The following is a 136,734-nucleotide window of genomic DNA, read 5'->3' as shown; positions in this document are numbered from 1 at the left end:
TTTTATACCTTCGGTTGATGGCTGGATACTTACTTATTGTTAGAGCATAAGTTAACATTCAGTCTTCCTGAAATGGTGGTGACCCCGGCAGAGACGTACCGCCAAGCGATTTAGCGTTCCAGTGCGATGTCGTGTAGAAATCGAAAGGGGTGTGGATTTTCATCCTCCTCCTTACAAGTTAGACCGTTTCCAACTTAGATTTCATCATCACTTACCATCAGGTGAGAGTCTAACTTGTAAATAATAAAAAAATTAAAAATATATATCTGTCTATTGCAGGCTCTCGCTCCATAAGAGCTGTGCAAAATTATGAACAAGATTTTAGCGGCTTTGAAAGCTTTGTTATTAGCTAACCGCCACATAACCGCCGAGCGAATGCATTTACCGATCACAAAGCTGAGCGTCCGCCGGCTTAACTATTGTATAAGCCGTTAATAATGGACCACTTTTGACATTTCCATTTAACTAACGGACTTACTCATTGTGTAAATCTCTCTCATTATGAACTATCAAAACTTTTATTGAAAACTAAACCGATCAATAGAAACATATGGTACAATGTTATTTTTCGCTTTTTAAAGTAATGCATTTTTGAAATCGGTTCAAATTTTTTGTTACAGATATGTTTTATTTTTCTATTTTAAATATGTCATAACATAGTGAAGAAATTAAGTTCACTTATTTCAGTTATTTTGATTTCAACACAAAAGTTCTGAACCCATTTTCATGAAAATGAAATGGGACCAAGCTGGAAATATAATCTTGTAAAATATTTTTTTTATTATTTAGCGTTCCGGTACAATGTCGTTTAGAAACCGAAAGGAGTGTGGATTTAATCCTACTCTTAACAAGTTAGCCCGCTTCCATCTGAGATTGCATCATCACTTTCCGTCAGGTGGGATTGTAGTCAAGGGCTAACTTGTAGAGAATAAAAAAAAAGCTATAGCGATAAGGTTGTTTTTATCGCACGCATAGGTCGCATTCTACTTCTTCTTTATTATCTGTTTGTTCTCTTTTATGTTGCCCTTTTTTTGTATTATAAAATCAATTTATTAATACGTATATAAATATGAACAAATGAAAACGTTTATCGGAATGATAAAACACTTAACAATATGGTGGTCAAAGCCACGGCTGAAGCATCGCACCAAACCAGAGTTGAACCAATTTTGGAAATATAAAATTTGAATTGTACACAAAACATTCCAAACTTCGGAACATACATGTAGCGATATACAGATGGTCCTTTCCATGTGAAGTAGCAATATAGATGTAAGAGCTTCTTGTTTGAGTCAACGCCATTGTCGAGGCTTATGGATGACAAAACAAGCTGCACCGAACATTTCCCTCACATAAATTCGAGACGCCTGCAATATCGGACGTGTTCAGAATATCGCGTAGAAGCCGTGGTGCGCTGCCGCCGCTTCTTCGAAGCATAACAAATGATGGACCATTCGTTATGCTTCGAGCATTCAGTACGAAGTTCATGCTTCGGTGTTACAACTTGCCCAATTACCCGTTGGAGGAACTTCGTCATTTCATTTCCTTTATGAAATGGTAGTAAACGTATTTACCGAAGTACCTAATAAATATCTAGGTAATAGGTATATTAATGAAGGAGTAGGGTACTAGGAATAAATACAATAAAGAAAATAAATAAATAGAGATTTTTTACCTAAACTTCTTGTAATTTTGCAAAAACTTTGAAAACGTAAAAACTTTAAATAACTTAATCATAATTTTAAGCAGAGAAAATCTCTTGTTATTAGGGGTAACACAACTTTTAGAAATAAATACAAACACCATAAACATAATCCAATTTCAAATAATACATTTTTTTAATTCAGATTTTGGTCGTATTGGGAAAAGAATGACAACCTATACGAGTAAATGCTTGCTCTTAGTCAAATGGAAACCCTGTCAACACCGCATGATTATTATTTCTATGTTCCCATCTACAAAGACATATTTCTATATTCTTACAAATTAAAAAGCAATGTGCTTTGCTTATTTTAAAAACTTTATCATCATTTCGCTCATAAAACCAGGCCAATCTGACAAAATTCCACAAAACAGAACAAAATACGTAATTAAATTTCTCTCTCATAACCGGCAAAATGCTCTCCGTTTTCTCCGTTTTTTGTTCCACAAAATAAACTCAATTTTGCGTCACATTGATGTAATTTTCATACAAGATACTAAAAATAGAGCGAACAGAGAGTTGGCGCTGGCTAATAACCGACAAGTTTTCTCTTCTTTTTACGATAATATCCTTTGACGATAATGGCTGCGTTTACACCATACGATACGACTTGCGATTTATTTGTCTAAACTAAAGTTGTGATAATGTATAAGGTATAACAACAAACAACGAGACATAATTTTATTATATTTTTATACTGAGTAGGTACCTATCATTCGTATCTTCGTTTTTCTAATATCAGCTCCAATACCCAATCAAAAAGTGAGGTAGATTGTATACGAACAAATAAACTTAGGTACTTTGGTACATTAACCTGAGTCACAAGTCTCGGGCTCTGATGAGAGAGGTTAGGCTAATAGTCCACAACGCAAAGCGGATTGGCAGACTTAACTCACGTAGAGAATTAACAAAAATTCTCAGGTATGCAGGTTTCCTCTCGTTGTTTTTCCTTCGCCGTTGAGACGCGTGATATTAAATTTCTTAAAATGCACATAAAGGAAAAGTTGGAGGTGCATGCCTCAGACCAAATTCAAACCTACGCACTCCGAATCGAAGGTAGAGTCCACTAGACTATCATGGCTTTATATATAAGGTCCGCACGGTGATCCTCTGGAATGCTAAGTTCTCTACTCCTGGATGTAAGCTCTAGAATTCAATCAATATCGTATCGTTACCTCGTGTTATAAAAGACAAACGAGTAAAAATCGATGGCCCACATAAAACAAGATCGCCTTCAATGGCGCACAGTTAATTGGAAAAAAGGCTCCGTCCCGTTTTGTTATTAGTAATATTAGCTAGATAATAAATTATATCTAACAGAAAAATTACCCTCATATATTCAGCTCACTATCCAGGTGAACATAATCTCCTTTGTTTATCATTTTCTTGTTAACTAACCAAGTATATACCTACCTATTTGATATGGATACGTCTTGAAATATTGCTTCCATCATCATCATTAGCCTATTTCTGATGTCCTAAATTATAATTCCAGATAGTTAAAAGATATTCCACTTTAGGATCTAGAACTTACTCGTAGAACTAGACCAACCATCGGACGGACGTATTGCAGTGTATTTATTCTATGACGTGTTTTAATGCAAGCGGATCTTTTGCTGTCAACGATGATTTTCTAAATTATGATATGTTCTATTTGCTTATTGTCTAATAGATTAACAAATAAAAACAAGTAATAATAGCTAAGACAGCTTTGATTTTATATATATAAATTTTTACCAAATTATCTAACTTTTCCACCCAAACCGAGTACAAATAACAAATTGGAAGGCGCACAAAATAGCAAATTAGTAAACAAATTTCACGTTGACAAAGTTGGCGTATAAGACCCCTTAATGAAATCATGCCGAATTCGGACAAACATAACGAGAGCCGAACTGTGCTGTTATTTTGTGAACGCAATTTGGCTTACAACGTTGACACAGCGTTAAAATTTACAATTAAGTTGAATTAGAACTAGGATTTTTAGACAAACACCTTTTAGAATATTCTGTTACATGTGTTTTGTTGACGATCCTTAGATCTTAGGATATCTATAACAACTATTATCTTGCGGTCCATGAGTTACAACTGATGGACCATAACTATAGACCTTGTACATATATTGTGTATGGGATAGCAGGAGAGAGCAAGGACTTAATTTAAAAAATAAAGCGGATAGCTACTTTTATAATAATTTGGCAAATGTGGAATAATTCCGTCACCTGGTGAAAGAAAGAAAGAAAAATATTTTTATTTGGTCATTAAAACTAAGCTTTCATATAAGAAAAAAAAGAAGAAAAATGCTGCAGCTAGCTGCAGCGATGGTTTACAGTGGAAGTCTCATATAAGGGTGACATCAATTGGTGCAATCTTTACCAAAGTTTTGCCCGTGTTTTATTGAAGAAATTGAGACGTGAATACCAAATGTGTTGTTTGCATATACAACTTGAATTTTTTTCCGAAAATTGGAAATAAATCGGTTATTTTACTGTTGATTCAAGAGCGAATTCGCCGACGAACCTAGCACTAAGAATAGCGTTATTGCTCGGGGCTAATGTGAAAAAACAAACTTTTATGAAGTCCGCCTCACTTCCAACGGGATTTGATTCAAAAAAAATAGGACTGTGCTATTTACACTATACGATTTATTAGCGCTCAAGAATAACATTTGTATGTGTGGACATGTATATATACGTGCGTCGGTTACACACACCTAAATACATTGCTAACGCAGCACATTATCTTAATTAAATGCGTAATGTCATTCATTACGAAATCTCCAAAACCGCTTGATGTACAAAGATGAAATTTGATAGGGAAGTAGTTAATAGATAGTAGAGATGGGAGAGGGCCGGATTAAGAAGGTCTATATAGTATTGTTATAACCGAAGGCGATCCTAGCGCTTTTCAGATTATATCAGCGGAGAAAACTCGTTTCTTGCTAAGTTTAAATTGTATTTACCTTTGATTAATTTTTGCAAAACAGTAGTAGAGACAAAGTGTTTTAATAGTAAGCATAACCTTCAGAGAGCTGTAAATAGGACCTCACACGCCAGAACCTAATACATATATATTAAATCTCTTAAGCCCCAATAGTTTCAGTAAAGGGTCCGGTCTTGCACTGCAAGCAAGCAAGGCATACAGAATAAATCCTTACTTATGTGCAATTGCACTGGCACCATACTTCAAACACTGCATGACAAGAGAAATAAACATGGCAGTGGTCCTAGACGATGTCTGTCTAAAAAGCCAAAAATCAAAAACGAAAAAAAAATCGGCTGTCTGTAAAGTCGGTTTACTGACGATAGTTGAACGTGACAACGTCATAAGAAAATACTGATGGAATGGTTGCATTTTTCAAAAGAAAATGGTCTTTTTTCTAAAATACTGTTTAATAATCTTCATAGACCAGAATATACTTTATTTCTTTTAAAAAAAGTTGGCAACCCTAGAACGAGGGAACGATGCATGACGTCATCTTTTTTTTTGAGTGTGCAGCCGGCTCCATCGAATTATAGGACGTTGTCACGTCAAAAACAAACACAACCAACAAAATAATTTAGAAGCGCGAGCGATGCCGCGGGCAATGCTAAGTGGTTAATAATTAATAATTGTCACGATGAGCGGTTCTGGCGGCAATTATTCAGCGAGTTAGTGAACTATGTTGACAACGCGTAATAAAACTAGCCTCCGTATTAATGAATGAATAATTGAACTTTAATTCACTTCACGTGAACTGTAATGGGAGTTTACAAAACACAATGTGGTGTAAACTTATTTGGAAACTAATAGTTTCAGCTATAGTTTTTAACAAACTAAAACATGTTCATAAGTAAGTTTTGGAGTTTATTTAAGTATATTCAAGCGGCTACAATTACTTAGTAGATTTTGATGAATGGTTCGGGTGACATAGACTACATCATATGTATAAATATGACGGATGATACATCCAAAATAGTTCTAGTTTTTTTTTTTGCTATTGCATCGAATGAGATGTCCAAATATTAATAAATAGGAGAGGAATTTTACTCTGTTTGCCATGTGTTTGTTTGAAATGAAAGAAAAACTTATATTTCTCTTTTTTTTCATACCAAGAGGAAAGCTGAAAAATTGTCAGATTTGAGTTTGAGAAGCGAATGGATAACGTGTAGAAACATTGTATTGGTCATTCTCTAAAATTCAAAGGATGATGTCGCGGGCCATTGCTAATAGTAGTGCCAACAATAATAAGCATAAAGTTTCATAAGCCAGGACTTGAAGTCAGTACCTTATGACCCGCAGACTAGGCTGACCACAGCACCAATGAGAAAGTATACTACAATGAGGCAGGTGTAAACAACTTTTTATTAAAAAATTTATTCCTATAATATACCGTTCCAAAATGGTTTAAGGACGTGTTATGACAAAGTTTCAAATACACGTACTTATCTACTTTTTACATTATATATTTTTTGTCATTAGTAACGGAAAAGAGGTAATTTTGTCGGATCGCAGTGAAGCCCGTAAACTTTAATGATAAAAGTTAAATTGCCCCGACTAAGAGGGCACGAAAAAAGTTAATTCTTTCACCTCTAGCGCGGACTGGACTTAAGCTGATTGGTGTCGACTAATTAGTTAGTGCTTGTATTTGTACGAGAACAGATTATATATAGGGTTTTCTTCTGATAAAACTCGTCCTGGCATCTATTAGGCACTTTATGTTGTCACGCACGATTGTCAGATCAGAGTAATAATGTATTACACATGATTGTATTTTGATCAGCGTTATTATGTATTTTGTTTACCAATTAGAATCACACAAGTGACAGTGGTTTTCCGTTTTGACGATCATTTGAAATATACTACAGTCATTATATCGGAACCGAGAAAGCTGAATTGTATTTGACGTGGAAAAAAACCATAAAAGAGCACTACTCTTACTTGGAAAAAAATATCATTCTGGCCATTGAATATGGTTGTTAATGTAGAAGTTTTAATATATTCAACTCATTAATAATAATTTGTTAATTCATCATCGAAATTTAATGAACTTTCAAAGGAGTAACCGAAAAAGACAAACTTTTGTCCGTTGAATATGCCGGCCGGTGTGCTGATTAAAAATAATATTATAATTACTGTAATGAAAGCTGATTACTGTATGGATAATGAACAATATTGTATCTCTGTCGGCCTTTACAATAATATATATGGGCCACCTAAAATAATTAACATCATATCAATAACAACAATTTCCAATAAGCCCATTAATAACGAAAATCACTATGTCATAAAAGAAGTCCGACTAAACCCTGAATAAAATTGACAGCGCCTTATACAAATGACAATTAGACCGCCATTACCAAGTGTCAGCTTAAAAAGTAACACAGAGACTTACTTTAGCATTTAAAATTTTAGTACGGTAAAGGTACCTGAATAACATACTTAATTTTCTATGACGTCAGAGTAAGCCTTTTCGCTTTCAAAAACTTTTTTGTACGGTAGAATAACAAATCAGTTCAGTCAAACAGTTTCCTGCAATATCCCGCGTTCGCTTTCCAAACACACTTCCGGTAGAGTTGGTAACTCCACTCTGCCGAGCACCGAGCACTGAGCACCGCACGAGCGCACGCAGGTGTTGCAGCCGTGACGTCACGCTTTCCTTTATGACTACACTTTACATATTACTGTCATATATTAAAAGTTCTTAACTATGAGACTCATAAGAAAGTTCAGAGTCACTCACCTATACTAATATTATAATCTATACTTAATATTATAAAGCTGAAGAGTTTGTTTGAGTGAACGCGTTAATCTCAAGAACTACTGGTTCGATTTGAAAAAATCTTTCAATGTAAGATAGCCCATTTATCAAGGAAACCTATATAATATCCCCATATTCGTACGGAAACGGGAACCACGCGAGTGAAACCGCGCAGGGTCAGCTAGTCTGCCATAGAGACGGCCTCCGTTGCGCAGAGGTATACGAAGTGGATTTATATAACGGAGGTCCTGAGTTCGATCCCCGGCTGGGCTGATTGAGATTTTCTTGATTGGTCCCAGTCTTGACAAGTTACCACCCTACCGGCAAAGTACCGCCAAGCGATTTAGCATTCCGGTACGATGACGTGTAGAAACTGAAAGGAGTGTGGATTATCAGCCTCCTCCTAACAAGTCGGCCTTCTTCCTTCTTAGATTTTCACTTGCCATCAGGTGAGATAAAAATATCTATGCCAGTAAAATGACGCGTAGATACCGTCAGAAGTGTGGGTAGAATAAATTTGTACCTTTTCCAAGCAAGCTTACATCTTAGCATCATGGCGTCGTGTAAGATGCAATCAAGGACTTGCTTGCATTGTAAACTTGTCATTAAATTAAAAATAAGTACTACAGTACCACAGACAGATGAGACGTGATGAGCAGCAGCGACATTGATTGTACCATTTTTTTTTTTGATAGAGGAAACACCACGAGTACCAGGACTTGTGACCTTGAGAGTAGGTTTAAGGGATCCCTTTAGAATGCATCAACACTCACTTTCCCTGCCTATATGTTCTCGAAGCCCACACTAACACTAACACGACTGGCAGCGTGTCGGTGTCTACGCTGTCTAACAAACAACTGAGCTCAAGTCATCAATAATACCCTCTTATTTATACCAACACCTCCCCAATAATCGATGAACTTGTAACACAGACGCACAGACACGTATACACATATTACCTGTGATATTATATTTTACATAAATAAAAAATAAATAAAAATAAAATAAAATAAAATAAGCCTTTATTGCTGTTTTTTATCATTACATACAAGTAGTTACTTGCTAACAAAGTTAATAAAATGTAGGGTTAACAACTAGCTAAAATAGTAATTTTCTATATTTTATATTAAATTATATTAAATTGATCTCCCTTTCAAACAGTTTGTCTTGTACAGACAAAGGCCTCCTCTAATATTTTCCACGTATTTCTGTCTTTTGCTAATCGCATCCATTCTGGTACTCCTATTTTCTTGAAATCATCTTCCCATCTCTTTATCTGTCTTCCTCTATTTCGTTTACTATCTCTAGGGTACCATTCCGTTATTATTTTTGTCCATTTCTCTTTCTTTTCTCTCAACATATGTCCCGTCCACTGCCATTTTAATTTTCTACATACATTGTAAACATTTTTGAACTTAGTTTTTTCTTTTATTCTTTTTAACTGGATTCTGTCTCTTCGCCTTACACACAATATACTTCTCTCTAAACTGTTCTGACATACATTAATTTTATTTTGTTGATGTTCAGTTAACGCCCATGTTTGGCATGCGTACGTTAGACATGGCAGGATACATGTATTGAACACTTTCCGTTTCTCCGACATTGGTGTCTCTTTATTTTTCATAATTTCACTTAGTGACCAATATCTCTTCCAAGTGTTGGCTATTCTCCTTTCAATTTCTTTCTGCATGCATCCTGCTGGTGATACTAACTGCCCTAAATAAATATATTCATTAACATATTCCAATATCTGTCTGTTAACCGATATTTTACATAATATATACTATATTATATATACATAGTAAACCTCCTTTATTGTGCGAGTGGGTTATTAAATAAACACTTTCTGAAACATCTAAAACCTGGGTATTTCGGCTTAATCCAGACTTACCCCAGAGTTAAGACAACATAACTTTCTTGTGCAAGTTTGACTGGCACGTTCCACTTGCGACCGAGAGTCGGTTTTATTAGCGCGAGTTAATTTTAACTTTTTTAATGGCTCTATAACGCTTGTACCGGTTTCACGATGCTCGAAACACTTAGTGGAGATTTTTTATTCGTGACTTTAAAGTGAATTGGAGCTTTTAACCGAGTTTAATTGAAGTTTTTGACTTTTGAAACAAGAACTTACAGTGATCTCCTTTGTTTTATAACTGAGGCTTTTGATTCTTTTAAAAAATTGTATCTATACTTTTAATCGGGATCATGGATGGTTGCTGCCCACAGCGTGGAAACCGCTATTTCTTTCATTGTCACATACAACAAACTTGGAACAAGATAGCATTAGTTCGGTTTGCTTACAAGAAGACGAGTCTAATGAAGATGACATTAATGAACCGTCGGAGAGTGTAACGGAACCTTCACTCCCCACCACTCAACCCCTCTCCGCGCGCGCAATGCGTGCAGCAGCGCGTCGCGCAGCCGCTTCGCAGTTTGGATCGTGCCGCGATGCAAGAACCAGCTCATGACTAAGGGCCCCGTATGGGTTCGAAACTAGTCGGGCATACTCCGACGTAATATCACGTGAGTTTTAGCCGTGTTTCATAATCAATTAATATGTATCTATACTTTTTATAATAATAGTTAAAATTATCTTATCTAAGGAAATCGGCTACTCTTTGGATATAATGAGACGTCATCACAGCTGAAATGCAATGTTAAATATTCAGAGTCTTACAAAAAGAGAGGTGTGGCAGAAAATCCTGTTTACAAGTTAAACCAAGTCCTAAGTCACGCTATAAATATTGAGCATTTCTCTCTCAATTCTTTATGAAAATTTATCAATAGCATCTGATAAAGATCGTTACAAAATCGTACATTATCACTAAGTCCGCAAACTCGGAAAGGAGAAGCTTGGTGGGGACCAAGCGTCATATTCTCGTTACAAGGAGATCTGTCCCTGTTTTGGGCTATCAAAATATTATACTGATAATAATATAAAAAGCATTTATTTTAAATACGCATAATTTACAAGCTATTTTGAAACGCCACGTTCGACTATCTATAAAGACTCATTCAATCAAGTTCATGTCTAGTGTAGTGTCTAGTGATAAAATACAAAAGGTATTATAATCCAACATAATGGGCGTCTCACAGGGTTTAATTCTGGGCCCTTTTCTATTCTTAGTTTACATAAACGTAAAACGATTTCATGAATGGTGAATAGATTATTCTTACAAGAACCAAGTGGCACACACTAGTTCGGCAACCCGTTCGCCGCACCTTGGCAAGCCGTTACCGAATCCATTGTTAAACACTGAGCCCTAGATTAGCAGTCACGTGACGCTAATGTCTTAACTCCACGACAGTTTAATAGTCAACCTGAGTGCTCTATTAAACTACCAGATAGTGTTTATCAGATAGCTTGAACTTAGATTTAGTTTAGGTTGCACTCATTGCCAATTCATCTTCTTTAGGTATTTACCTAGTGTAGTGTGATCTGAGGGATTGTGAATAACAACCATGATTCTAGTGAGCCACTGCACGGCCTCCTCTTCCAGTATAGATAAGAGGTATTGGAGCAGCCGGAGGACGAGGACGGGTGATTATGTTTTAGTTTAGTTACAGATTATGAGATCAAAGCCTAGGGTTATGAGAATAAGATTATTAAGTTTTAATGTTATCAACCATTTTATTTTCGCAGTTTGAAAGACGGTGATGCATCCGTTGACCGGTTCTTTAACTCTGAACTATCTAAAATCTGATTGTTAGAGCAAGCGTTAACGTGACACACTTTTAATTGGTCAAAGACGGCCTCCGTGGCGCAGTGGTATGCGCGGTGGATTTAGAAAATGGAGGTCCTGGGTTCGATCCCCGGCTGGGCAGATTAAGATTTTCTTAATTAGTCCATGTCTGGCTGGTGGGAGGCTTTGGCCGTGGCTAGTTACCACCCTACCGACAAAGACGTATCGCCAAGCGATTTAGCGTTCCGGTACGATGCCGTGTAGAAACCGAAAGGGGTGTGGATTTTCATCCTCCTCCTAACAAGTTAGCCCGCTTCCATCTTAGACTGCATCATCACTTACCATCAGGTGAGATTGTAGTCAAGGGCTAACTTGTAAAGAATAATAATAAAAAAAGGATACAAAGATCAAATGGTTTGACACACACATTTGGTTTGACAAATCGTTGATCGTTTATGGGGTCCCTTACATGATTGGCACTCTAAGCCCGACCCTAACGCACATTGGAAAAGCGTCAAAGCTCAAAATCCCACTAGAAAGAACGCATAAATTAATCTTTATCTTGCAATCAGCCTTTAAAAATTGACCATCATTTTATGCCACTACCCGACAAACTTACTAGCTTACCCGACAAATGTTGTTTTGCCTCATTTTGAGGTATGAAAAATAGATGTTGGCCAATTCATAGACCTTCCGATGTGCACTCAAAAATTCATAAAAATCTATTCAGCCGTTTCGGAGGAATTCGGTTACAAACACCGCGACTCAAGAATTATAAATTAGATAGATAATAATTATTTGATTTTATGCATCGCTAAATTAGCACTCATAGAGCACGCCTGTATCCCCCCTCCCTCCCAGCAGAGAGAAACGCGTAACAAAGCGGCTACGAGTTAGCGCGACGTTAATTTCGTTAATTTCAACCGTCATTTGTTCGCGAAACAAAACGCCGTGTCACGAAGATCGTGTAATGGCGACGCTTTCAACTGCGAGCTGAATTCACTGCTACAATAATAACTACATACAGATGTCACTTTGTATTTCGAATGCAATTGTTTAATGTTATCATGCAGGTTAAAGTTGAATTTGTGTAAAGTCATTTGATGTCAAATAGATCTCAGTGTCATTAATAAATATTTATTAAATTATGAGGCAAATCGTACCTAATTGCTAATTCATGAAATTTCAGAAACCCCGCGGATTTATTATTACATCTTTTTCTCTCAGAAGCACGGCGTTGTATGGTACGTTGTTTAGGTATTATTCTGATACTAGCTGACGCCGCGCGGTTCCAGCCGCGTAGTTCCAGTTCCCGTCGAAATTTGGGGATAATAAATAGCCTTCCTCGATAAATGGACTATTTAACACCGAAACTATTTTTCAAATCAAACCAGTAGTTCCTGAGATTAGCGCGTTAAATCAAACAAACAAAAAAATAAACTCTTTAGCTTTATAATATTAGTATAGGTTGATGATCGTGGATGCGCTGAACATGCAAGTATTTAAAAAGGATCAAATATACATCTTAAAGGCAAACGTATCTCATCTTACATTTAAACTTACAATCGTGATCAAACATGAGCCTGTTTTATTTGAAAACATACCCGTAGAAATTTAATCACCATGTCCTAGGTTTGAATCTTGGGTCGGATCATGAAGCATATTATTTTTCTTTCATCTAAGAAATTTTCAGTAAAATTTCTAAAACACGGCCGGCCCGATCATTATCATCAACATCCCATGGTGGCTATTAATTTAACATTATCACCCTGATCCCGCAAACCCGTATTGAAGCAACGTGGTGGGTCTAAGCTCCATATCCCCTCTCATGAAAGGAGGAAGGACTAAATATTAAATAGGCTAATGATGAAAAAAGATCTAGGTACATATAATCATATTCTACCCCAATAAAGTAATCATAGAAGAAAATGTGAGAAGTGTCTGTCTGTTCGATGTACGTACAATGGGGCTAGGAATTAGCGCGACGCTAATTTCGTTAATTTCAACCGTCATTTGTCCCCGTAGCGAGGCGACTCGTCGCGGGGTCGTGAAATAGAGACGCTTTGAACTCCACTGAAGCGCGCGGGATTTACTGCTTCCTAAAATATACGGTAACTCGGTTACTTAGAGAACTGTTCTTTAGTTTTGTTACCTAATCCTTATACTGTTACTTTCATCTTATGTGTATATCGTTCGCCATCAACCCATATTCGGCTCACTGCTGAGATCGAGTCTCCCCTCAGAATGAGAGGGGTTAGGCCAATAGTCCACCACGCTGGCCCAATGCGGATTGGCAGACTTCACACACGCAGATAATTAAGATAATTCTCTGGTATGCAGGTTTCCTCACGATGTTTTCCTTCACCGATTGAGACACGTGATATTTAATTTCTTAAAATGCACACAACTGAAAAGTTGGAGGTGCATACCCCGGACCGGATTCAAACCCACCCCCTCCGGAATCGGAGGCAGAGGTCATATCCACTGGGCTATCACGGCTCTTATGTGTATATATTACACGATATTTTCCAATATTTTTACGAATAACATTTTAATTGATATTGATTAATTGAAATGTTACTCTTATTGAAACAACAAATTAAATAAACAGAATACGTTACAGTAATTTAGAAATGATACACCAATTATTTGCCCCAAATATAATATGAATTCCAAAAGTTTCAACGCAAAAAATCACCCCCGAGGCAAGAGAATAAACTTTTCAACAATTCAAAGGAACTTTTAGATACAAGCGCTTGGAAAGAGAATATTTTGGATTTGAATTCGACTTTGAATCTGAATATAGAGGCGGAGTACGTACGTACCGGGAGCGAAAACTTTATTTAAACTGGCTAGGTTTACACTTCCTGTGCGGTACGTTTAAATTCTAGAATTCCTAGGTATATCTAGCTTTGCGCCAGTCAAAGAGATTTCAAATGTAGAGTGACTGTTGGAGGTATTAGCATACGAAATGTGCGCTTTTAATTCCTGTTCAAAAGTTCCAGTTAGATTGAGATTCTCTCATAATGTTTCCGTATTTTTTTTAACTACACTGACTGCAACCACGGCAGTAAACGATGATACAGCCTAAACGCTTGCTTTGAATACTTTGAAGAAATGTTTTCACCATTGCGTACCTACCATAGATAGATAGATAGGTATTCTTTATTTGCACAGCACAAAGACAAATACAAGTGAAATAAAAACATATTAAGAAGAGATCAGCATACAAAATCGCTAAGTAGCGATTTCTTCCAGGCAACCTTCGGCTTAGGAAAACCTACCATGTATATTTTCCCGTTCTAAATATCATATAATTATTTTGAATTTAGATTTGAAGTCAATAAAATTCTGTTAAGTGATATTCTATGTTTGGAAGACCGTTTAACTTTGATTCTAAATAAGATGTACAGACAGACGTACACCTTATTATTACAACCAAAGTAAAACTGAAGGAGCGTTATCAAAGTTGAATCAGGTTTGTAAATTATCATCGATCTGTGAGTGGTTGAAATGGCAAGCAACGGTTTTTTCGTTAAACGGGTTTCGATATAGTATGGTGTATCTCTAAATAATTTAACAATACAATTCAGATGTGTTGATGTTCCTTTACACGCACAAATAAATGAAAAAAAATTCAAAAGTTAAGTTAAAGTAGTAGTAATTTCAGTAGATTCAGAGATTACCCCCTACAACTTCACAAACTTTGTTGCTTTAGTCATTGACACTGCTTTGTCCTGTCTGTTACCTATCTAAGGCTCAAATATCCTGAACGCTATACAACAAAGATCCTAGTGTAGTCTATAATAAATCCGAGTTGGGAAGCAGAAATTAGACTCAGATTGCACTATTAGTCTTGCGGTTGTATTAAATCTAGACTTAGCGCTGTTTGCGTCTATGCTAGCATGCTAGCAGTTTATTGTGACAATTAACTTGGATATTTAACCGAGCGTAACGTTTTTAATTTACTCTAGATAGTAATGATGTTTACTGCTTACTTTGCTCACGAGATTATCGTCGTGTGGAATGTTGAGTAAACTGTTATTGTTCCGATAGCCGTTTCAGTCAATGGCCCAATAGCGAAAGACTTCGTTAATAAAGTAACACTTCGGAGGGCATGCAATGAACATGTAGCCCGATGCGTCTATCACCATGAGCTGAAGATGTGGATCCTCACGTGCCAGGATAACTGTAAGAACACGTTGAACCGTTGGTCCTGATCATTATCATTATATGTAACTGTGATTGTTACAAAATTGGTTATTATCACCTTAAGGTGACGCCAATCCGCATTAGAGTAGCATGGTGATTGATGGATCTAAATCCACATACCCTCTCAAATAAGGAGGACGTAGCGGACCATCAAAATAGGTTAATAGTGATAATGACTCATTAATACTTTACTCATTAATAATTTAAAGCCATCTTAAGAAATATAAGTGTACAGAACATGTGGTGCGTCTAAGCTGCATATTCCCTCTCCTATAAAGAAGGCCTGGCCTTGTCATGTAAACTGGCCTTGTCATGTAAAACAGGCTTGTTGGTGTATGGAGGTCGCAGGTAAAAGAAAAAGACATGCACTGCTTGACTGTCTCATTTATTAATGAATAAAATACAATGCAGAACAGCAAAACAGTGAATGAATGTATACCTGAATTACTTGAATGTACGAAAGTGATTGGTTGAACGAACAATATCCACAAACAGTAGACCCCTTGTAACAGACTGCCACTGTACCACCATAATAATTCAACAACATCATAAGTAAAAAGAAAAACCTCGCTGTAATCAGTTACACATACCTTTTTTTATATACAACGTTAGTTATGAAGGTAACTTAAGCACAAAGTCGGTGCTCTAATTAAAAACAGCGATCAAACTAGTAATGAACGCGCGCTATGAAACGAACGTTTCCGCAACTTAGTTGCAGCCTTTCATACCTTATATGAATGTATATACATAATACATTCAGTATATACATAATATTTATACATAGTAAGCTGAAGTGGCTATGGATAGGCACATTACCACAGGCTACATAGTTCGAAGAGCCGATGGACGTTAGGATCCTAAGGTGCTAGAATGGCAACCCCGCACCGGAAAGTGCAGTGTTCGTCAACCCCCTAGTAGGTGGACCGAAATTATCAAGCGGGTTGCAGGGAGCCGCTGGATGTTGTCGGCTCGAGACCGTCGTGTTTGGAAGTCTATGCAAAATGCCTATGTTCAGCAATGGACGTCCATCGGCTATTAATGACTAGCTGACGCCGCGCGGTTTCACCCGCGTGGTTCCCGTTCCCGTAAGAATATATAGCCTATAGCCTTCGTTGATAAATGGGCTATCTAACACTGAAATAATATTTCAAATCGAACCAGTAGTTCCTGAGATTAGCTTGTTCAGTCAAACAAACAAACAAACAAAAAAATAAACAAACACTGCAGCTTTATAATATTAGTATAGACGATGATGACATACTAATACATTCTCGTTAGTTTAGTGATTAACCTGTTTTGGATCATGAGGTCCTGAGTTCGAATCCGGGCTATATTAGAAACGAAGATTTACTTTCTTCTAAAAAGAATTTTTAGCTTAAAACTCTCAGCCTGGGTTGGGAAGGTGTCCTTGTGCCTCGGAGAGCACATTAAGCCAGTCACGGTCAAAATCATTAACATCTAATAGTGGTCGTTAAAAAGTTAACATTATCGACCTAAGCTTGCCAAGACGCCTTTAGCTCTTAAAGAGATGGCGACCCACCAACTTCTCAACTTTGGGCTGAGAAATTTTACTGAGAAACTTTAATTTTCACAGGACTCAAACCCAGGACCTCGTGATCCAAAACCACATAGACTAACCACTGAACCAACGAAGCAACTAAAAAAAAACCTACATCAACTGATAGCTATGAATTAGGTTTCAGTTTGAAGCACTCGCAGTTCGAACTGCCAGAGCTCTAATTAAATGTGAAAGCAAGTATTAACGAACACGCTGCGGTCGGGGCGGCAAGTCCCGCAAACTTACTTGATTTGTACCCCTCACCCCGCCCGCTGGGGCAGCACCCCCGGGTAGGGGCACAACTAGATTACTTGGCTGCTAACGACACTTTACAAATCTTGGAAAACTTGCATCCTCCAAATATTGTCTGTCTGGAACTACAAATTGTTGAGTAGAAAACATATTATTGTCATGATTCTTGGGTGTTGCTTTTTGTTCTTGTTGTGTAAACGGCGTTCAAAATTACTCTTTGATCATGTAAATGCAAGTTATAGCATTCACCTCATAATAATAATGCTGATAAAACATTCTCGCTTTAATCTGTTGACCAATAAGAACTTAAAGCCTTGCAGACGACCAAATGCGTCAAGTTAGATAACGCGGACGGCAAAAGAAATGGTTTCGTTCGATTTTAATTTCGGATTATGACCAAAAAGGCTTGAATTTAAACGATATTTTTTTTGACACTGTGATTTTTTTAGTTGAAGTTGCCACAATCATGCTTGCCGTGATAGGAGTACGTATCTTGCTATACTATAATGTTTCACTGGGTAACTCTTCATAAGCTGGTTTTTCTGAGCGGGAGCGTCTTCCCGATCGGTCAAGATGAGTGTTGTCGTCAAATATACTGGTTTGTTCTAAATATATCTTAAATAAGACACGGTGATAATAAAAATAATACCTAACCGAGATCGTAGAAGGTTGTATTTTAAATTAAGCGTGTGAAACTTCCTCTACAAATGAACTATCGACAAAACAAAATTAATTATTTAATTCGAACCAATAGTTCCTGAGATTAGCGCGTTCAACCAAAACGAACTCGTCAGCTTTATAATATTAGTCTAAATTACATGTAATACAATAGTAATGTTCTAAATCGGTTTAACACTGTACAAAGAAGCCGATTCAATTAGGCAGTGCGAATAGAAACACCGGCATTACCGGCTCAACCTGACGAGTGCAGCGAGCCGCCCTGTGTGAGCACAGGTAATTACTGCCCGCACTGCTACCCGCTAATTAATCGAGCACTGGGGTGGATGTTTGCTCTCACCAATCTAGTGGGAATTCCTGTGATATACAGGGTGTCCCGTAATTAATGGATAAAGCTCCAATAGTAGACACACCTCTACATAATTGTCTAAAACTAATTTGAATAGTTCTGAAAAATCCCTAAGGTGACCAAGTTATATATTTTTTTCGGATTTTTCAAATTTTTCCATCTTGAATCGGTTGTTTAATACTGCTGTAATTAAGCTGATTTTCGGTAAACATTATAAAAAATAATTATTGCACTCAAAGCTACGAAAAAAATAAAACGATATTTATAATAATATTAGGCATCATAAATTACAGTGATTTATTAATCCGAAATGTTTAACAAAAATCAGACCTTTAAAATCGCTACATTATTGAAAAAACTGATTCAGGATGGACAAATTTGAAAAATCCGAAAAAAATTATAACTTGGATGACCAAGTTAATCTGACAATCGATAGGGTGACCTAGGGATTTTTTCAAAACTATTCAAATTAGTTTTACATATTTAGGTCGTGTATGTGTTACATTTGCGTTTTATCCGATAATTATAGAACATGTGTTTTTCTTCAGCATTCCTTTAGTGTTTTGGTAAAGTCTTTTTTAAGACACTTGCAATGTTAATGCATTTGTAACTTTATATTATACTTTCAGTGGTCAAACCCTTAGCTAGATGAAAATAATTCGATAACGACGCTGTTCTCTATTAACACTTTAAAGGTGTTTTTCAAACTTTGTCGCGATGTTAAGTAAATAGCGAATGGAGACATGATGTCTTATACAATTATTCCTAAGAAAACCTAAATAAAACTTTATACTTTAACGATTGAGAGTCTAGACTCTTGAAACCTTCCAAAGCCAGTCGAAATTAAATAATTTGTGGCTTTGTTCGTAGTGTTTCTCAAACACTTGATATTTCCAATCTTTATTACCTTTTCTCTCTCCAAAAGGATGTATATGAAGATTTACGCAGTTAAAAACCCAATTCCACAGGATATAGGGTGAAATCATCAGTTAATTAATACAATAAGCATCTAATATGCAGCACGGATATCCGGTCTAGACTAGCCGATACATTATTCAGTATCGTCGGAGCTCAAACACGGATTAATGTCGGCGTAAATCCGACACGCGTCGCTCCGTTACGCGCGAACACTCGCAATTAAGTGCACCGCAGCTCTAATGAAGCGAGTACCTGTCTGTTCGTGTGTAATCCGCTTGCTACGTATCTCATTAAATAGACATTCCCTATTACTGGGAAGCTAACCACGCCTTACTATTGAGCATGGCTAACGTGACCACACGTCCCGCTTTCAGGCAATCTGTCCCGATGTTCTCAGCGAGGCCGATGTAGTCCCGCTTTTACAAACAGGCTAAACGATAATTTAAAATGTATTTTTCCGCTCGTAATGTTGTAACAACTGTTTTTTCTCAAATGAATGAAGTCGTGCCTATTTAACTATTTTGTCATAGGCTAGTGCTTTGATTATTTTGTGTTATTCTATCTTATTTATTAATAAAATTCTAAAACACTAAAACTTTTTTTATGTTTTTATGATATTTTTACAATTCTGCAGATGTCCCGTTCTGACAAAAAAAATGGTCACGTTAAACATGAGTTAAGATGATCTATTATATGAATGCCTACCTGAGCAGAGTTGTGTTGAGTTTCTTTTTACCTGATTTCTGAGGAAGGGGTTTCATTTGCCGTACAGACAAATCAAACCCCTTGCATTTGCCGTTTGACGGATTTTACTATTATGTTTAGCAATTACTGTCGCTAAACCATTGCTTGACATAAATCTTTAATGAAAATATTCCTTCTTTAAAACGAAAATAACCGAATTTCCAATTGAACGAAGTCACAGGAGAATGCTAGGTGCATGTCCTTATGACAAATGCCAAACTTTCGGATTAGTACAAATATTGACTATACCGACCTGCCAAAAATTTCCTGCAATAAAGGTCACCGAAGAATAGCGTGGGACCTCATAGCTTGAGCTCCTTGCCGTCGTGGGGCCACGATTTGGTTTTACAAGCGACCTACGAGTATACCTTACAATAAAGCCGAAGAGTTTGTTTATTTGGTTGAAGGCGCTAATTTCAGAAACTACTAGTTAGAATTGAGAAATTATTTTTATAGTTCATTAATCGCCATGTTAATTTCGTGGTTTCCTTGATAAATGAACTACCCAGTATAAAAAAGGCAAGGTAAGCAAATATTGAGTTTGGATATCACAGAAGACATTAACTATTCTATTGAAGGTGCACAAATCATATCAGGAAATACTGTAATCTGAAGGGAATCCTATCTCTTAACTTTTCTAACAAAGGATGCCAACGTTCACGGCGTCACGCTTCTGTAGCGCTATTCTGTAACGATGTTTTTAAAACTCGACAATGTGAGTCTCGAATTCTCTCACCCTCTCTTTCTAACACTATACTATAGATTGAGAGAGATAGAGGCAAATTTGAAGCTCACATTGGCCGAGTTATAAAAACATCATTACAGAATAGCGCTATGGTAGTAGAATGGAGATAGAAGAACTAGATTGTAAAGTTTATTTAAGTGCCAACCATAACAATACCAACCATAATATGATACAAATTACAAATGTCATCCGGTGCTTACTGGAGGATATCATATAGTATGTAGATGACATTTTGTCAATTGATTTGTTATTTATTTTAATAGGTTGATAATAATAAAGACCATAGTGAATAGGCCAGCAGAGGATATTTTCGAAAGTATATCCAGTAAAACTACTCGACCTAAAGGCTCTCGCTCCATAACAAGGTCGTGGCCTCTCAATAAGAGCACGGAACTCTTTAATAACGCGATATATCGAATTTTTCCTCCAAAGGAAAAGCAATAGGCCGCGCAAATGCTCAGGGAAACGATTTATGCGTAATCTTATTTTGCGGGCTCCAAAAATAAGTTAATGTACCTCCGAGAAATTCCGTGAAAGCCTAAAAATACTTTATGTATTCCTATTTTCTCTGAAATTAAACATTTAAATGAAGTTGAAATTAAACATGAGTTAAGGCTTATCTCGAGAGCACCTCAAATATTTTGTATCGGAAATGAGCTTTCTATAAAAAGCCACATCTAAATAGATCGGTACGATATAGACATGTTACGTCCAGCCATAACTCACAAGCTGCCATGTAAGAGTTGGCCTATAAACCTCGCACATGGTACCATCTGCACGAGGCGCAAGATCAGCATCGGCCTACATTGACTGACGTCAACCGCGGTTTGCTCTAAAGTAGGAGCTAGCGATTATTATTACTGGGTCGATCGTCGATCGGTAGTCATTTAGGTATAGGTTAGGTGTAGGTTTTACTTATAGAATGTAATAGATCAATTGCCGATCTTAGTCATAACTTATGAATTCGAATCGATCTCCGATCGCGATTGTTTAGATATAGTTAATTATAATGTAATTTTGTAATAATTATTATATTGCAAAATTTCTTATTAAGTATGTATAAAATCATACGCATTTGCATTCTTGCAACTATACTACTCAAATATTACATACTACTCATGAAATATTTGAGGGGTTCCATAGTTTTTCAAAATAATGTCTTTATTAGTAGGAAATTTAAGAATACTTACTTACTGAATTAATATATCAGTAACAATACATCGTCATTATTGTATCTGTCTGTCTTATTTTCTTGGCTTATCTCTAGAACAGCTAAATCGATTTATAATGGTTCTTTCTGGAATATCTTTATGAGGAGGTTATTGAACAACATATCTAAATAAATAAATATATATAGGCTTTTATTCCAGAAAAAATGTTTTTCCCTTGGGATTCGTGAAAATCTGAAATTCCTGAGGACGAAGTGGCAAGCGTCAAATAGATTAAGTAAGTTAGTAAGAAACTATTTCTACCTTCTACTTTATTTTCTAGTATTTTTATCTTCTAAGCGACGGTATTTCTCGGGACCAGCTCACAAAAAGCTTTACTATTAACAGATGCAAAATTAAAAATTTCAAAAAGCTGCAGCTTTTATCACTAAAACTAGTAACTTTATTCATGGCAAAGCTACATGAATATCGAGTTTCAAATTTTGTTTACATTTGAAAATAAAAATCACTCCGATGTGTTTCTATTTATTTGCCCAGCTAATAGAGTAGCTATTTAAAAAGTTATATTTATTTGTTCTTTGTGTTTACTAACGTTGATTATGATGAATATCAATTGATGGACAACTTAGCGCTCATGTTTATTTTATTTATAGTAATAATATTGTGGTAGTATGTTTTTAGATTAAACTTGAGAAAACACAGTTATTTTGAAATCATTATACAGACACTTTAATTTTAATTAGGTATTTAGCTTTTTAGCAGAACCTAAGTAGTAGAAATCAATCTATACATGACTTCGTACCGGAACGCTGAGTCACGTAGCGGTACGTACTGGGCCATAAATAACGAGGTCATGAATGTTAGTCTCGAATAGTCTAGAATAGTATATAGTATATAGTCATTATATATTTTCTTTGGTATGTATGAACCTACTCGTACTTAGTGTAATTCTGCCTACTATTATCTAACTAGTTATAATATATCAAGCTACTCTAGGAAACCTAACATTCAAAGATGGCACAAGGTTCTTAAGATGAATCGATTCCATACAATTTAAACTTTGTTATTACTCGTAGTTAGTTCTAGTTCACAGTCACAACGCTTGTGCACTACATACGAACTCGATCCGACAAATCCGATCTGAGAAGTCTTACTGTATCTGCATGAAAATCGCTTATGCACTGCCCTGTTCAAACTAGCAATAACACAATCATAAACAAATAAATAAACAGTTTTTCATTATATTTAGTTTGTGACATGCTCTTCCTAATACGCATAATGATATAGTACCGACTTAATACTTTCTCTTATTTTTTTAAATATATTATAATTTTTACGTGAATAATTATAAAATAAACATAATTATATTCAACACATTGCCCATAATAAACTTAAACCTGCTTCTGTTTAATACTATTTTATTTATAAAAATCTCCTAATATCATCTACTACAGATTGATTGGCCTGACAAAATTGCTCATAAAATGGCTTCTAACTGACTACAATGTATTACTTAGACTACTATTACTAAAGCCACGATTACTCAGATTATTATCTGAAGTAGTGCACAAGCTTACACAGGTGATTTAGTGTAACTATAGTTTCAAATTCAATTATCAGGAAACTACATAAATCTAAGATTTCTTGACAGTTACTACCATAAAGCTACCTGGATTTACGTTGATGATACCATGTTAAAGGAAAAAGATCACGAATAAAGTATCAAGACTCAATAGTTCCACGGTAAAGGGATCACACTCAACATCGGCCTCCGTGGCGCAGTGGTATGCGCAGTGGACTTACAAGACGGAGGTCCTGGGTTCGATACCCGGCTGGACCGATTGAGGTTTTCTTTAATAAGTTCAAGTCTGGCTGGTGGGAGGCTTTGGCCATGGCTAGTTACCACCCTACCGACAAAGACGTACCGCCAAGCGATTTAGCGTTCCGGTACGACGAGATTGTAGTCAAGGGCCAACTTGTAAAGAATAAAAAAAAAATCAAGAAATTACGGATTCGAAACCAGGGGCTGGCATACCTATTCCCAAGGGATTGGAGGCGAAGGCCTAAAAATAAGGATAATATTAAGAAACACACACTAACTAAAGACAAAGAATACCCAAGCGTTCCAAGATACTAAATTAATTATATCAATCTTCAAGGTTTTTGACCGATTGGAACGTAAGTGCGTTGGGATTTGATTGTTATTGTTATTGATTGTTAGCAATTTAATCACGTGATTTCACGCACAACGCCTTTTATCATGTTCGTATCTGAATTTTTACCCGACTGCGTCAAAAGGAGGGTAATGTTTTTCGAGCGTATGTATGTAAATATGTGGGCATGTGCGTAATATATGTCCATTTCTTTGGCACGCCTTACAGCCCAAACGGCTGGACGGTTTTCGACATATGAGTTGGTGTCATTGAGTTTGTCAGAACTGTGGTAATGACGTAGGCTGTATAAATTTTCAAAATGGCGCCTGTAAGTGGAAAAAGGGAAGCCCGCCCCATTTCCCAGGAAACCAGCGTCAATCCATTAGGTCTCTTGCCATCATCCCGATTGATTCCTCACGGCTCGATTAGCGCAAGAATATTTAATTATTATGTTTTCTCATCATTCTCACAGTTGTACCCCCAGGGCGAAGGGTGGGGCGCCAGTGACTCATAAACCGTAATCCGATAACCACACTCGCACTACCTTCTGCTGAAGGAAATAAGAACATACGGGATACAATTGCACCGCGCTCATTTAAATTATTATCTTTGAAGATCGATATAATATTTAGCTGTGTGGTTTCACCTTCGAAGAACCTGTCCCAGTAGTAATTCTGAGGTATATATATCAGTTTAAGTATAAATTTAGTTTCTCTATCATTTCACCGAAATCCGTTCAATCATTCTGGAATCATATTTTGATTCCAAAACGTTCAAATTGAGCTATTGATTCAAAGCTATCAAGACAAAAGAGTTTATGAAGTGTTATGATTACGCATTACAATGATTTAAATTTTTAATGTAGGTATTGTAATTATTTAATTAATTACAATGTATTTGCTTAAAGTCGACATATGCGTATAATGCAGAGATAGATACGAGTAGTTAGTAGGTAGGTGTTCAGCTCGCTATGTCGCCCCTGATCAATGCAGGTCCGCGATCTCACGCGAGATATCGCAAACCGTTTCCTCGCTGCGCCGCTGTTGGTGTAGGGTCACCATCGTTCCATATTACACTGAAAATTTCTTCATTCCTTTTTTACATACAAGCACTTGGCTGCAGTTATGCGTGGTAGCGATGATACATACATGATGATAAGACAAAGATGTAGCGTAACGTAAGTTGGAATGCTGAATACTATTAACTACAAATTTCATAGACAGACTGTCTGTCCTGTTACTGACTGCGCACAACCCAAAACCTACTTTTTAGAGTTCTGTAGTTTACAAGAAACCTTTATCGGGTTATTCGTATAGTTAGGTCAATATGAATCATTTTCCTAACTGAAAATATAAAAATATTTCTTTTTTTATAGAATTTTTTTTTTATATAGTTATGATAGGTATATAGAAATCTATATTTTTGGACTAGTATAGAACACAAGTGATAGTTGAAAGTTATTCTAAACTGATTCTTGCGATGATTTTGGTAATCAAACCACATCTCTAGCATCATTATAAAACAAGAGTCTTTATTATAGACAACTAGCGGACCCGGTCAAGCTTCGCTTTCACTTATGTGCACTTCTTCCCTATACCTACCTTACACTACCCTACTCCTACCCCTACCCTACCCCTACCCTACCCCGACCCTACCCCTACCCTACCCTTACCCTACCCCTACCCTACTCCTACCCTACCCTACCCCTACCCTAACCTAAGCCTACGCTACTCCCACCCTACTCATATTCTACCTACCATACCCCTACCCTATCATATAAATATTATTACTGTTTTTAATTTTAATAAAAACTGGATTCTAGAAACATTTAGCATGGTCACCCTACAGTTAACGGCGTTAGCGTGCCAACGGCCTATTCGTTCACACTACAGCTCTAACTCACTGCACTTCGTGATACCAACAACTGCCCGCATCGTTGATTCTAATCTGTGATCCGTTTATTCATTAATGCGCTTATCCATGGAAGCACTACCACCGTGTTTCTTGCAGTAGCATTCTTAAAAGGAACATCATCAAGACATATAGGACGTAGAAGACCTCTCTGGCATAATTGGTAGTGGTCGTCCTAGGTCCTGGCTTCGATTCCCAGCGCGGGTGAGCTAAGAATTTAATAGTTTCTAAATTGGTTCAGGACTGTCGATTTAGAAATAAAAAATCGATAAAAAATTAAGCTAAACGACGGCTACGTGGATCAGTGGTAGGGGCGGTAGATTCACAAGACGGAGGTCCTGGGTTCGATCACTGGCTGGGCCGATTGAGGTTTTCTTAATTGGTCCAGGTCTTTGTGGGAGGCTTCGGCCGAGGCTATTTAGCGATTAAGTGTTCCGGTACGATGTCTTGTAGAAACCGAAAGGGGTGGGGATTTTCATCCTACTCCTAACAAGTTTTAGTTTTTCCTAGTTTCATCTTAGATTGCATCAGCACTTACCATCAGGAGAAACTGTATTCAAGAGCTTGTAAAAAATAAAAAACATGTAGTCGGACTCGAATCCCGACCCTCATTTTTCAAACCGTATACGCTAACTGCTATACAAACGAGGTAGCTATTAACACAAGCTACTCGTAGCGCAAACTCACCGTATTAACTGCTACACAGAAGGCTTTACTACTTTACTACTGGGAAATTACTTCTACAGACTACTAGACGGAAAATCCTAAAATCCCGGATAATTAAATGTCCCGGAATGTGGTAGCTCTTAAACAGAAACCTCAAGGAAATAAGCTAGAAAATTACAAAACTCGTTATTGTCAAGAGTTTTCGTAGTGAGAGAGTAAATTATTTTCGAAGTCTTTTTAAATAAACGATGTCGTTAATTTTCATTTTAAATTCCTAGGGTTTAACTACCTTGTTGATCCAGTGGTTAGACTGTGTGGCTTTGGATTACGAGATCCTGGGTTCGATCCTGGGTGAAGTGCTGAGCTTTTATTTCGTCTAAGATATTTTCTTGCAAATATCTTTGAAGAAATATTATAAAAGCCCGGAATTGAGTAGTCTTTACTGCTACAGCCACGTACCTCGGAGAGCACGTTAAGTCGTTGTAGTAGGGTTGTAGCACGGGATGCTAAATTTGCAGTTACTAAAGCGTCATAGGGACCGATTACATTTGGTAGATTAAATGGTTATTTACATTTTTCGACTTTAAAATAAATTTTTATTACATTGGGTAACTGAAATTGTCAGATATTTTTAGCGATTAATTATCGCGCTCGTAACTCGAGAACTAAAATATAAGGGTTTTAATTTGTAACTTCGGAACCCTCCCATTCCATTACGTTACGCACAAATCGTCAGATTTTCGAAATACGCAGTTTTTAGGTACCAACTCATCTACCTTATCTTAATATAACGTGCTTGTTGATTATTTCCGAAGTAATTTTTTTTTTGGGTGCCTTAAACGTACCCACCAATATTAAAGGCTCATACTTGGTGGAGGTACTCAACAACGCGCAAGGTATAGTCCCTTATGTTCATCTGCGGCGCTCGAGTAACTGCAAAAATCCCCTCTACGGCACCCAGCTAATAATAATTAATAAAGAATCAAACAATACCATAGTAAAGCCCACCGAAGCTAAGTATACATCATATACTTAGCATAGCATATCCCTGACGGAAGCCTCAGGAATATAGAGCCTAAACTCACCACGCAGTTCGGCGGCTTTCACTATGATAATGTTTGATTAATTGGCCTTGCCCTGACAAAATAAGCTTTACAATAATGATCGTTACAGTTTCAGTGATCAACCCTTAGTTCGCCGTGGAAAGTCGTTATGGATCGTGTAAGCTCTATATTATAAAGCTGAAGAGTTTGTTTGTTTGCGCTAATCTCAGGAACTGGTCCGATTTGAAAAATTATGTCAGTGTTAGATAGCCCATTTATTGAGAGAGACCATAGGCTATACATTATCCCCGTATTTCTACAAGAACGCGAATCACGCGGGGGAAACCACGCGGCGTCAACTAGTCCCCTATAAGACAGAGGGCCTCTAATGGCCTATTAAAATAGGCCGATAATGATGATGACAATAGCATCCAAGAACACTACAATCCAAATGTAAGGATATCAAATTCGGTGTAATGCGATCTTGCGAGCTGAGGCGGTGTAATTGATTGCCGACCGCGATTTAATCCCACCACAGCGTGATCATTGCAGAGGAAACGTTACTGGTGGCTCAAGACACTAGCGGCAAGCTTCAATAGCCCAACAGCCCAGGAAGGTTGGTGGTTCGATCTCTGCCCGGGACTATCATCTTGCTTACTCCTAACTCAGTATTTTTGGAGTTTACTCCTTAAGAATCTATTTTTCATATATAGCCCCCGGTATGAAAAAATATGGGCAGTAAAATTCGAAGAAGTAAAACTCATAGTCACGAACAAAATTGTCTATCATTATATCTATCATATCTAAGGAAAACGAGCTTAGATTTGGAATATATCTTAAACTAAACAAGAAGTTTTTCCCCGTTTTTACACAATTCAAGGAGCTCTTTAACCGACGAACACGATTGAAACTATTTAACATCTATTGTATAGAGAAAGTTTTTATAATCGCATTAGGTTGTTGATCATATAATAAAGCCTTTTATTTCCCGAAATATACACAGTTGTTAACAAATACATTATAATAATTAAAAATAAAAGTAGGTACACATTTAAAAAAGAAAAAATTACACGTTGATCATATACTTTGACAGAAAAGTAACGTCTAGCGAGGCAGGTCCTATACAATAATTGGTCTGAGGTCGAAGCTGGTACACAATTTTTTGACTAGTTGGAGGGGAATGGGAAGATTGGTAATTTTATAATTTAAACTATCGTGAGTGCCATATTAATTTATTATGAAACACGGCTCTTACGTAATACAACGTTGGAGTATGCCCGATTAATTTCAAGTCAAGCCCTTAATCGTGAGCTGATTCTTGCAACGCGGTACGACTCAAACCCGTATCTTCCCTAGTAACCGAAAGCCTATCAAAATTGGCATAAAAGCTCTTGAAAAAATAGCTTGCAGAAAAACTCCTTTTACAAAATAAGTTATTAAGTCGTATTTCAATCGCTATTTCTTGTGACTTAAAGCGGTTGAAATCATCACGCGTATAGCGATATATCTCGCAGTAGGCGGGAGTCCACGAAATTCACGGCTAATGAGATTGTTCCTGCGACGACTGGGGTAGGGTGGCCATTAAACACTGTAGTTCCGGACATTAGATTGTTACACTTAACATTAATACAAGAGGATTATACGTTTAATGTACATATAGTGTTAGCATTTCTAAACTATTTGTCATGATTCTTTTGATAAACTTTAATAATACTCATTCACTGTCCACTGTACCTAAGCGAATTAACCCATTTGGATGCGTTTTTTAAAATAAATATTTAATTCCGGGGAGATGGTTCTTAACTTTGTACTATGGAGATTTGCTTAGACAATCTGAAGACCTTATTATCATTTTCAAATTCTTTTTTGGTATTTTGTTAGGAAGATTATCGCACAAACATTTGCATTCTCAATTATCACACTCACATAATCCTATAGGACAGCAGGCCGACATGACGAAACCTACGACCACAGAACCTAAACGTGCTCTCTGAGGTACAGGGCTATCACAAAAAGTACGTATCACCAGACTGCTATTGTAAATAATGTCTTATTACACGCAAACAATCTTGCTTTCGAAGAAACCAATAAGGCAGTTGCAGTTATTTTTAGTGGTAGATTTAATGTTCCTGAATAAAAAAATCCCATAACAGTACGACTCATATCCACCCTGTCAGCACCTCATTCCAACTAACCAATTGGAAATATATTCCAGGAATGTCGCGCGGTATCCGCACCCCTATCACTAATGGAAATTCCAGCTTAACTTTTTGTTTGAGCTTACACAAACGAATGGATACTTCTTATTTGCCATTTCAATTACGAGTTTATGGATTATATAAGACAAACTTTGTTTTCTCTCTGAGTATGATATCATTAACATCATCATCAGCCTTTCTAACGGCCTCTCCATCGTCAGGCCTCCATCATTATCGAATAGAGGACATGGAGCTTAAACCCACCACACTACTCCGGGCTGAGTGGCGTAGGATGCATTTTGAATTACGTTTTACCAGTTTTTGCTTTCACAAGTAAGAGGCCCTGAGGCATTGACGGCGCCCTATCATTAGTAGTTACGACCCTGGGTGAGTATTTCTTAAAAGAAAGAAAAGTCCAAAGTACGCCCCAGGACTCGAACCTAGGCTAACCATTAGACCAACGAGGCAATCATAGTTATAGAGGCAGTTATAACTAATATAAATAAATAATAAGAAAATCAAACATCAAAGGACTATATAATGACGTCATTAAATATACGCCTAACTTGTTTGAATAAGAATTTATTACACTCATTGGAAATTTAATTTCACATAATTATTACGTTCGAAATTACTGAGAAAATTAAGCTTACCTCGCAAATCTAAATTGATGGTCTCGAATAAGTTTATTCAATATTCAAAGGAACCTGGTGATAGGGCTGCCAATCACTCGATGTTTTAATCTGTACTCTATTTTATGAAACTACCTGAGTTACTTATGAAATATTAAAAAAAATTGTAAAAAAATCTGTTAATCTGTGGGTATATGTTGCAGCCATCCAGTAACATTAGCTAGTTTATTAGATTTCTAGATGGTTCATTATAATCCGGCAGCCAACGTAATGGCTAGGCCTATATCTTATTGAAATAACTAGCTTTATATCTCTGAGTTCTAGCTTGGTTCACAGGACAGTAACTAACCTACTACGGATTAACCAAACATTTTATTTCAGACAGTATTGAAAAGTATACAAGCCAGAAGACTCTCTCAGCCGCGCCTTTATTCAGGTGCATCTAATCGACCTTTGTTTCTCTACAGAGTTCGCCGACTCTGAAACTTATTTTTTCTGAGATAAAAAGTTGCCAAGCCAAACAAAACAGTTAAATATCGTGGCGTAAAGGAGTAACAAACACTGTTTCTTTCCTTTTTCTACATTTGCCTTTAGAGATGCGAGAGTATGCCAGCAAAACCTTTCGATATCTTGCTTACAGGCCTTGGCCTCTCTTGAACTGCAGCAAGTTGTATATAAGAATGAGTATCAGAGTTGTTCTAGCAGGATCATACCAAATTGGTTAGGCACGGAGAACAACACGAGCGGAGAAGAGGAGTGTTAATCGATTATCGAGGAATTCCTTAACCCTACGGCCTTTGGTTACAAGTCCAGGACTCTGTTCGGAGTTTTTCTCTCTGTCACTCGATGAACCCGGCACCCGCACGGTGAATCCATGGAATGCTTTGATATTCGTCTCAAAATATTATTGATTATATTGTGCGATGTGTGGCAACCCTAGCCGACGGTAAGCTAACATGATACATAGCCCTGTTAATTGGAGTTTATGTCGATTCCTTGCGGCGATCTTGAGACGTATTGTACCTACATTATGACTTGCCTGTAGCCATCAGGTCTTGTACCATTAATGTCATCATAACTTATTATGTCATGAATGGTTTATTGACACTTCCTGTTAACATACGTCACGAGATAGATAGAACAATAGATAGAAAGTATCATGACTTTCATGACAAACAAAAAATTGCTACCTTCCAAAGCCACCAGGACCCAAATAAAATATTGGCTACCTATATGATATACTAGCGGACGTCCGCGACTTCATCCGCCTTTAGATCTTTAGACCTCTTTAATCCGGCCCTGTGGCAAAATTCGTTCTTAGCGGACGTCTACTATCTATAAATGAACTCCTTGCCAAATTTCATCTTTGTAAGCGGTTTTCGAAATTGCGTGACCTTTCGCATTTATATATTAAGATGAATAACTTTCACCTTCCATAAAAATATGCGGTATGTAAGACTATCGCCGGCTGAGTCCATAATCCAGGCGTCAGGCATCGTTAGTTTATTTAAGTCACATAATAACGTAATAACACTTGGACCTTCAAGAAGACGCTTCTATAAGGTCAAAGTAGGTCAAAATACGGTCAAAGTAAGGTAAAATTTACGGTCCCCAATTAAGCAAATTGAATTTTCAAAGAAGGCCCAAGGATAAACTACAATGACATACGGCCTTGTTAATTGGAGCCGATGTCGCCACCTTGCGGCGGGTCCCGCTAGAAGGATACCAAAATGTCTCTTAGAGGCTACTAAGACATTAAGGGGCGTTCCTACTCAAAGGGGATATGATGTTTAGCGGAATATTTCCAGAAATAATTTCCCGATCTTATTCCTGCCTTAAATAGAATAGAATTTATATATTCGTCCACACATACCAGAGTTTATTCATCATCATTATCAACCCATATTCGGCTCTTCTGAGCTTTAGTCTCCCGTCAGAATGAGAGGGGTTAGGCCAATAGTCCACCACGCAGACCCAATCTGGATTGGCAGACTTCACACACGCAGTGAATTAAGAAAATTCTCTGGTATGCAGGTTTCCTCACGATGTTTTTCCTTCACTTAAGACACGTGATATCTTGGACCGGATTCGAACCCAAACCCTCCGGAATCGGAGGTAGAGGTCATATCTACTGGGCTATCACGGCTCTCTTGTCATCATACCAGAGTAATATCATTATTATCAGCATTTTTGAATGGCTTACCCACAACTGTACCAGTATTTTATTGGAGAGGAGAGATTAGATTAGACCCACTACGTTGATCAAAAGTGGGTTGGCGAGCTTAGGATGTTTGTTTAGTGTGACAACCTACACTGGAGCAGTTTGATGGGTCTAAGTTATATATCCCCCCTCCTATACGGGAGAATTAAATGAAGGGAAAGTTTTGATAAACTTATAATGTTATTTTCAATGTACAGACACACCGTCTCGACTCCATTATTACAGTATAGATAATCCGACAAGTAGCTAAGTCAGTAAGTTAGTGTTATCTCGAGCTAACCCGTCAGCTGGCCGGACTTCCGATGCCCCGGGTAAAGCAAACTTACACACTACAGTGTGCTTATGTATCTACATAAGCCCTTCACAACCTTCTCAATTTTTAAGCCTTTACAGAGATAATACTATAAAAGTTATTGTGTCATTGGCAGTGGCCTTATAGTTTGAGAAAGCACTATACGTGCAAATTATTCAAACTGGAAAATTCCTTCTCCAACTTAGGTTCATGCGAATGGCGGTATATCCATTCCCAAAGGCTAGATTATGAAATGCCTCAGGCCGGTGTCGGGCAGCAGCGACATCGGCGCGAGTAATCTAGCACTGCGCTGACCAACCCGCATGCCCAGCGTGGTCAGCATCGGACAAAACTTTGTATGGACCGAACAAGACTGACGACATCAAGCGAGTCGCAGGGATTCGCTGGATGCAGACGGCTCAGTTTCGTGATGTTTGGAAGTCCCTACAAAAGGCCTATGTCCTGCAGTGGACGTCCATCGGCTGATATGATGAATGGTTCTATGGTAAGGCAGTGTATATTATGTATGCAGTGCACGCAAAAAAAGTCCATGAAAATCAACGATAAATAAATTTATGGGATTTTTCGTCTAAAGATACCAGTATAAGACAAATAAAAAAAATCAAAAATCATTTATTTTAAGTAGGCTCAGTTTACAAACACTTTTATGAGCCGTGATAGCCCAGTGGATATGACCTCTGCCTCCGATTCCGGAGAGTGTGGGTTCGAATCCGGTTCGGGGCATGCACCTCCAACTTTTCAGTTGTGTGCATTTAAAAAAAAAAAATATCACGTGTCTCAATCGGTGAAGGAAAACATCGTGAGGAAACCTGCATACCAAAGTTATCTTTTCATTCACACGGGTCTCAGCTGAAAATCAGCGCCGTGTGTTATGCTTGTATATAGTACACGGCATATGCTGAGCTGTACACCCTTTCTTTTTTAAGGGTTACAGACAGACATGCTGTCTTTAGGAAAGGATACTGTTTGCAACATTTAAATTTGAATAAATTTATTTTCTTTCTTTCTTTCTTATTATCTTAATTCTCTGCGTGTGTAAAGTCTGCCAATCCGCATTGGGCCAGAGTGGTGGACTATTGCCCTAACTCCTCTCATTCTGAGAGGAGACTTGAGCTCAACAGTGAGCCGAATATGAGAATATGAGAATTGATGACTCGTACAAGCACTTTTGACACTGTCAGTTGACTATTTGTAAAAATTCTACCACCGGTTCGGTACAACTTTCACTGATGTTATTCTGTCCAGGAAATGGTTAAGATTATTTCCGGAATCCAAAACTGATTTTTCATATATAATTGTTACTACTACTTTACGTTACTAGTATCAATGTTCTTGTTTGTACGTGCATATCCAAGTGTACACGCCAAAATCAAATTATCTTAGAAGAAAAAGTTTATTATTTCATAACCTCGAGAACCCAGTTTCCGAAAAGCCAAAGTCACACAGACTAAGACTACACCAACAAGTCGGCTACAGATAATAACCAACAAACAATTACTCATATTACAACAAGCGAAACACAACAACTAAGTAAGTCACAGTGTAACTAAGTCAGCAAGTTCGCGTTATCTAGCGAATAGTCCAACTCGGCGAGTTGCGGATATCCGCTGCGACGGGTGAGCGGCCTGCGCTCACAATAGCATTCATTACGTAACTCCGCCTAATGTATGCACTGTGCTTACGTCATTATGATAAACTATTACGTACGGATCTGCCTTATAGGTCCAGTAGTCCTAGCTTTATCTATTACTAGCGGACGCCCGCAACTTCACTCAAAACTTTTGACCTCCGTGGCGTAATGGAATGCGCGGTGGATTTACAAGACGGAGGTCCTGGGTTCGATCCCCGGCTGGGCCGATTGAGGTTTTCTTAATTGGTCCAGGTCTGGCTTGTGGGAGACTTCACCCGTGGCTAGTTACCACCGTACCGGCAAAGTCGTACCGCCGTACGATGTCGTGTAGAAACCGAAGGGAGTGTGGGTTTTAATCCTCCTCTTAACAGGTTAGCCCGCTTCCATCTTAGATTGCATCGTCACTTACCATCAGGTGAAATTGTAGTCAAGGGCTAACTTGTGAAGAATAAAAAAAACATGGAATTCAGTTTCTAACAAAGCCCGCGGGAACCGTAGATTTTATCGGGATAAAAAGTAGCCTATGTGTTAATACAGAACAAAATCTATTTCCATTCCAAATATCAGCCAAATCGCTTCAGTAGCCGCAGCGTAAAGGGGGAACAAACATACTTACACACATACACACAAACTCTCGCCTTTATAATAATAGTGTGATTAGTGTATCTTTACTATTATCACAGAAAACATATGTACAAGCTATTATCAAAGTCGAAGTCATAGTCAAATTCATTTATTTCAGTTTTGAAAAAACAGGCAATGAACTTAAAATTAAGTTACGAGGGTTTCAAATGCGTTTATCAAATCCTATTGCTATTAAACAGTGAGCTTATCTTTATTCAGAGAAATTCTCTGTAAAAAGAGTTGGGAAGTTGTACTTACTCCGTACTTCGGGAGTACGTCAAACTATCGATTCTGGTCATTATCGTAAACATCTGATCGTTACAGAATAGGCTAATTGACACTTTTTTTAAATGGTCTTAAATTGATCATTATCGTTCTTAAGCACTTTTAGTAAGTTAGGTAAGTTTTCGGTATGTACCTAATCTCGGCCAATGCAAACACAAAATCTGAACAAGTTTAAAAAATATAAAATTTGCTCGAGCTGGGAATGATCTTAGGACCTCTCTGGTGAAATCCAAATCGTCACGACTGCGTCAGAGAAATTATCAAAACCAATAGTTTCCCAAGATAACAGTAAAAACACCAATAAATAAGGTTTCTTGTGATATCCTCAACGAGGAGTTTAAATTCGTTCCCAGTCGATACAACGGCGGTAGCTTTTACAGTGAAATATTAAACAGTCCACTCGATTAGCTCCGAGAATCTATTGCCAATAGTAAATCCTGCGAAAAAAGAAACGAATCCAATTTTAAGATGGCCTCGAAAACGAGGTTCGTTCCACTTTGCTCTTAACAATTCTTACTACATATTTACAACGCTGATTTTTTATAATTCTGTACAAGTTAGCCCTTGACTACAATCTCACCTGATAGTAAGTGATGATGCAATCTAAGATGGAAGCGGACTAACTTGTAACGGGAGGAAGATGAAAATCCACACCTCTTTCGGTTTCTATACGACATCATAATACCGGAACGCTAAATCGCTTGACGGTACGGTGTTGGTAGGGTGGTAACTAACCACGGCTGAAGCCTTCCACCAGCCAGACTTGAACCAATTAAGAAAACCTCACCACCACCACCAAATTTTAAATGGGATCGCAGTACTACTGTGGTAACGAGCCCACTCAACAGTAATCATCATCATCATCATTATCAGCCGATGGGCGTCTACTCCTAGACATAGACCTCATGTAAGGACTTCGAAACACCACGATCTCGGGCCGCCAGCATCCAGTGGTTACCTGCAACGAACTTGATGACGTCGGTCCACCTAGTCGACGACCAACACAGCGCTTTCCGGTGCGAGTCGCCATTCCAACACCTTAGGACCCTAAAGGCCAAGGGCTCTTCGAACTACATGCCCCGCCCATTGGCTTTTCAGCTTCGCGACTAGTTCAGTTATGTCGGTGAAAAATCCAAATCTCCTCACCTGTACTAATATTATAGAAGATGTAAAATTAGTGGTATTGTAGGGGTAATCTCTCGATCTACTGACTCAATTTTGAAAATTCTTTTACGACTAAAAAGCCACATTATTTGTAAGTATCATAGGCTAGATTTTATTATCCCCGTATTCTCACGAGAATGGGTATTACGCGGGTGAAACCGCGGTGCGTCGGCTAGTATCTGATACGATAGCTGGCTCCATCGCTCGCAGTTAGGACCTTTTAGTTAACGGTTACCTATAGTTAGCCAATAATTATCAACCAAGTTTCAGATCCGTAAAGATCTATAACTAATAATAAAAAAAAGTTAAATAAGAACATATCCCAGATCTACAGAATATTATAAAAACTACAAAAGAAAGCCATATATTTCCATTTAAAAGAACCTGGCTAAGTTTACGCTCATACGTCACAGCGAAATCAATTGGTTTTGTTTGCAAGCTGCTGAAGTTCATACTTTCGTTTCAGTTGTTCGAGTTCACGATTGTTGCAACTTCCAACAAATAACGAGGAAAATAATATTAACAAACAAAGTTAGCGCTGGTGTTGACTCGTGTTGCACAACTTTGTGACCGGCTGAGTTTGTGCGGGCTTTTCTGAGAACTGCACAAATGTTTGCTAACACGGTGACTCTCAAACGACAGTTCGGTGACGCGCACGCTAACTGGGTGACTTGTGAACGCTAACTCGGTGATTTTTCATAACCTAGCCACAGATTAATCAATAATATACAGATGTAGCGTACGGAGCCCGACGGTGTCGTACCCGTCACGGATACGAAATTCAAAAACGAATACGATATTACGATACGAACCGTCGCATCAGTAATTTTCAATATTATTTAAGAAAAATGGCGTCATACGGTTTTAAATATTTTATAAACTGTTCGCAAAAACTAAAGAAATATGATAGAGTATTTTTTATTGATTATTATTGATTAATTAATTAATTTACGTAATTGTTGTTAGTGTTAAATTTTTAAATACAAATTATGAAAAAAGTTTGTATATGCGGATGTCAAGAAGACGCGTGACTTTTGTTTTTTTTTTTGGTTGTGGTTTTGGTTGCGCAGGTTTCAGCACGCAGTTTGTAAAGACTCTCTCTGGCTACTCTGTGAACCTAGCTTGGTGACTTTCGAATGCTAGCTCACTGTCCTTGTTTTATAACACAATAATATTAATTATATTATTATTGAAAACGTGATAGCCCAGTGGATATAACCTTCAATTTGGAGGGTGTAAGATCGAATCCGGTCCGGGGCATGCACCTCCAACTTTTCAGTCATGTGCATTTTAAGAAATAAAATATCATCACATGTCTCAAACGGCAAAAGAAAAACGTCGTGACCAAAGAATTTTCTTAATTCTTTACGTGTGTAAAGTCTGCCAATTTGCATTGGGCCAGCGTGGTACCACGCTCATTCTGAGAGGAGACTCCTGCTCAATAGTGAGCCGAACATGGGTTGTTAATGATGATGATGATGATGTTGAATAATATTAAATGTAAATAACTACAAATATCCAATTTCCAATCTATTATTATAAATGTAGCAGTCTCCCATAATAGAAGAGATCTGGTCCTGTAGTGATTCATTGGCGATGAATACATAAATTTTGTACTAACTTATAAGAATAGTACTAAACAGTTAAACAATTTATTATGAACAACCAATTGTATTTTGTTTTTAGTCATTAATAGTATTTTTATTTAAGAAATAAAGTTTATTTTTTCTATAAGAAGACACAAAGTGAAGCAACCCTTAACTGAGGCTGATCATCCCTCATTGGCGTATAATTGAAATAATCATAAATTAAATAAACTGCGTCCAAAGAATATAAAAGCTTCGGCTCTGAATTGAAAACCATTTTCATTACACTAATGCCATGCGACGTTTATGTGCACTTTAAACCTTCGCAACCACTTCACGCGAAAAACTCTACCCAGATATATTTTACCAGTGCATCAGAAAAGGTTGCTATAATGGGTGCATTTCGAAAGGGAAACCCTCAGGGAATGGCAGGGTTAAAAATTAAAAAAATAAAACCCTTGTAACTATTTCTGTTCCGCCGTTTATTTTGAAGGTAATAATTCCAAAATAAGAAATATAAATGTATTTCCAGACGATCACTTTAAGCCGATACAATAAAAATTGTATTTAAGTCTACCCTATAATTATTTTACCCACAGCTGAAAGCGAATTTTCGTGTGTAATAACTAATTCTCCCTATATCATCTTTGATTAAGTTTACTTTTATCATCATATGCTTCCGTACATAGAACAGCGAGACTCCATAAAGAATGGTAGACTTAAAGGTGACCCGCAAAACGTACTTTGTTATCCGAATCACTAAAATGTAGAATGGTCTACCAGCGTCTGTGTTTTGTGCCACCTACAAGGCAAGAGGAAATATGCATACCTCTAATATCCTAGACCTCATAATTGTTTTCCATCAAACATTAATGTAGTCAAGCACAAGCCTATTAACCATTAAAAAAATATTTGCCGAGGGGTGATTACGATACTTTAGTTATAAAAAATTTACAGAGGAAAGAAACGTCAATCTATTTCAGTTTATAGCAAAGGATGTGTAGTGGATAGCGGGGCTATTGCCACAAACGATCAGAGAAAATAGAATGGAGCTTAAACGAGATTCAGCACTGAGATCACCCGCCCCCCGCCCCGCCCGCGAGACGCGACACCGCTTTTGTTATCACCATTGTTTTAAATGCTTCTCTGTATTACACCATTTTGTTTTTTTTTATAAATTCAGACATTTTCTTATTGTACGAATCAAGACATCACCAAGTATGCCATAGAAGTCTTTTAACGACTGTAGGATATTAATTAAATGGAACCTTAATATTTTAGGCTGTAGGCTCTACAGATTAGGTTTAACTTAACCGTATTCATTAAAAAAAATGTTTAGGACACCGCAGTTTTAAAACGGAGATTAATAGGTAATTGCAGCTCTTTAGATTAGGTGAAAACCGTAGATACCCTGTTCTCAAAAGAGCGTTTTAATAAAAACCACTTTTAAAAGGGGGTTCAAAATATAATATAAGTATAATAAGGTGAAGTTTCCTTTAATGTTGCAAGTTGAGAAAGAACAGACGACAGCTGTGAGCTATCCCCCTCATTATGAGCGTTAAAATTAAATTAATGTTTCAGGTAGGTACGCGAAATGCTTATAAAACACAAGAATACAGGCACGATTGTAATCAAGCGCAAGTCTATTTAGTTAAAAAAATTAAAGGCATAATCAATTCTATGATTTATCCGTTGGTAGTAGAGGAGCTGAGGGGGAATTTTTGGATTTAATAGAGCATGGCAGATAAAGAAACCGTGAAAGCCCCGTGGATATGACCTCTGCCTCCGATTCCGGACGGTGTGGGTTCGAATCCGGTCCGGGCCATGCACCTCCAAGTTTTCAGTCATTTTAAGAAATTAAATATCACGTGTCGCAAACGGTGAAGGAAAACATCATGAGATACCAAAAAAATTTCTTAATTCTCTGCGTGTGTGAAGTCTACCAATCCGCATTGGGCCAGCATGGTGGACTATTGGCCTAACCCCTCTCATACTGAAAGGAGACATGAGTTCAGCAGTAAGCCGAATATGGGTTGATGATGATGATTAAAATAAACATCAAATGAATTGACAAAATGTTATTTTCACGACAAAAGTCCCGTGGCTAAAACCTGAACTAAAATTGACAGCACAAATGACAATATTACTGCCATTACCAAATGATAACGAGCGCCATTAAGACGCTGCATGTGATATCCACCAGTAAATACCGAATGACATTTCTTACATTTCTTTCATAAAATCTCAATTTCGTATATGTAAACTAACATATATATGTCAAAGATAATGAAATAGCCTGCAGTACTTCAGATTAATATGGTAGCTTATTCAATAGCTACTAGGTGTGTATTTCGAAAATCTAACGATTTCAGCGTAACTTAAGGGAGTGAGGGTTGTAAAGTCACAAAATATAACGGTAGTATTTTTATTCTCGAGCTACGAGCGCGGCTATTTTTATGTAAGGAAATAATCTAGAGTAATGAAAAAATACATGAAATATGCCAGTTTCTGCAAGCTGAAATAAGTGAAAAAATCTTTAATATCTAGAAACTTTCCTCTATAACGAACGCAGAGCGGACATATTATTAAATCATTTATCCTATCAACTAATCTAATATGTACGGTGATCCAAAAAATCCGTACTAAGCACTATGGACTCCTGTACCATATGGTATCATAAAAATTCATGCATGCGCGCGAAGCTACACCGCCACAAATCACAGTGTTGCCACACTCGAAAATATGCATCGATATTCTGTGCCGGCAGTAAATTAGTGTTGCCAGGTCTCGGCGCAAACACCGCGACTTGATTGGCTATAAACTGTGGACTTTACAGTTTTCCATCCTGCCGCCGGATACTGACTAATTGATCAACTTTTACGTTTCATTTTTTTCTTATTTTTCCGGAGGTTTTAATTGAAAAACTTGATTTAACACGTTCTGATTGTACGCGATGCCTCAAGTGGGTTTTTGGTTATTGGATGAATGTGAATTATTGGGGTTGAGAGTTCGTATGTACCTATTCGGATAGAAGCACTGCTTCAATTAATCTTCAATCATCATCATTGTTTAACCAGGTGAGATTGTAGTCAAGGGCTAACTTGTAAAGAATAAAAAAAAAAAAAAAAATATATTTAAATTTTTATTTTCAACTGTGGGCCTCTGTGTGTTTGCTTACTTGCCTTACGACGTCATATTGCCGACCAATAACGGCAGAATTAAAAATATTGCTTTCTTTTTCATCCCACCACACCGAAAGAGACGGAGCGATATTTAAGATTTCATCGCTATTTGTTGATTGTATCTCTCTCGTCATGAGATATCTCGCGGCTAACCTTCTAGATCTACTATAGGAAATGGGATTTGGAGTCCACCACACTGCTTTGATGCGAAAAAGACGGACAACGATGAGTTGTAACCGTGGGGTTATAATCGATAGAAACCCAACATCTTGATTCCCCGTTTTTTATTAACAACCCATATTCGGATCTCTGTTAATCACGAATCTCCTCTCAAAATGAAAGAAGTTAGACTAATAGTCCACCACGCTGGCCCAATGCGGATTGGACAAGTTTTCTCACAATATTTGAGACGTGATATTTAATTTTTGAAAATGCACATATTGGTAAGCATCTGAAAAGTTTGAGGTGCATGCTCCCACAGAACAGACAACGCTAAAAGCTAACGCTTTTTGCAATAGAAGTAGCAAGCGGGCGTGGCCCGCGTACACCCGGGTGTGCGGAACATCGCAAGCGTGTCCGCGCATGTACTAGCAGTCTAGTTTTGTTGTGACAAAAGGAATAAATAATATTCAACTCTAAAGTAAGGGTGACATATTTCATTTTTCACTAAATATTAAATAGCCATTTAAGCCACGCACGTACGCTGATTTCAATACAAAGAATTGACACTTTATAAATCTAGTTACCTCATAAATCTGTGCATGCTCCGGACCGGATTCGAACCCACGCCATCTAGATCGAAGGCAGAAGATATCACGGTTCTTGAATAAATTAGTAATTGACAATAGAAACCCTCGTTCTGTTAGGTTTGTTTTCAATTAACAATTTGGAACGTCCCAGTGAAGCAGTCGGCACAAGACAGTGTTTGCTCGTGCGACACTCGACGACGCTTGAGCCCCTCAAATTGTCTTAGCAAGGAAAAGGCGAGGCTACGAACCATACATTTTGTCTCACTGTGACATATTATGTAAGTACATTAACACAGATGTTGTATACGTACTTAAAAATATAACTATCCGACGTTTGCGACTTTGTCCGCGTTGGAATCAGAACTGCACCACAATATCGGTTATTTATGCTGAGAAATGCTAAGTTTGAACTGAGACGTAAAATAACATCTCATTTGTTGAAATCAGTCCAAAAAAAACTGCAAATCATGCCAAATATGAGATAACATCATCATCATCAGCCGCTGGACGCCCACAGCAGGACATAGGCCTTCAGTTCTTTTGAGGGCGTAATATATATATACGTTTTTATAATAAACTGCCACATGAAACCACTGGCATGTCTCTCAATAGGTTCAAAGTTTTTATTAAACGTAAGCTTATAGAACAGTCGTATTATAGTGTCAATGATTACGTAACCGACAAAATTGGTTGGAAATGAAATGTATTACATGACAGGCTACCTATTACCTATTGTTAAAAATGGTGATAAACTAAAAAAGGATAAACCTGGCTAAAAATAAGTTTGTCGGGGGCACTTCTCGGACCAAGGCGCGTTTGGAACCCTCATAACTTTAATTTTTAAGTTTTCGAATAATTATTATCACCATTATCTTAAGTTTAATATTATTACCTGACGTTTCGAAAGAGCTTGTAAACTAAGCCAGTGAAATAAATGAATTTTGACTTTGACTTTGACTTTAGTAGGCACTCCCAAATACCACTATCCTAAACGGACTGCCTCCAGCAAATACTTGCGACTTGCTTGATGTCGTTTGTCCACCTGGTGGGGGGGTCGTTCAACACTACGTTTTCTAGTGCGGGGTCGCCATTTCAGCATCATGGGAACCTGAGTTGCCCAAACCCCATTGCCATTTCAGCTTCGCGACTCGCTGAGCTATATCAGTGACATTGAATATAAGATTTACATAACATATTAAAGAGATAAGTAGGCACGCTCGAAAAGCATAACAGCCATGAGTGTCTCAAGTCTCAACATAGACCTTTTTACAATTTACTTGGCATTTTCAGTTTACTCCTTATAACGATAGGCTTACACTTAACTGGCCTATTAGCCTATATATAGCCTATCTAGTAAAACAACCCTTCCCCTGCAATCACGCAACAATAACCGTAGCAAAAGCCGCAACCATTATACAGATAGAATAATGTTAATTGTATGAAAGTTCAATAAACGGCAGCGCGAGGTGATGATAATACTAGATTAATTTTTATTCAGCTGCGAGCCCAAGCTACAGGCCAACGTTGGAAACGTCTAGCACGAATTTTAAATAGTTTTCGAAAACGAAGTTGATATTGGATGAGTTAATTTTAATATAGTGACGATTCAAAATAAGCGTATGCTACTTATTAGTAAAAGAAGTTTGACTTCAACTTAGATTTAGGATACAGGGTGGTTCTGCAGCAATATATCTATCATCTACATACAAGTTAAGCCAAATTAATCCGTTACTGAAGAATCTAAGAAATCGTTACGTTGATTGAACACGGTAGTGGGGGGAACATCGCAGTTTCTTAAGCAACGTAAGTGAAAAATGTATGTTTTATGTGATATTGACTGTAAATATAACAGATGAGTATACAAGGGCACACTCAAAAGGAAAATTTTCTTAGCTGAACTGCCTAGCGCCTAAAGGAAATTCTCGTGAAGTAGTAGTAGATAGGTTTAGCCCATTGTGCTCGTCAGACTAAAAAAACAACAAGGGACGCTCTCTATCACAAATAACCAACTAATCAACAAAATATAATATTATAATATTGTATCACTTCTGCGAATCATTAGAATGGCGACTTGTCCAAGAGAAGGAGGACAACATCCTGTTTGGAAGTCCCTAGAGAAAGCCCATATGGCGCGTTTGGAACCCTCGTAATAATTTTTAAGTTTGCGACTTTACTAATCATCGTAACAACATAATCTGACGTTTCAAAGCGCTTGTAAAGCCTACTTATACCTAATAAATGAATTTTGAATTTGAATTTGTCGAATTTATTTGATGACGGGTGTCCATTTGCTCATGTGATAATAATGATGATGATTAAAACGCCATACTGTCGGTATTGCATAAACTATCAGAGTGTTCGAGCTGTAAACTCTCGCTAGACAATCAGGTGAATTTTATCTTCATTTTTACAACGGCGGCTACATTAAAACGATCGAATTTTCGCGAACACGGCTCTGAATGGTTATTTTTATTTGCCATCGCCGCCGGGGTTAATGTTTACTTCTTTTTAAACATTTATTTTTACTATTAGCTGCAGTTAACTGCCTACATATCTGACTACATAAGCTAGTTAGTAGTAATTACGTAACTATCTATTTCTATTAAATTTTTGTAACGTGTTTAGTAAGGAATGACAATCCCCGGCCCAGGCCTACCCTAACCATCCGGCAACCCGGATAATTCTTCTTTAATGAAAGCATAATTTTATCAAAAAAAAATTCGCTTAAACGTTTTACGACATTTTTATATTTTTAATTCATCTTAATTTGTCCAAAACGAAAACAAGCTAAGAACGTTGATCTGACAGCCTGAGATTAACGATATTTTTTGAAGAATTATGATTGGTTTGTTCATTCTTTTTCTTGTTTGTTAGGTTGTAGATAACAGAAGCAAATGTTACTTCGCCGCTTCGTATGGTTTACGTTTGGTTACGGCGAACATTTTGTCCTAGAAGAGTGATGAAATTTTTTTTTTTCAAGAAACATACTTTTATTAAGACAATTATTTAATCAGACCCTTATTTAAATATCATATTATCATCTCCATATACCTATATCCGGGGGTATACCTGGGTTCCCTGGGCCGTTGTATGGGCCGATGGGCATTCCCCATATTTCAAAATACCTGTAATTCCCCGGTAATCAACACCATTTAATAATAAACTAACTATAAGTTAAATCAATTCAAAAAAGTATAAGTACATCAAGTTACGGTCAAAAATAAGCTTTTTAAACTAGACGTTAACTGTATTTATTTAAACGACAAACTGATACACTCGTGCAATAAAACCTATTAAACAGCATTCCAGACAGAAACAGGGACGGGATTCATTCGGTTTTGCTCTAATCCGGGAAATGCGAGAGTTTGTAAAATGTTAAAGCATTTTAGTTTCTTTTTTGCCGCCAGTACTTTGCGCTTGTGACTGTAATTATGCTACGGTTAGTGCAATGTAAACTGCCTTCACTTTTTGTACAACAGAATGAGGGTATTTGGTTTTAACAAGCACAACGTCGTACAAGCTAATGGTGAATGAATTTTTAATATCGGTCGAGTAGTTTTTGAGTTCAATCGTAACAAACAAACAAACAATCACTTCTTATCTCTTTATGTATATAATTTAGACTAGTACACGCAGATAAAATACTTATAACTTATCTTACTCCCTGATAATAGTTTTCTATTGGAGAAAGCTCTCAAATCAAGTTTTTACATTTTGTTCGTTACAAAAATACAAATCTTTGTTTATGTAACTAGTGCACCCTATATTTGTTTTGGACGTTGGGAACTCGAGGTGCAAGAATGGTAACCCCGCACTAGAAAGCGCAGTGTTGGTCGACCCCCCACCAGGTGGACTGACGACATTAAACGGGTCGCAGGGATTCGCTGGATGCAGACGGCTCAGGATCGTGATGTTTAGAATTCCCTACAAAAGGCCTATGTCCTGCAGTGGACATCTATCGGCTGATATGATGATTATGATGATGATGGTGATGTTGATGGTGATGTTGATGGTGATGATGATGATCTTAATTTTACTAAAATAAAATATGTTTAAAGATTAGTAGGTACGTATGTCACCTTACCTATGAAGATGGTTGTATTGAATATTGTTGGTATTTAATATTTTAAAGGCTTTATGTACCAAGTAAGTAGGTATTAGGTAGATAGATATTAATAACAGAAATACAATGGGTCCTCATACATTACAGATATTCCACTATAGCTCACTAGTGCCTCACATACGCGGCGGAATCTCCAGCAGGGCTATTTGTCGCTCGGTTGAGCACAAAATCGCGCTTAAGCGGTATTCGCTCGAACGAGACGTTGGATGCCTGTAAGCGTGGAGATATTCTGCATATTGACATACTTACTGATATACTAGCGCATCCTGCGACTGCGTTCTCTTTTGATTCGGTTATTTTTAGATATCTTCATATTATTGATGTTAACGCCGTAACCAAGCTATATCATAATGCACTTGAGATGAAAGATCGGTTCTTATTCGTTCTATTAAACTTAAATGCAAGAACAATAAACGGATTTTTATTGCAAAAATCGTAATAATATACAATAAACAATTTTTTGTGTAAGAAATACACAGTTTTTTTTAATAGTTCTAAAAATATATTACAGCGCCATCTATATCATATAGCATTAATCACTTCGCAAGCTAACGTAAGCTGACGTAGTTTACTAAACTGGTTTCAGAAGTATTTAATAGGTGGCGCTTATGAAAATCAGTATGTTCTAGAAATATAGATGGAGTTAGTTTGTGTGCCTAGTTCCATTATTTTAGAAAAGCAATACACATATTTGTGCAGTAATCCGTGACTTAGTTTAAAATTTTAAAAAAGCTCTATTAAGCTACTATTAAGTTTTCTAGTTTGGTCATACGCAGTATTTAAAATAAAGTAAAGACAGGTTAGTTAAAAGTGAGTTTACTTTGCCTTCCAAGTTCCAACCCAACCCGCATTGGAGCGGCGTGGTGGGTATAAGCGCTATATTATCCCCTCCATAAGGTGTGTGTGTGTGTGGCCGTTAAAATAGGTTGATAACGCCAAGGTCAAAGTTAAAACTTTTAAGTTATTTTCAAACTAAAAATTGGTAGGTAAGTAGGTAATTACTCGTTCCTCATGAGTCGTCTATAAAAATAATTGACAAAAAAAAAGAATTTTCAAAATCGGTCCATAAATGACGGAATTATCGCTGGACATACATAAAAAACAAAAAAAACATACATACAACCGAACGTAGAACCTCCTCCTTTTTGGAAGTCAGTTAATTAACCTGGCTAATAAGCTAACAATTATTTTACATTAATATAGCTACCAGTCACACTCACAGAAGTCACTCTACTCGTACAAGAGAAATGTACCGCTAATCAATGAATGTGTGGAACTGCGATAGCCAGATTTGCCTCATTTTATGAAGACCGGAAAGTTTTCAGCTTATGCTATGAAAAGATTTGATTATATTTTGTTTATTTATTGCATTGAATTGGCTCTGAAACTACTAAACCGATTTGAAGAATTATTTTACTGTTGGGAAGCTACACTATCCCTGAGTGCTATGGGCTATATTTTATCACGGGAACGGGAACCACGCGGCTGATTTTACATTATATTATATAACGTTCTTACCTATAGAGGTAAATACGGTAGCCAATTATGAAGTTATAAAGAATACTGGGTATTTGAAGATAGCAGGTTTCAGGGCTCCAGACCCTCAAACTTCCAAGTTTAATGCATAATTGAGAATTCGCCAGTAGCTGAGTTTCGCGGCAACTTTTTGAATAACACCGTCAATATTTTTTTAAATATAACTTAAATAAAATACGTCGCACTGCAAAGATATCAAATGTTCGTCCAGCTTCCGTTTTCCCACCACCTACAATATGGGTACCTATTTTTAAGTCAAGAATAAATAGGCATCTTCTAGGCAAGCGCGTTCCACCACAGGCTGCATCATCGCTTACCATCAGTGTGACGCTTACGTGATTGCAGCTAAGTGCTTGTTTATACAAAATAAAAAAAAATAATAAAAAAAAGCCTTTAAGCGTTGAAGTATGTCTGGCTGTGGCAGGCTCTCGTTCTATGTCAGATACGTTCGAAAGCAAAGCATTGATTGTTTATATCATAATCTGTTTCATTCGGTCAATGTACGATCTATTAACCTAGCCAGAGGTACCCAACCTTTCACTTTTTATCACTTTACTAATTCATACTTAAATAAAATTTTGATATTGTAAACGCGAATGTCCGTCTGTCTGTTACCTTTTTACGGCTAAATGGCTATATTAACGTTTCGTATAGAGATAAATGAACCTTGGAGCGGAATATACTTTTTATCCCGAAAAAAGCCATGGTTCCCGCGGGGTTTGTAAAAAACAGAATCTCACGCGGACCGACTTGGGATGTCTATGTAATCTATACTTCTATATCTATACTAATATTATAAAGAGGTAAAGTTTGTAAGTTTGTAAGTTTGTCACATTTTTCAAATGGGGTAATCTTCGGAACTACTGGTCCGATTTTTAAATTCTTTCACCAGTAGAATGCTACATTATCGGGGAGTGCTATAGGCTATATTTTATATTGGTATCATATATATTAGCCGAGTTATCACAGTTTTTGTCATACAGGTCGGACTGAAAATCCTCTTAAACAGACTTATTCGCATGCGCTGCCTTAACTATTGTGTAAAATTGAAATTAATGTATGGAGACTTTATGTATCTTTAAAAGTTCTACAAAAAAGTCCGCGACACCATACATCTATCTGCTATATATTAGCAGATATAGTACCTTTTGTGTTTTAAAAATTATTAATTTTATATACTTAGGTTTACGTCATTATTTATACAACTAAACTTTAATCCTTATCAAAATAAATTATTTAATAATCACAAGGATATTATGGAGATAAGATTTGCCCTTTACAGTATGTTAATTAGTTAAATAGTTTCGGAGATAATACAAAATTTCTAAAAGACGCAGAAATTCCGCTATATGACGCCCGGCGCTTTCATTTACGTAGCTCCCGTTCTCGTGTGAATATGGGGATCAAACATAGCCTATGACACTCGCATAGGGGTAGGTTTGGGGTTAGGGTAGGGGTAGGTACCCCTACCCCTACCCTAACCCCAAACCTACCCCTATGCGACCCCCAACCCCTACATCTACCCTACCCTACCGGGTAGGGTAGATGTAGGGGTTGGGTAGGGTAGGGGTTGGGGGTCGCATAGGGGTAGGTTTGGGGTTAGGGTAGGGTAGGGGTAGGTACCCCTACCCCTACCCTAACCCCAAACCTACCCCTATGCGACCCCCAACCCCTACATCTACCCTACCCTACCGGGTAGGGTAGATGTAGGGGTTGGGTAGGGTAGGGTTGGGGTAGTGGTAGGGTAGGGGTAGGGTAGGGTAGGGGTAGTAGTAAAGTTGACATCGAAATTTACGCGGACGAAGTCGCGGGCGTCCGCTAGTCAAATTATAATTTAGGGTAGGGTTAGGTTAGGTAAGGGTCAGTTGGACATATCCCTTTATCGCTGGCATCTCTGGTGAAGTTAATCTCTTCATAGTTGGATAAAATCATTGAAATCAAGTGAAGCGCATAGCAAGCGCGAATACATATAGAGTATAAGTTCGCTGGTACTTACTTTGTGGTTTAGTAATGTTGATGATTTACATTTAAAAGCCCCATTGTAAAGCGATATGCAGTTCAATGTAACATTGTGTTTAACAAAGCTTACGACGGATTACAGCGGGATTCAATTACCGCTACTCATAAAATGTTTATAAAACGTGTTATGATTCAGTGATTTGACAAGTATGAGTATTATTTAAATATAGTGTTCCGCATAATTTTGAAACATCGTGGAAACATCATGTATTTTTAGCTAATTTGGTATAGTGCCTACTAAAGTGGTGAAGGTAAGACCTTATTTCTACAACTTGTTTTCTGACAAGTACTTTCTCTTGAACTCAGAATAAACATAAGTATAACGGAAAAAAATATTTGGCTTTAAAATATGTTTATTAAGTTTTGTATATATGTAGGTAGTGAGTTAGTTGCTATAGATAATGGGAATTCAATTAAAATAAAACGGTTATTTATCCAGAAGTAAGATACACAAACAAACATATATTTTGCATGATTAACAATTAATTATTATTATTATCTACCCACCCCTTCTAACCTTCCAATTTATCATATTAGTTATTATTATAAGCCTATTTGTGGAAGGGATTTGGAGATTAGACCCACTACGCTACTCCACTGCGGGTTAGCGGACTTAAGGTGATAATATTTGATTCTAAGTTCTATCACTAGAACTATCCTTGACTAAAAGTTTGTTTGATAAAGTTTACTATAAAATAAATAACTTTTTGAACTTTTTGAACGTTTTGAAAAGAATAAATCCGCCTCTCTACTAGTTACAACACCCTCACAGGATTCCAGTAAATTTACAACATATATTTTTTTTATTTATTGGAAATGAATATAATATAATGGATGAATGAATAAATGCTAGTAAAAAGCCGTTACTAATAAATTCTAAGAACCACGATAACCAATACCACCACGATAAGAAATAGATTAACCACGAGTTAAATCCAGAACCTCATGATATGATTCAAAACTACATAGGTGAAATTGGAATAAACGATATTACTTTAAATAAACAAATTAGTTAAATGTAAATTAAACTTTGTGGTTTTACTAAACAAGATGGTTTTCATGCAATATTTCGAATCCCTGACAGCTTGTTTTGAATGAATAATGGTCATTGAAATTCAAATGCAGACATTATTGATTCGTCTCGATAATATGAATTATATTTTGTGAATATAAATAATCACAATAGAGGTCACTAACGAGGGCATAACTGTAAATTATTACGAGTGTTTCTACTAACCGAACTTCATCTTATCGATCTCTCATTATGATATCTACTTTTTTATTATTTCAGTACAAGAATGTGTGCGTAAATACTGGGGCAGATGTTGATAGTAAAACCTGATACGTACTATCTAACTTGTTATTGTTGTCTTAATCTTAAAAATCACTCATCACGAAATCTCGAAAACTACTTGACGTACAAAGATGAAATTTGGCAGGGAGGTAGTTTACAGTAAGTAGACATCTGCTAAGAACGGATATAATAAAGTAGGAAATGTGAAAGGCTAATAGTAATAGGATAAAAAGGGTATTCTGTTGTTCCAATAAATACTAATATTATAAAGCTGAAGAGTTTGTCTGTTTGTTTGTTTGGTTAATCTCTATAATAATACTGGTCCGATTTGAAAAATTATTTCAGTGTTAGATAGCCCATTTATCGAGAAAGGTTATAGGCTATATATTATTCCCGTATTCCTACGGGAAATGGAACCACGCAGGTAAAACCGCGTAGCGTCAGCTAGCAATTTATAATTATATTTATATGCGATTCCACATGCGATTTCTTAAGTAATAGTTGAAGGAACAAGCCGATGGTACATATGTATAACGTTACCTAAGTGGAAAACCATCCCTTACCGACAAAAGCAGCATTTCGCAGATCACAGACAGAGAAAATCCTACTGTGTGCAGCTTAGCGCCCGACAACCTGAGGCATAAGTAATACCTAATTATAATATACCTGCAATTACACCGGCAACTACACCCTTTAGACCGGAACACATCACTACTATATACTTCCCAGATAAGATCTGTTACAAAAAGCTCAACTACTACTAAAAGTAGTAGGTAAATAAATATCTCCTCCCCCATAAGAAGGAAGGTCCAGCTGTTTAAATAGGCCGATAATGATGATGACGAATTGATCTGTTAAAAAAAAATTGATGAAAATGTAACAAAAGTGTTGAGAACACCTGCGTGCACACATTCGCGCGCGACCTTTGCGCGAGCGTCGTTGGTCTCATGGTCTGTGGTCAGTTCTAGTCGCGCGCATCTCTCTCGCGCCGAGTTACTTCCGTTTTAAATATAGAACGTTATCTTTTATTTAAAATATTTTTTATACGAACCATAGCGAAACTCTTTTTTAATCGCCTTCTTATTAACACTTCAGTGAATCGTGTTTGGAGCTCTCGCCAATTATTTTTTTTTTATCAGTGTTATTTTTTCTAGTTACCTACGAATAAAATACAACGTCAATATAATTGCCGGTATTAATATAAGTAGTAATAAGTGTCTGCTTATATTGTTAGTGAAATTTTAATTAATAAGAAAAAAAATTACGGCTTAAATCAGAAGTAACAAATTGGAACTCAAGCGTTTAATTTTATAAATTGCAAACAAAAACAACTGAACAAAAATTCGTTACATTTGTGTATTTCAATACAGTGTCTTCATTATTAAAAGTAAATTTGTGTTAAAATATAAAAATAAAGACAATGTACGGAGTGTTATAATATTTATCATAAGATAAGTGAAAAAGTTTCAAAACAATATCGAAATGAGGTGGATTATCATTTTGTTTTTAATACCTGCACAGACGCAGTTCTTGGGAGCGCCGCAAAATGTTGCGAGGTAGGTAAACGTGCTCATTTTACATTGAAGTAGGTAAATGTTTTTTATTTAATTGAAGGTAGGTATATATTAATCACTATCGAACCCAACCCGGTCACACAGACGTACCTACTCGTAGTTTCCATTCCCAAAGAAGAATGTTCAAAATTAGCCCAGTAATTTTGGAGCCTATTGGTAACAAACGACAATATACCTATTATATCAAACATCAAGTCCAGCAACCTTTTTTACAAGTTATCCCTTGACTACAATCTCACCTTATGGTAAGTGATGAGATGATACAAAGCAAGATGGAATCGGGCTTGTTAGGAGTAGGATGAAAATCCACACCCCTTTCGGTTTCTATACGACATTATACCGGTACCACCCGGAATGCTAAATCGCTTGATGGTATGGACCGAAGCCTCCCACCAGCCAGACCTGGACCAATTAAGAAAACCTCAATCGACCCAACCGGGGATCGAACCCAGGACCTTTCCTAGTTTCCAAAACTGAGAAAAACATTAGTAGGTACTACTTACGAAGTTTTAATACCCGGATTTGCTTTTTATATTTACGTTTTAAAAATGTATTAGATGTGCGGGTCTACGGCTCGTCAGCAATTAGAGGTCACGCAAAAACTGCCCGTGAGATAGTTTAACAATGAGCTCAGTGTTACCAACTCTCGAAAATATTTATCCCTAAAGTTTGTGTGAAAAACCCCTAAAATCGCCTTAATTATTGAGTTGTCCCCCTAAAAAATATAAATCCACTAGCGGACGCCCGCGACTTCGTCCGCGTAAATTTCGATGTCAACTTTACTACTACCCCTACCCTACCCTACCCTACCCCTACCCTACCCTACCCTACCCCCATCCTACCCCTACCCTCCCCGTACCCTATCCCTTTCCTACCCCTATCCCTTTCCTACCCCTATCCCACCCGTACTCCTATCTCACGCCTATCCTACCCCTATCCTACCACTTCCCTATCCTACCCGTACCTCTACCCTACCACTACCCTAAACCCGGCCCTAAACCTACCCTACCCCTACACTACCCCTACGCTTCCCTACCCGTACCCTACCCTACCCTGTAACTTCTCTATCTTACTCCTACCCTTAGCAAAATCGGTCCAGTCCTTCGAGAGTGGTGGTATGACCAAGAGAAATAGAGACTTTTATGCTTAACATATAAAGAGGTAAAGTTCGTGTGGTTGTAGGAGGTAATCTCTGGATCTACTGGACCGATTTGGAAAATTGTTTTACCAATAGAAAGCTACGTTATTTGCGAGTGTCATAGGCTATGTTTAATCCCCATATTCACACAGGAACGGGAACTACGTAATTGAAAGCGCGGGGCGTCATGTAGCGGAATTTCTGCGTCTTTTAGAAATTTTGTATTATCTCCGAAACTATTTAACTAATTAACATACTATAAAGGGCAAATCTTATTTCCATAATATCCTTGTAATTATTAAATAATTTATTGTGATAAGGATTTAAGTTAAGTAGAATAAATAATGACGCAAACCTAAGTATATAAAATTTATAATTTTTAAAACACAAAAGGCACTATATCTGCTAATATATAGAAGATAGATATATGGTGTCGCGGACTTTTTTGTGGAACTTTTAAAGATACATAAAACCTCTATACATTAATTTCAATTTCACACAATGGTTAAGGCAGCGCATGCGAATAAGTCTGCTTAAGAGGATTTTCGGTCCGACCTGTATGACAAAAACTGTGTTAACTCGGCGAATATATATCATACTAATATAAAATATAGCCTATAGCACTCCCCGATAATGTAGCATTCTACTGGTGAAAGAATTTTTGAAATCGGACCAGTAGTTCCGAAGATTACCCCATTTAAAAAATGTGACAAACTTACAAACTTACAAACTTTACCTCTTTATAATATTAGTATAGAAGTATAGATAATAATTTAGAAATAATATGCTGTAATATGTTTCAAAAGTATATATTTAATACAGACTTTCGGATTTTTTGAAATCATACATGTTGACATGAAAAAGGAACTGGCGGAAGTTTTCATCCAATAAAAAAATTTAACAATATTTTTATTGGATGAAAACTTCCGCCAGTTGCCTCCGAGTGGTTGTAGAATTAAGTATTACATGTCGTTTTAAGTCGCTAGGTCAAGAAAGAAATATTAAAATTATCATCAGTTTAAAAATATAAAAATATTAATCCCTGGAAATACCCCTAAAAATTTCAGACCCCTAAAAAATCCCATTTCACTAAGTTGGGAACCCTGAATGAGCTATTTGCTTCCACTATTGATAATAATAATCATTGGGCCTCATTGGTCCAGTGGTTAGTAAATGAAGCCTCGGATCGCGAGGTTTTGGGTTCGAGACATGTTTGTGTGTTTTTTTTTTCAAAAAATTCTCACTATTTTCCGAAGGGGAACGTTTAGATTCACCATGCTTCTCCAACGCAGGTTAGCGGGCTTTAACTGTTACTATATGATTTGTAATATAATGTCAGATTTGTATGATAATGACCGGAGCCAATAGCGTAACATGCTCTCTGAAGCACGGGTGTAACAGCTCCTTAACAAGTTGCTACTGAGAATTTCCAGAAGAAGAAAAGCCAGACCTGGACTCAAACCAAGAACCTGACGGTCCAAAGCCACATACATAAACACTATACCACCGAGTCCGGTATCAGTTATAGGTATAACACGTTCACTGCGTTAGGATATCTAAAAGATCCCTTGCAGTATGAAAATCATGAAATACTGATTAGTACTAAAATCATAAACAACATCACGGTAAAAAAAAATAGAATGAAGGGGCTATCGGGTCACATCTATAGTAATTAATAATTAATAATAATATTATAAAGCTGAAAAGTTTGTTTGTTTGATTGAACGCGCTAATCTCAGGAAGTACTGGTCCGATTTGAAAAATGCTTTCAGTGTTAGATAGCCCATTTATCGAGGAAGGCTATAGGCTATATATTATCTCCATATTTCTACGGAAACGGGAACCACGCGGGTGAAACCGCGCGGCATCAGCTAGTTAGATTATAATAGCGCAACAGGGTCAAATGGGTCGGATAATTCATGTTAGGAAAAAGCAAAGCTGTTTAGTTTAAGTCTACATTTGAGTCGCTATAATAGTTGATGAGAGGTCTCATACGCACCCCATATTGTCGGCGCTGTTGATACACATACCTAATTTGTTTTCAGAGGCGGATCTACAAGTTTGCCGCCAGTAGGCTGTTTAATTTTTGCCGCTCCTGCTTGACCTCTATTTTCGTTATTTTTTCAAAATACGTTTTCTATATATATCGTTATGTCCTTACCTTATCAGCCGATAGACGTCCACAGCTAGACATAGCCTCTTGCATGGACCTCCAAGCACAACGATCTCGAGCCGCCAGCATCCAGCGGCTCCCTGTGTAGTGTAATGTAGTCGCTACGTAAACAAAAATTTTTAGGCCAAATTTGCCGCCCCATAAAATTTGTCGCCCTAGGCTCCAGCCTACTCAGCCTGCTGGTAAATCCGCCAGCACTGTTTGTTTTTCTGTTTGCCTCGTTTGTCTTTTAGGTCCGCAAAGCACAGAAAATTGTTTGAAAATGTTGACACAGTAAACGTGTTATTAAACCAAACGAATCACGGCTGAATTATATTACATTTCCATCCATAAATAAACGGTTAAGTATAGGTATACATAATATAGTGGAATATACCAACGCTTGAATGAATATAAGATAGCTGTGTAATATATATCCCCGTAACCTCTTTTGTCTGACCAGGAAATATTTATTATGATTACTAAGGCATTGTTGCAAACAGAATCACAATATAAACAGAGCTGATTAAGCAATACGCCATCGAAGACACTTTAGTCATTAGTCTTGCAAAAACAAATCATTATTACTTACTAATCAACGGCACGTAAGTTTTAGAGCTATCGTGAGACAGAGCTAATTTTGGATAGTTCTACCTACTACTATTACATTGCTCATTGCTACTATGAAACAACATTTACTGTACTCTAATCTGACAATATAGTTACCAATGTAAATACTTATGGATCTTTCCTTATAATCACATCACATCACACTAATATTATAAAGGCGAAAGTTTGTGTGTAAGTGCGTATGTTTGTTCCTCTTTTACGCTGCTGAAGCGATTTGGCTGAAATTTGAAATGGAAATAGATTTTACTCTGGATAAACACATAGACTTTTCATCCCGGAAAAATCCATGGTTTCCGCGGGATTTGTAAAAAACTGAATTCCACGCGGACGAAGTCGCGGACGTCCACTAGTTACCTATATTTCTACTGGCAACCATGCTAATAGACGGGCATAGGGCATATAAAAGGTACTTAAACGTACCGATGTTTGGGTATGCATACTTATTAAAGTCACTCTATTCAGGAAAGTCCGTTTGGCATTGAATTGGTAAGGTGCGTGTAGTCATAAGACAAGCGATTGAAAGGGGCGGATTTACTGAATGTTCTTAGAATGTAGGTGGCTATTTAAGGGGACCCTACTCTATCAAGCGGCTTGAACAAATGCTTGAACCTCAGATTGATGGCCGCTTCAAGCATACATCAATCAACTCTTCAATCTTGTGATCAAAACTCATCAGTCGAACCTGAGAAGTCGAACAGTGTGTTTTGCCAACCTGTTTGATTTTTGCATAGTTTTGATTATTTACTGGATTTAGTCTGCCCCTATTAAGCAGAGGGATAGAAAGCGTGAAGCGATTCCTGCAAGTCAGAGATTGTCTGTCACATTGGGGTACCTATCATCCGGCATTAGAATCTGGATTTAGAAGACCTGAAATTCACGTGCGCCATTTCTCGTTTTGGGTAGTGAACGCCATGGCTTCCGGATCGGACGAGTGACTGACGCAATGCTTGATGAAAATTGCCCTAGACTATCAAGCGGCTTGATTAACAGCTTGAGTCATTCAAACTTTCTATCAATCACCGTCAATGCTTGCTTCAAGCGTCAAACGGGTTTCTAAGCTATCATACAAGCTTGATTCAATCAATTTAATCAAGCATTTGATCAAGCCGCTCGATAGTGTAGGGCGTCCATTAGTAGCTAACCTACCTACTGTTTATCTGTATCGCTATTACGTGCTATTACTACAACCTATAGCATCTAAAGGAACTCATAACTCTCGCTTCAACCTTTCGTGTAGGTATATCAAGTTTGACCTCAAAAGAAGGAGCGACAATAAACACTTAGTTACCTTGTTCACTGTTCAGTTCAGACAGCACTGCAGATGTCGACTTTGACCCACTGAGGAAGGATTCAAAACTCGCGTGCCACATAAATCTTCATAAACATCTATAATGTACACTATAAAGAGTGGAAACAGAGTGTCTGTACATTGAATTATACTTAACCATACGGAATCTGTATCCAGCAACCTGCAATGCCACCACTGGATGCAGGCAGATCTAAACCATGTTGTTTTTTTTTTATTCTTTACAAGTTAGGGCGAAGCCACACGGTGCGGTGCGGTAGCGAGGCGGCGCCGAAGCGGTGGCGCTGCGGCGACCTGCATACAAATATTAATGACTAGCTGACGCTGCGCGGTTTCACACGCGTGGTTCCCGTTCTCGTAGGAATACGGAGATAATACTTATAGGCTAGGCCTTCCTCGATAAATGGGCTATCTAACACTGAAAGAGTTTTTGTAATCGGACCTGTAGTTCCTGAGATTAGCGCGTTCAAACAAACGAACTCTTCAGCTTTATAATATTAATGTAGATTATAATATTAATGTAGATATGCCCCGGCGTCGCGCCGAAAACGTTTTGTCGCGTTGCTATACAGACGTGGTGTACAAAGTCACGAGAATTTGTTAGTTTTCATAAAAACCATTTGTCTAATTGTGTTATAAGTATTTACAGTTTTAGAATGGCTATAAAGTTGTAGACGTGACATTAGGTCAATGGCGTATCAACGGGTTTTATTAACTTACGACTTACTTTCATAAGCTTTTTTTTTAAAAAAAAAAGAATATTTGCCATATCTTTTTAAATATGACCAATATTCTTATTCCCCTCCAATTACTTGGGAAAGACTGTTAGGAGTGGGTACGACAATAGGCCAACGGGGCTGGGATCGAACCACCACCCCTCGGTGATGAGTCCGACCGCTCTTACCGTTGAGCTATTGAGGCTATAAAAGTTATAAAGTTGATGCTTGGCTGTTGGGAGGCTTCGGCCGTGGCTTATCACCCTACCGGCAAACACGTACCTCTGAGCGATTTAGCGTTCCGGTAGAAACGATGCGATGTCGTGTAGTACCCGAAAGGGGTGTGGATTTTCATCTTACTTCTAACAAGTTAGCCCGGTAGTTAGTTAGAAGGACTCACTTGTAAATAAAAAAAAACAAGTAGGTATCTGGATATCATAACGTTCAAACAGATAAACCGATTTTGATTTACTTTTTTTGTTTCAAAGATAATTATAATTTAAAAAAAATATAATTTTATTGTAAAAATGAGTCAAAACAGCTTACGCATTACTGTTTTACACTTCCATTAAACTAATGACGAAAATATAAATTTTATTTTCTTAAATTACGTAACCAACAGTATTTTTATGATTGATGGTCATTTGTGACCATAAAGGTGACCCGAGCTGCCGAGTTAATTTCACTCAGGATTACCATTTCGAATTTTTAATGCACGTAACGGCGTCGAAGATTTAGCGAGTTGAAATAAAAAGAAATTTCTGTAAATGATTGTCTCCAAACAAAAAACCACTAACACGACGCTGCTGAACAAACAACTACACCAAACACCAAACACCCTCTTATTTATACTATCACTGTCATCACAGCTTATATACAAATACTATAATGTTAAAACTAGAAAGATAAAACTTAGTATGGGTATGTATATTATTTTCGTCTATAAAATGGTAAAAAAAGTTTGAAAAATGTTTTGGGTTCCTTCCTTACATGCAAAGTGAGGATGAATTTTTTATCGTCTATCCCATGGTGTGGGGTATTTTTGTGCATTACATAAGGGATTAAAGTGCTAACTTAATCTACGGAACCCTACTCTGTGCGTGGCCCGACACGCACTTGGCCGGTTTTTTATAATAATAGATATTACATTAATGTAATTTATAACACAATCCGTACTCGAGCCATTTGTAACAATATAGGCTACTTTTTATGTCGGAAAAATTAGTAATTCCTGCGGGATTTGTAGAAAAACTAAACTTCACGATAGCCCAAGTCCATAATAATCCATAATCCATATTCACAATGTCACGGCGAAGTCCTTATAAGAATCTATAAGTTTAGTCTATTTCTCTATTTCCAGTTCGCCATGCACAGACAGGAACCACATATTCCTGGCTCCCGGGGTGCTGACGGCGGGCGGCAGCAGCAGAGCCTGCGTCTCCCGGTTCCACGTGGACGGCCCGGCGCGGCTCCTCCTCACCCTACTCACTGATGACGGAACCGTCACTGCATCCAGGGATTTAGCACCTGGTAAGTCTTACTTGGAGCCGTGATAGCCCAGTGGATATGACCTCTCGTTTCGGATCTCGATTCGCATCTCCAACTTTCTAGTTGTATTTAATATAACGTGTCTCAAACGGTGAAGGAAATCATTGTGAGCCTGCATACCTAAGAATTTTCTTAATTTTCTACGTGTGTAAAGTCTTACAATCCGTATAGCGTGGTGGACTGGCATAACCACTCTTATTCTGAGAGGAGACTCGTGCTCAGCAGTGAGCTGAATATGGACTGCTAATGATGATGATGTTTCCTATCTCATCTCTCTCTCATCTCATGTTTGAGTCTATTGAAGAATTGAGATTAGAGCTCTTTTCAGACAGAGCTCGTGCCAAATAAATATATTTATGGTATTTATTAAATTACGTAATTTTACTTTGACTTTTACTAAATACTTAAAGGAAAGAAACAACAGAAAAGTATTTATTTATAAGTATAATTTGAGTTTTTGTATTTTTAAGCTACATTTTTAATTTTTCAGGTGACGGAGGCTGCCTGGATATTTCGGTGCCTTTGAAACCTAACACTAGAGCTGAACTTAATGTTAACATACGGTGAGACCAACAGGCTAATTCATTAACTTAGACGTATGTTTGTTGATTTATATACGAAATTGAAATTCTATGTGACAAATGTCATCTTTTGTCTACTGATAACCCTTCGTGGATATCATACAGTAGGTAGATGACAGTTCTCAGTTGATTAAATGTAATTACTTAGTAAAATAGGTTGATGAAAATAAAGACCAAATTAGTGAATAGGTCAGCAGATAAATACCGTACGAGTATAAAGTAGAAATATATTTGATATTTTTTATTGTAGGCACATGTGATTTTAAGATAATACAGTTGGAAAAAGTACTTTGGTCTAAGAGTCTTATGATGACTCTAATTCAGGCACCAAATGCCCTTAAAGAGTGTGGGTCACTGATCATAAGCCTACTCTTTAATAGACCATTTAAATTAGGTGATAATAATAAAGGATACCAATTCAAATTAAATCATAGGTATCCGGAAGCAAACTGCGCGTGGGAGCGCCGCGTACCAGTACGCATAGCCAGCGGGCGAGTGGTGGTGGTGCACACGGAGCGGGGACGTTACCGGCCGGGGGACACGGTTCGATTCCGGGCCGTGGCGTTTAAGGCTGACCTCTCGCCTGCGCATACCAATGTGAGTATGGATTTCAAATTCGATGGTTATTTTTTTAATTTTTTTAAGGACTTCAAAAAGGAGACCCTTTTGTATTAGGTACCATAAATCACTTTATCTGTCTGACATCGAGAACCAATTTTCCTTTGAAACGTATTTCGCGATATTATGTCAATGTTTAGAGACAACAATTTTTCAAAAATAGGTTGCACCTGACGAATTATCACCTCGTTAGTACAATTTTTTATTAAATGAATATGTACGGATCCCTCTGTGACCGAGTCCGACTTGGCTTGCAGCAATTTTTTTTTAATATTAAATTAATAAAAACTTCACGTTTTTTCTTAGAAACGTACTTCGCGACCTATGTCAATGTTTAGAGACAACAATTTTTCAAACATAGGTTGCACCTGACCAATTTTCACCTCGTAAGAACAAAATTTTAAGTTAATGTACGGATCCCTCTGTGACCGAGTCAAACTTGAAGTTGTCTTGAGCTATTTTTTTAAATTAATTTAATAAAAACTTCATTACAACAAATTGTAACTGTTCCTTTAACTCTCCAATTTATCTCACAAAGAGAGTTTGCGATTTGCAAAACCAGTATACCATGTCACAGTTACAGTGAAATGCTTTCACTTCATGTTATGTCTAGTTATGTAGGAATATTGCTATATCTTTTAAATAATGACCGATACTTCCGTTCCGCTTCCAATTAAGCGTAAAAAAGTTTGGGTTAGGACTTGGTACTACAACTAAGCAAAAATCTGAAGCGACAACAGTCCGATTTATCTAATTGGGGTTTTTACAAATAAATTGGTAAGGCAGAACCTGCCTTCCGAACCAGTGATAGTTTTTACAAATACTCAAACTTTTCAAAGTGCTTGTAAAGTCTACTTAATTCTCTGTATTGCCACGGAAACGGGAACTACGCGAGTGAAACCGCGGGCCATCTGTTAGTCAAAACTAAAACTGGACATTATAAGAAATGCCTACAAGCTGCAGAGTGACAGCGACTAATTAGTGTCACAGTCAGCGTCTCACTGACCCGGTTAGCGACACATCGCCGCGCGCGCAGACACTGGCTACTTTTGCACCAGTGGACCTATAGGTATAGTAAGTAATTCATACAAAACTTAGTCTGACAGTCCACCGAAGCGGAGCGACGCAGCGGAACTGAGAAACGGAGAACCAATAGGATTGCACGAAATCTCCGCTCCTCTTAAGTGGACAGGGACTTGCGAGCTAGTTTAAAGATTTATATGAAACCGGTAAGCGGAGCGGGGTTAAATAAACATTAAGGTTATTTATTGAACATGGTCTGCAACACCGCTCCACACCCTCCCTCCGCTGCGGTGGACAGACAATACGCAACTCCGCATTAGTCCGTTTCTCCGCTACGCTCCCTCGCTACGCTCCCTCGCTCCGCTCTGGTAGACACGCAGCTTTACACTATAACTCATCAAGATTATTAGTAAATAGTTGCTTTGTTGGTTCAGTCGTATGTGGCTTCGGATTATTAAATTGACGCCAAGTTAGCTCCTAATACTTTAACTTAAACAGGCCCATATCTCCAATACTTCACACCATAAGGATAAACGCTTGGCGGTTCTTCTTTGCCGGTAAGATAATCCAGACTCCAGAACTTTTCCTTTAGTCTGGACTTTAGGACATACAAAGATTTTAAGGAATACGGGGATAAAAGCCTATGTTACTCGCTGATAAAATAGCTTTCCATTATTTGAAAGATTTTTTAAAATGAATCCAGTAGTTACGGAGCCTATTCGTAACAAACAAAAACTCAGATCATACCTCTTTATAGATAAGTATGTTTCTAAGATACCTTCTTACAGTCATCATCATTATCATTATCAACCCATATTCGGCTCACTGCTGAGCTCGAGTCTCCTCTCAGAAAGAGAGGGGTTAGGCCAATAGTCCACCATGCTGGCCCAATGCGGACTGGCAGACTTCACACACGCAGAGATTTAAGAAAATTCTCTGGTATGCAGGTTTCCTCACGATGGTTTTCCTTCACCGTTTGATAAATAATTTCTTAAAATGCACACAACTGAAAAGTTTGAGGTGCATGCCCCGGACCGGATTCGAACCCACGCCCTTCGAAATCGGAGGCAGAGGTTATATCCACTGGGCTATCACGGCTCACAGGATAGTAAGTATATTCTAGTGAGTGCAAGTAAGTCAGTGTCCCTCTAGAGCCCGCTCTCCTCTACACGCAGGCACGAATAACCCGCGTCTCCCCTCACGAGTCGCGAGCACTTGACCGCGCTAGCTCGGTCTAGCCTAGCTCTTACACTCTAGTGACACGTCTAATTTCTTTTCCTGCTATGAAATAAATTATATTTGTTAAGGAAAAATTAAATCGGGTTCATATTAATTATAGACATAGGTACAAACTTCGTTATAAATATTATATAGTTAAGTTCAGTTTACTTAAGTTCACTTAACGTTTTATTATCTCATCATCATTAACAACCCATATTCGGCTCACTAATAAGCACGAGTCTCCTCTCAGAATGAGAGGGGTTTTGCAACGCTGGTCCAATGCAGATTGGCAGAATTCACACATACATACAATATATCTTAGAAAGTTATGAATAACTCTTACAAAAGGGAAATATAATTATGCACACTTAGAAAGTTTGGAGATTCGTTCTCAGTCTCCTCAAAAGGGGGACTTAGCCACTAACCTCTAGGCTACCATTACTAACCATAACATACTAAACCATTATTAACCACAACTAAACTTTGAACAATTTTAAATTAAAATCATAAAAAGGTTTCATTTTTGTAAGTACGTAGGTACGTTCGGATATCTACTTTTAAACTTCGGAAACATCTAAATCTACTTGTAAACATTTCTACCTTTATAAAAGCGACTCCTTGCCTATAAAAGTACTTGTTATTCAAGATCGAGGAGGTCTGGCTAGAAGGCCCCCGAGGCGCCTGGGACGGGGTGAAGACGGCGCAGTGGCAGCGAGTGAGGACCAGGCTGGGGCTGGCGCAGCTGCAGCATCAGCTGGATGAACTGGCACCGCCCGGCAAGTGGACCATCAGGGCTCGACTGGCAGATGGCGCCCAGGTATGACTTCGTTACTTCGTCGTTACGGAACTTTAGATATCAGCGGTAACGCAGGGCCGCGGCGACATGGCATACCCCGCGCGCGTTTTCCTCCCAGCCGCTGTCACCTCACGCGTCTTGAACTTATGTATGACGTGCGCCAGCGACTGACGTAGCTGTTTTCCGAGACCTCATCAAGATTGCGTCCGAATATACACTGTTTAATGTTCAAAATTTTCATCATGTAACTATTATATACACTGTATATAAAGATACTCAGGTATTCCTGTATATTATACAGGAATACCTGAGTTTCTAAGATCTCTTAATGTTGTTTTTTCACCCGACTGCAAGAAGGGTTTTCGCGCATATCTTGTACTTATATGGGATATACTCGTGTATATGGGACCTATCAAATAATGTAGGCTAAAATATTCTATCCAATATAGGTACCGACTGTTTTGTAGTTGCTTTCTACACTTCTAAATTTTCTTTCTTTAAGTTTTTATACTTTATGCAGTCGGGTTTTTATTATTTTTTTATTGTGGTGAGTTTGACGATGTCATCGATGTCTGATACCTGGGACAACGGACAACGGTTGTTGACTTTGACTTAGTAGTAATATTGCAGGGCTCCACCTCGTTCTCAGTAGGCAACTACGAGCTGCCGCCCTTCCAGCTGACGGTGCGGCACGCGCCCGTGGTGCTGAGGAGCAGCGAGCGGCTGGTGTGGACTGTCTGCGTCAGGTACTCCACCAGGAAACACCAATCTACACTAATAAAAGCTGAAGAGTTTGTTTGGTTGAACGCGCTAATCTTTGGAACTACTGGGCCGATTTGAAAAATTCTTTCAGTGTTAGATAGCCTATTTATCGAGGAAGGCTATAGACTATATATTATCCCCGTACTTCTACAGGAACGGGAACCACGTGGGTGAAACCGCGCGGCGTCAGCTAGTAACAGATAAACACCAATACTCCGGCTCGAAGGACCACTTTTTAAAGACCAGGCTCAAAAACACACAGATTTACTTTGTAAATGCGGGTTAAAGTTTGAACGTATGTGATGATCGTTTGGCAGTTCGCGAAAAAGTCGGTTTATTAATTCAAAAAGGTTGTCAAAGTGACATTAGCTATGATACCACAGTTGGCTCCATATTGTGAGGCAACTTATTCCTACTAATATTATAAGCGCGAAAATGGATGTTCCATACAAACTTTCGCTTTACTCTTTAATGCAGCAACTACGAACCGATTTGGCTTAAATTTGGAATGGAGATGGATTTTATGTAGCCGTGATAGCACAGTGGATACGACCTCTGCCTCCGATTCCGGAGGTTGTGGGTTCGAATGAAATTTAAAGACATTAAATATCACGTGTCTCAAACGGTGAAGGAAAAACATCGTGAGAAAACCTGCATGCCAGAGAATTTTCGTAACAGCGTGGTGGACTAAATGAGTCCATGAGGCCATTGGGTGGGTCTGTACCCAAGTGGCACGTCAAATCTCTTTCTACGATAGCAAACGCTTCGAAAACTTATGGGAAAAATGTATGGGAATGACATATCTTGACCGCGTGACCTGTCAATAGCAAATTTTATTCCCATACATTTTTGAATTTTGGAAGCGTTAGCGATCGTAGAACGAGAATCGACGTGCTACTCGGCTACAGACCCTGAAATCGAATCAAGTTTGATATAGACTTTAATGTCAGATACCCGTGGTCGGAGGCGGTGGAGGGCATGCTGGTGATCCGGCTACGCGGCGCGGGGGGCGCGGGGGGCGCGGGCGCCGGCGTCCGCACCGCCGTCCGGCTGCGCGCGCCCAAGGCCTGCCACCGGCACGCCGCCGCCACCAAGCGCATCGGCCTGTCCGGCGCCGCGCCGCCCGACGTCATCGTGGCCGACTTCTCCTTCCAGGTACTTTTGTCTTGTATAACCAATCTGCGATCAGTCCTTGAACAAATGTCATTGTCTTGTGGAGATCGATCCTCAAGGAGTCAGCGCTCATACGGTGCATCCTGTCTTCTAATGTTTACGTTTCAGATGCCACGGACAGTCATCGGTCAAAAGTTTGCCAAGATATTAGCGTGAATAAAGAGTCGCTTCTTATATACTCTTAGACCGTTATTAATGGTCTAAGTATATCCTTGACTAGCACTCACTACTTCATCCTTTACTATACTTGCAGATTGTGGTAACCCACAATTTTCATATATATAGTCATTCCACGGCTAGTTGGCGATAGTACTCAGGATTTTGTTTTACATTCTTTGAAGGATATTTAGACTAGCGTCGCACTACCCCACAGTTGTTCTCCCCACTCTTCTTCTTCCATATGACGTTCCCAAACATCCAGAGCCGCGTCAGTTAGGTACAATCATGGCATTATTTCCCCAGACCAGCTCCGCCACAAAAACCTGCTAAAATCAAAATAATAGTGATACGTTTGACTATATTGATATAGGTACGAGTAATTTTTCGGACACTGTCTTGGGGAACTGTTTGATCTCATTCCTCCTTCACCCTCATAGGACTGCCATGCTGTGCTTTATATTCTTCATCGTTACTTAATCGATAATATCAAAATGATTCTCGCTATTACAGGAGGATGGAACCCACCTGTGGCAGAACACAACAGTGATCTCACAAGTGGTGGACGAGCCCGTCAAAATAGAGTTCCTCACGAAACATCGCGCCGTCATATCGCCCGGACTACCGTACAAGATTAAAGTAAGGCTTTTGATCTACGTTGCATTTATTGAAGTTACTGATAAAAATATATTACTGATGAAAAAAAATAGCTTTGTATTAAACTTAAAGCTTGCCAGTTTTGTTCATCTTTCCAGGGTCCGGAGAACATTTTTACTAATTTTCTGTGACTGAAAATTTTGAAACGCTCAACATTTTTATTCAAAAAAATCTCGTTTCTAGTAGTTACATATCCTCAAGGGCTCCGAAAATTCGGTTCAGTTAGCTATCCGAATCGAGAAATTTCGTAAATAAAGAAGTTCAGCATCTTATTAAGATGAAGCTACTCACAGCAAATTAGCTTGGTAAAGATGATCAGCGTATTCTATGGCCTAATAAATATATACGCACCAGGTCTTGGTCAGAGAGAAGGATAAATGTCAACCAATAGTGAAGAAACTGGAAATATCGCTCTTTGATCACGTTGGGACGAAGGAGATGGAACTGAGACAACTCATCGCTTTTGGAAGAACAATATGAGTTTTTGTCTACACGAGATATTTCGTTAAAGCATGCTAAGCTCACTAAAAAAGATGGTTCCAGGTGAAGGCATCTCGCTGGGACGACAAGCCAGCGGTCAACGAAAGAGTGACCGTGTGTCGCGCGCCGGCCGCGTCCGCTGAACCTGCAGCCTTCAACGCCACCACAGCCCCCTGCATGGACGCCGTCACAGACGCCAAGGGCATCGGCAGGGTCATGTTCACCGCTGATGATGACGGGAAACCTTACTATCATTTTCAAGTAAGAGATACCCCTTTTTCTAAAACATTAAAAGATCTTGCTCAATGCGTTTCTGCAGTTGAAAAGCTTCTTGTGTATGTGTGATAATAATGAAATTTAAATAGGTGACGTAAGAAATCATCATCTTTGCTGTTAACATTGTAAACAACTCTTGTAAGGTTTTCTAAATACCGCAGTCATGAAACAGTCATTCAGCAGCTGTCTGCACCCAACTCGATGTCATCGGTCCACTAACCCTGTCTAAATGTTTCACCACCTTATTTTGTGTTTACATCAGGCGCGTTTGCACAACGCCACAGCTCACCTAGTAGCGCGGTGCTCGGCCTCGCTCGGACGCGCCGCGCTGGGCGCCCTGCGCACTGACGAGCGCGCGCGGACGCTGCTGCCGGTCTACCTCAACCTGGGCCACCTCACCACGCCTCTCACGGTGCACTTTGTGGTGAGTCTGATAATGATGACTAAGGAGATGCAGGCAAAACAGGAGTAGGAAGAAAGAAGAAGTCCTTACTACTAAACATAAGGGAGTGGACTGGCATAAAAACAGTCCAATAAGTTTTCCGTCTAGCCATGGACAAAGAGAAATTTAGAAAGCTAACAGCTGGCCTTCATTAATGGAGGGGCACTTAAAGAAGAAGAAGCAGATGACCTGATGGTAAGTAGAAAGCTATCCTCTATAAACAGAGCAACACTTCGCAGGATGTGCATGAAACACTTTAAACAACATGCCCTGTGTCCATTAATTCGTGTCGTAGATGTATCTAATTATGCCTGTATGCTTTTTCACGACTGAAGGGACAAAGACTGTTTCACGAAGAACTAAACAAGCATGGCGATACTTTAAAGCTTTGGACGAACTGTTCAGCTATTGAGCTATACTGCTACTGAACACGAACGCTGCTGCCACTCTTACTTAACTAGGAATCTCTGCATTAACTTACTTTTATTGGATTATTTTTCGAATTCTATCTAATGGAATATTCCAGAAATAACTAACACATTCTCTGATAGGTAATCACCCGAGGCGGTGTCATCTACCGCTGGGGCGCCACCACCCAATGCCCCATCACCAGCGTCACAGACCAAATCCAAACCACCGACCGGAACAGTATTTGTTCGAACAGAAACTTCGGGAAACTTGGAATACCCAACAAGATGCTGGAAGGCAGGAACTCTTCTGAGCTGGATAGCCTTCTGGACAGGCATTTGTCCAAGGTGATGTTGCCGATCAAAGTCAGCCACCAGATGTGTCCGGACAGCCACTTGATCGCGTACTTCTACCATAACGACGAGCTGGTCACCGCGAGCAAACACTTCGAGATGGACGAGTGCTTTGCCAATAAGGTAGGCGTTTTGAGCAGTTGTTCTCTAGTTCTTACTTGCATTAAATTTTACGTATGTTTATGTTGTTTTGTTTTAGCTACTTATGTAATACCAAAGTCGTTTCTATTGTATTTTCCATATGTTTCATGAAACGTTTCAAAGATACCAGACCACCTCTTGCAAGAATTTTGTATGTTTTTGGTTTTAACCAAATGGTTTTGGTGATGTTAAATCAAAATGTATTAAATGAAAATATTCGCCAACACCCTTGATTTTACCGTTACCACCATAAACTGACTTCGCTTTTTAAAAAGATAATCAAAATCAAGATTAGTAAAATATTTATATGACCTAGCTTTGGTCTCTGGCTATTACTGCAGCAAGTTATACATGCTTCAAAAGCTGCTCTAGTAGAATACCACTAAATTGAAAGTCTGGAAGAACATAAACAGAGAAGGGGACATGTCATTAAGGCACTCCTTAACCCTACACCTTATTACCCGACTGCAAGAAGGGTTATGTTTTTCGCGCGTATCTTGAAAACAGTCGGGACCTGTAAATAATGCAGACGAAAATCATTCTATTCAATATAATAGGTCCCGGCTGTTTTCTAATTGCTTTCTACACTTCTGGACTGAGCTTGTTTTTTTTCTTTTCAGTTTTTGTATAATTTATGCAGTCGGGTTTTTTTATTTGTTTAATTAATTTATTTATTTGTGTAGGGAAGTTCTCAAGTTCCGTATGGAGTTTATTTCATGGCATGATGGATCCACACAGGGAATCCGTGAAATGTTATATTTGTCTTTTTACGAAAACTTATTTAAGTATTTTGGCACAAAGGTAGAAGTGTCCTGGACAGCCCGTCAAACGCTCCCCGGGTCAGTAGCGTCGCTGCAGATCTCCACGCCGGGCCCGGCTCTGTGCGCGCTCACGGTGCTGGACACGGCGGCCCGGTGGCTGCAGCCGCCCGACAGCGTGCGCCGCCTGCTCATGGCGGGGCTGCGGCGCATGCTGGACGGCCACAGGAACTTGACGGAGCATGACGCCGCCGGGAGCTGCTTCCTCAGTATGACATCATCCTATCCAACCCTTTACCAGACAATGTTCAATAGATGCGCGGCCGGCTGTCTTTCTGGTAGCTCATAAGTATCCCTTAACTACGACTGTTAATGAACCTGCCTATCGAACCAGCGGTAGAGTCTTTAGAAATAGTCAATCTTGATGTTTCAAAACTGCGCATAAACTAAGCCTACTTGAAAATAAATTCATTTTGAATTGATTTGAGAATGACTGAGACCGACGGCTTGACACTTCGAGGCAAGGGTTACACCACCAACTTTGTAACTCCGGGCTAAGAAGATTTAGTGAAAATTTTCTTTGAAAAATAGAATACTCAGTATTTTAAAGCTTGACCTAGAATCTAAAGCCTGGTGATTCGAAGCCACATACTCTAACCACTTTTTAAATAGACTCTTGCCTTTTAATATAAATGAAAATAACTAAATAATATCCAGCGTCCGATGCCCCCGAGTTGCCCTCGTCCAGCATCGCGCTGATGAGCAGCTGGCTGGCGGCAGCAGGGGTACGGTTGCTGGGCGGAGGCAGTTCACCGGCGCCCTGCAGCACTGCGCCAGCACACTTGATGGCTGATGATGCACACGTTCCAAGGAGTGACTTCTCTGAGGTAACTTGAGCTTTTATATTAGAGATTCTAGAAATATTCTTTGCTGGTTTCTAAGCTGTTTCAGAACCGAGTTGTTTGTTATTTTAGCCATAGTCCATATTGGACATGAAAATTATATGTCGAATTACGTTATTCAGTCAACCATGTTAATCCTCCATCAATCTCAAGTTGAGGATTATGATAATCATGCTCCACGCTCTACATTCTGGGTGGTAGGAGGCTTCGGCCGTTATCACCCTATTGGCAAAGAGGTACCGCCAAGCGATTACCATTCTAGTACGATGTCGTGTAGAAACCGAAAGGGGTGTGGATGTCCACCCTACTCCTAACAAATTAGCCCGTTTCCATCTTAGATTGCATCATTACTTACCATCAAGTGAGATAGTAGTCAAGGGCTAATTGTGAAAGTGAGTGTAGTCAAGGGCTAATTTGTGAAGAATAAAAAAAAAATGCGTTTATAATTACTCTAATCTTTTGTCAGTCTTGGCTGTGGCGGCTGGCGGCGGTGGGCGCCAACGGCTCAGCGCTGGTGTCCGCGCGCGCGCCCGACTCTATCAGCAGGTTCGAGGCCTCCGCCTTCTGCCTCGCTAAGAACGGCGTCTCGGTATCCCAGCCTGCTGTTCTACAGGTCCGTAATTTACTTAAAATTTATAAATATTCCTGCACTAATCGAAAGTTTGGATGTTGGTAAGAGATCTGAATGATTAATACTGGTTCCCTGGGCAATGGCTTATCATATCAAAGACGTGGCTAATTACTTCGACTTTGGCTGACACACTCGACCTACAGAAGAGCTGGCTTAATTATTGCACAAAGAATCAGTCTGTCTGTGCAACGCGAAAATGCAGTCAGTATTCTTGCTTCCCTTACCCTTCCACTTAGGCATGATTTGTATAGTTATTAGGACTAGTCAGCTCATGTCCCAGTATTCATTCGCGAACTTAATAAAAAGAACATTAAATAGTTTAAACTGGTGAATTTCAAACAGCCAGCCATCTTGGGGAGGCCGGCATATTGGATTTGTAATAACGTTTCTTAGCTAGTCATGTATTGTCACCAGAACTCAGAGCGTATACAAAATTTCATCCTAGTCGAAGATCGAAGTGGGTCAAATTAAGATTCCAAGATTTTCTTATATACAAGTGAAGCCTTGTACCTATGTTTTCTGTGTTGAAGCTAATATAAGCGACAAGCGTGTTAAAAAGGTTACGTTCAAGTCTGATTAATGCCATAAAATAGGAATAGATTATTGGCATCGTAGGTTTCCAATAACAAGTAGTGTCCGTCGTCAGGTGTTCCGCGAGTTCTTCATCCACGCGGACGGTCCGCGGCGCCTGCGGCGCGGGGACTCCACCGTGGTGCCGTATCGCATCTTCAACTATCTGTACCAAGCCCTCAGTGTGAGTATAGCATTGCGAACAGAACTAGAAAAAAAAATGGGCGACGACAAAACCCAACGCTGGCATGGCTGGCAAAAGGCATGGAAGCTTTTGTGGTCCACTCTTTTATATGCGGTCTTTTATATGGGTCCTGAAAAAAGAGTGTTGTCGACGGTTGCAAGCTTTTGAGATGTGAGATGGCTTAGGAAAATGTTCAAAATTTCCTGGAAAGACTTCGTCTCGAAGTCAAAATGGATAGATGATGTTAAAGAGTGGACCAAGTCAACATAAACACAACTTAAAAATATTGCATAAGACCGGAAGAGTTTTTTACATGACCGCCAAACTTCAGTTGGAAGAAGGCACTTAATGATGATGAGCTATATCAGTTACTCTTTTCAGATTAAAGTACAAACCTTAACGGACAATCTGCTAAGCGGTCCAACCAACGTAGAGACTGTCTGCATCCAGCCGCGCTCGTCTGTCGCCAGACGTCTGGAAGTGTCCGCCAGACAGACTGGCAGCGCAAGGCTTCGCATCAAAGCTTTTACAGCCAAAGACCAGCGCTGCTCCAACCACACTGCTGGCAAGAATGTCAGGTCTGTATATATTGTCAAATGCGAGTATGCGGAATCCATTTTATACGTGCATACTTCTAAAACAGTCAATTTAGACAAAAAGCAGCTGGGGTACACTTAACTTTATGGACGCCATTATAAGTTTTGAAAATGTGATATGTAATAGGTTTAAGTACTTCCATCTTTCTTATGCGCCATTTGCTCTATGGTGGGGTGACAACCACTACAATAGTTTACGAATTAGAAAAACTTCATTATTTACCTAATAATTACATTTTGCAGTGACGAAGTAGTAATTCGGATCGACGTGGAGGCGGAAGGCGTGCCCACACAGGAGTACAAGTCAGCTATGTTATGTGCCAAAGGTGAGTCATGAGGTGTGCTATCAGCAGTCAGTTGACAGTCTGCCAAAGCAGTACTCGCAGCCCGTCCATTCTCTCAGTAGGGAATTACCGCAATTCCAAGACATTGTATGTTTTTGAGATTGTTGTTGTTCCAAGGGAGAGGTTGTCCTTAACACAGATCCATAAAATCTAGCTAGGACAGCCAGTTCTTGAACTTCAGAAAATTGTAATACCTTTTTGTGTGACATATAAACAATTACTTAAATATATCCGAATTTCCGGAGTCACCTGGTGCCTGTCCGAGGCACCCAGGATAACAGTTTCAGGTAGCGTGGTGTTGTAGCGGGTAGTTACTTTTTTATTCTTAGCAAGTTAGCTTGAGCCTTGAGTACAATCTCATCTGATGGTAAGTGATGATGCAATCAAAGATGGATGCGAACTAACACAAGTTCTTTTACACTCCTTTCGACCCACACGACATCATACCAGAACGCTAAATCGTGGTGGTAATTAACCACGACTGAAGCCTCCCACCAGCTAGACCTGGACTAATCAAGAAAACCTCAATTGGCCCATCTGAGGATCACGGATCAAACACAAAAGAAAACTTGATAAAAATTAACTTATTTTTGAAGTATATCATCTTAGAATAAATTATTTTCTTTCAGATAGTTTTAGGCTAACAAACGCACCAGTAGTATGGAAATGGTCTCAAGTGAAGCCGGTGCAGGGAACCGAATCTGTGACCGTTTGGGCCACTGGCAACACTATTGCGCCATTGCTAGCTGTGAGTATTTTCCTTTTACATCCTTTTATTATCCTTCATTCTGTAATATTCTTGCTGATCAGAAGACTTAATATGCTACCTACTGTTCTAGTTTGAAAAACCAAGTATAGCCAGTTTCCACCAAGTTGTTGTTTAGATCGTCCTAACTTGCTAGACGATTAATTCAAAATTGTGTCCTTAATGTATCTACCAAAAATATTATGTACTCATTCCAATTAAGCACCCTTATTATTTTTCCCGTATATCTCTCTATTGCAGGACGCTGATGCCCTGGTGCAGCTGCCCAGAGGTTGCGGCGAGCAAAACATGGCGCGCCTGGCCACCAACCTGCTGGCGCTGGGTTACCTGGAGCCGACCTCCACCGCCGCCATGGTCGCCAAGGATCATGTCGCTAGAGGTACAGAGCAGAGCCTATAAATACCTGGTTGTTTTTAAAGCTGAAGTGTGAAGCCGCACTCGAATTTCTTGCAAATCAATTTATACGCACAGTTCGAAACGTTTACATAGATAATATGCTCCCAACCGAATTTTCTCTCTTGTTGAGATGGGGTTTCGAATCCTGGGTCAGGCCATTACTGGTATCGGACTAGGAGAGTGAAGGAAAAGAGAGTGCATGTGCTTGCGCACACTCTTGTGCATTATAATACCTACTGCGAATATTCTTATCAGCCAATTTCTACCCAAGCCCACCGCCGCCAACTTCCCAACTCCAGACTGCTATTTTTCTTGCTAGAAAATTTCCAACAACGTATTTTTTTTGTTGACCTTGGCTTGACCCGGGATTCGGAACCTAGACCTCATTGTTCGTAACCGAACCAGCTACCTACGGGACCAATGAAGCAATGATTATATATGTACGATTTAAACTCGTTCCTAACTATAGACAAATTTTAAGCCTTGACAGCCTTAAATTGTCAGCTTGATCCATAGTCCTAAGCGCATGTATCCATCCACGGTTTGGAACGCAGTACAGATGTGGAGTCCGAACTGTACGTCTCAAGGGCAATATATTCATCAAAATGTATGTTTGTAGGGTTCACCCGCCAACTGCAGTACGCGCACCCAGCCGGCGGGTTCAGCGCGTTCGGCGCGGCGGACGGCGGCGCGTCCACGTGGCTCACGGCCTTCTGCGTGCGATACTTGCGGAGAGCGCACCGGGTAACGAGGGTTTATACTAGGTTGTATGTAAAGGCTCGCGCTTACATCACATCTGATGGAAAGCAGAGCGGTCTAAGGTCGAGCGCGCTTGCCTAGATGTCTTGTAATGGTATATTCGTTGGGTTCACCCAACTGCAGTAAACCCGACCTAAAAATGGGTTCATTGCTTTTGGAAATTACCAGAAAATTCATCAGCATGTATCATTACTATATAGTCTAAGTACTGTTCGACATAGGCATCTCTGAAGGATTTCTAAACAATACGGTTTTGAATCGCTTGCATCTAGCGGCTACCTGCAACTCGCTTGAAATCTTCAGTCCTAGTAGAGGGTTTAGCACTATGGGGGGTCTAACTTCCATCGGCTTTTCGAACCTTAACAATTATTACCACTACAACTTAGCGACTCGTTGAGTTATGTCGGTATCTTGATTCTTCTGCGAATCTTCTCATTTCTGATTTGATCACCAGAATATATAATTACCTATACACCAAGGAACATTTCTATATAGGTTATATTTCTACGTTGATGAAAGATAAGAGAATGCGCATAAATTAATAGTAAAATACAGGAATCGGTTTAGTTTGTAAAACTCTGGAAAAACATAACCTTCCTTCAACAGTCCATTAAAAATAAATGCTGACGATCTCTTCTAGACTATATTAGGCGACGCTTCACCCTTTCCATCCATCAGTCCAGCAAAGATAGGTTGATAATGCTAACTAATTATTTACCTTCAGGTTATTTCTGGTGACGCCCCGGTCCCTCCGGCAATTTTGCACGCGGAGCGATGGCTGAGAGCTCAACAAATGGAAAACGGCTGCTTCAGAAATGAGGGCCACGTATTCCATCATGAACTTAAGGTATCTTTGTACTTGATATCCTAGAAGCACTTACTTCCGACTTTCGGATTGATACTGAGAGTTTTATAAAAAGAAGAAACTATTTTAATAATCTGTAGCACTATTATGGATTTATTTTTAATTGTGAACCGAACTTCAAACCTACAATATTGTGTTAGACATTTTCGAGTTATAAAATCAACGTTAGACAATAACGCTAATAACCTACGGCTCATTACTGTCTGAGATATGACTAATAATTAATTACAATGAAAGATGTCGTCTTGTAAAGTAAACAAAGAGTTTTTCAAAAATTTGAATACCTACTTTTCTATTTCTCATATTTTCATAAACCGATCTAGGCCTTAATGACTCACACAGACCAACGGACCAACGAGGTAAATCTTTTAAAATAATATATTTTGCTTTCTATTACCATATTTATCCCACCAGGGAGGGCTGGATGAAGACGGGAAGATATCAATCGTGGCCCTGACAGCATACGTAGTTACTTCACTCCTAGAAACGCCTAACTTTTCGACAAAACTCGTAAAAAGCTCCCTCTCATGCCTCCGAGCTTTACCACCCCCTAAAACCAAGTCCAAAACCAATCCTTCAAGAGTCTACGCTCAATCCCTCATAACCTATTCCCTCATGAGGTTGAGGAGATATGAAGGAGAGTCGAGGAGTACAAATGAGGCCATCAGCTTAAATAGTAGCGGTGATGCTGGTCTGAAGCAAGATGAGGAGTTGAGGGAACTGGTGGAATTGCTTAGGATGGCCAGGAGAACTGAGGATTACGTTTGGTGGGAAACTGGTAAGCTTTTACAATTTTTGGCAGACGTTAGAAAGCCAAGTATTTTTTCGTTTAGAAATTTAAAATAGCTTTTATGGCACCACTCTGATTTTTGTTCCGATTCAGACTAGATGATGGCGTTATTTTCAACTGCCAATAGAAATGGTACGACAGAGCAATGGAAAGACTAAACGATTTTCAAATTGCAATTTAAGTCTAAAGATCCAGTGGCGTAACTAGGCGTGGGCAAAGCGGGCCCTCGACTAATCAACACCACCGAAGTTTCAAAAGTGTTTGCAAATTAATGAAATAAATGAATTATTGAATTTAACATTTGGCTTTTGACCGCGGCTTCGTACTTAGCGTCTTTAGGCCTTGCTGGTTTTGATTTACCTATCTCAAGTCTTCAAAAATTTTCATACTTAAGATATGTCGTCATCAGGTAACCTGGCCACGTCGACGGAAGCGACAGGGTACGCGCTGCTGGCGCTTTCAGAGTGCCCGCCAGCCCTGCGCGACAACTGCGCGGCCGACGTGGCGGGCGCCGCGCGCTGGCTCGCCACTCACAGGAACGCGGCTGGCGGGTTCAGCTCCACCCAGGTGAGCTACCTACCTATAAACATTATCTGGTGCCTTCTTTGAATTAATGTTTAAAGAAGAGAGAACCCCAGCCTGGAGAAACGTTTTAATCTGATTGTTATAAGGCTAAATTGTATCGTCGCTCGGTCCAGTGGTTAGTTTGTAGCTCCGCATCACAATGTCTTGCGTTGAGTTCTGGATATTCCAGAACTCAACGCAAGACATTGTGATGACATATTAAATATTAAGCCTTAATTATTCTAAGAATTTCTTAGAAGCTAGCACGTTAAGCTCAGTTGCGTAAATAAAGGGCTGGCAAAATTCCACGGACCCACTGACCGAATAAACACCCGGCCCGAGATGCTGTGAGCTCAAAATTAATTTTAAAAATGCATCTGGATAACCACCTAATGAATTTTTCATGGTGTAGCTACGGTACTGATTACAGCGTCGGTTCCTGCTAAAATCCCCTCACCTATAATGAGAGAGGGTCCTGTAGTGAACCTTAGAAATGGGCTAATAAATGTCAATATTCCTTCTCTTATTCATCATTAGCCTTTTTTCGATGATCTGATTTTTTTTTGCCCAGGATACCCTAGTTGCCCTGGAAGGTCTCTCCCGCTGGAGCGCCTTGCTGCCCTCCGACACCAACGTGACGGTCAGCATCAGCAGCGGGGGGCACCGGAGACAGTTCCTCGTCAGCTCGACGGACAAGCTGCCGGAATTAGCCAAGATGCCTGTGGACGATCAACTGAAAATCACTGTTGAGGGTAACAGATTATTGTATTTTCTTTTAATTCCCAACGCAAAAAGGGATAATATGTGTGTCAGGACTGGACACAGCATCGCAATTTCAGGCAGATTATTCAGACACGTTGATTTTGAATCAAATGATTGAGTAATAGTCTAAACGAATGATCAGCCATTACCAAGTATAAAACAAGAAAATAATTCATCTTTTGAAACTGACAAATAGGTAAACAAGGTTTCCTTTGTTAAAATATTTTTTCTGTTTTCAAAATATTAATTTTTAAATTCTAGTGTAAGTTACAACACTATCCATTAACCCCTTCCCATAACCAGGCAGAGGGTGCGCGCTGGTGCAGGCGACGCGCTCCTACAACACCCTGCCCCGGGATGCGCTACAACGGCCCCTGTCGGTGCAGGTGCGCGCCACCACGGACGGGCCCTTCCACTGCGACAACAACACCGTCTGCTTCTGCGCTGCCACTGTCGAGGTAAGCTGGTACCTGGTTAAGGGGACCCTGGGCCCTGACCTATACTAATGGACCCTTCCACTGCGACAACAACACCGTCTGCTTCTGCGCCGCCACTGTCGAGGTAAGCTGGTACCTGGTTAAGGGAACCCTGGGCCCTGACCTTAACTAATGAAACCCTTCCACTGCGACAACAACCCCGTCTGCTTCTGCGCCGCCACTGTCAAGGTAAGCTGGTACCTGGTTAAGGGAACCCTGGGCCCTGACCTATACTAATGGACCCTTCCACTGCGACAACAACACCGTCTGCTTCTGCGCCGCCACTGTCGAGGTAAGCTGGTACCTGGTTAAGAGAACCCTGGGCCCTGACCTATACTAATGGACCCTTCCACTGCGACAACAACACCGTCTGCTTCTGCGCCGCCACTGTCGAGGTAAGCTGGTACCTGGTTAAGGGGACCCTGGGCCCTCACCTAAATTAATGGGCCCTTCCACTGCGACAACGAAACGTCGGCACTTGCGCTGCCCCTATCGAAGTAAGCTGGAACATGTCGGCCCTGGGCCCTTCCACTACGACAACACCGTCTGCTTCCATGCCACTACTAAGATAAGCTAAAGGTAGGTACCATTTTTTTATTATTTCAAGTTACATCTGATTGAAGTTGATGATGCAATCTAAGATGGAAACTGGGTAACTTGATAGGAGGATGATGAAAATCCACACCATTTCGGTTTCTACACGACATCGTACCAGAACGCTAAACAGCTTGGCAGTAAACTACGTTGGACTTCTGCGTTCGGGTTTCAACGAGCTAGACACTTTTGATGTGAATGACATATAAAAATAGGCTGATAAAGATGACTGTGATGTCCACATAATATAATATTTTTAGCAGATTCAGAAGTGGATTACAAAACTAAGAAAACCAACGTCCAACAAATTCACAAAATTTGTCAGGACAACTTAATTAACAAATCTTACTATAACCAAAACAAGACCCTAGAATGGCAGAGAATGACCTTAAGTGGAGTCACGCACTTGTGACCGTTGTATGTAGGGTTAAAGGCACCTTCGACCATTAACTAACACTCCCCTTTTCCACTCAAGTCACTCTCCTCGCCTATCCCAAGTAACTCAAAAAAAATGTGGACGGCTCGAACGCCACGAGCATACTGAAGCCGACCGTATGACGAGCGCATTATATCGCAAGTCGTTCCCGCCAACCGATTGCTACCCCTCTCTAACTCCCCACTCTTTACGGAAAACATATCGCGCCACCTGACATCTGTCTCAGACTACTATTTCCTACAATATGTTCTGCAGGCGTGCGTGTCGTGGGTGGGCGCCTTCCCCGAGATGGCGCTGCTGGAGGTGGCGCTGCCCGGCGGGTTCGGCGCCGACGCGGCCTCGCTGTACGCGCAGCTGCAACCGAACGACACGCGTGAGTAGTCTGCAGTGGCGTGCACAAGGGTTTACATGATAGGTACAACTAGGGTATGCATGATAGGTACAAATTGCACAAAATGGAAAATTCATCTACCAAAAAAGGTACGGAATGAATCCTCAGGGTTGCATTGCGTTTATGCATCTATGAAGTCTGGTAGTCTGTTTATTTTTCTTCTCTTGCTCTTTATGGTGCTGAGGCGGCAGAAATAATAATGGCGGTAGTTCGAAGGAGCACTGTCACAAACATTACGCAGACGCTCTAATGCTCCCGATGGTATTTTTTCGGCTACGGCGGCCAGTTTCATGGTAAGATTAACACGCACAATTACGCACATGAGTGTGCGCAAGCACATGTGAGCTCCTCCCTCACTCTCATAGTCCAATGGAACGGCTGACCAACACGACCGATGAACGATCAGGCGCGAATCCGTCGGCTTTACCTACGTGCTCACCGAGGCACGGGGGTGTACCAACACCGTATAAGTCCCAACTCCAGATTTTTCTTGTAAAAAAATTGAAAAGAAGTTAAAAATTGATTGAAACTTACGTTTTTAATACTCGTAGGACGTTTATAAGGATAAAACGAACAGGCTGTCATTTAAATATAATACACAACACACTAAAACGTAAAACGCATTAGAGTGAAGAGCCTTTGAGTGACGTGCACTTTGGTACAGCGACGCACTCTACGTGATGGTTAAAGCCTGTATATATATACATAGTACATTTTGTTAAGGCTGAAAGTTCATCTGTAATCCTCCTACCATAGATAAGTAAGTATGCACCCACAGGTAAGCAAAGCCACCTCCATAATTGGCCACAGTACCTACGATAGACGCGTAAAAGCTAGCAAACTTTCCTAAGTCAGTGAGCCGAATATAGGTTGATAATGATTTTGATGATAATGTTTGCACATTACAGGTTCATAGTTATGCTAGGCACCCACTATCCAATAATCCGATAAAACTGATAGTGTTTTGGTTTCGATCTGGACGATGTCTTGCACATCGCGACCAACACACGATAAGTTTTATCGGATGTCCTGCCGTTTGCGCTGCAGGCATGTGAGCTTATCGGTTGTGTCGAGAAATCATTTATTATCTGCCTTGTCTCCTTTGTCATTCTTCTGTTATGAATAATGCAGTGCTATGTTTACTCTTTAGATCGTAAGAAACTTATACAAAATATCTATTTAAAAAAACTAATTCGCCATTCTTAAGTTAGAAACGACTTAGGGGAAAAGAGGATTATATTTTTATCTTTAAGATTAGTTTGATAAGGTATGGGCAAAGTATTCTGCGTGTTGCATCCAAATCCATTAACCAATATTGCGTGGTCACACAATCCATCCATCTATCTACAGCTATCACATTATGCATTAATTATTATTATATTAATTACATTAAAACAGGTAAGGCTGAACTGCGTGGCAACAGTTAATGAAAGACGCGAGCTCATTTCACCGCTACGTCAGTAGGTCACGGCCGCGCCCTGCTCACTGCCCCCGCCGGGATTACTTTCATTCATTCTCTTGTTAACTACCCTCGTTTAATCTACTTCTATAATGGGACATCTACGTCAAGCTATCTCGTAGTTAGTTCTTTAAATTCGTTCACTTTTTAAACCACGACGCTTCGAGGGAAGTTTGACTTAAATATAACTTTGTGTCTATCTGTAACTCTCGAACGGATGAACCGATTTTCATTTAGTTGCTTTTGTTTGAAAGAATATTTATTCGGGGTGTTATGGGCTAAGTTTGATGAAAATTGATTTAACCGTTAAATAGTTACGGGGGTATCATGGAGACTGTGTTAAGCATAGTAAGCCAATAAATATCCGAGAGGGATGAAATGAAAGGATTTAATTTGTGTGTTACAAAATGTTTAAAGGAGGAAATTGAGGTAGTTATGAGAAATTTTAAAATGAATTTACGGAATGCAGTGCATATGTGAATACTCGAGTGAGGTATTAAATAAAACTAATTTCCAATAAATAAAAAACAAACAATTTTCTTTGATCAAACTTCACAATACCATTAAAACGTTTCTGTTAGGATGAAACAAGTATATATTTCCAAATAATATAATTATTACAAAGCTTTCATTAAAATAGCAAATTGCACTTACCCAAACCAAGCCAATGTAAAAATGAGTCTTTTAAGGAAATTGAAAAGAAAACTATCTAAAAAGCGAATTGGTGCCAGTTTTCAGCGATTTAGTGACCCGTTACTTCGTCCGTCGTTCGTTTGTTTCACTGAGAGCTATCTAGGACACGTTTGCGAGCCTCGTCCGGATAGCTTAGCCCTTTGTTGTTTCTGCTTTTCATTACTCTGTACGTTTCACTGTGACCTAATTGATATCTCTTGTTTGTGCACTTTTTGATGACAAGAAATGTCCTTAAAACCACTTTTGAGTACCTACCGGGTTAGGAAAGTAGTCTATAAGGCTAAGACTAACAGTGGAATTCATAGACGTTGTAGGGGCACCCCCAGGAGATCATTCACCCGCTGAATGTCAAGTTCTCGAACAAATAGAGGTTAAATTCGACACTCAGTGGCTGAACGTACCCCTGCGTCTATGAATTCCATTGTAAGACTTAAACCGCGGAATTCAGTCGCGTCCACTCACTATCCAATAAGTTCACGTGCCTGCAGGCACTTACAAAAACTTTCGCCTTTTTAATATTAGTGTGAAGTGTGATACATAGGTAAATTTTTGACCAAGATCACTTTGGGAAGTAGCAAGTTTCAAGGTTACAATGATGGTTACAGAAGATTCGAGACGATCATTGTCGGATAATAATGATCTAAAATAATTTTCACTGAGAAGAATTCATTGTTAGAAGAAAGAAAAGCTCATAATTTCATTGCCCGACCCAGGTCTCGAACACAATATCTCGTTATTTAGAGCCATTGAACCAACGAGTCAGTTACGTCCTAATACACATCCACTGTTATAATTAGACAACCTATTTTATCCCAAAATACACGGCGCGTGCTGATGCAGCTGTGGGCCGCATCATCCCATGCTTACGTGTATGACACAATCTGGTTCGGTAAACATGAGTAGGGGAACCAAACTTTTGGTTTTCGTGGGTCAGGTGTCCCAATTTATCGTTAGTAGTAATTTATTACTATTGATTAAATAATATGACTATTGAATTAATACTAAATCATTAATTTTAATTTTTTTCGAAAACAAAAAAAAGCGCAAAGTTACTAAACACAATCAACGTACTATTTCTTAACATTTCAAAGTCAAAAAGTATTTTTTTATACTAAAAATTTTAATAAATGTTTATTACATCTTGTTTTTTAAACACAACCCATCCTTGTACCTTTTATGGTACCTACTTGTGATCTCTCGAAGTTACTGTGAAGTATGGCTGTGAATTCTGATTGAGGTTTCAATTATGATTTTATTAAATATGTACTTTATTACGTCATTATTCCAGTACTCCGTCGCATAGAACTATCCCCTAACAGCGGTAAAGCGACACTGTACCTCGGCTCACGTGACGGAAGCGACACGATATCTCGCGCCGGCCACCAGTGCTACAAGATTCACGCAGTGGGCCCCAAGGCGAGAACCAAACCTGCTCACGCCAAAGTTCTGGACTATTACCGACCTCATATTAAGAATACACAAGTAAGTGTACATATTATACCCCAAAATACTTCTTAGGTTTGAAAGAAGTCAAAACAACTAAATGCATTTATTCGGCAAATGCATGTTAAAACATAGAATGTATTTGCAGAATAAATGATATAACTTTTGATTAAATTAATTAAAGATATATTAATTAAGCTTAGATTATTAAATATGTAAATGTACTTTTGCTAGTAGTAAACGTGTTTTTGAATTTCTCTTATTGAAATGACTAAATTCTCTTATTGTATTATGTAGATAGAAACATTAAGTAATGACGTGAAATAAAAAGCGATTTTAAAACATTATTTGTGTTGTTGTAGATGTACACAATATCTGAAGACTGTCCATCCCGAATAGTCGACGATACCAACAACTATCATGCATCAGACAATCTCTTCAACAGAGCCAAGTCTTTAACAGACAGTGAAGAGATACTTATAACAGATGAATTCTCCTTTGAAGACATACCTGAAGGTATTACACTTGAGGAACCGTTGTACGATAATTTAACCAAAAGAAACAAAAATCAGAATGCAAAACATTCAAACGATCAGTTACCAACAGAAAATAATGCGAAGAACATAAAAAGTACTAATAAACTCTACACAAATGTACAAAATAATACAAAAATAAATCAAATAAGGGACGAAAATGAAATTATAATTGAAAATGTTAATGTTTCAAATGTCAGTACATTAGTCAATAATCACGAAATATATTACAAAATCACTGAAGATAAAAAAAAGAACGGCGTCACAGAAGCTGAGACTGACTTAAGTGTAAATGTGAACGTTGAGAATAACACTCCAAAAGTTAATGAATATGTAAATAGTGCGACAAGTAAAAAAGAACTAAATAATCAAGTTTATTTTAATAAAGATATAGAAAGTGGTATAAGCTTAAATGAAACTATGAAAGATGAAAATGAAATACCAAAAGAAAATCAAGCAACTATAAATGTCCTTACACATGATGACAGTAATCCTGAAACAGAGTACAAAATCAATGGAGATAGCAAATTGAATAATGTTAAGCAATTTCAAAATGTAATTATTCAAGAAATAAATAGCAGTATGGACATAGATAAATCTAAGATTTATAATGAAGTTATTCGTGATACTTCAAATGTTGAGAGTTACAATAATCACGAGGATACATTTAAAGTGCACAATACTGAAGAAAAACTAGCGGTCGACAACCCTTCGCTGACGAGTTTCCATGTCATAGATTCAGACAAAGACCTTGACGTGCCGACGGGTTACGAAGGACCTATTCCTGCAATAGTGTTGCCACCAAAGAATTTTGTACCTCCACCAGAAATAGGTATATAATTGTTATACTTTTATACACAGCTCTAAGTTGTTTTTTTATTGTGTAATGAAGAATTGTAAATGAAAAAGTTATATGTATAAATAAGAATCTACTTTGTAATGTACACTAACAGTATAAAGGAGCAGGGATTTGTATTTTTTTATGTAACGAATAAACTCACACCCACTGGACCGATTTGAAAAATTCCTGAACTAATAGAAAGCTAGCAGGAAATAACATAGGCTATATTGTATCCCCGAATTTCTACGAGAATGGAAACTACCGACTACGCAGGTGAAACCACTAGTAAAAAAAATTAACATACCAAATACATTTACTTTTACAGTTCCGCCAATAAACCCGCATTCGACTTGGAGAAGATTTCCTGAAGTTCCCTACAGCCCATACTACCAACCGGTTTACTATAAGCAAAACTATTATTTTAATAACTATAAACCAGTGTTGCCACTTTATAAATGATGTTATCTCACTTTATGATTAGTTGTGTAAATAAATAAAACGTGTAATTATAAAGGTCAAAATATAAATGACGCATTTATATTGTTTAAGATGTTAACAGATTTATTACTGAGTATCAGTTAAATATCTAGATATATTTTTAGTATTTATTAATGTAAATGAGAATGAATAATACAAGACTGATAAGCTTTTACATTACATGGAATTTATTATGAATATTAATAAAAATTGAAATTCTATTTTTAACTTGTCCTGGCTTTCGTCACTAGATGATGGTCGGCCTGATTTAAAATAGTATTTTGTTTATACAGAAATAATAATTAGGTTAATTATTAAGGCAGCTATAAAATAGGCTGTGAAGTTATTAGGTTATTTAATTTAATAAAAATATATGAATTTACCGTTGTTTAGATGTTTACCTCTAAATCTTTACAATATAATATGTATAGGTAGGTACCTATTTACCTAGGTACCTGCTGTATATATTTTGGTAAGTAATAAAAACGGAGCCAAAAAATATTAGGTACCTAAATTTTTTTTTAAATAATTGGCCAGGAGATAAAAAATTTCTAGCTAGCCCAGACGAACAAGGCAATATTTTCTGTAGTCTCTTTAACAATGAACTGCTTTTAATTATCTCTATAACGGCTGGACCGATTTTGAGGGAACTTTCACGGGCAGATAGCTGAAGTGATTTAGGGTACTTTTTATTCCGATATGGTATTTATTATATTGTATTAAATTCCTACAGGATTTGGGGTCTCGTGGGCAAAACCACGAAGCACAACCTACCTACCTAATTGTAACTGTCCAAAGTTGGTTAGCTATAGGTAGATAGATTTGTCCGGATGTAAGTAAACAGATAACAGGAGCTGTTGTAAAAACTCTGATAAGGTGGACACTGATAACAATATTAGTGTGGTATTGTTACATATTATGGTATTTCGACTTTGGCATCAGAATGTTACAGCTGAGCTGAGCTGAGCTGAGCTGAGTGGGGAGTGCATTTGTTAAATAATTGGTTACACCTATATTTCATTTCATTTAAATTCAACTAGATAATAGTCTGTTATAGTCGATTGGAATACCGTGGTGGGGTTAAGTTCCATAACAGTGTAATGTCATTATACGTAATCTACCTCCCTACGAGTATATCTACCTATCTATGGATATATATTTATTTAGGTAGGTACGACTCAAGACACTAATGAATTAGGGACCAATCCTACTGACGGCCTCCGTGGCGCAGTGGACTTACAAGACGGAGGTTCTGGATTCAATCCCCGGCTGGACCGATTGAGGTTTTCTTAATTGGTCCAGGTCTGACTGGTGGGAGGCTTTGGCCGTGGCTAGTTACCACCCTACCGACAAAGTTGTACCGCCAAGCGATTTAGCGTTCCGGTACGACGTCATGTAGAAACCGAAAGGGGTGTGGATTTCATCCTCCTCCTAACAAGTTAGCCCGATTCCATCTTAGATTGCACCATCACTTACCATCAGGTGAGATTGTAATCAAGGACAAATTTGTAGGAAAAAAAAACTACTGAACTTTCTCACTGTCTCAGTATAGGTAAATATCTAGGTACCTACGTAAAAAGGTAAAAAAAGCTTTCATTTTCAAATCCACGAGGAAACTGTGTCAGACAGATAGGAGTAGGTAGGTAAGCACGTCGCTGGATTGCGAGGAATAATTGCTTTTAAAAGTAGGTCGGCCCTGATGATCGGCCTGAAGATGTTTCCATAAACAGGACACTGACATTCACTTTTTATTGATTCGTAACTACCTATCTAGTTATGAACGAAATCCATACCATTGGTAGGTAGGTATAACTAGGTACCATTAGCGTAGCTTGCTTTGACAGGTCCCTGTATCAAAATTAATTGGGGGGCCAATAGACGAATCCCGAAAATCTCTTTAGCAGCTTTTCTGACGATGCCTTAAGCTATTACTTAAATAGCTTTTAAGCTAATCCAGGACTGGTAGCAATAATAAAACGAGCCCAAACACGATGGGTGTAATAGGTTGTTTCGATCTTATGGCCACTTACAGCCTCCATCATCAAATCAACACCACGTTGCTACCGACTCCACGTCGCCACCGAAGATACAACGAGTAGTCAGGGGCGTAAAAATAGGTACATTGACAGAAGTGGCAAATATCCAGAAGCTCAAAAACAAGCCATTATAATTTTTCTATTTAACGAATTTATCAAGATGGTAGGGTCATTTGTGCGTGTTGCCAGTGATGACCTATGGTTCCGAGACTTGGTCGCTAACTATGGGCCTCATAAGAAGGCTCAGAGTCACACAGCGGGCGATGGAACGAGCTATGTTAGGAGTGTCTCTGCGTGATCGAATCAGAAATGAGGAGATACGCAGAAGAACCAAAGTCACCGACATAGCTCAACGAGTTGCGAAGCTGAAGTGGCAATGGGCGGGGCACATAGTTCGAAGAGCCGATGGACGTTGGGGTCCCAAAGTGCTAGAATGGCGACCCCGCACTAGTAAGCGCAGTGTTGGCCGACCCCCTACCAGGTGGACTGACGACATCAAGCGAGTCGCAGGGATTCGCTGGATGCAGGTGGCTCAGTATCGTGATGTTTGGAAGTCCTTACAAAAGGCCTATGTCCTGCAGTGGACGTCCATCGGCTGATATGATGAGGGTCATTTCGCCTGTTCGCGTCCACTTAGTGCAGTTGGCAAGTTTGAAGGAGAAAATAAAAATGTCCTAGCACTAATTTTAATGAAAAGTTTATTTAATGTTGTTAGATTTTTAATTATTTGATAATTACACAGGATTGGTTGGGCGCACGGAACTATGGTCTATCTGTGCGTGTCTCTTATATATTGAGCTATTGGTGGTAATGACTTTTCGACATATTGGTGTGTTAGTATACTTAATTTCGAGAGTTTTCAAAGGGAGATCCGTAAAATGGACGCGAATTGGGTGACGGACACGAACTTACCCTATAATTACGCCACTGGACAGTCCAATCGGAAATCAAAAGCATTTCTACAGCAATGGACATGACCAACAGGTCCATAAAAAAGTAGCAGTTAAATAAAAGCTTGGCTGCTTGGAAAAGAGTTATGCAAAAACTGCATTGAATGTTAATTCGGTATTCTAACGTATTTGCTGACGACACACGTAGCGCCGAAGTGACCAAGCGGTGACTCATGCAGTCATACTCGAATGAATACCTACCGTCTAGAACTGCGTATTGACTAACACAGAGTACATTAAAATACTGATCGACTAACATATGTACCCATTTTGTTACCGTCATACCTATATCCATCTTTAATTACAACATTTATTAATGTAGTATAATTATGGGATATGGTCGATATTTAAGTTATTTTGGTCTACTTTATAATATAGCTTAGTTACTTGATTACTCAGTAATTACACAATTGTAATGGGCAAGGCCTTCTACATAGCAAATTAAATCATTTAGTTTATTTAAAGTTGCTCAATACTTTACAAGTAGTTTATTTAGAAACCAGAAAAAAATATTATTTTACTACGAGCCAGTTTGAAACTCTGTAGTATAATGATCTGTACTTGTATCATACGTGCCGCAGTGAGTACTGAGTAGTGATCCTACTTTCTGCATCCACGGTCGTGCGTTCGATTCCCGCAACAGAAAATATTTGTGTGATGTGATGAGCATCAGTGTTTACTTGACTGGGTAGTTGAGACATTTTATATATAAAGTATTTATGTGTTATATCAGCTATCTTAGTACACATGACACAGGCTATAGGTATCCTTACTTTGGGCCTAGATAGTGATGTGTATTGTTCAAGTATTTAACTATACAGTTATTTATATAATTTACTTGTATTATATCAATGGGAAATATCTTTTACTAATTACTGAAACTTAATTAGACTCATTTTAAGACATTATGGGCTCGACTCCTAGATTACTTATCTTTAGTTACTGATAATTACTGAACCTATTAAAATTTCTAAAATACTATATTAAATCTCGCAAGTTTTCATCTCTTATAATATATGATTAATCCAATGGATTTATTCAATGGTCTACATTTAGAAACAGCATCATTTTGAATTATAATTAGATTATCCTGAATGTAAGTTCGTTTTCAAGCCAGTATTTAACTTTTGTAGAGAAAATAAAAACATAATTAGCAACATTTTAATATATATTTTTATTCAAATGAATTCAATCATACATTACAGAATTCTTGGATTTTCTTTTTATTCATTTATTAATGTAAGTTCTTTAAATTAAAATAAGTAATTACAAAATAAACCTTATTGGCATTTTAATCATTATCATTACATACATAATATAAAAAGTTATGCTTTAGTTCGCTTTCACTCGCGATGCCATAATCTTATGGACAATAATTATTTTTTTATTTGTTTATCACCACCACTATATCTGTAACATGTTGAGCAAACCTCTGCATATGAAAACACATCGAATCAAATCAATCATTGCGCTCTTTTGCCCATAAAATTTGCGTTAAAGCTACGTGGACATTTGTTTTAAATTAACTAACATTTAAATGCACCATATTATCATCCCTCTCAGCTTTACAGACAAATTTCATGCAGTACCATCATGCAAGCAATATTGTAGCGGCCACTCTCCCACTGTACCTTTCAGCAATATTCAATTTTGCACATTTGTTATTCATTATATTGAATGAAAAGGAGGACAGGACAACCACACAAAGGATGGGAGGAAGACCTGCCGAAAAGATGGCGAGGAAAGACTAGACATTGAGTAGTGTAGTCAAAGTCTGGAGGAGGCCTATGTCGAAGGACAACCTGACTGCTCTGGTGTACAAATTAAGTAATAGTATTAAGTATATCATATGTATTTAGCAGTTAGAGAATAAAGGCTATTTTTATTTATATTATTAAATGTCAATAATTGGTGGAGGTGGCAATAATTTTGGTCTAAATAAAATGCACAATACAGGTAGAGGATTATCAAGGTAGATATATACAACTTGATACATGATTAATGGATATGCTGGTACAGATACAGTTAGGAAAGTGGCCTCTTAAAAAAATAATATACAAATAATACTGACAGTAAACAAAAATATGAATTGGATGGACTAAGATTGAAGCATGTTAGGTAGTTTACTGTTGAGGCAATAGTTATAAGACTTTAACATATAATTCTTTGTAATTGACACATTTATCAACCAAAATAAACTGATTCAGCTTCATATTGCTTACACAACAATCACTCTTTACAACAATCATATTTTTGTAAAACAAAATGTGTGTAAATGTTTTCCGGCAGACCTACAATCTGCCGTGGAACAGTCCACACTCTAACCAGAAGCAGAGCTGTGTATAATCTGACAACTGAACACTGAACAGTTAACTACTGTCCGGTTGTAAAGTCCCTACAGTATAAATGCCACTGCAGCGGCGACAATGAAGCTTTCAATATCCTTTCACGAGAGTAACAAAATGCAATAAAATTTAACAGTTACAATAGCGATTTGTCTATACTCATAGATAAATACGCGCCGAGAGCGGGGCCCAGGCGGCGCACATCTGAACAAGATTTACTCTCACGAGAATATGTACAGAGGCGGGAGCGACGCTGCAGCTCAGAGCGCAGCGGCGGGACATCATTGGCTCTTGAGCTCCTTGCCGATGGTGTAGGACACGAGGCGCGCCCAGTCGATCTTGCTGCGCGTCACGGGCAGCTGCCGGCGCAGCGCCTTGAACGTGGTGTCGCTCATGGTCTTGTAGTTGTCGGAGATGGCCGTCTGGTACGCGCCCTCCGCCTCGGCCAGCAGCCGGACCGCCTCGCGCGCCGCGCCCGCCTCGCCGCCCGCCGCCAGCGGCGCGCGCACCTCCTTGCTGCTCACCAGCTGCACGTTCCCGTCCTCGTAGTAGTGCACCTGCACGCGCAGCATGCCGCGCAGCTCGGCCGCGCCGCCGCCCACCGTCAGCGCCCACACGGAGCGCCACCGCCCGTTCCAGTAGTTCTTGGGCTGGAACTGGTGGTGCTCGATGCACGCCACCAGCGCCACGGCGCCCGACTCCAGCGCGCGCCCCACCACCAGGCTGGCGCCGTGCTTGTAGTGCTCCGCCACGTAGTTGCTGAGCTCCACGTCGAGCGCGGCGCGCCACGGCTCGGCCGCGCGGTCCGGCTCGTAGGGCTCGTACTCGGACGCCTCCTTGCGCAAGTGGTCGTACTTGAAGGAGCGCTTGGAGCGCGGGTCGAAGAAGCGCCCGCCGCCGAGCTCGTTGTGGTCGGTGATGAGCGTGTGCAGCTCCGAGCCCTCGAGGCGCACGGGCGTGAGCTGGTCCTTGTTGTACTGTGCGAACGCGCCGCTCGCGCCCTCCTTGAGCAGCGTGTCATTGTTCAGCAGCACTCTCACATCATTAAACACTTCGTTGAACTCTCCCGGAGGCGAATGTAGTATAAAATCCGAAACAATTCTCACTTTTTCCTGATCACTAATCACATCGTCACCGTCCGCCGCCATTGTTGGTACTTTTGACACGGTGACAGATAAAACACGATTAACGACCATCAACAATATTTTGCTATGTCAAATAGTGATGTGACCCTACTCGCACGAGCTATATTAATAATGCTTAGGAAATACAGAGTAGAAAATTAATTACAATTAATTTATTATAAAGTTGAATATTCAAAAATAATATTTCATAAATAATTTATGTAGTTTTTAATTTTTTTATTCAAGCTTAGTAATATTAGAATAATTTAATCGTAGAATAATTATTGTTGTTGTAGACCATAAACAAAAAAATTGGTAAATAATGTCAGTGTCAAAGATGCCAAATGTCAGTGTCACTGTTATTTCATTTCAAATGTCTTTGCAAGTAGTGTTGTGTAACAATTTTAAAATTGTTAATTGAAATTAAAAATGTTCTCCTACAAATACTATGACACGCCTGAAGGGCACGATGTGTTCAAGAAATCAGTGGTAACCGGCAAATATGCAGCGCTCGCCGGGCTCGGTATGGGAACATGGGACGTTCTCATGTACTCTCATCCGAAAGGGTTCTTCAACGTTGGCTACCGTTATGCGTACTTCATTGGGCCTTTAGTCGGTATGGCTACAGCTTTTACGTTGAGCGCTAACTACGCCGCGAACGTAAGGGGGAAGAATGACAAGATCAACTACTTTTTGGGCGGCGCGGTCGCTGGAGGCGTGTTCGGTGCCTGGCAGCGCTCCGTGACTGTGGGAGTACCCGCAGCGATCGTCCTGGGCGCCGTGGCCATCACGGTGAAGATGAGCAGAGAAGATAACTGGAGCTTGTTACCTGGATTCACTCCTGCTGCTAATAGTATCAAGTCTGTGCACCATGACTTCTCTTTGGTTAAGGATATTGAGGAGTTGAAAACATGGACCAAGGGTAAGGCGTCTTAATTCATTTCATCTAATTACAGCACATTTCTCAATAGTTATTTGATTTTTAACATTATAAATATTTCATTTTCTTCATAACCAAATCTAGCTTATGCATTGAGATTCCCATGATGAAATGTATGTTAAACTGTCTTGGAATCTAACTACCTATTGTACAAAATGTTTGATATACCTGAAAGTTCTTTTTCGATCCATATGATGCGAATCAGTGGACGCACTTGTATGACTTTCTATACAAATAATATACATGTATATCTATGATGTGGATATGTGGACACCTACCATATATGTGTCAGCCAAATTTCATAAATGTATTTGTCTGCAAATATCTCAAAAACTAAATTAGATTACAATAACATTGTAGACTTGGTGGATACTCTAACTTAAAAAATAATGCAAGTTTTATAAAAATTGGTTCAGTTGTTTTTGAGATACAATCAAGTATATTTGTAATTGATTTTATTTTTCTAATTATTCCATTTTGTTTTCAGGTAACTAATCTCAACACCCACAGCACATAGAGCAGAATAGTGTGTAAATACAAACAATATAACTCTAATTTAATAAATGTTAATCAATATACAATAAATATGGATGAGGGACAACATCTAATGTTGCAGTTTTTACTTACCTTCTTCACTTTTTTACTTAAGTTAAAGGGTACAAAAGAAATAAAAGAAAGTGTTTGTGACTTTAAAGTGCCCTAATTCTAGAACTATCCACTTTGTTTTGAAAAACATAGACCTAATAAACATCAACTCTCAACTGGAGATTACAAAGACACTATTAAACAAAATAATCGCTCTAATCAAGTTTTATTCAATGACAAGTTAGTCCTTGACTGCTATGTCACCTAATGTTAAGTGGTAATGCAGTGTAACATGGAAGGGGGCTAATTTGGAAGAGGTACAAGTTTTTTTCCCATAACTTTGATGGTTTAGCATCATATTGTAACACTAAATCGAATCCCAGTACATCTTAACTGGTAGAGTCGTAACTAACCACTTCTGAAGCCTACAGCTACATCAGACATGAGCCAATTTAGAGCTGGGAACCTCTGATGAGATTCACAGCACTACCAGCAAAACCAAAGAGGTTTCAAAGGTATATTATGTATGTTAGAAATATTTGTGTCTCCTATAAAGAGACAGTTCAGAAAGCCAATGAATGGTGGTGTACAAAGGGTCCAGGTGCAGGCAACCCTGCACCAGTAAGCACAGTGTTCGTTGATCCCCACTAGAACAATTGTCGTCATCAACCCATATTCGGCTCACTGCTGAGCTCGAGTCTCCTCTCAGAATGAGAGGGGTTAGGCCAAAAGTCCACCACACTGGCCCAATGCAGATTGGCAGACTTCACACATGCAGAGAATTAAGACAATTCACGATGTTTTCCTTCACCGATTGAGACACGTGATATTTAATTTCTTAAAATGCACACAACTGAAAAGTTGGAGGTGCATGCCCCGGACTGGATTCGAACCCACACCCTCCGGAATCAAAGGCAGAGAGGTCATATCCACTGGGCTATCACAGCTCTCAATCAAGGAATCGTTGATTAGGAAATAAATATAATGATGTCAGTGTTAAACATATTTTATTCTTCACTAAAACTAATCAAACAATTATTATAAAATTAATAAGCAACTATAACAAAATGCTATAAAATAAATGTTGACATCCATCTATGTGTTATAACAACAAAAATAAATTTAAAAAGAATATAAAATATAAATAATTATTTTTGTTATTTCTTCACAAAAGGAATGTTAAGCTATTTCTTTACTCACAAGTTGATGGATTCCTTTAATAACAATTAAGTACTATAAATAAATCAAATAAAGTATTTATTTTACTTGTAATATATATGAGTTTAATACAAGCAAAAATATAATAAGCAGAAGGCAGAAAGAAGAAGAAAAATAAAGAATTTAAATGCAGAACTTAAACACACCAAGTGAAACCAATAACACAACTTGGTTCAATACGCAAAACACAAATAGAACAAAGTTTATACTTGAGTAATTTATTATACCAGTCACAGATACCGAGAAAATATCATAACTTTAAACAACATAAATTTTCAATAGTTTAGATGATTCAATTCTTTTTTTAATTCTCATCAAATATGTCAATGTTAGATTATGGGAAATATCTTATACATTTGAATTATTTAAAATTAAAGTTTAAGTAACACGTTTTTTTTTAATTTAAGGTATTTTCTCGATTTAGCATTTTGCTTTGCCCACTTGACTGTAATTTAAAATATACAAAGATGAACATTTTGCAAACCACTATACATAGAACCTCTTACTTTTTGAAAGTTGGTTAAAAAGTCGAGAGGCGTGGAGTCTCGCGATTTAGAATGGCGTGTAAATTTAAAAATGTGTGACTATGTGCGCGGCTTCATATTTGACAATATTTTATAAAAACTAACAAACAATTTTTCTTATCAAATGTATTAAAATAAAATAATAAGAAATATATCATAAATACAAATTTTGTTACAGCCTATGCTATAAATTATTTACTTACTGTTTGAAATTAAAAAAGCTACAGTACAAATGTATACTTAATTCAAATAATTTGGCGTTTTTTTTTTCTTCGATAAATGTACCAATCTATAAAAATCTACACAAAGTCTATATGCAAAATTCAAAAAGCTGGAAGTAAATTTGGCACACAAGTCATATTGTAACTCATTATTATGAACACTTAATAAATTTCAAACTAATAGATGTGCCCTTAAATAGGGTAATCTATGTCATTATTTATGAGTTTTTGCATTTAACATTATAACTATACTAAAGCCATACTTGAGGAGTACTGTTTACCAACAAACAAATTTAAAATGAGGGTATAAATCTCTAGTCATTTCAAATCTAATAATAATTATAATTAACTTGTTCTTAAATTAATTAAAATAAATATGATTAATAAGCTTAAAACAATTAGATATAGTTACTATATTTTTAATAATATTTTACAAAACAACAATTCATAATTTAAAATAAAAAAGTTATGAAATGACATGCGTTTTCTACCCTCATTTCTAATTTGTTTGTTAGTAAACAGTACTCCTCGTATAGCTTTAGTTTAGTTATAACTTACAATTCACTACCATTTTGACTCACAGTCAATTCACATTTAATATAAAAAGTACGAATTTATTATGTGTTGTGGTAATTAATACATCTAATTATTTACTAATAATTAATTCTAAACATTTTTTGTATACTTGTGTTTTTAACATTACAAGGGGCATCCATTGACTAAGTTACAACTCTCAAGTTATAGAGAAATTATACAAGCTTTGTCTACTAACATGCCTTTAAAGAATTAGAATTGCAGCAAAAAGCTAAAACCAATCATGGAATAATTGTGACGTCACGACATATGGATGGTCCCCAATCAAAAGATATAATAATATAAAAAAAGTTTTACCACATTATGTGCAAGAAACAATATGATTATCAAAACGACCATCCTTTTTTTCTAAAATTGAGATTACTTTAAGAGTCACTTCATGCTAGAAAAGATTGAGAATCTCACTGAGAATTTGTCAAAAATGAAAAAAAAAAGCATTACCTTGTCACCTTACGAAATGTATCAAATTTAAACCTTAAAGTAGGATTAATTTGAAACAATTTATTCCTAATTAATATAATACAGAAGCTAGCAATAGTTTGAGGGGAAAAATGAGACAAACAGAATTGCATAATCAACAGAATTTGGAAAAATCTCATTTGCCGTTTGAAAATAAAGCGTCAATGGTCAGAAACAGTTTTTTAACAGCAAAATTTAGTTTGTAATTAGTCCAATATTCGATTCCTAGTCTCTTATCTAGTGAATCACCTGTGATTTTATCAGCGTAGTAATATAACCCATGCTACTCGCTGATAATATAGCTTTCCACTGGTGAAATATTTTTTGTTATTGGTCTATCAGTTTCGGAGCATATTCACTACAAACAAACAAATTCATCCTCTTCATAATAAGATTTGTGTAGAGATAAATTACGTGTTTACTTAATTTTCGGAAAATTTTAAATCCGGCTTAATTCTTAATCTATTCAATTGGTCACAATCATAATGATAGCGACAATCGCAATGACTCAACAAAGTGACGTAACCGAACCACTAGCTCCTATATACCATTGTTAGTTCTAATACTATCAGTTCACTGTTTATTTTTGCGCGTCTTTTTTCTCCTCCTCTTCTTCCTCCTCGATCTCTTCTATCTCTATTTCCTCTTCAATTTCAATTTCCTCGTCGGACTCTTCTATATCTTCCTCTTTCTAGAAACATTAGAAAATCAAATTTTGACGGTTGAACATAATTGAAAAAGGTTAAAATAATTTAAGACCCCCGACCTAAAACCTCTCGCACCAAGGAGCGTTTGGAACCCTCGTTTTTTAATTTTAAGTTTTCGACTTGACTTACCACCATTAATTAAATCAAGACATAACTTGACGTTTCAAAATAATCTATCTATCTATACTTATAATAATAAAAATGGTCGAATTCTATACATTTATTCGCAATTCAAGATTTTACTTATAACATTTGTAACAACAAACGTTAGCGTGGCATAACGGACGACAGCGCCATCTAGAATTTATATGTATAATACGAATTCTGTACATTTAAATTATTTTGAAAATTTTTGTTCGGGGACATTATAATATAATCGATACTGAAGCTAAAAATATTTTTTTTTGATTTTTTGTCTGTCTGTCCGTGTTTTTTGTTATTCGGACATCACGCTGAAACTACTGAACGAATTCAAATGAAACTTGGCACAGTTTAAGACCATAATACTGAGAAGGTTATAGGATACTTTTTATTGCGAAAATAAAATAAGAAGGGGGTGAAATAGGGGTTGAAAGTTTGTATGGAAAGTCCTTCATTTTTAGAGTTACAGTTTTAAAAATTTGTTCATAAATCTTAAAAAAATACGAAATGTTCAAAAATTTTTAAAAGTGGTGAAATAGGGCTTGAAAGTTTACATTAATTTCCAAACAATGTAACAAATAAATAACATACTTCTGCCGGTTGTGTGAACGCGCTGGCCGTCGTGAAGTCATCCACCGTGGACTCTGGAATGGAACAAGTCAATTTTCAACACATCATATTTAGAATAATAATATAGACACTATAGTGTCGTAGCCGCTCCAAATACAAAATTCAAAAACGAATACATTCTCGAGTCAGTACGACACGAAGCGTCGCATCACTAATTTTAATATTATTGAAATTACGTAATCGTTAATTACGTAATTTCAATAATATATGTTAGTGTTAAATTTTGAAATACAAATTATGAAAAAAAATTCTGTGCGAATTTCCAGGAGACAGGTGACTATTTTATGGGTTTCACCGGCTTCATCACGCTGCTTGTAAAGACTCTTCTGGATCATTGTTAATTCTATGATTTTCAAGTTCAAGTTAAAGCCTTAATGTGTAAATAATAACAATGAAGAGTCAATAAGAATATGTTTTCTTGTATTCGATGACACGTTAGCCCTTGACTACAATCTCATCTGATGTTAAGTGACGATACAGCGTAAGATTGAAACGGGCTTACTGGGAAGTTTATTCTACTTTTATTTGGCAGGGAGGTAGTGTTTAGTTAGTAGACGTCCGTTAAGAACGGATTTTACGACAGGACCGGATAAAAGAGGTCTAAGGGGAACAAAGTCAAGGGTACTACCAACTAAGACAATTATTTTCTCGGTCCAGACCAAAAATCGGTACAATAGTTTAAGAGAAAATTCAATGCAAACAATCAAATCTTTCCTCTTTTTATATTAGTTTTTATTCTTGTGCTGTGCACTATGTGCAGCACAAGAACGAGCACAAGTCGTATTATTATTATTATTACCTATTATTAGTACTAGCTCACGCCACACGGTTTCACCCGCGTGGTTCTCGTTCCCGTAGGAGTACGGGGTACTATATAGCCTATGTCTTCCCCGATAAATGGGCTGAATCTAACACTGAAAGAATTTTTCAAATCGGACCAGTAGTTCCTGAGAGAACAAACAAACAAACTGTTCAGCTTTATATATTAGTATAGATGTATTAGACATCACAACGTTACCGGGGTCGCGCTCGGGCGTGTCTCGCGGCGCGTCCTGTATCAGCGACAGGGTGATCTTGCCGCTCACCACCAGCTGCAAATATAAATGATATAAATTATAAATTTAGATAACCTCCGAAGGTCATGAAATTAACTATAATCTGGCAAGTTCGTTGATGACCCTCCAATGATATGCGGGTGACGGAGGGAAAGACTGTGCGGGTGTTCATTCATCGCTACACAAACCCACCAACCAACCTCCTACGCGGCCATCGGGAGTGTTACAAACTAAATTGCCAAGCTATAGAATGAAGTTATGTGGCATTGTATCAAAACAAAAATGTTTAAATGTCGCAAAATGTGAGCCAAATCAAAGAAAATTGTTTAATTTTATTACAAACAATAGGATTTCCATGTCCCAATTTTGCCACCATTCTATTTTTCATCAAACGAAGTTCAGAACTTTTAAACGTCTCAACAGATTTTCATCAAACATGTTTAAGAACACTCGCACAGAACTTAACTTTAATAGAATTAAATCTAGATTGAAATCGCTTCATCCCTTTTTTGCGTTTTGGTCATTAAATACTAAAGGCAGTGATGTCTTCAGTATTTAATTACAATGTATCATTACCATCCGATGGAGGTCTACTGCTGGGCTCAGGTCTGCAGTGACACTAACATGCGATCAACGAGATAATCTAGAGCAGACAAACAGACAAACTTCAACCAATGGCAGCGCAACCGGAAATACCACTATATCTTTCATTGCGTTGGTACGACAGAGATGGAACTGGGACAACTGTGCCATTGGACTTAGCCTACTTCTCTTCACTTGGTCACATTTCAGCAGTCGACCAGCACTCGCGACTGCTGCGGGATCTCCGTCTGCAGGAATATGGACTGCACCTCCTCCGCTGCGTGCTGCGTGCTACACCCACCAGTCTGCCGCCCGGTGTACTCACGGGCGAGCTGGTGCGCGGCTCCGGCTGAGGCCTCTCCTGCGCGAAGTCCGCCACCAGCACTCGCGACTGCTGCGGGATCTCCGTCTGCAGGAATATGGACTGCACCTCCTCCGCTTCGTGCTGTAAAGTCCGTTACAAAAAGTCAATATACCTAATCACCTTTACCTTATCCCACTTAAATCGTCATCATCATCATCATCAGCCGATGGACTGCTAGACATAGGCCTCTTGCATGCACTTCTAAACAAAACAGTCTCGAGCCGCCAGCATCTAGCAACTCCCTGTAACCCGCTTGATGTCCTCGGTCCATATAGTGCGCTTTCCGGTACGGAGTCGCCATTCCAACACCTTGGGACCCTAACGTCCATCGGCTCTTCGAACTATAAGCCTGACTGACCATTACTGAGCTGAGCTATGTGAGAGAAATACCCCACTTAAATGGGGTAGGTAAAATATATCAATCTCATCCATTGGCCTTCCTCCCCACTTGTGTCCTTCCACTTGCAGTTTCATCATTTTCACCTTGTACTCCTCAACTTTTCCGTCAATGGTGTCATTTTCAGACTTCCCCATAATGATTCACTCCTTATTATTACCATCTTAGTCCCTACCCTTTTAACCGATAAATGGCGGTATACTATTTCAATTCGACTAGTATCACAGACCGGTGTCGGGCAGCAGCCACACCGGTGCAAAAACTCTAGGCCTGCGAATGACCATCCCGCATGCCCAGCGTGGTCATTTATGGGCATTACCTTGCTGTGTATACTACAACACAACAATAGCCCCTAGTCCCCGATCCCTAGGTCGGTCTATGGCCCCGCTATTCCTGGCTCTGTCTGTGGTCACGATAACAGCGGAGCAAGGGGTGGTAAGAATCTCCAGCAGAGGCGCAGTGTTAGTCGACCCCCCACTGGGTGGACTGAAGACATCAAGCGGGTTAAATGGTGTCGGCTCGAAACCGTGGTGTTTGGGCTATGCAAGAGGCCTATGTCGTTGTATCGGCTGTTAATGATGATGTAGTCACACTAGACACAAGTTAATATCAATGTAGGGCACAAAAGTAGTTATTTTTTTTATTTTCTATCCCTTGAGAATAGACAGCATTTTTAATTATAGTAACATAAAATAAAACAAAGCGAATTTGTGCTAGTACAAAACTATGGAGCTCCACCTCCTTCAGTCGTGTTCCTCATATATAAGGGTCGTGACCACATCCACCCTTGATTTTCATGTGTGTTCTATATTCGGCATGTAGCTATCAAGGCTTAATTGTAATTAAATATTACAAATAATTCTCCTGAAATTAAATCCTTATGGAATACATTATAATCTTAAGGGACCCTTACCGTTTTAGTCTGCGGCGGCGCTTTGGGCGGCTCGGGTCTGCAGGACCCGCCGTCTGCTGCGTGCGCCGTCACCTCCATGCCCACCACCTACACATATTGTACGCTTCTTTGATCTAGCGGCTTGCACAATATTTTTAACTAAATCAAGCCCAAATCGTACACAATTGACAACACCTGCTTCAATAAAGGGTATGATTCAAGATTTAATCTGTGTTTTTTGATCCTTACAATTACAAACTGGGCATCTTTAAGACACGATTGAATGCATACTCTTTGGTAAGCCTATTCAACTTTATTAGGCCACATCAACACATACAATAAGATAGTTATCAAGCGCGAGCCTTTTATTAACCGTCGCGAGCTAATTTTAATTAAAATATGCGCTGCTAACCCTTGATGTTTTTATTAAAATGCATTTCGTATCTTATTCTTACTAAATAACTCTTAAACGGAAACTGTGCGCGGCGTTTCTGATATCAAAACAGGTAAATAAATAACGTACCTTGACGCTTTGGTTTTCTTTATCATCCACCACCATTTCTTCAGGCAAGTCTTTTATAGCTTCTTCTAATAAATCTTCAGTTGACAACTCTTGTTCCTCTCTGTCTTTCCTCTCTTCTTTTAAAAACTCCTCTGATTTTGTAAAATCAGTATTTCCCTGTTCAATTTCTTCAGTAACTTTACTATCTATTACATTTTCTTCTTCTTGGTTATTAACTTTTTGTTCTAGAATTAGTGAGTCAGGTTGTTCTCTTACTTCATCTACATTTGCCTTTTCATCTGCCTTCAATTCTTCTTCTTGATTGTTAATTTCTTGTTCTGGTATTGATGACGCAAGTTCTGCATTAACTTCATCTAAATTTGCCTTTTCATCTGCTAATTCTTCTGCAATAGGTTCTTTTACATCTATATCTACTAAGTCGTTTGTAATTTGTTGTACGCTTTCATTAACTTGTTCAAAATCTTCAATTTCTTTTGGTGTATCTATAGAAGGTATTTCTGGTTCAGGACTTGGTTGTTTTTGTAACACTTCTTTTTCTATTATTTCTAAAGTTTCATCTCTTACATCTTTATCAGCGTCTAGTGCTATAACTTCGGGCTCAGGAATGATTTCTTTTATTTCTGGAGTGGATTCTTTCTCTTTTTGGGGTTCGGGAGTCTTATCCCTGTATTCGGTAGCGACTATTTGTACGACGCCGCTGTGTATGACAGTACCATTGGTGTATGGGCGAGCGTTATCCAGCGCTTCCTATAATTAAAAAAAATGTACAGAATTATGTTAAATTACAAATATGGAACCTTGTGCTTCATATTGACTTCAAAAACTACTGTCTGATCTTAGATCTTACATCTCATTTTGATATCTTTCTCAATAAAGCCTTATATATCCCGCTTACTTTGTATGTAGATCTAATTTAAACGTTAAAAACAAATTATTTTTCAATTAAATTTTACTTGAGCAAATTCTAATTAATAATAAATTAATACGAGAGCTCCCGATATCAATAGTGAGACACCAAGCATCAGGCATTAGATTTAGCTTGAAAAATTAACTAAAGTATCTCATGTTAATTTTTGTATAAAAACTTTATTAAACAAGCTACTTAAAATATTGTGCAAAACAAAGAAAACATATTCTAAACTTCTATAACACTAAAAAAATATGCAATTTTATATTAAGCGTACTAAATTGACATACTCATATCAAACTATTAAAATCGAACTTAAAATGCCTGTGGTATATAAAGTAGGTATTTGTCTTATATGCCAATATTATCGAAAACAATAAATAAAAACAAAACTACATCTATCTCAAAAAAGTTCACAATTGCAAAACTAAGGCTAAAAATAATCAGAAAATTCACGCAGTGTTACCGACTAGAAAAACTAAAATAATTGGTGTTATTGATAGAAATGGATACTGGTTTTAGTTTGATAATCGTATTTGAGACACCTACATACAATTGCTAAAGGGTATTTGTTATTTTTGAAAAAGAAGATGTAAAGTGTCACGAAATTTAATGTGCCGTTAAATATACAGTTGATATTTTAGTAGTAGGTTAACCAGGTAGGTCGGATCAAGCAGACAGATGAATGTAGCGGAGTCAACGAAACACAACAAAATGAAACAACAATGAACATGGCAGATACAACTGAACACAACAAAACAAACAACACAATAACTCAAATAGATTCATGAAGCCAAAATAGATTCAAGAAATAAATTATTAAGATGGACAAAAATAAAATATTATTTTAAGAAATAATTTATGGTGAAAATATTAATATTGTATTAGAATTACAACATGTAATGTATATGAATGTATGCTCTTATTACATTAAAATTGGGGCAGTAAAGTTTCCCTTTTGTAGATGGTAAATATGTAGATGACAAATCTTAAATGAAATTAATTACTGACAAAATAAAATCAGGCTTACGTTAAAAGAAATTTGCAAAAGACTCAAAAGCGCGATGCAAAAAAAATAATATTAGAAAGAAATGTACCAGGGTAAAAATAATTTTGTGAATATTGAAAGTCACACAATACAAATAAAGAAAACAAAATAAAATTCCATCTCAAATGTATGTAAGTATCACTTTTAATTTGTATTGACTGTGATTAAAAATATTAGTTTTCTTTACTGACATCATAATTGATAATCGATAATTTGAGAACTTATGTGGGTGACTTGTCTTTAAACTTAAAGTAACAATTTCTGTCTGATTCTGATTTTGTATTTCTGACTCTGTATTTCTGTTTCATATTAGATATATGTATAGTGATTGTTTCCAATGAACGGTCTAAAATCAACGAACAAAGGAGAAGCAACGTCGAAAGGAATCAAAGATGGCGTCATGCAAGAACCTGTCGCTGCTGTGTGTGATGGTGGCCCGCCTCCATCTGCTGCGTGACCTCCGCTACCAGGCCCGATATGGCCGACACAACTGTCGGCCGACAATTTCACATTAATTGACGTGATAACGTCTTATAAATCGAGGAACACCGTCTGCACGCACGAAAAAGTGTCTCGTCCCGCCTGAGCTGAGCGTGCAAGCGAGAGCGCGATACAAGCGATAGAGAGGCGTAAGCGCTCAACTTGTGACATAAAAAGTTGCAATTTTCAACTAAATTCTTTTTTGTATTATACAAATAATGATAATTTAGTGATAATATTTAAAATGAATTCCTAAAAGTATGCAATTTTTAATGAATTTTTAATTGAAAAACTATTATCGTCTGTAAATCTACACCATCAATATTTACTATATTTAAATATAATGTATTAACTAAAGCGATATTTTTCAAATAATCTTACACACATACTTTATCATATTAAACAAAGGAGCTAAGGAGCAGAGGAAATTTGAGAAGTACTCTACATTAGTGTTATTGTAAAAATATGCAACAAATAACATAATCACAAATAACATTTTGTCATTATCATTGTGATTTTAATCATATAATACAATATTATATATTTACAATTTAACATTTTATTTAAACAAACGTTTTCATTTATTATTCCTTTTTATAGAGAATTAATATTAGTGACATTCATTCTTTAACTATACATATTTATTAATCTTCATCATTCTAGAGTTAACTTCAACTAACGGAGTGTGAGATATTTGTTACATCTAGGAAAAAATATTAGTCATGTAGGTTATCAAAAGTCCTTGGTCAATTCCTCTCATCAAATTATTCCAGCTAACTGAAAATATGAAATGTACAATTTTTGCGCATTACATATTAATGAATACGTCTGCGTTATCTAAAATTATTATCATTGAAAATACATATTCTAATAGATTGAGCTGTAAACAAACCAATGTTATTTCATAATCTGATTTAAATATCCTATGATAATCAACAATATCTTCACCCAAGTCTTTGTCGACATAATACAGAATAGTAGAGACAAATGTAGTAAAATTATAAATTGTAGCTTCAATGTTTGACCATCACGAAAATAATAACGTAATTTCAGTAATTTTTAATACTTGATTTTTAATGATAACAAAATTAAATCATACAAAAATAAACTTTCACCGACAAGCAGCAACGAAGGACGTAAAGACTAAAATAGCTTGTTCAACGATCGATGCAGTTTGGACACCCGCCAATACGAGTTTGTATGGTCGGCTTATCATTATATTATCTAAATCAGGTTACTCTGACTAACTGACTTCGACAGTATCCCTAAGATATTAACTATACTACTACTAATACTTCAGCTTTATTTGAAATCGTTAAACATATCCTATAAGACAGTAACAGACAGAAATTATAAAAACAATTCCGGGTAGAATTTGTGAAATAAAACGTAAAGTGTAATATTGCATTGAATTGAATGTTGGTGGTACACCGAGGAGATCCTCTATCACCATACATCATTATTAAACTTAAAGTCACCAAGTTTCAAAAAGTATATAATATCGTCGTATACTACGTCAAATTGTTAATATCGTCGTTTTTATTAAGTCGGTTGATAACGCACTAAGTTAGATAAAAAGTTACTAACGGAAGTAGGTATCCAATTAACTTTTATTTTTATGATTATCGAGTAACGGCTCTGGCATTATTTCTGTTTTAATAATGCATTTTAATTACTTACGCATTGCATGTATATTAAAATAAAATTATCGTTTATTATTTGGGTATAAATAGATATTGATGTCAGCTTTGGTATAACGGGTCACATCCCGGCATTCAACGAGTAATAAATATTATGGGGTCTCTGGCGCTTTCTAACGAAGGGGACATTCTTAATACTCAAACATTTCTAGCCATCTACAATACATAAAATAAAATAAGTATTTGAATTAAAAACGTTTTGGGAATATTACACAAACAATACATTTAGTAATAGAAATCATGAGATGTATAGACTTGAGAATATGCATATTTCGATTTCCTGATTAGAATATCTATATGATTTTGCCATTCAAAAGGAGACAAAACTTCTTCACGACTTCTGCAAGAAAGTCGAATAACTAAATAATTTTCCGTAATTACGCATTATTGAAAACAGCATTTCGCAGCAGCAAACAAAAGTCTATAGTGCTAACTGTAGTGATACTTAACACCAATATTTGTGACATTTGGTGCAAGCTGCGTTTGAGAAGAAATCATTTAATTGTTGATGTAATATTCCCAATATTCAAAAATCTAATAAGAACCGTCACCATGCCGCAAGCGTAGATATTAAAACACCTTAGGATAACACGCAAGTACTCCATCTACTGGTAAAATCAAACGATGCCATTAACATGATGGACTCTCCTCTTCACGCTCTAGTCTCAAAAGAGGAGAAATCTGTGACTACTACGATCCGATACACCTCTACTATTTCAAGCTAATTAATGTCTAGTTCCTAAGATAAATTTGTTGCAATAAATAAAAACCCAGACAGCATGAACAGATAAAAGCTTAGATAAAGTTGAGATAAACCCTGTAGAAAAAAACTACAAAACAAAATTCTTGTAACTTGCTTAAAAGCTCGTATTGTGTATTGTTAAGACATTTATCGTGAGATTCTGAACTTAGTGTGGATTATTAGACTGGGGTCATTGAGGATGCTACTGTGACTGTGGACAAGGTCCACGACCAGAAAAGACGTTAAATATCAATATAAGATCTCTAGACACAGAGTGTATTGGAAAGGAGTATTACCAGCTTTCTGAGTTTCCTTAATGAAGAAGTAATGGGATCGGGAGAGTAAAAGTAAGCAGCCACAAGAATGGTAAGGCGTTTCGCAAAATCTTTTTTGGAAAGCTGTATATAGAGGTATATCGGATCGATGGCAAGGTACCGCATCGCGCTGCGCGAGTTGCCCCACAATCCTTTGCAACGCGCGCTCTGTCTCCGCGAGCTTGCTGCGTAACGCCGCCAGCTCGGCGTCCCCTAGACATTAGCACAGCGTTCAGTAAAACTGTGCATCTATATAATGACCTATATTGTGTGGAAATAGATGTCACATCTATATACATTTTGTAGATATAGAGGTCAGGTGCCTCTGACGGATGATGTAAAATGTCCTCATCGTAAGTTTCCAAATAAACAAATGTCATATCATTAACATAAATGTGTCATTTTCATGGATTGCATAACATCATACTTCAACAATCCAGTGTTCGTCATAACTAACATTTTCAGGTTTGTTCATTTAAAAGTTACACTGAGGACAGAACTAATTCACCAGGATTTTGGATTATGGGATCGAGATGTGAAGAAAAGTTCCAGCTAATTTTGCAAGATATTAAAATTCTACCACGTTCCTGCATCAATAAGACAATAGAATGATTACGTAATATTTTAGCAGACTGTTACTAATGGAGCTGGAATTTTTATTTTGTTAAGTTCTTGTACTAATAGTTCTACATCATTGTTTACTATCAATTTGACCAAATATTTGGTTTGGACATAATTTTTGGGACTCGTTGACTTCTACTTTGAAGCAAATCAAATAATATAAATAATATTAGTTATATAGAAACATCGAACAAACGAAACGCACTATCGTAGTAGTACAAGCTTATCAAGTTCGCTCGATTCAATGTTTTTTTAATTAGAACCAGTGCGGCGTTAATTAACGTTTTCCTGTTTCTGTCGAATGCCTATATAGAGAAAATAAAAATAACAACAAATACCACTCACTCGCATCAGCTTCTTTGTGTCCTGCATGCGTTAAAATAAATTACATTATTAATTTACTTAGTCAAGTCTGCGTTAGAACACGTGTAAATTAAATAACCCATTAGGAAATATAAAGTTAAGTCATGAATTATAAAAAAATGTTTTGCGGCTGTATTTTTCCTAACAATTGATTTGCTATACCTACTTTGACCTAAGGGCTTGCATGTTACGCCAATGTTAAGTAATGTTACCTCAGTAAATGGTATGAATAGAGTAAATGAAATGGTCGATGACGTCCAAAATCGCTGTACGAAACAATACTACAATAAGCCTAATGGCCCTCAGGGTACGAAATGTCGAAACATTATGGAATTGCTATGGATTTAATAGCTTGTGGACTTTATGGATTTAATGTCCCAGGACCCGTTGAAACAACTTCCTTCCTTCCTTGCTTAAGTTGATGCCCTGAGATTTAGATCCAAAATATTGAGTTAATTCAAATGGAAACAGATTTTTACACGAACGGAATACGACAATACCGGTCTATCAGACCGGTATTGTCGTGTTCCTAATTTTCAAAAATACTTGAAATTCATAAAAAAAGGTTTTAAAATATTGTTTATTTGGACACAAGTTGTTTTTGACTTTTGACTCAACAGATATAGATTTTTCAAAGGTCGTTGCTTACGTTTGTGTAATAGGGTTGAAGACATTATTATCATAATGCAAAGTTATTGGGAACTTACCCAGTTTGTCAGGCGATGTCCTGGAGTCGTCCCGGAACACCCGTCTCCTGAACTGCGGGTCGGGGGCGACTGGCTCGTACGGTCCGGTCCGCTTGAACAATATCTAAAAAGACATTCAACAGCAGTGAAAGATAACCTAACAACTCATATGGATGATACAGATAACTTAAATAAACAGGTTTATTTTGAGGAGGCTTACGGACTTGTACTATTATTATGTATTCTGTGGTGAAATCCTGTGATGCCAAGATCTTTTTTACATTATAAAAGCTATTAGTTTGTCAGTTCTTGCCCTTACAATAGTTAGGTAAGTTACGGTAAGCCAATATGGAGTTTAGACCGTGTTTGCAAGGTAGATTTGTTTGGAAGATAACCAATCCCAAGTCGCCTCAATGTGTCATCAGCTCTAAGTCTATATCGAGCAATTGTGAAGTTTATGTTTGTAGTGACTCTGCTATTGCTCGGATATGCTAAGCAGATTCTACTGAGAATTTCAACTGTTTCTCTTTTAAAATATCTTTTAACTATCACAAATATCATTTATTTCAACTTTTTCATTTTGTGCCTAAAGATTAAGTGCTATCCAATACCAATCATCAATGTATTACTTAAATTTATTCTAACACTAGCGGACGCCCGGAATAAAATATAAAGTCAAAGTCAAAGTCAAAATTCATTACGCGGCTGTACGATTTCTTGTGTGTTTTAAATAGGCTTAGTTTACAAGCTCTTTCGAAACGTCAGGTAATAATATTAAAATTAAGATAATGGTGATAATAATTATTCGAAAACTTAAAATTAAAGTTACGAGGGTTTCAAACGCGCCTTGGTCCGAGAAGAGCCCAAAATGCCTATGACACTTCAAAAACAATGTGGCTTTTTATTGGTAAAAAAAAAACAAAAAAAAAAAATCAATAGACCCAGAGATTATGTCGTACACACCACAAACTTTACCTCTCTATAATAATAGTATCTATAATAGTAGTAAGGAAATAAAGATACTGCTTAAACTTAGCCGATCTGCGTACCTTACTCAGAGTGTAGACGAAGAACACAATGATGCATATGGTGTAGATGGGCATCACGAACCCCATGGACGACTTGGGGGCAGGCACCGGCCCGCCCGGGGAGCCCAGCGGCGGGCGCATGCCCGGGATGGGCGGTGGCTGTAAATAGTAACACAAAAATATTAAAAGTGTTAGTTTTGAAGGACCCCTAACCCGCATTAGTGAAGAAGTTCTCTTTAGTGAGCTGTTTAAAATATGCTCACTAAATTCGGCAAACTGCTGAACTGGAGTCTCCTCTTAGAATGAGAGGGGTTAGGCCAATAGTCCACCACGCTGGCACAATGCGGATTGGCAGACTTCACACACGCAGAGATTTAAGAAAATTCTCTGGTATGCAGGTTTCCTCACGATGTTTATCCTTCGCCGTTTGAGACACGTGATATTTAATATCTTAAAATGCACACAACTGAAGTTGGAGGTGCATGCCCCGGACCGGATTCGAATCTAGACCCTCCGGAATCGGAAGTAGAGGTCATATAGTATGTCTTTTAAAACATCGTATTGTAATACACTACTGTTGTCGCTTCACAGTTCAAGTCAAGAAGAATAATATGCATAATGCAGATACCTTTTTAACTGCCATTTGTTAACACGTGCACTGACACTTCTAGTATAGTTATACTTTAACCAAAAAATACACCATAAATTAGTTAAACCATTATCTCTTAAAAATCAATAAAGAACGTACAAATAAACGACAAAGATATACCTAATTATTATTTTAATTTAAAAAACAAAACGCGATTTATTGTCGCCAGTCTGCACTGAATTCTAAACGTTTGATTTAACTGTCAAACAGAATAAAGGGACCGTTTCGCACACGAGTAGAAATTGAGGAGTCAATCGCAACCGATGGGCGATATGAGCGGCGACTGAGGCGGGATTTATAAACGTAAGCGGGTTTACGACGTCGCGGCTGTACGATTTCCTGTGTTTATGCTTTGAGTAACGCAGACTTGCGACTGTCGGACGAAACTAAATTAAACAGTCTTGACATTAGCTTGTCTTGTCCACACAAAGTCCAGTCTTAATCAACCCTCCCTATTTCTTTCCCTATTTCTGAGGATTATTCAAATCTAATGACGAAGCAAGTATCAGGCAGTTCAGGAGCGTGGTGTTTGAAGTCCCTACAAAAGACATACTCCTATGGCATACAGTGCATATTCATCGTCATATCAATATATGACGAACATATTTACCTATCATTTTATTGACAATTCTTTAGAAAAAAAGAACAAGTTAACTTATAGCTTGAAAGTTTTAGCTGGGTTTCGCTAGTACATTAATAAATTAACGTTGCACCTACCGTTTATTTTACTAAAATAGACAAGAAAGACTGATGCATTTTCTAACATCTGATAATATTTCTATCTATACTATTTTTTTCCTTACATGGCAAAAAAGGTAAACAAAGATCCGTCGTCACGACATTCACATATTTCTCACAAACCGTCCGTTTAAACTAAATCATTTATATACACATCACTTCATTTAACGCGCACACCGCGAATTACATAAAAACTGCTTGTAATTAACTATTATATCACATTTATTTCACTAAAAACGAAATCACAACAAGTTTTATTTCTACAGATTAACGAAAATGTTACCAATTTGACATTTCGTAATGCTAGATTGTCTATGAATTGAAGAGACGGGAAAGATACATGAAATTATAACTTGTCGATAATTATGTACATATTTTTTAATTTTAATATTTGTGTCCTTTGTGGCTTATAAATAAAATAAATGTGTATCTTTATTAACACAGCACCAAAGAATATATTATACTCCATGAAGAAGAAGTAAATCTACATACATGAAAACGTTGGACATAGCAGCGACATTATTTCCGCATACGAATATTTTTTCATAAAGTCAGTGGCAATTTTAAATGGAGATTTTTGATTTTAAAATAGTTGAAGGACCTAATTGAGAAAAAACAAATAATAATTTAAAAAAATATATACAACCGACTTCAAAATATTAACGTACCCACGAAATTAAAAAAGGGAAAATTAATATTATTATATTTTCTGCCAAGCCAGTGTATTCAATCTATTAATTCAAGGTGTACCCTATCGTAAAGATTTTTGTTTCTCAGACATTATTTTTGTCTGTCATGTGTTTTTTTCAGTAACGACTTAAGTCAACATCAGACGGGCTTGGCAGCGACTTCAAAATGATCAATAAGTAGAAAATATAATAATGTTATCTTTCCCTTTTTAGTTTCGTGGGTACGTTAACATTTTGAAGTCGATTGTATTTTTTCATAATATTTTTTTTTTTTATATTTTTAATATACCTAATAAATAAATCAATCCATATGAAATTCAACCTAAAATCCACCCATCTGAAAGTCGGAATTTTCGGTTAGTTATATTATTGTTAGTCATACACTACTCAGCAATCAGCAATAATATAACAACCAAACAACAAATAAATAACAAGACTAACAATTGCAAACGAAACAAATAAGTAATGATGATATGGAACAAACATTGACACGACCTCACTGTGAGCATGGAAGCGACAATGTGGCACTTTTTGCTCGCAGTAAACTCATCCTAAACCGAGCTTAACCAATCGCGGCGCGAGTGCTCCCGAATGTTTGTAATTATATAGCACGATCAAAAATTATTAAAAAACCGATAAACCGATTCTTCAACCACTTGCAAAATTTTTAAATTAAGAATAAAGAAAACAATACACAAATACGACTTGAATATTATGATTGCTGGATCAGAAAATTTTAATAAAAAAAATTCAACCGACTTCCAACTCAAAAATTAACCTAAACTAAAAAGCAAAAAATAACAACTTACCTATGTGCTACCTTCTGATCAGTTTGAAGGCGGTGCCAAGCCAGTGATGTTTTAATTCAAGCCGTTTAAATTACACAATTTCTGTGGTTCATTCAGAAACGGCTTTAATTAAAACATGACACTGGATTGGCACCGCCTTCAAACTGATCAGAAGGTAGCACATAGTTGAATTTTTTTTATTAAAATATTTATTGTTTAATTTTTTGTGTTAGCACACCTACTGAGTGTGAACTGACTGTCCTCCGTCTTCATCACCAGACCCCCTATGCAGTCACAATCCATATGGGTGGAAAGTTCTCATCAATATAAAATTTATCAAGTCCAAACACAAGGTAGCTACTGTGAACCGTCGAGGAGTTTCCTTAACTCTCCTTCATCTTCATCACCAGACATCTAATACAGTCACAACCCATTTAGGTGGAAAGTTCTCATCAATACAAATTTATCAAGTCCAAACACAAGGTAGCTACTGTGAACCGTCGAGGAGTTTCCTTAACTCTCCAAAAATTCAAAATTCAAAATTCAAAATTCATTTATTTCAAGTAGGCTCAGTTTACAAGCACTTTTGACACGTCAGTTGACTATTTGTAAAGATTCTACCACCGGTTCGGAAGGCAGGTTCTGCTGAGAAGATACCGGCAAGAAACTCAACAGTTGCTCTTTTGAAAAAAGTCATACAGTATTACAATTTACATTTGATAACAATTAAATTACAATTTCTTATAGTTTTATTTCCTGTGTGAAGGTGGAAGCTGATCCAATGGCCTCCAAGCACCTTTGTCGTTAAGGAACTCATCAATAGTGTAGTAACCTCGACTAAGTAAATGTTTTTTAACACATTGCTTAAAGTTGTGCATTGGCAAGTCCATCACAGTCTTGGGGATCTTGTTATAGAAGAGTACACCCAAACCCACAAAAGATTTTTTAACTCTTTGGAGACGATATGCAGAAATAACTAACTTATGCCCGTGTCTAGTAAGACGTGGGTTTAGATCTCCTTTTCGTTTGTACAAATTAATATTTTGTCTTACATAAACTATACTGTTATATATATACTGACAGGCTACTGTTAAAATGCCTATTTCTTTAAACTTTTGACGAAGGGACTCGCGTGATTTTAGTTGATATATTGCTCGAATTGCTCTTTTTTGAAGTACAAATATAGAATGTATATCAGCAGCCTTGCCCCACAACAAAATACCGTAAGACATTACGCTGTGAAAGTACGCAAAATAAACAAGTCTAGCTGTATCAACATCAGTAAACTGTCTTATTTTTCTCACTGCAAAAGCAGCTGAGCTGAGTTTACCTGACAGTTTTTCTATATGAGCACCCCACTGAAGTTTAGAATCCAAGGTCACTCCCAGGAAAACTGTGGAATTCTCTATTTCTAGTGTTTCACCATTGATCATTATAGACTTATCTAATTTTATAACATTTGGTAATGAAAACTCAATACATTTAGTTTTCTTTGCATTTAAAAGTAAGTTGTTAACAGTGAACCAATGCGACACATGCGATATGGCACGGTTTACATCGTCGGAATTATCTTTACTTCTGTCACTCTTAAAAATTAGGGATGTGTCGTCAGCAAACAGTACTATCTCACAGATGCCGCTAACATGGTGTGGTAAATCGTTTATGTACACTAGGAATAGAAAAGGACCCAGAATTGAACCCTGTGGGACGCCCATTGTGTTAGAAAAACCGCGAGACTTTGAATCATTTATGCATACCTTTTGTGTTCTATCACTAAGATAAGAGGCGATGAGATCAAGTGCAACACTTTTTATGCCATAGTGGCTTAACTTAAGTAAAAGAATGTTATGGTCAACACAATCGAATGCTTTGGACAAATCACAAAATACACCAATAGCATTCTTAGCATTTTCCCATGCATCATATATATGTTTTAAAAGTTTAGCACCTGCATCAGTTGTACTGCGACCTTTAGTAAAACCATACTGTTCAGGGTGAAATAAATTATTTAAATTAAAATGACTTAAAAGTTGATTTAAAATGATTTTTTCAAAAACCTTACTAAGTGTTGGCAGTATTGTAATTGGTCTATAATTATTAACATCAGTTTTGTCACCTGATTTAAAAAGTGGTAACAGTTTGCCATGTTTCATTAGGTTCGGAAAGATACCCAAATCCACGCATTCATTAAAAATAATAGCTAAGTGGGGAGCAATTACATCAATTATATTAGATATTACTTTCACTGACATGCCCCACAGATCTCCGGTTCTTTTTAATTTTAACAAATTGAAAGATTTTTTAATGTCTGATACAGTTATGTGGTGAAATTCAAAAAGAACGTTACACTCTTTAACATTGCCTCTTAATAGTCTCTGGGCTTCCGTAGCAGACGAATCTAGTGAATCAGTTAACAAGATAGGAACATTCTGGAAAAAATCTTCAAAGGCATTAACAACCTCGATATCAGTGTTTACCTTTTTGTCATTGACAATTAATTCAAAACTGATATCCCGCGGTTTGATTTTTCCTGATTCTCTATTAATTATATTCCAGGTGGTTTGTATCTTGTTCTCAGACTCAATTATTTTCTGTTTGATGTGTAACGATTTCGCAAGAATACAAACACGTTTGAAAATTTTTGAGTAACTTTTGACATAATCTAAATAAGTTCGCGTTTGAGTATATTGTTTTTGCTCGTACAACTCGTACAGTTTGTCTCTACTTTTGTAAATGCCTACAGTAGCCCATTCGCTAAACTTTAATTTTTGGCTAGCATTAATGCGTTTAAAGTTAAAAATTTTACTAAACTCTCTGTCTATTGTCTTGAAAAGTGTACCAAAGAGCATGTCTGGATGATTATTTTCAAATGCAAGACTTGGAATTTTAGAAATAATTGTGTTTTTGAATCGCTTTAATTTACTTTCAGTTATTGGCCTACACTTTACCCATTGATTGCTATTGGTTTTATTATTTAAGATAGTAATTATTTGACCACTATGATCAGAGCTTAATTTATTTATTATCTTCTTTCTCTCAAGCACACAATTATAAAATATATTATCCAGACAGGTACCTGAAGTTGCGGTTATCCTAGTAGGTTCGTTAAAAGCATGCATCAAATCAAAACATTTAAATAAGTTAAGAAATCTAACAGATTTTGAGTTTTCTGTTAGAATATCAACATTAAAATCGCCGCAAATCAGTATTTGTTTGGAAGATGTGCACAATCGCCTCATTACATCTTCCATTACCTCTTCAAATTGATCAAAGTCAGCAGGAGGGGGTCTGTACACGCATACTATAATAATTTGTTCCAACTCCACACAAGAAAGTTCAACAATGCATTCCACAGAAAGACGAACTATATCTTTTCTATCCTTACATTTTAAGTTATTATGTAAGAAAATTAAGGAGCCACCATGACCAGCCCTTCTGAAGAACACACTTGACAATGAATAATTATTAATATTAAGAACTGACAGCTGTGAGTTAGTGAGCCAATGCTCCGTAATACATAATATGTGTATATTGAATTTTTCTACAAATAGTTCAACTTCTAACTCCTTGCCGTTGATGCTCTGTATGTTTTGGTGTACAAGGTTAATGTTACAGTGCATCTCTGTTGTCGTATCTTCTAGTTTAAAAAATTTTCAATTGTAACAGTACCAGGATTGGTACTGCGGTCAGGTATAGAAATATTTGTACTATTAGTACAGGTTGTAAAAATGTCAAAAGACTGCGTTACAATACTTGTAACTGGATCGGTTAAATTACAATTAACAATTGAGACAGTACTATCATTCGTACTCTGGTCAATAGAAACATAACTACTATTATTACATGTCATATTAATGTCAATAGACTGTGTTACAACACTTGTAACTGACTCGTTTAAGTTGTAAGCCAACAGAGAGGCAACATGCTGCTTACATTTTTTTGGCAGATATAAATTATCTTTAGTCAACAAATAAGATGAGATAAACTTATTCATGTCAAAATAAAAAAATGCATCGCTGTGATGGTATGTCAAGTTGTATAACATAAGATTCAAGTTATGGATATGCTTATTTTCTTTAGCAATTGACTTAAGGTATGGAAATGCACATAATGTAAATTTACATTTGGTTCTATTATGTAATACCAAAAGCTTTTCAATACATTTTATAATTTGATGCCTTTTAATATTTGAACTGTTCCCTAACATCAAAATTACATTTGAGTAACCAACTACATTTTCTATACTTATGCTATTTATTAAATAACTAAAACTAGCCCCCGGAAAACATTTATTAGTCACTGAATGGTTTAAGTAATGGCTCATAATGGAGCCAAAATCCTTACCTAACTTATCAGAAATTATTAGAGTCTTTTTTTGAGCTTTGTCTGGCAAATTAAAACTATGTGAACTTAAATTATTATCTGAGATTGAAGGAATTATCTTCCTTACTACTATCTCCTTCATCTTCATCACCAGACATCTAATACAGTCACAACCCATTTAGGTGGAAAGTTCTCATCAATACAAATTTATCAAGTCCAAACACAAGGTAGCTACTGTGAACCGTCGAGGAGTTCTCTTCACTGTCCTTCGTCTTCATCATCAGACCCTTAATACAGTTACAACCCATCTAGGTGGAAAGTTCTCATCAATACAAATAAATTAAGCCCAAACAAAAGGTACCTGCTGTAAATCGTTGACGAGTTCCATCGTCTGTGTATCGGCTCCATCATCAGACCAACTCCAGGCCTTCATAAAATTGTAGTGGTTTAAAATACCTTATGGAAACACTAACAAACGCACTAGCCGTCTCAACGATTTTCGAAAGTTCCCCTCGATTTCTCCAGGATGCCATCATCAGATCCTGACATGAATAAAATGGGACCACCCTGGAATCAAACCCTTTAAAACAAAAAAAGAATTTTCAAAATCGGTCCACAAATGACGGGATTATCGCTGGACATACATAAAAAAAAAAAAAAACATACATACAGCCGAACGTAGAACCTCCTCCTTTTTGGAAGTCGGTTAAAAAATAAATAAAAGATTTGAAATACTAATGGAAAAAAATTTATTACTTTTGTTTCGCAACATGGTGAGATTTTTATTTTTCTGGTATACGTAAATCGTGATAGTCAGAGTTATTAGGATATTATATAAAGAAGTTTGAGAGATAGTGATGTACAAGGGGCCGAAACTTTAGTACAAAGGTTTTTTAATATATGACATTATGCGGTAATAAATTTAGTAGGTTCTAGAGCTAGAAAAATGTTACGAATTATAATTAGAGACAGACAGTAAGTGTACATTAATTCCAATTATGTTCTACATAGTCATTTGGACTAGTGGTGTATAACCAAGGTAAAAAAAGAAAGAAATTATAATCTTTAATTGAATAGAAAAATATTTTTGTCGCTTTTTTGTTTTTCTCAATTGTTTTCTTCAACAATTTAAAAATTAAAAATTTCCATTATAAATTGCCACTGACTTTATTTCAAAAATATTCGTATGCGGAAATAATGTCGCTACTATATCCAACAAAATGAAATGAAATGTTAATGTTTTTTAACTTTTGTAACTTTTGTATCTTTTGTAATTTTTAAAAATGTAAACTGTAAAATTTTTGTAATTTATGTACTTGGAAATAAAGGCTATATTATTATTATTATTATTATTACTATATCCAACATTTTCATGTATTTCATGATTCACTTCTTCTCCTTGGTGTATATATTCTTAAAATGATATTTAATTTCCTAAAATGCACACAACTGAAAAGTTGGAAAACGAAACGAATATGGAACGTATTCGTTTTTTAAGATGACGTATAGTAACGGATATTTTAGTTTAGTTATTTCAGATATAACGATACCTACTTGATATCGTTACGATGCCCGCGGTTAACTTCTCAACCCTACTGATTGTCTTTGGTTCATAGTCAGCCATTATTGTTGTTTAAAATTGTCATCTAAGAAAATTTCAAGTATATATATTTATATAAAGACAGACAGAATACGCAAGTGTGCACAACCTCGAATGAAAAGCGTTTGCGTAATTCAGAAAAAAAAGCTAATTCTTCCGGTTTGCGATGTTATTTTTAACATTAATCTGACTAGATGAGTAACGAGACTGTATCAATATCGTTTTCATCGACCCATGTGCGACCATGGCTGGATATTGGGCTCTTGTAGTCAAGTTCTTGTTCTGTTTGCTTTTGCTCGAGGTCCCATAATGGAACTCAGCAGCGTCAACAAAGGTGCTACTGAGGTTTGCTCTAAGTAAGTAATACAAGACGTATTTTACGTTTTCTTGAAGGTTTTAATAGTTGCTATAGTCGAGGAAAACACCCAAGTATCTATAACGCATAGCGAAGACGAGGTCCCCGTAATCTGACTACACTTTTTAACTAACGATCGGGGGCGCCCGGACTGATACACTCAGGGAAAAACTACCTTTCCCAAACGGCCCCCTAAACCGAGGGCAGTCTCAAAGGAGATACCCTGAGAGAGTCGTTCCGCCCATCTACCCTTGACTCTGCCTTCGGGCCCAATCAGGAGAAGCTTCTGCGCTAGACCAAACACCTTGACGCCGCTAAAGGTCCCATTATGGATCCTACGGCACTTACACAACAGAAATAAAGCATTATATCGAAAATCTAAGCATGTAGGACGTGAAACAAGTATACTACTCGAAGTACTCGTATGTACTCGCAGTTGTATTGAAGACGATCGCATCAGCAATGTAAATGTGATGTTATTTGTACACTCATTGTTATGCGGCGGAGGTGGCGCCCACAGCTTATAATTGCAAAACTCATACCGTACCTCACTGACTGACTCACTGCCTCCGCGGAGGAGTGAGGAGTGTGCACTCTGTGGTGTGCATAAGGATTTTAACTGGAGTAGGCACTGTACGTACAAATTATACCAAACTAGCGGACGCCTGCGATTTTGCCCTCAATTAAGCCATGCTAATAAGGTCCTGTCGTAAAATCTGTTTATAGGAGAGGTGTACTTACTATAAACTACCTCCCTGCCAAATTACATCTTTATGCAACCTTCCCTTTTAAATATTTAGCTAGAAGATGGAAAATGAAATGGTCTGTCTTTGGACCCTTGACCGGGGAAGAAAACGTTTTTTTTAGTTTTGTCATTTATGAAATGCAGATATTGGATGAAATTTATGATATTGGGTTTGTTTTTCCGGGAAACACCAGATTGAGGGAGATTAGTAAATTTTACTAGCACACGTACATTTTTGCTAGCACACGTAAGGGGTTTCTGGTGGGGGGTTCTGTTTTCTGGGGTCTCATTGTTACGGCGGTAGCTACGCTCCTGATCGATCCCCAAACATCCAAGGAGGGAGGCCTATCTCTGCAGTGTGACATTCAGCTGATAATGATTGTAATGAGGTTTCCTGTGGTTATTGTTTGCTTCCGACCAATCTCAACGTCTACAGAACAAAGCCAGTGCAACAATAGCTCCACAATACTCTTATTATCTGGTGAGGCGCATTTACATAACAATCCACACGTTAGCGGCAATCGGCTACACATCTCAGCAGGTCGGGTTAAATTTAACTTAACAATGAAATATTTTTAGAATATCGATAGCTTAAGGTTCAAGAGTCATAGAGCCACATTTCGATATAATATCGTTATTACCTATATTCGGCTTAATGTTGTACACGAGTCTCCTCTCAGAATGAGAGAGGTCAGGCCAATAGATTGGCTGACTTCAAACACGAAGAAAATTAAGAACATTCTTTGGTATGCAGGTTTCCTCACGATGTTTTACCTTCACCGTTTGAGACACGTGATGCTTGGAGGCCGTTGGATCAGCTTCCACCTTCACACAGGAAGTAAAACTATAAGAAATTGTAATTGTTATCAATTGTAAATTATAATACTGTATGACTTGTTCATTTCAAAAGAGCAACTGTTGAGTTTCTTGCCGGTATCTTCTCAGCAGAATCTGCCTTCCGAACCGGTGGTAGAATCTTTACAAATAGTCAACTGACGTGTCAAAAGTGCTTGTAAATTGAGCCTACTTGAAATAAATGATTTTTGATTTGATTTGATTTGATTTGGTGATATTTAATTTCTTCTGGGCTTCACGGTTGATAATAATCCACAAAGAATCGAACTGCAGACCGTTCGCATACAGTGACGCCAGCCGATGGAGCAGATAAACAAGCAGGGCACGACCTTGAGCGAGCCGACCCACATGCGCGGCCTAGACACCGTGTGGAAATAGACGAACAGCTCGCGACTACTACAACCTCACCTACGACTGGCATTCCTCTACCCATATCTGATAGACGAAGAGCCATTATAGCCCAGTGGATATGACATCTGCCTTCGATTCGGAGGGTGTAGATTCAAATCCAATACGGAGCATGCACCTCCAACTTTTCAGTTAGGTATGTGCGTTATAAGAAATTAAATATCACGTGTATCAAAGGGTGAAGGAAAAACACGGTGAGGAAACCTGCATACTTGAGAATTTTATCAGGCTAACCCCTCCCATTCTTAGGCTAACCCCTCCCATTCTGAGGAGACAGTGAGCTGAATATCGGTTGAAGGTGTCTTCCCATACTCCTACCGTAGGTAGTGCGTATGGTAGCTTTGGAAAGTAGCAGGTTTCAGATAAGAGATCTGAAACCTGCTACTTTCCAAAGCTATCAGGTAAATTGTCCAAGAATAAAGTAACATATGAAAGCGAAAGGTTATCACGAAATCTCGAAAACCACTTGACGTACAAAGATCAAATTTGGCAGGGACGTAGTTTAAACTTGGTAGAGATCCTATATTCCCGGTTATATAGGGCCGGATTGAAGATTTCTAAAAGCGGACAAATGCGGAGGAATCTTGTCACCAGTCGCCAGATTATGTCGTGGCGCGCATCTCTTAGGCCTACTACTGATATACGCCCTAACATTCGTAAGATCACTGTGCCCCAAAAATAATGACAATGACATCATGCGCGTAACTGTTGCTTTACGTTTGGTACAAGATTGGAGTGGTAAGCGATGTTATTGTGTAGCATATTTCCTCTATATATAAAGTGGCCGGGTAAAAACTCTTCAAAGAGGGGCGGTGGTGAGATCCCCGCCTGCTGGTGTTGTCGTATCCACTCTTAACACAGTATTTTCCGACTAGTTAAAGAGGAACGGGAATAAATTTAAATAGAGCCCAGTCATTCCTCTGGATTTTGTGAAGAAGAACGAAAGAGTGTAACAGACGAGCCGGAAAAGCGTGAGCTATTAGAATTGACTAGGGTTAGAATCGGAGTACCGTCAAGAGCGAATGCCAGCGAAGGTACATATTTTTTTAATTACAGTACAGTACATTAAAAAATTCAAATCTATAATGTCCAAAATAAACAATAATGACGTCAGATCACGTGATCATATCAATTCAGAGCTTGTAACCACCATGCTGCACCAATGGGATTTTGCGAGACATACTTACATGCAACACCACTAACCTCCCAACTCCGCGATGCTACTGAGAATATACGACTATTCTATAATACGTATAATATAAAAAAACAAAGCCTCAATATTGTATAGTCTGACCTTTGGACCTAGACCTAGGACTCATAACTAAAACCCCAAGCTACATACGCTAACCAATGAATCAACGAAGCAATTAATGCAAAGTATTCGTCTTGTGAGGCAAATCAAATCAAAATAAATTTATTTCTTATTTAGGTTACATCATCATCACATCATTAAGATATGATGATGATGTCATAAAAACATGTACAGTTTTTATCATTATTTGGTACCCATATCTGCCGTTTCGATCGTAACGATTCATTAAGCTTGTAACTTAGACCATCACACGGCACGCCAACGCAAACGCATACATACGCTACATTAGGATACAGCACTTGCGTTGTGGTTTATTTGGACGCTAACGTTCGACGCGCATCGCAATGTCCTGTCTCGCAGTTGAGCGTTTAGCGCTACATGACTTTAGCGAGCGCCAACACGGAAATTAAACGTTTCATTTGTTTAATATTATACGTAACCGTAAAATAAAATTAGTTATAATGGTTTGGTTATTTAACTACCATTCAAAACTATTGTAATGATTCGGTAAGCTCATAACACGGGCCACCTAACAAGAGACGACAACGCAGATTATACGCCACATTTATACGAGTACAGCACTTGCGTTGTAGTTTATTTTGACGCTAACGTTCCACGCGCGCCGCACTGTCGTGTCTTGCGTTTTGCGTTTGACGCTACATGCCGTATAACGAGTGCCAACACAGAAATTAAACGATTCATTTGATTACTAAGTATTTAGATTGGTCAAGATTAGACATGATTCTCTATTTAATATACGGTTACAACGATATTGAATTAACCAGGCTGCCAGTCCACCGAAGCGGAGCGAGGCAGCGGAGCCGGGAAACGGAGAAATTTGAGAGAAACCAAAAGGCTTGCACAAAATCGCCACTGATCTTAAGTGAACAGGATCTTGCGAGCTAGTTTAAAAATTCATATAAAACCGATAAGCGAAGAGGGGAAACGGAGCGAGGTTAAATATTTTTATTTATTGAGCATAGTCTGCAACTCCGCTCCGCATTAGTCCGTTTCTCCGCTACGCTCCCTCGCTCCGCTTTGGCAGCCTAACTTAGCGTAAATTCATTATGTACGATGAATACCTACGTAATTAACGATTTATTATCGTTAAACTTTAGAAATTCAACTAAACGCTACAAAAATCTCCTACTTACATTTCACTTCTACACCTGTGTAAAATCTAAGAGTAGAAAGTGTCAAAACTCTTCATTTAATCTTATTAGTTACTGCAATAACAAATATTACAATAATTTCAAAACGCAAAAGACACTATAATCACAATTTATGAATGTAATTAATTTGTATTAATACTTTTAAGTACAACAAAAACAAAACTTTTTTGTATTAGAATTTATGAGATTATATTTAAGTTAATACCTTGTAATATACGAGTTGATACTAGATACTTACCGGTTATGGTTTGTGTTAGTTGCTACCGTTGCGTTGCCAAGCTCTGGAGATTAAGTAGTTAATACTAAAGCGAAGACTTGCGTCGACAGTGACGTAAGCAATTGCGTTTTGCGTTAAACATATCTCTAATGAGTTATTGAAATCGACGCAGAGTGACTGGACGCAAAATTGCACCACACTGTAGATGCAAGTCTTAGTGTAGTCCTCGCTTAAGTTAAGTGAACAAAAAATTCTTCTGAAGGTTTTGAGATATTACCTTTGATTTAACATCAAGTGAAAATGCAGTCTAAAGGTAATAGAGCACTGACATAGTAAGAAAACAGTTTTTGATTTTCTCTAGCCCTAACAACAAGTATGCAGAATTTCACGATCGAACGAGTAGCGAAAACATATTGTACAAATAAATTCACACGTAGTTTAAATGGCATGTGTATTACTCGTATGTCGATACTGTGCAGTAGCGGTATTCTATATGCTATTGTAAATTCTGAAGTCGTCTCTATCTCTCCCTGTCTATAGTTTCGTGTGAGATAGAAAGTGATAGAGACTGATTCGCAACTAACACTGACCATTTAAAACATCGTAACTGCTTGAAAACGCAGCTACATTTTCATCGATAAAAGTCGAGTAATTCAGTCTTGTATCCTTACTAAACACTTGTACATATGTTTTCTGTGCTAAAAGTACGTTTTTCTTTTTGTTTTCAAGACTAAATCAGTGATCCGATTTAGACAAATTTTGGTACAGTGATAAATGGGAACTTGGAGCAGAACATAGGCTCCTTTTTATCCTGGAAAAATCTACGATTCGATGCGGGATTTGTCATATTCGTCCGCTAGTCGTCATATGAATATCTCAAGACCTTCAAAAAAAGCCTACCTGCTACAGCCAGCCATTGCGAAGCTCCACACAGCTGCACAGCTCACCACTGACCTTGATCTCCACCTCGTAGTACACAGAGAGAGGCGAGCGTACCCTGACATGCGGCGGCAGCACCACGGGGCGCGCGGGCGGCGGGCCCGGCGGGATGGCGCGGCCTCGCTCGAGCAGCGCTGGATGCTGGCCGATGCGGATCGGTGGACGCTCCTGCTTCAGTACTGCAACACGAAATGTTATTAGGAATCGTCTATCAAACCAGGTTAATAATTTTTTAGAATTATTTAACCAAAGCTAAAATCGTTATCAGCATTTTAATGGTACCCTCCTTATAGGAGAGGCGACATTGGGCTTGGACCTACCACGCTGTTACAATGCGGTTTGGTGGGGCTTAGTGATGCTTTGATTCTTTAATCATCATACAACAGACCTTTATAATAATGCCTCTAGCAATAGCTCAATGGTAATAGCGGTCGGACTTATCGCCGAGGGGTGGTGGTTTGATCCCCGCCCTGTTAGACTATTGTCGTACCCACTCCTAGCACAGTCTTTTCGAATAGTTGGAGGGGAATGGGAATATTGGTCACATTTAAAAAGATACAGCAAATGTTCTTTAATTTAAAATAAAACAAAAAAATGACCTCGACTGACGGTTTTGCAAAACCAAAACCATTTTTTTTTCCTCTGAATTTTTTTTTAAAATAATTTTCAGCAGGCCTACTTCATAGCCCAACCCATGTTTCGAATCTAGGAACACGCGATCTTACTCCACATAGGCTACTGGACCAACGAAACAGCAAGTTTTTTTTTTTTTAATTTTTTGCTGCTACGTTGCTTGTTCCAGTGGTTAGCCTATGATCAAACGATCCGTTGGCGCTATTTTACAAGCATTTGGCATCATCAACTGCCAATTTTTAAAGCCCAAAGTGTCACGCCTTACTAATTAACAGAGTGGGTAATTAAGAACTAACACTGACTGTGATTCTGGTTGGCGGGCATAGGGTGATAATGATCCATTATGTAACGTTCACTATCAGATGTAAAGAGACTCCACGACTGTACTTGCTCTGTGAGGCACGGGGGTGAAACACTGCCAATTACCTAATTCTAAACTACTGCTGAAAATTTAGTTTTCTGAATGAAACATCCCTGTAAAAGTTGATTTTCAAAGATATTCTTTTTAGTTTGTTAAAAATACAGTAAGGTTAGAAAAGTGGTAATAATCAGATTTTTACACATAATCAAAAAAAAGAATAACAAATATAATTAGAAATAAGACAAGCGTTGTTAATAATTACAAAACATTAGTAAGTATCTTATAATAGTGTACAAGTATTAGGGTCAGCGCACACGGCGAATCCTCTTAAAAGCTTAGCATATTTTTATCGCATATTATATAGCTGCAGTCTGTTTAATACAAAAACATCTTCATAACTAGTATAAAACAAAATCGTTTCCCATTTTTGTACTCTTAGATATTTAGACTACGTAAAGTATTTTAATTACGGTTTTCAGCAATAGATAGAGTAATTCAAGAGGAAGGTCTATGCATATATTTTAACAACAAAAAATACCGACAAACTTTGAGCTTTTAGAAGATATCAAAGACATGGCCATCGTAGGCTTTGATACCCATATGCGCGAGTCTTTCAACCTTTATAATATCAATATTATAAAGATTGAATTGAAGAAAAGAAGAAGGCTTGATGATAACTGAAAAGAAGCAGGCGTAACTTTGTGGAAACATTAAGAACAATGAATAATTAATGAATTACGCTATTCTAGCTGTACGTACATTTTACTCTGAAACCGGAGCATCCTCAGGAGAGGATCAATCTACAGTGTTCAATTGCAAACATTAACTTTACAATCTTGATGATTATATGTTAACATCATTTGTTATTCGCGGATTATTAAGTTTTTTTAGTAGCGAACTACACCAATGATTTTTGCCCATCACAAAAGTGTCCATCGTGCCTAATGAAGTTTTCACTTCACCAATTAGTAATACACACGTTGTTAATTATTGTACTGTATGTAATCCAGTCATTTCCTAATTACACAACATGTTACAAAGCCGACTGTTGACTCATGAATATAATTAGGACTCGGTTTATTACCGCACATTTGTCGGCCGTATCTCTGTGTTACGTCACGGAGGATTCATCCCAAAAATGAGGAATTTTTTAATCAAAACAACTGCATTGTATTCTAGAGGCCATCTTGGTTTTAGTCACGCCACATGAGTCAATAAACACCCTAAACGCAACAGTGAAAAACACAGAATCATATTTAGACTGATACCGCCGCAGCAACACTCCAAGACATCGGATGTGGACGACCTGCCAAGCTTCTGGAGTGAGCTTGGGGATGGTCCAATGGAAAGCACAGATCATCGGACCCATGCACAATATTTAGAATTAATTTGTTTTTCATTTAGATGACCCGATGAACTTCGCACCTATTACACTACCAAATACCGTGGCTTCCTAGTGGTACATTTTCAAAATCGGTTCAGTGGATCTAGAGATTACCTCCTACAATACTGTCTGTAGTGGGCTCAAAAAAGGCTGATAATGAATGTATGTTTCGTCACGAGATAAGTCGTTGACGCACTAGGCCTGCAGAAAACGCAAGCTACGTAAGATTTAATGACAATGTCGATGATTGAACAAAGAGGGAATTTAATGACAATGTCGATGATTGAAAGTCGAGTCACCGCAAAAAAACGTAACTAACAGAGGTTGATATCTCTTTCCGCTACCGCTCGTGGCTTGCGCTGCGATTATCACAATTTGACCCAGTTCGTCAATTGCCGTATTACCTAATTCGTGTAAACCGTATGTGGCCCCAAGGCCCGCACTGCACACCGCGCGCTAAGTGCCCGCGTTTGTCTATAGTGTTGCCAGCCAGGAAAGTTCAATTAATCGGGACTTTTGTTTTCAAATCGTCACGATTTGTTCACGAGTTATAAAACCATGTTTTGTAAATTATCATTTGTCGATATCTTTTGCCAAATCAAATACCTTTATATACGACCGTCTAAAAGTTATTTTCTTATCTCTATAGAGAGAACAGTTCTGAAATTATCAAATATGTTATTGGGCGCTTGTGCTGTCATTTATCGACTTAATTGTTTTAAGCCAAATAGTTCCAAGGTTAAAGGGTAGAGTCTAGTCGATCGTATTACACCGTATGATGTTAATAAAGTACGTAATGCAAGTCCGAATAGCCCCTCCGGTTTTTTATATTTTGACAAGTAACGTGTCCTATTATTTCCTGTCCCTCTACAACTAAGCGTTAAATTTGAGATAAAGAAGTCACTTTCTTTTCCGTTAAAATTACGGAACCCAAAAAGACCCTTGAAATCGGGGCGTCCCGAGCTACGTACATTACTGGCAACACTATTCGTGCTAGTATGTAAAGCAAATATGTGCCTTCGGTGAAGCCGCCCGCCGCCCGGCAGATGGTATGATCTCGTCTCGTGTTGGGATAACTGCTCCGAGGTTTATGTTACACAATGCTTGAATGTTGAACGTTATGATCGCGGAGTTGCATTTCGCTAGACACCGTACGCACCACCACCACACCACACCAATGTACGAAACATTTCATCGGTGCACCGTTGCCGGGCTTCTGTTTTGGATTGGACACTATTTAAATTATGTTTCATTTTAGTTCTGTATGAAGCCACTACGTGTGTGTTCCGCAGTTGCATCAAAAACTACTGATCCGAATCGGAAGGCATTGTAGTTATCAAAATGCATGTTTTCAGGGGAAGATTTTAGATACCAAGTTCGAATGTGATTCTTCAGTTTCACTTCTTTATACCCAATCCAATTAGTCTGCCCATTGGATAGTCAACGGCATTGGGACATGGCGGGCTTAAGCTCCATTATCCCTCTCCTATAAGGATGGAGGTCTGTCCCAGTAGTGGGCTGTCAAAATAGGCTGATAATGATGTTGATTATACCCAAACCGATTGTATAAATTGTCAAATGCGACTGTGCGACAAATTACCTAAGCGGATGATTTATGCAAATCCTCGTAAAACATCGGCGCGAACGCAAGTATCTTTCAACACGCGATGCTAAGTGACATTTCACTTAGAATACTTAGAAGCGGTTAACGCATACGCGTGACGTATGGGACGAACTGGAACCGGCCTCGTGGCGTGGTGTAACCATGGAGTATCTAGCGGGCATAAAAAACGGCAAAGCTAACGCTTTAACAATTTAGTAAAAGTGTTTAAATCCACCCCCGATCTCAACGCCGATTGTAGAACTAGACGCCCGAAAAACGTCCTTATGAACCTTCATCATCATATCAGCTGAATAAAGTTCAGTGCAGGACATGAGCCTTTTGTAGGGACTTCCAAACATCACGATCTTGAGCCGCCTGCATCCAGCGAATCCCTGCGACTCGCTTGTTGTCGACAGTCCACCTGGTGGGGGGTCAACACTGCGTTTTCTAGTGCGGGGTCGCCATTCCAAAACCTTACGATGACATATTGACCGACGCTTCCCAGGCAACACAGACAAAAACTACACAACGTCTTCGCCGGTGAACGCCATCCACGGTTAAGGGGGCGTCAGGACATACACTCAGGCCAAAACACCCTTCTCGAACGGACCTCTAAGCCGAAGTCAGAGTCTCAGAGGAGAACCCCAGGCCGCTGAGGCCCCATTAAGGAGCCAACGTTACTTTAAAAAATTATAAAAACAACCAACCACCAAGTTTCGCTTCTTTTAAAATTATGTCCAACTTTCCCTTGAATACAAATATACAATACTAAGTTTAAGCAGGTATGGATAAATATCATAATTATTTCAACTAAGCATAGTTTACAAGCACTTTCGAAAAGTCAAGTTTGACTATTTCTAAAGACTCTATCACCGGTTCGGAAGGCAGGTTCTGCTGAGAAGAGCCGGCAAGAAACTTAACAGTTGTCGTAGGATATTTTACGAGTAATTTACAATCTCTTATAATTTTACTTCCTGTGGAAACTGATCCAATGGCGTCCAAGCATCTTTATCATTAAGGAATTCATAAATTGTATAGTAACCTCGACGTAGAATCTAAATGTTTTTTTAACTCAATCCCAAGGACTAACAGGTCTGCGTCGCAGAGACCTACACTGTTCGACGTAAAAAGATGAAATTTGACAGGGAGGTACTACTACCTCCCTGTCAAATGTCAACACCCGCTCGTCTCTCGTAACTTACGCCTACGGGCCGGTCGACCTCACGAGGTGACAATGCCGCTAACACTGTTGTTCTAGTGACGGAGGCCGCTGAAACGAGTCGCTTGTGAAAGCTTGTATTTGCATTTACGACACGCTCGTAGCTATTAGACAATCGGCAAACATCGTGTCACAGCGTTTCACTTAGGTACAGGTAGTTACCGTCTTTCTAGGGACGGTACGAGGTTCCATAATTGGCGACGTTTGACTACAATCATGCCTGATGGAACAGAATGACGAGGTCCAAGTCGAGCGAGCTTGCCTAGAAAGAGCCTATCTATAGGTCACAAATCAACAGATTACAAGTTCCATAATTGGCTTGCATTTGACTTCATGTCTGATGAAGCTCAATTTGTTTAGGCTGAAGCGCGCTTGCCTAGTAAAGGCTATTTATTAATGTCAACAGTATCACTTTTCTACGTTTTCGAGATTCCATAATTGGCTTGCGTTTGACAACATCATGCCTGATGGAAAGCAATGACAAGGTCTTGCGGCGCGCTTGCCTAGGAAAAGTTTTGTCAAACACTCCGTTTGGTTATTTTTTTTTTTTTTTTTTTATTCTTTACAAGTTAGCCCTTGACTACAATCTCACCTGATGGTAAGTGATGATGCAGTCTAAGATGGAAGCGGGCTAACTTGTTAGGAGGAGGATGAAAATCCACACCCCTTTCGGTTTCTACACGGCATCGTACCGGAACGCTAAATCGCTTGGCGGTACGTCTTTGCCGGTAGGGTGGTAACTAACCACGGCCGAAGCCTCCCACCAGCCAAAAAATATATACCATCATGGTCAAATATTTGAAAATTGAAATTTTTTAACTATGTCTCAAAAAATCTAACACAACGTTACCGAACAATCTAAGACCCTTTTAAAAAAGTATCAACCAGCCTATTAACCACTCGACCGATGCGGCAGATGAAAAGGTATACCGACACTGATAAAGTCATCAGCAAGAGCGCTAGAATCCTAGTGACCCACAAACATTAGGGTCAAGGGGTGCTGTGACACGAGGCGGTAATCTAATCTGAAGTGAGGATTACAGGCGGCTCGTAATTTCCTGTATGATCTCATACTCCGCACCATCTGTTTAGATTCCCGCACTATTTCTATTACTAACAAACCGGTACACATAGTTTTAACCGCATCAATATGTCGAAAAATTATGTGCCTACATAATAAATGATATCTTTCCATAAAAACTGTATTGTGACAAAATTTAAAATTAGTCCTTGGGCCCATAGTTAGCGACCAAGTCTCGGATCCGTTGATCGCTAATTATGGGCCATATTAGAAGGCTCAAAGTCAATCAGCGGACAATGAAGGGAGTTGCACTTGGGAGTTTCTTTGTGTGATCGAATGAATCAGAATGAGGAGATCCGCAGAAAATAAGTCACTGACATAGCTCAGTGAGTCGGAAAGCGCAGTGTTCGTCGAAGGGTAGACTGAGGACATCAAGCGGGTTGCAGGGAGCCGCTGGATGGTGGCGGCTCGAGACCGTTGTTTGAAAGTCCTTGCAATAATATGTTCAGCAGTGGACGTCCATCGGCTGTTAATCATGACGATGATGTACAAAAATAATATGTCAAATATTTTCTTTTTTATACCATTAACCAACGAGATCATCAAAAGTTAGTCAACTGTCGCGGGCTCATTAATCAGCAGAGGCGAGGGAACGGCTCGTCAAAGTCACTGTCACTCGCGTGCATAGCGGAGTTGCGTAGGACGTGGCTTGCACTAAATTTAGCGAGGCGTAGTTTTCAATGGCAGACGCTAGGCGAACCCACATCTGAAGTTTTGCTAGAAATTACAGTTCGTGCGTTGTAGCATGGTGCGAGTGACAGTTGTATGGCGTTCATAATAACGAATTGTCGACGATGAACGAATTGTCACCCGCACCATACTACAGAGCACAAACTGTAATATTCATTGTTTTCGATGAAAAATCGTAGACTAAATTCAGCAGACAGTAAAAATTTCCACTAAACCTTGACAAGTTATATACCTTACCTTTCCTCATGAATCACTCTATTTATTGGTAAAAACCTTTTACAATATGTATAGAAACATCATCAAGTGGGCCAGAAAGGTCGTCAGAAAATTCAAGTTATTATAGTATTTATAGATGATGAAACAAACGCCTGGATGTTAATGTTCACGGCTTCTACTAAATGATATCGAAGTACAATAACTTTTAAGTGATTACAATGGTTAGATTGTAAATTCGGATAGAAATTAACATATCATTAAATATGACTTAAAACTACATTAGTCTGTTATTAACAATCACATATCTGTTAACCTAACCTAAATGAGTAATAGCACGAGTAAATAAATAAATAAGTATTAGTAAGTAAATTAAACACCCCAAAAACCCATGCATCAAACAAAAGTTCCACTAACTGTCTTGCTGGTAGTTCGAGTCCACTGCAAAATGCTCTCCCATACTGTAGACGGGCACCCCAAAGTTCTGTCTTAGACACGAACTGTTACTCCTCTTCATGGCTTCAACGATCATCTTGGTCGACTTCCCGACGTTATCCGCACGCTTGATATACGCCGCAATATCAACTCCGCACGTGCTGTTGATCGCCGTGCGGCACTCGGTTGCGGATTGCGTCGTTCCGCACACTTCGTTAAGCAACTGAAGTACGGCCAGTTCCGTCTCGAATATGACCTCGCAGCAACCTAATGCGGCACATCATGTGGGACATACAATGGAATGTGTGTTTACAAAAACAATACAGCCATCTGCTACTAAAGGTCGCTGCATAACGGGAGGACGTTGAGTTTCCTCGCATACGGGAACCACGCCAGTCAGAAAACGCCAACGAGCTCTTTTCTGTAGTTTTCCTACATTTTATATGGACTCGCCGCACACGCAATGTAGTTGTGACGTAGTTCCCGTGTGCGACAACACTAAAACGTTGACGGGACGACGTTTTATATAACACCAGTCACCATTGTCCTGTCTGGACTCCGTAACGTATACCTACATTTACGTTGGTATGTATTTTATATTAAAACGATATTTCCAAATTTTGTCATTCCGTCCCGTTTCGGAATAAAACAAAACATTTCGGACCTATACAGCAAGCTTTAGAGTGTGATACACACCAAAAAATAGTTAAGGCAGAGTTCACACTTGACGTAATATCAACCGTTCCTTGTGAGCAAGCTTTAGTCAGTGCTGCAGTGAACAACAAATGACATCTCCATATCAAAGCAGGCTCATAATCAGTGACTTATAAAATAAAAAATATATGTCATCATGAACATTAGTTGGTAACTGACATTACGTCAAGGTTGAATACTAGCTAAATCTCTCTAAGTAATCAATAAACATTTTCAGATTATACCACTTATTTCAAGTTTAAAAACTGTAACTATAGAGTACTATCGCAGGCAGGCAAGATGCTACAGGCCCACAGGCCCTGGATCAAGGGGTTGTTAACTCAAAGGTAATCTAACAAAATAAACATATTATAATGTAACAATTTGTTTCCCCATTCAATGAATTTTTCACAGATTTCAGATGGTATAGTTACACCGCCACGTTTAACAACTTGTTGACTATGATTGATTATTATTATTTGCTGTTTGAAGTAGGCTTTAAATTACTTTTGTACTACTTGAAGATTTTTGTAAATAACTGCATTACACTGTTTTTTAGCAAGTTAGCAGGTTTTTAGCAGTTTGTTGCAACCACAAAATTATTATTATTTTTAGTGAAGTCTTCAACACAATGTGTTACAAAAAAGAAAGTCACTTAAGTATGTAACACAATGGTATTAAGGAAAACCTTCACATGAATATTATGAATATATTATCTTTTAGGGTTGTCAGATACCCCATTTTGATAAATTTTTTGGACAATGTCGGTTGTAAGCTTCTTCTTAGACTTGGCTTAACAAAAAAAACAGCACAATACACAATAAATAACATTAAATAACATCAAAAATATTAAAATTCTTAGCTCTGACTTTATAATGCTATGTCTATAATATTGTATAACTATAACATTATTTCCTTACAATTTTTTTTAACTAAACATGACCTAAAGCCTACTACAAACTCGTAAACTTTGAATCATTGTCTGGTATAATATAGCATTAAAATAGAACAGAACCGGTGGCATGCACAATATTTTAATGAGGTAGACACTATTTTAATTATGAGTAGAAATTGATTATTTCTTAGTTAATTATATTTAATACTAATACTTGAATTTAAAAAGAAACTTGTCTCTCACATATAACTGAAATGTGAAAACATCTTCAAAATATAAATGTTATTTTATGGCAAGTTACTGTCTTGTGAACAAAGCTAGAATCTAGAGCCACAAAGTTGGCTATCAATAAAACCTTGTCACTGCTGTCAGTGATATTAGGAATATAATCATAACCCCTATTGTGTGTGTGACCATGATGGATATGATGATCCATCATGGTCACCCTAACCAAACATCAATTCATGGTCTAGTATCCTATTCTCAAGAGTATTATTGTGCAGTAAAATCCCATAGCTGCCTTGAGTTGAGTGGAACTCATGGTTACCATAGCACTAGTCTGTCATCTTCAAAGGGCTGTCTTTAACCTAGGCCACATTGTGAAATGTTAAGTGATTATAGTTAAATTAATTTGGTCTACACATTTTATTGTATTGCTGCAGTTTATTGAATGGCTCAAGTCATATTGGCTGCCCATATCAACACAATGCAAACTGTAATATTCTTGGATTAAATTTAATTCATAGAAGTCTGTATCAACATGGGCAATAACAACCCCTTGTGTGCAAAGTTTTCAAAGGGCAGTTGGAGCACAAGTTCCAGAATTAGGGGATGTAAAAAATTTAACTTTAAGTAGAATTTTTATAGCATAAGAAACTGGATGCTTCGAATGAAATATTCTTATAGAGTCGGGCAATGGACAAAATAATGTTTAGAACCTTAGATCTAGATAATTAAAAGATAAATAAGGTCTGAAATATTGAAACACTGCACAGTAGGAGAACTTGTTATTACTGTAAGATTTAAGCATATTTCGTGTAATCTACACTGACAATGGAGTTTGAGTATGGATATTTACTTAAAAACAACAAATATTACAGTAAAGTTTTCCTTATAGTTCCTATAATGTGTTTGTGTTTGTTAACTGCTACAAATAATATTAAATTAATCCCTTTCAAACTCATCATCAACAATCATTATTTGGCTCACTGTGCACGTGCTCATTTGAGCACAAGTTAACGAGGGGTTAAACTTTAGTCCACCACACTGGCCCAATGTGGATAGGCAGATTTCACACATGTACAGAATTTAGAAAATTCTTAGGTATGCAGGTTTCCTCACAATATTTTCCTTTCACCGTGTGATATTTAATTTCGAAAAACGCACAGTTGGTAGTGCATCCCCCGGACCAGATTTGAACCTTCGCCCTCCAAATCAAAAGCAGAGGTTGAGTTTATTTTATTAAAAACAGTTATTACTTTATTGAGTTGGAGAATAAATTACAATACTTATATTTATATTTTCAAAAAGTTTACTTATATTACTTGTGTAAAGAAATAAAAATTTTGTTGGAAAATTGTTAATATTAGTACTTATTTAATTAGTCAAGTAGAAGTTTTTAAATAACTATAATATAAATAGTGCCATTTGAGTGTTATACTTAAATATACATTTCTATATAATTCTAATTATATTATTATGGAATCAGATAGGATCTGTAAATACTATTAATAGTTTAATTTAACAACATTTGTACCAATAATAATTGTAGTAGAAGTTTTAGTCTTAATCTGCAAATTGGATTTTAAAAGCAATATTAATATTCCTAACATTGAGAAACAATAAAAGATTTTAGGAAGGGCCTCCAAGCCCTTAAGAATTAATATTATTATAAAACATTAAATAACAAAGCAAAACAAAACTTTATCCTGCATTATGCATTTAATATTTCTCTAATACAAGTGGAGGCCACATTCCAATCAGATCTTTGTAAACATATACTCTGTCAACAACTGGACCGTCACTTATTTGCACAGTAATATCTTGCTCTTGAGAACAGCAAATATCAAATATCTAGTTACTAACCGTGGAAAGCTCAAGATTAGATTAAACATCCCAATTAAACATTCTGTAACACTTTTCTAAGATTCTACTTATAATATTTTAGCATAACATGAAAGGTTTTGTAAGATAAACATCTCTAATGAGACGTAAAAGCGGTACATCGCGTATAATTAGATTTAGTTTTGTAAGAGTCCAGCGATATTGACATTGAGCTAAAGATAAAAATACCAATTTACCTGCCTCCCGGTCGAACTTGTTCGGCTTGAGATGGTCCGCAGAGTGGCCCACGATCAGCGGAGACAGAATCCTGGGCCACAGCACGGCAAAACAGCCAACAACAATCACAAAAACGAACATGGTCTTCCGCGGACCAAGCACCTCATCATTCGCCATTCTGACGTCGTGTTTTCGTATCGCAATTCGCAATTCGCGCACAGAGCCGGTCGCACTCTACGGGAACATCGTCGTGTGTGATAAAAATAAAGATTTTCGCTTCGACAAACGAAGAAGCTACGAACGAAACGAAATTACGAAAGTGCAGTGACAGCTGTCACTGGCACCCTCCACCCCGCACCGTTACGGGAGCGATCGCGATAACGCATCCTAGACTTCGCTACGGGAGCATTCATCTTCTGACTTCTGACACCTTCCGTTCTTCGCACGTCGAACGCCGGTGGATTGAGCTGGCTCGATGTGACACAGCCGTATATGACAGTCAATCAGCTATGCCGACATCTTGCCTTCCCAGCCACCGGCTTTTTTTTGTAGTTTCGTAGAGCGGTCACTGCAGTACTTCCAATATTTACAGAGTGGATTAGCGTGTGGACGAGCGTGCGGCGCTCGCGGGCAGGCCTCGGTACAATATGCCTTGGCGCGGAGGCGGCGCCGGCTATTAACCCTTCCCCACCGCGGCATACTCTGCACGCGCTCAGATGAATACCAATTAGACATTCTATGTAGGTATTTGTCATTAGACGGAGGCAATATGGTACTCCAATACTTACTTCTCCGTCGCCCTCACCTCTGATGTAGTTTTC

General features: G+C 37.9%; 4 protein-coding genes across 13 annotated transcripts; 2 read left to right on the top strand and 2 right to left on the bottom strand.

Annotated features, from left to right (window-relative positions):
• Positions 1-52,016: 52,016 nt before the first annotated feature.
• LOC112044833 (alpha-1-macroglobulin) lies at positions 52,017-85,847 on the top strand. Its single transcript, XM_024080810.2, has 29 exons — positions 52,017-52,635; positions 59,956-60,125; positions 60,634-60,706; positions 61,159-61,321; positions 64,233-64,403; positions 65,013-65,128; positions 66,095-66,299; positions 66,987-67,112; positions 67,674-67,871; positions 68,149-68,310; positions 68,880-69,212; positions 70,032-70,257; positions 70,706-70,875; positions 71,357-71,503; positions 72,168-72,275; positions 72,657-72,853; positions 73,115-73,197; positions 73,845-73,963; positions 74,222-74,360; positions 74,997-75,121; positions 75,861-75,983; positions 76,416-76,779; positions 77,201-77,358; positions 77,927-78,107; positions 78,421-78,575; positions 79,879-79,996; positions 83,455-83,648; positions 83,972-84,974; positions 85,309-85,847. Exons 1-29 carry the CDS (start codon positions 52,562-52,564, stop codon positions 85,440-85,442), a joined length of 5,535 nt encoding a protein of 1,844 aa, XP_023936578.1. The 5' UTR covers positions 52,017-52,561; the 3' UTR covers positions 85,443-85,847.
• Positions 85,848-89,600: 3,753 nt separating this feature from the next.
• Positions 89,601-91,972, bottom strand: LOC112044834 (F-actin-capping protein subunit alpha). The gene has a single exon (XM_024080811.2). It carries the CDS (start codon positions 91,937-91,939, stop codon positions 91,073-91,075), a length of 867 nt encoding a protein of 288 aa, XP_023936579.2. The 5' UTR covers positions 91,940-91,972; the 3' UTR covers positions 89,601-91,072.
• A 298-nt stretch (positions 91,973-92,270) lies between these two features.
• On the top strand, positions 92,271-93,463 carry LOC112044829 (NADH dehydrogenase [ubiquinone] 1 alpha subcomplex subunit 11). Its single transcript, XM_024080804.2, has 2 exons — positions 92,271-92,837; positions 93,343-93,463. Exons 1-2 carry the CDS (start codon positions 92,345-92,347, stop codon positions 93,348-93,350), a joined length of 501 nt encoding a protein of 166 aa, XP_023936572.1. The 5' UTR covers positions 92,271-92,344; the 3' UTR covers positions 93,351-93,463.
• A 967-nt stretch (positions 93,464-94,430) lies between these two features.
• On the bottom strand, positions 94,431-136,504 carry LOC112044854 (resistance to inhibitors of cholinesterase protein 3). Of its 10 annotated transcripts, none has more exons than XM_052887815.1 (13): positions 135,934-136,501; positions 132,028-132,312; positions 124,442-124,605; positions 109,658-109,795; positions 108,630-108,732; positions 107,905-107,925; positions 107,060-107,151; positions 101,748-102,494; positions 101,246-101,332; positions 99,873-100,016; positions 98,953-99,025; positions 97,896-97,948; positions 94,431-97,147 (listed from the first exon to the last, which is right to left on the bottom strand). In XM_052887815.1, the coding sequence occupies exons 1-13, from the start codon at positions 136,088-136,090 to the stop codon at positions 97,037-97,039; spliced, it is 2,175 nt and encodes a 724-aa protein (XP_052743775.1). In that variant the 5' UTR covers positions 136,091-136,501; the 3' UTR covers positions 94,431-97,036. The 10 variants fall into 10 exon arrangements, 9 of the variants coding, with proteins under 9 accessions (XP_052743775.1, XP_052743776.1, XP_052743779.1 ...); XM_052887816.1 differs by lacking the exon at positions 107,060-107,151 and adding an exon at positions 104,113-104,192 and having other exon boundaries at positions 135,934-136,500; XM_052887819.1 differs by having other exon boundaries at positions 124,484-124,605; positions 135,934-136,499.
• Between the last annotated feature and the right edge of the window lie 230 nt (positions 136,505-136,734).

This window comes from Bicyclus anynana, chromosome 20 (genome assembly GCF_947172395.1).
Source record: "Bicyclus anynana chromosome 20, ilBicAnyn1.1, whole genome shotgun sequence".
Lineage (NCBI taxonomy): Eukaryota > Metazoa > Arthropoda > Insecta > Lepidoptera > Nymphalidae > Bicyclus > Bicyclus anynana.
The sequence above is the reverse complement of the archived record's forward strand: the minus strand, read 5'-3'. Positions and strand labels throughout refer to the sequence as shown.

Bases quoted from the DNA above. Each gene is read 5' to 3' on its own strand.
- LOC112044834 (XM_024080811.2), bottom strand. From the start codon at position 91,939: ATGGCGGCGGACGGTGACGATGTGATTAGTGATCAGGAAAAAGTGAGA.
- LOC112044833 (XM_024080810.2), top strand. From the start codon at position 52,562: ATGAGGTGGATTATCATTTTGTTTTTAATACCTGCACAGACGCAGTTC. The intron at 71,504-72,167 runs GTCCGTAATTTA...GTCCGTCGTCAG, and splicing joins CCCAGCCTGCTGTTCTACAG to GTGTTCCGCGAGTTCTTCAT. The intron at 75,122-75,860 runs GTAACGAGGGTT...ATTTACCTTCAG, and splicing joins ACTTGCGGAGAGCGCACCGG to GTTATTTCTGGTGACGCCCC.
- LOC112044829 (XM_024080804.2), top strand. From the start codon at position 92,345: ATGTTCTCCTACAAATACTATGACACGCCTGAAGGGCACGATGTGTTC.
- LOC112044854 (XM_052887815.1), bottom strand. From the start codon at position 136,090: ATGGCGAATGATGAGGTGCTTGGTCCGCGGAAGACCATGTTCGTTTTT. The intron at 101,333-101,747 runs GTACGTTATTTA...CAATATGTGTAG, and splicing joins AAGAAAACCAAAGCGTCAAG to GTGGTGGGCATGGAGGTGAC. The intron at 99,026-99,872 runs GTGGGTGTAGCA...TTATATTTGCAG, and splicing joins GTACACCGGGCGGCAGACTG to CTGGTGGTGAGCGGCAAGAT.